Genomic DNA, 144179 nt, shown 5'->3' with positions numbered 1-144179 from the left:
ATATATGTTGTGCTTTTTAAGGACAATTTTCCGCACAATATTTACTAAGTAATTTTTAACGAAGATATTTTTAAGATACAGAATCAGTCTATATGACACAGTCTATATCTGTGAAACTTATTCACGGAGACGAGTGATCATACAAAATAGTTACATTTATTGGTTGACAGAAAAGAATATTTACATGAAATATTAAAATACAGATTGCATTACTTGATCATTTTGACAATTACTGGAAACACCCTCAAACTGGGCGTAGTAGTACCTTGGACACAATTATCACCATTTTCACTTCTCGGTAGAATCAATAACCTTTTGATAATTGACAATTAAACAGAATGTCTGCATTTCACACGTCCAACCGTTACTATACTGCAGGTAAGTAAGTGGTTAACAATGTGAAATAAATTAGACATTTGTTTGTCAATAAAATTGGCATCTATGCAAAAAGAAATTTATAATGAAAAATGTAATTTAGAGAAAAATCTAAAAGGCGGTTATTGATTTGGGAGAAATATTTTCAATAATAGAATATTCAAAAAAATCTATATTTAAGAGAACATTGAATAGATGATAAACATATATTTACCCATTTCCAATATGGCTATTAGTGTGGAGTGTTGGTTACCAGGAATTTTAAGATGGCTGCCGTGGCTTTCAACTAGGGATGAGCTTCGAGTTCGAGTCGAACTCCTGTTCTACTCGAACATTGCCTGTTCGCCTGTTCAGCGAACAGTGAACAATTTGGGCTGTTCGCAGCAAATTCGAAAAGCCGGAACACCCTATACAAGTCTATGGGAGAAATCTAAAGTGCTAATTTTAAAGGGTAATATGCAGGTTACTGTCCTAAAAAGTGTTTGGGGACCCGGGTCCTGCCCCAGGGGACATGGATCAATGCAAAAAAAAGTTTTAAAAACGGCCGTTTTTTCAGGAGCAGTGATTTTAATAATGATTAAAGTGAAACAATAAAAGTGTAATATTCCTTTAAATTTCGTAGCTGGGGGGTATCTATAGTATGCCTGTGAAGGGGCGCATGTTTCTGGTGCTTAGAACTGTCCCTGCACAAAGTGTCATTTGTGCAGGAAAAAAAGTCTTTTAAAATCACTTGCGGCTATTGTCGGGTCCCGTAATACAGAGAACACTCAATGAGTGTTCTCTGCATTAGCCGACAATTCATTCATTCATTGATAAAAAAAAAAAATAAAAAAAAAGCGTGGGGGTTCCCCTAAATTCAATTACCAGGCCCTTCAGGTCTGACATGGATATTAAGGGGAACCCCGTGTCAAATTTAAAAAAAAATTGACGTGGGGTCCCCCTAAATATCCATAACCAGACCCTTTATCCGAGCACGCAACCTGGCAGGCCGCAGGAAAAGAGGGGGGGATATACCAGGCCACATACCCTCAACATTGGGAGGATGCTTTGGGGGTCTGTGACCCCTCAAAGTACCTTGTCCCCATGTTGATGAGGACAAGGGCCTCATCCTCACAACCCTGGCCGTCGGTTGTGAAGGTCTGCGGGCGGGGGGCTTATCAGAATCTGGAAGCCCCCTTTAACAAGGGGACCCCCAGATCCCAGCCCCCCCTGTTTTAAATGGTAAGGGGGTACAAAAGTACCCCTACCATTTCACAAAGAAAGTGTCAAAATGGTTAAATAAGACAAACACACTTTTGAAAAATTCCTTTATTAAAAATAAAAAAAATAAAAAAAAGATTCCAGCGGTGCTAATCCACTCTTGCTATCCAGCGACGGGTCTCCGGGGTCCAGCGATGGATGATCATATCCAGCGACGGGGGATCTCTCAGTCCAGCGCTGTCCATACATCCGTCTTCTGTCTCCACTGCGGAGACTGCGGAGATCCCAGCGCTGACGTTTCTTATATTAGGAGGGCGGGGCCACCCGTCACCTGACCCTGCCCCCTCTGACGCTGGAGAGGGAAGCCAGGGGTTCCCCAGTGACGTGTGGGTGACCCCGCCCCCTCTGATGTAAAGCAGGTTTCCGTTACATCAGAGGGGGCAGGGTCACCCACACGTCACTGGGGAACCCCTGGCTTCCCTCTCCAGCGTCCGAGGGGCGGGGTTAGGTGACGGGTGGCCCCGCCCTCCTAATATAAGAAACGTCAGCGCTGGGATCTCTGCAGTGTCTCCGGAGTGGAGACAGAAGAAGGATGTATGGACAGCGCTGGACCGAGAGATCCCCCGTCGCTGGATATGATCATCCATCGCTGGACCCCGGAGACCCGTCGCTGGATAGCAAGAGTGGATTAGCACCGCTGGAATCTTTTTTTTATTTTTTTTATTTTTAATAAAGGAATTTTTCAAAAGTGTGTTTGTCTTATTTAACCATTTTGACACTTTCTTTGTGAAATGGTAGGGGTACTTTTGTACCCCCTTACCATTTAAAACAGGGGGGGGGCTGGGATCTGGGGGTCCCCTTGTTAAAGGGGGCTTCCAGATTCTGATAAGCCCCCCGCCCGCAGACCCTCACAACCAACGGCCAGGGTTGTGAGGATGAGGCCCTTGTCCTCATCAACATGGGGACAAGGTGCTTTGAGGGGTCACAGACCCCCAAAGCATCCTCCCAATGTTGAGGGTATGTGGCCTGGTACGGTTCAGGAGGGAGGGGGCGCCGCTCTCGTCCCCCCCTCTTTTCCTGCGGCCTGCCAGGTTGCGTGCTCGAAAAAAAGGGTCTGATATGGATTTTTAGGGGGACCCCCACGTCAATTTTTTTTTAAATTTGATGCGGGGTTCCCCTTAATATCCATATCAGACCTGAAGGGTCTGGTTATGGATATTTAGGGGGACCCCCACGCTTTTATTTTTTATTTTTATCAATGAATGAATGAATTGTCGGCTAATGCAGAGAACACTCATTGAGTGTTCTCTGTATTACGGGACCCGACAATAGCCGCAAGTGATGTTAAAAGACTTTTTTTCCTGCACAAATGACACTTTGTGCAGGGACAGTTCTAAGCACCAGAAACATGCGCCCCTTCACAGGCATACTATAGATACCCCCCAGCTACGAAATTTAAAGGAATATTACACTTTTATTGTTTCACTTTAATCATTATTAAAATCACTGCTCCTGAAAAAACGGCCGTTTTTAAAACTTTTTTTTGCATTGATCCATGTCCCCTGGGGCAGGACCCCGGTCCCCAAACACTTTTTAGGACAGTAACCTGCATATTACCCTTTAAAATGAGCACTTTAGATTGTGAACGTTCGAGTCTCATAGACTTTAATAGGGTTCTAAAGTTCACACGAAGTTTAGGTCTGTTCGCAGGTTCTGGTGCGAACCGAACAGGGGGGTGTTCGGCTCATCCCTACTTTCAACATGGATTCTCTTACAGAGGAATTACTTTGTGTAACCTCTGAGTTCCAAGGAGCAGGGATCTTCATGAATGTAAGAATGTGTATTCATGCATGTCTTCCAGTGTCCCTTCTGAGGGGGGGTCCCTAAGCTTCCCCCTGACTCTCTCCCCCCAGCTCTCCTCCGAGCTTCTTTTCTTTCTTCTCTCCTCCTTTTACTCCTTTTTGGCCATCTTTCTAGTTTCTTAAATATCCTCTTAAACAAAAGATCATAAAATTATACTAAGTTCTGCCCAGAGGGTATGTGTTCCCTCCTCATTGGCCGGCAACATGTAATGGTTACCTTTCCCGGGAGTCTCGTGATTTTAAGGTAATAGCACCTTCAACCACCAGGTGTCTCACATGTGTTTGGTGTTTTATTTCTTTAAGTTAATATTTTTTTTATTTCTGTAATATACGTTCATTGTTTATATATGTTCTAACGAATAGATCTCGAGTGTTCAAGAATTATGGCATAATATAAAATACGCTTTAACATAATTTTCAATAATCACTTGCATAAAATGGTGATATATATGTATATCAATGCATATCTGTTAATCTTTAGTCCATTTAGAAAGGACCCAGGTTAGATATATATCAAACAATATCACATACAATTATTATCTATATGGATACATGTAATTTGGGTATCCAATCAATATTTGTTTATCTAAACATAGGTTAAATTCTTATACAGTTATAATCATGATTATATGTCTTTCATAATACTAATTTGTTGCTAAAACACCTCTACTTATAATCTCACTTTCATATATAGTTTCTTTATGACAAAGTTCTTTAGATCATTAGATACCAAACCACAATATCTCCTTGTTGACCCATGTATAATTTGAATGGCTTAGAAAAATATGGATGATACTGGTTAATGGGTTAGTTGTGTCCTTCAATAGATTTTTTTTGGATAAGGTGTCGCTATTTGCATGGTTGTATATTGTCCAAATAGTCTTTTTACTTACACACAATGGGGTTTTCTAGTTAAGGGTTATTTCCATGTGATAAATACTTATGCAAGTTGGTCTTCTCACTCACCAACAAAATAAGTAAACAGCTTTTTGTTTGGTGACAGAAAATACCATTGTTTCAGCGAGTTTCTGTCCCAATGCATGCTTGTAAAAGTTTTCAATAGTTGATGTAGTAAACATGAGATCATGTATTTTGTGTTCTCCAAGAGGGAAATAGTTCAATGATAGCAAAATCGTGGTTCATCTGTTCTTGAGGCCTAAACAAATCTCACCTCTCTGACAGTAAATATTAAATGTATTATTATTATTTTTTTTTTCTTAATGGATTCACAACAATCCCTATCCAGGGGAAAAATTCTTTTTCCTTATCCCTCCTATATATAACCCATAAAGCCACCTGCCCAGAGTGTGAATGTAGTGGGAAGAGCTCACAATATCATATAGTAAATGTAGTAATGAAATTGAATTTAAGACAACTGAAACCATTATCCTGATAGTATATATAACAATATGAAACTGTATTCACCATTCCTTTATGTTATGTCTGTAAAGGGACAAAAAGAAAAATAATACTCGACACCGTACACAAAATTGAGTCCTAGGGGACATTAGTTGCAACCAATGTCGGAAACCTTACATTGAAGGGAGTCCCAAACTGCTCAAAAAGTGCTCAGAAGATATAGACAGGATGTGTGCGCCTTCACAAGTTATTAATGAAGGCGTTCACATAGGCCTATGTTGCATGTGCGATGGGGTGTGTGGCCGGATGGAGATGGGTGTGAGTGAGTGAGCAGGAGTGCGAGCGTGTCCGAGCTCCTAGCCTCCGCCCTGCGATGCGAGGAACGTAGCTCGCTGGTGGATACAGCTGCCGCTCCCCGGCTCCCTCTATCGCAGCTCCGTAACGAACGATTGACTTAGAGCGTGCGTTATCACGACGGCTGCACAGCACGGACGGAGATCATTGGAAGAACCCGAGGAGGATTCCGCGCTAGGTTTCGCTACCGCGGGAGCCCGGTCGGAGATCCGACCGGAGATCCGAGGATAGACGAACGCTTACAACGCCGCACGTGGGCACGCGGAGAGAGCACTACGATCGCCTCGGACGAGCAAATCTCCCGGAGACATCCGCCAGCTCCATGGATGAAAGAACTTTGGTTGCAGTGTGGTGAGAAACGCTATATAATTTAGCGGCATGAAAGTTAAGAACCTGTGTAGTAGAGACTTGGTTACTTCTTAATGTTTGCCTCTCCCTATCTGCTTTACTTCTGATAATCGCTGGCTGAAGCAAGTCTACTCCATAAATGTAAATACAATTAATCTAGGATTCAGGTGCCGCGCGCTTGGTGAATTGACTGGCCCCCCCCTCAAGGTCCTTTTGCTGAAAAACCGGGCCTTCTTGTTGGGAGAATTGATTTAGCGATACAAACTGCTTTATTACTACCTCCCGCCGGCTTGGTGACTCCTTTACGTGGACTTTACCATGCTTTGCAAAAGAGCAATAGAAGATACATCCCATGGAGAGGGAAATCAAAAAACACGTGCTGCCAAAGAAAAGCTAAATCAAGCCTCTGCGGCTTTGAAACTCGAGCGCTTTGCTCATGCAACCTCTCCAGGCAGGAAAGTTCAACATCACCCACCAGGTCAATTTAAAATGCAGGGGCCAGTGGGGGACAGAAGGAGTGCAGGTCGCCCCTCACTGGATCCTGGTACCCCACTGCCGGGAGGTGGGGTAGGTGAGCCATCCCAGGAGGACAGTAGTACGGCCCAAAAACCTGGGGGGGGTGGGGAACCGACTTTACGAGAGATACTGCTGGCGGTTAATGACTGTAAGAATTCTATTTCTGGGCTGGACAGTCAACTGAGTAATATCCAAAATGAACTGCACGCTATGAGTCAACAATTAAGCAATACTATCGACAGAATAGATGCCCTAGAGGGAAGATTAAGCACGGTGGAAGATGAATTATCTCCCCTCCAGGAAAAAATAGCCACTCTTCAGAAACAAATTGTCGCACAGGCATCCAAAATTGATGACATGGACAATAAGAACCGCAGGAACAATGTGCGACTAATTGGCCTGCCAGAGGGAAGTGAGGGTTCAGACCCCGTCATTTTTTTGGAAAATTGGTTTAAGGAATTACTGGGAGATGTCTCCTTCTCCTCGCCCTCCAGCATCGAAAGAGCCTACAGAGTTCCTCCTAGATCTCACTTCTCGGAGGGACTCTGTAGGCCAATGATATTGAAATTTATCAACTATAACGATCGAGTGATCTTGATGCGGAGGGTTAGGGGATTGGGAGACATCTTCTACAAGGAGACTAGGGTGTCATTCTATCCAGATTTTTCACCGGACTTACATAAACTGAGAGCGGAGTTTATTCCTGTTAAACGCACCCTGAAATCGCATAAGATAATGTATGCCCTATTGTATCCAGCCCGACTCCGAGTGTCTGCTCTGGGCTCAACAATTTTCTTCAACTCCCCGCAGGAGGCTGTGAACTGGCTGGAGGAACATAAAGAGGCCCTTTAATGATACTTAGAGTCGGCCTGTATTAGCCCTTTTTTTTTTCCTTTTTTTTTTTTTGTTGGGGGGGGGGGGGGGGGAGAGGAGAGGTTGGTTTTTCTGGAGAGGTGGGAAGAGGGGGGTGTGGGGGTTGGGGGGGGGGGGGTTGTAAGGGGGAATGTAAATTTTTGCATATGTATTTTTGAAAATAATTTTGTTTATGTACCCATCTCGCTGAAGGATTGGGGAGCCTTAATGCTACAACTGCTTTGATGAGATGGGCAAAATGATATGATAAATTGATTAGTAATGGGGTAAAATACTATGGAGTATAGAGCACTGCGATATCACAAAGTAAATTAATAGTCTATATAATTCACATTTGAAGTAGTAAACGAGGTGTTATGGAAGAGTTGTGAGGGGGGGGGGGGGTTGAGGGAGGGGGAGGAGTAAAAAGGAAGAGGATACATCCCCCCTTTCGTTTTTTTCTTTTTTATTTTTTTTTCATATGAGAAATTCAGTACTATAAGATGAGTTGTTTTGTATATAAAGACACAGCTATAGACACGGTGCGAAGGTAGGGGTGTGGGGGTTGGAGGGGGGGTTGTATGAGAGAATATAATTATATGTAGGTATGATATTGGAAACAATTCCATTTGTGAACCCATCTTGGTAAAGGGACGGGGGTTAAATTGTTGCCGCCCGCCGCTCGAGCAGGGTGGGGGAAAAACGAAATGATTAAAGTTGAGGTATAGCACCATGGATATAGAACACTGTGATGCCATATGGTGAAAAAATAGCACGCACAATTATACACTAGAAGGGGTAATGAGATTCAATAGTTGAGTTGGGAGTGTGGGATTTGGGGGGGGGACCTATACATAAGTTTTTTTTTTTTCTTTTTTTCTTTTTTCCTCGGTAGGGCATGATGGGTGTTACGGAGGGATTACGATCCCACCTTATAAGAATTTTTGATGGGGAGTGATAAGATCACGTGGGGGGATGGTGAGCTCGGACAATTTTTGAATGGGGTATGATTATACCGGCTACAATGGAGACCCCTAAGGGTGGCTCAGATGGGCAGGGTTGGGTGGGGGGTGGGAGGGAGGGGAGTCTTCGAACACACGCTGTAAGTAACGGGGCAGCGATGAGGGGCAGGTTGAGAAGGGGAGTGGCGATGGGGGGAGGAAGCGGTTCCCTCTCCCCCTACCCCCTCCCCTTCATGGGCATATTAACCACTGGAGTCTATGAGTGGGAGGAATATCGTTGGAGTCGATGGGTAGGTGGAATATAACCTCGTGGAACGTGCGGGGCTTGGGAGACCCTAAGAAACGGAGGTCTGTGATGTTGGAATTGGAGGGAAGAGGACCTGGTTTACTCTTTTTGCAGGAAACCCATCTGACTCCAACTACGGCCCCTCTGCTCCATGATCGGAAATTCCAGGCATACTACCACTCCTTTCATTCATCGTACTCCCGCGGCGTGAGCGTGTTGGTATGGAAGGGCACGGATTTTTTATGTAAAGAGTCCCAGATAGATGGGGAGGGGAGATTTGTTTTCTTGCACTGCCAGGTGGCTGGACAAGAATGTATTCTAGCAAATATCTATATACCCCCTCCTTTCAAATTAGAGGTTATGGATAAATTTCTCATGTTCAGCCTGGGTAAAATGGGTGTCCCATGGATAATTGCTGGGGATTTTAATGAAACTATAGATAAACGCCTAGATAGATTTCCTTGCCCAACTGGGAATAGAACAGGTCGATTACACGAACTTCTTATGGAAGTTGGTCTAAGAGACATCTGGCGTATGCGACACCCCCAGGATAGGCAGTACTCCTGTTTCTCCAGTACCCATCAGACGCTGTCAAGAATAGACATGGGTTTGGGGAACAATGAGGCAGTGGGAGTGGTGGTAGACATAGAATACGGGGTACGGGGATCTCAGACCATTCCCCTTTGGTTATAACTTTGAACACGGGAGAGTGTGCCCCACAGAGAATGGAGAATAAACCCCGCTTGGCTGGAACTAATTGATAGATCCAATCTTTTAGGTGATCAAATAGGGGAATTTCTTCAGACTAACAGGGGGACAGCGGCATCTGGAGTGGTTTGGGATTCCCTAAAAGTCTTTCTTAGAGGAATACTTATACAGAATATTGCAAGGACAAAACGGGAATCCCGAGACCAAGAGGGGAAAATCCGAAATGACGTTATTCAGGCTGAGAGAGAGTTCGTGGAGGATCCATCGCCGGGGAAACAACAGATTTGGGAGGATAGCCAACAGATATATAAAATGGCACTTCTAAAAAGGGTAGAAAATCAACGCATTTTTCAACGCCAATATTATTTTGGCGAAGGGGAGAAGGTGGGTCGAGCTCTTTCTTTATTGACTCGCACTAATAGCTCCCCCACAGGAATACAGGCAATTAAAACACAGAAGGGTGACCTTGTCTCTAGGCCCTTCGAGGTTATGAAGGTGCTGGGCGAGTATTACAGAACCTTATATAAATCAAACACACAGGGATGGGAGGCTCTGGACACTAACTTCTTGCAGCAAACAGGTATTCCCGTGCTTTCAGACCAGGATAAATTGAATCTAGATCTACCACTTACTTTGGAAGAATTAAAAGGCGCAATGAATAGTATGCCCAATTGTAAATCTCCTGGTCCCGATGGCCTTCCAGTGGAAATGTATAAGCGATACAGCGAACAGCTGATCCCGGCACTACTGGAAACGTTAAACTACGCACTAGAGGCGGGGGAACTCCCCGCTTCAATGAGCGAGGCTAATATCACTTTAATCCTTAAAGAGGGGAAGGACCAACATGAGGTCTCGTCATACCGGCCGATATCTCTGCTATGCTCAGATATAAAAATCCTAGCCAAGGCCCTAGCAATTCGTTTAAATAGTTGTATACATAAATTAATACATCCAGACCAGTCTGGGTTTGTCCCAGGCAGAACAACTAATACTAATATTAGAAGGGTTTTTCTAAACCTACAAATACCTAGAGATAGTGATAACCCAGGTGCCATACTAGCGTTGGATGCCGCCAAGGCTTTCGACAGTCTGGAGTGGGACTATCTTTGGGGTGTATTAGAACGTTTCGGCTTTGGCCCCCAATTCATCCGGTGGGTAAAACTACTATATAGGGGACCCAGGGCCAAGATTAAAATGGGGACCCTATTTTCTGAAGTGTTCTATCTAGAAAGAGGTACGAGACAGGGATGCCCGCTGTCTCCCCTCCTATTCGTGCTAGCTATGGAACCCCTGGCTGTGATGGCGAGAGCACGCTCAGACATCCGGGGATTCCAGCGCGGACTAGAGGAGGAGAAGCTGGCTTTGTTTGCAGACGACGTCTTGTTTTTTCTTGACGATGTGCGCTCCACTTTGAATAGGGTAGTACGGCTGATGGACGAATTTGGGCAGCAATCAGGTTTGGTTATCAATTGGAGTAAATCAGCCCTTATGCCACTATCGGAGCTTGAAGACCAAACATCGTCTATAGTTGAGGGACTAGAAGTGGTACCTAAGCTGAAATACTTGGGTGTCTGGATTTCCAGAGAGATAGACCAGTATGTTGAGGAGAATCTGGTACCATTATTGGCAAAGCTGAAACAGAAGGTTAATAGCTGGTGTCGCCTCCCCTTGTCGGTGGCGGGGCGTTGAAATTTAGTAAAAATGATTTGGCAGCCACAGATCCTATATATCCTCCACAATTCCCCGGTCTGGATCAACCAGAAATGGTTTAACAGACTGGAGGGATTAATTAGAGAATTAATATGGAAAAAGCGACAGCCTCGGATTCGGCTGCGGACGCTGCAGCTCCCGGTGGAAAAGGGAGGAGTAGCGCTGCCACATTTAAGAACATACTTTCCATCAGCCCAGCTCCAGCATTTGACTGGGGCTGGACTGGAAGAGGGTGGCTGTCCAAATCATAAATTGATGATCAATAAGGCATATCATAGAACTCTAGTTGAAGTTCTGGAGGCTAATTCATTCGTTTGTAAATGCCCCACCAACACCTTGGCGAGGAAAGTATGGCAGATAGCTAAGCACCTCTTGGCCTATGGGGGGGTAACTGAGTATACCCCCCTATGGAACAACGGAGAACGGCTGAACTAAACTGTATAGCCCGGTCCCAGGAGTGGGAGAGGAGGGGGATTAGAAGACTGGTGCATCTCTACCAGGGGAACACTATGAAATTGTTCGAAGACCTCCGCCAGGAATACGACATCTCCAATAAAACATTTTATATATATTTGCAAGTGAGGCATGGGATACATTCACAGTTTGGCACACTTACTATCGAGAGGACAAAGAACCCCTTGTTACAGAGATTTCTTGAGCAAGGACAAACAAAGGGCCAGATCTCTAGCCTGTATACAAAACTTAGGGATAAAGTCTTGAATGGAGAAGGACCGGACAAGAGCAGGAGGGGATGGGAGGAAGATCTGGGACCAATTGAGCAGGAACAATGGGACGAGATCCTAGCACAGGGGAATTTGGTGTCTATCTCCCCATCGCAGCGTATGTCCCATAAGCTTTTTTTATATAGGGCATACTATACCCCCAAAAAAATGCGGAGGATAAGCAATAGGTCCAACGGGGAGTGCCCTAGATGTAGAGCATCAGGAGATCTGCTCCATATGGTATGGAAGTGCCCAAAACTGTATCGGTACTGGATAGAAATTGTGCATAGAATAAATAGAATTTTTAATACCACCCTAGAACCTGAAGCTAGGACTTGTCTATTAGGGATTATGGAAAGGGGTGGAATCTCTGCTGCAACAAAAACATCTATATTAAGATGCCTGTACCAGGCCAGATGCTTAATCGCGATGAATTGGCAGACAAAGAATCCTCCAGCACTGCAAGCATGGATAAATGCCATCAATTCCATAATTTGGTGCGAACGGGCAATGTATATTAGACAAAATAACCTTAAAAAATTCAAGCTGCTATGGAATCCATGGTTGAGGGACATCGGCTTCCCCCTAGACGAGATAGTGGAGGATGGGACTTAGAGTGCACCTATCGGATTCAGGCCCGGGGCGGCCTGGGAGTTTACTGGAAGCTCCTTATTTCTGTCCCTGAATGGATTCGCCACTTTGTTATCGGCTGTCCAGATAAGCTTGTCTGGATTTAGCAGCGTTTGTTCGAAGAACAGGGGTATGGGGGGGAGGAGGGGTTAGCCCTATAGGGGCGCTAGCGATAATTAGAGGGATAGATATGACTACGTCATTGGTGTTAAGCAGTTTCTTTGGAAGAAAAACTCGGTATTTTTGGCTGACATGTATACTCCCTCTATGTATGTAAAACCATGTTTTTTTTACGTATGTATAAGTGAAATTCTTTTTTTCAATAAAAAACAATTAAATTATAAATGAAGGCGTTCACATCTGTGTCGTCATTCAAGCCGAACGGAACATAGGTCCTCAACCTATATAGCCAGGCCATTTCCTGCCTGGAGATCTCCCTAACGAGTGACCCGCCCCTCCAATGGGGTCTGTACTTATCAATGCCCACATATAACGTATTGGAGGGGTCCCTGTTGTGTACTTGGTCAAAATGGCGCAACACCGGGTGTTTATCAAAACCTCTCCTAATGTTCCCTATGTGCTCATTGAGTCTCGTTTTTAGTGCCCTTTTGGTCCTCCCTACATATTGGAGGCCGCAAGGGCACTGTATCAAATACACTACTCCCCCAGATGAACAGATAATAAATGATTCGATATCGTACAATCTTAGTGTACTCGTAGATGTAAACTTATTAATCTTCCTGTCCCTACAGCTGTTTAGAGTGCAGATCTGACAGTTTCTACATTTGTAATATCCCTTCATATCTTGAAAAAAGGATCTATTAGCCTCTGGAGGGTCGTGCACACTTGGTGCCACACGACTGCCCAAAGAGGATGCCCCCTTGAACACCACCTGTGGTTTGGTTGGTAAAATAGCACCAAAAACTGGATCGCTTGTTAACAAATGCCAGTGTCTCTGTATTAGTTGTTTAATACTACGGTGCTGTGCTGAGAAAGTGGTGATAAATGGGATCCTATTTTGTGCCTCCATGTCCTCGGGTCTCCTATCACCTAGCAATGTCGCCCTGTCTTTCTCTCGAACCGTTTGGAGTGCTTTTGATAAAAAATCGTTGCTGTATCCCTTTTCTAGAAACCTGTTTGAAAGGAGGGTTGCCTGATCCTCAAAAGTACTGATTTCAGTGCAATTACGTCTCAGGCGCGTAAACTGCCCCTGAGGTACAGCCCTCAACCAGGGTTCGTCATGACAACTGTCCAAAGGGATGTAGGAATTATGGTCAGTTGTTTTGAAAAAAGTGGATGTTACAAAACGGTTGTCATCTATCCTGATTTTCAGATCCAGGAAGCAGATCTCTTCCTGGCTGGCCTCAAAATTAAACTTAATACCCCTATTGTTCGTATTGAGGGTAGTCATGAATGTGTGTAATTCAGTTTCTGCTCCATCCCATAGGAGGAGGACGTCATCGATATAGCGTGCCCATAAGGCCACTTCCGGCCTTCTGGGAGCAACAATGACGTCCTCCTCCCATTTGGCCATAAATAGATTGGCCAAACTAGGGACATATTTGGCCCCCATGGCCACTCCCCTATCCTGGCGATAAAATTGATTATCAAACCAGAAATAGTTATGGCTGGCTGCATATTCTAAGAGTTCCATGATGAACTCAATCTGTGTAGATACAAGGCCTGACCCCCTCTCAAGGTATAGTCTGACCGCTTCCAAACCCAAACAATGTGGGATAATAGTGTATAGTGACGTCACATCTGCCGTCACTAGCCATAAACCTCTCTTGGGGGTTAGCTTGGACAAAATGTTGATGACCTGTTTAGTGTCCTTAATGTAGGACGGCATAGTCTGAACCAATGGCTGCAAAAAATGGTCTATGTATTTGCCCACCCGGGACGTGATTGAATCTATGCCACTCACTATCGGGCATCCCGGGGGGCAAATTGCACTTTTATGTACTTTAGGGAGATAATAGATTACCGACGTACGGGGAGCACGTGGTACCAGAAACAGCCTCTCTTTTTCATTGAGAATCCCCTTTCGAAGACCCCGATCAACAATACTCTCAAGGGTCTTTTTATAGTTCAGGACAGGGTTCCTATTTAAGATGGTATAGGTGTCGCTATCATCTAAGATATGATGCATTTCTTTTAAATAGTCCTCACGATCCAACACCACAATCCCCCCCCCCCCTTGTCCGCTGGCCTGATAACCAAGGATTTATTGGTGCAAAGCGAGTCTAGACCAACCTCAAGGTCCTTCTGCATTTTGACTTTCTTCACTTTAGGTGAACCGAGGTCACGCAATACCACATCTCTAAAAACCTTAATATTGGGTGGTATAGGGCCTGGGGGAATTGAAGAGGGATGCATTGGAGAGGTTAGAGTGTTGAAACACTGACCTACTCCTTTCTCCATCCAGAGTTGTATTGCTAAGCATGTATCTTTTAATATTTAGCTTACGGACATATTTGTGGGGCGAATTTTAAGCCTTTATCCAATAACCTTTTTTCTGGGTCCGACAAAACCTGTTTACTCAAATTAAAAATACCCGACCCTATGGTCTCCTTTTTAGCTGACTGGATTCTCCTCCCCCCTCTGCTTCCTCTCTTCGTTCCCCTGTTGTCCCTGTGAAAATCCAAATTATGGCCATCTACCCTTCTAGGGGAGTCTGTATACTGTAAGGACCTACGGTTATCCTGTCTCGACCTGTGGCCTTCCCTCCCACCCGGGGAATCTAAATATTGGGGGGAGTCCCTGGTTATCTTGGCCCTGCATATAACCGGAGTGATGATACATCCTGGGACCATCACTGTGGCCCCCTCTATTCCTTGGGCCATCATCCTGTCTGGTATAGTCAGATGCCTCCAAGTCAGACAGAGGGAAAAAACGATTCTGGGTATTGACCCCTGAATCGTAATTACCATTATCCCTATTATAATAGATCGAGTCAGTCCTGTCATATCCCTGAACGTGACTACAAGGAGGCCGTCTAGATTGGGGGCCAACCTGGGTTCTCCTCATATTCGAATATTGATATGGATCTGGTCCATGACCCCCGTTCCCTCTCCACCCCTGGGTTGGGGCATCAAGGTGACGTTGCCCTGTCCCTCTATTGGGCATCCTTGGCTCTGCTTTTGGTCTACTATGTATATTATCCCTTCTTGGGGAGTAATGGGGACCTTGTTGTACATGCTGCTTTTGGTCTACTATGTATATTATCCCTTCTTGGGGAGTAATGGGGACCTTGTTGTACATGGGCCAATGAGGGGTTGCCATTCGGGCCATTAAAGGCCGCTCCCTGGGGTAAGGTATCCATCGCCGTGGCCTCTTCGTTCTCCAAGGCAAGTTTCCTCTGCCAAACGAAGACATAGCCCGACTGGTAGTCCTCCCTGTCCCTACCGTACTTCTTCTTTTTCAGTTTCTGGTCCCTCTCCTCCTTTTCTAAGACCTTCTGTAAATTTTTTGAACAATCTTTATATTCTTCTCCATTAGTGAAAGGTGTTAGTTTTTCCCTAATTAGTTTGATGTCCTTGTCCAATCTAATCAGTTTCTCGTTTTTTTTTGTTTTTTTTACGAACGAGAAACCGCAATAGATCGATCCCTGCGTCATTGAAGAACTTGAACCAACTCTCCACATCAGGATCGCCCCTAGGGGGGCTCACCTCCCACCTCAAACTTCTGGGTACCATTGCTTCCCTTATATAGGTTTCATGGAACGCAATGTCCCATTGTGCATGAATTTCAGATGTGGTAAGGTTTTTTAGCCTGACAAACAAACCCCCAACATCTGATTCCGAGGTAATAGGGGTGGAGCTGAATACCTCAGAGGTGTTTACAACCCTCTTAGCTCGGAATTCAAAAATATCCATAGTGGCAAAACTATCAATTTACCCACAACCAAAGCCGCAATTAATAAATGTGAAATAAAAACAGAAAAAAAAAAAGGGAGAAAAACTGCGCTAAGGTGAAACATAAAAATTGATCATATGTGATGCTCTTAAACACGACAGATTTGGCTGCAGCTTGACTGTGTCACATAAATACAGAAAAACAAAACGAGAAATAATAAGCCGCGCTAAATCACACAAACATCGAGTTGTGCAAAAATAAGAAATGAATCGTGGACTGTTAGTAGCCTCTACACATAAATTAATATACACTTATATCATAAATAGTGAGATACATATATGTGTTATAAGCTCAGGCCATGCAAATCACTCATTCCTTGCAGTATAAGATCAAATTGCATGTACCTATAATAATACAAACTCTAAAAAACACCCAGTGTATGAACCGCAAGTCCGTATATATAAATAACAAAAAACTTCTTTCAAAAACTGTGAATAAAGTCCTCCACAAATGAACCATAAAAATCCACTGCTGAGTCCAATTGAATAGTGCTTGATCCACCACCAAAAAGCGATTAAATTTGCCGCTTACCAGAAAGACATGACCCCCCGCTACAGAGGGTCACAAAAGACCTATGGATATAGACTCGTCTTCCAGCCAAGAGGGGTCCTCAGTGTTCTCCTTGCGTCACCACTCCAATAGGGGTTATGGAGAAAACACTCCCAGAAGTCTTTCTCATAGATCCAGAGAGACTCAGGATAAGAACATCAAAGCCATGGAAGAAAGATAGAACTCCAAATAGTGTAAAACCCTTTATTACTAAAGATAAAGAAATAAAATTGCACTTACAGTGTATAAAAGATCAAAAGCCTTGAGTCCGTTGCGCCGGCCGGACGCATACGGACAGACCCGTTCTCCTGGAACCGTTACAAACACGAGGTGACGTTTAGCGTATCGCTCAGCCCTACGCGTTTCGCAACAAAATTGCGTCATCCAGGGGCACGAGCGGCACGCTGCATCACCTCCATTTATATTGTCTCTAGCCCTCCAGGCCTCACTCTGGGCACCTGGGTGTTCCCGCCAAAACCAAGTCTCATTCTCATATCCAAATCTGATTTGCCGGGTCCTCCCCCGATCCTTATTCCCACCAATGAGATCGGTGGACCACTTAGGGACTAGCTAAGGCCAGGTTACAGTCCAACCCCCCATAGAAATAACCAATTACCGGTATTCTTGGTGCCAAAAACAGTTGCCATTGGATAAGTGACCTAGTGCAGGGACCACTGAACATTGTGTGTTCCGCTGCATTTCCGGGGCAACATGCCCAGCCGTTGATGGAACACTCCTACAACAACCTTAACAAAAGAGACAGTACATTATGACCTTCTCCGCCCCACGTCCGGTCCTCCACTGCCGGTTTACGGCCATATCCGGTACAGCCAAGCCTCGCTCCCGATCTCGGGTGACTTCCGGTTCGTCACATCCGGTGTATGGCTGCATCCGGACTAACCAAGCCTCACTATCATTATCGTTTGTGTGATTTAGCGCGGCTTATTATTTCTCGTTTTGTTTTTCTGTATTTATGTGACACAGTCAAGCTGCAGCCAAATCTGTCGTGTTTAAGAGCATCACATATGATCAATTTTTATGTTTCACCTTAGCGCAGCTCCTGACTTTTAATAAACAAAATATTAACTGGTATTCCGCTTTGAATTAAAAATAACCTCACTCCCTTAACCACTTCAGCCCCGGAAGATTTGGCTACTGAATGACCAGGCTATTTTTTGCAATTCGCCACTGTGTCTTTTTAATTGATAAGTGCACGGTCGTGCAGCGCTGTACCCAAACAAATTGATGTCCTTTTTTTTTTTTTTACCATAAATAGAGTTTTTTTGGGGGTATTTGATCACCTCTGCGGTTTTTATTTTTTGGGTTATAAACAAAAAAACAGCAACAATTTTGAGAAAAACTCAATGACCCTATCTTAAGGTATCAATACCAATATGTAAGATGGCTAAATTGGGGTTCGGGGGAGTTAGGATACCCGTGAGGTCGGATATTGTTTGGAAGGTTTTGTTCCATAGGCTTCTTAGGCACCAGCAGTCCCATAGAACGTGTATCAAGTTCCCAATGTGGCCGCAGTTCCGCCAGCATAGAGATGAAGAGGACGGGAACATGATAGACAACCTGTAAGGAGTATAATGCCACTTATGCAAGATTTTCAGGGCCATTTCCCAGTGACTCATGCAGTGAGAGGATTTTTGGATGGTTTTGAAGGCATAGAGCCATTGTTCTTCAGTGAAGGTGGTTGCTAAATCCCTTTCCCATTTACTGAGGGCAGATTGTTTATGAAACCGTTGTTTGTCCTGGAAGATGTTATAAAACAGTGATATGCCTTTGGCAGTGGGATGTGATTTAGAGTAGAAATCTCAGGCCTTAGTGGGCAGGGAAGTGGTGGGTATCGGGCGCGATTGTAAAAAGTGATGGGTGCGAGTGCAAGAAAACCACATGGAATGCGATAAGTCAAATTCCGACATAATTTGTATTACCGATTTAGGTACTTTACCGTGGAATAAGTCCTGGATATAGCATACATTCTTCGCCTTAAGTTGCAAAGTTTGTAGTGAAGGGAGTTTGGCGTGCAGGATTTCTATGGTAAGTCATACTTTAGCTCAGTCGCTTCCGCGCTATTGTGTTTAAGGAGATATCGCCACGCTTGCAGTGACACCTGTATAGTCGGGGACATACTGCTAGTGTTTCAGGGATCCCATGCATCGCTGAGTAGGAAGTCTGAGGGGTTATCTACGGGGGAGTAGAGAAGTTTCTATGGCTACCCACTGTGGGGTTTCCGCAGAGCGGAACCAGTGTTTGAGTTGATCAAGTCTAGTAGCCCACAGATAGTCCTTGAGGTCTACATAACCAGCTCCCCCAATCGATTTATGAGGCAAGAGAACCTGACGAGGGCATCTAGCCCTTTTACCCCCCCATGTGAATTTTCACATACTTTTGAACAACGCATAAACGTACTGAAGGGGTATTGGAATCGGCAAGGAGCGAAATATGTACAGTGGTGTGAAAAAGTGTTTGCCCCCTTCCTCATTTCCTGTTCCTTTGCATGTTTGTCACACTTAAGTGTTTTGGAACATCAAACCAATTTAAACAATAGTCAAGGACAACACAAGTAAACACAAAATGCAATTTGTAAATGAAGGTGTTTATTATTAAAGGTGAAAAAAAATCCAAACCATCATGGCCCTGTGTGAAAAAGTGATTGCCCCCTAAACCTAATAACTGGTTGGGCCACCCTTAGCAGCAACAACTGCAACCAAGCGTTTGCGATAACGTGCAATGAGGCTTTTACAGCGTCCTGGAGGAATTTTGGCCCACTCATCTTTGCAGAATTGTCCTAATTCAGTTACATTAGAGGGTTTTCGAGCATGAACGGCCTTTTTAAGGTCATACCACAACATCTCAATAGGATTCAGGTCAGGACTTTGGCTAGGCCACTCCAAAGTCTTCATTTTGTTTTTCTTCAGCCATTCGGTGGTGGACTTGCTGGTGTGTTTAGGATCATTGTCCTGCTGCAGAACCCAAGTTCGTTTCAGCTTGAGTACACGAACAGATGGTCGGACATTCTCCTTCAGGATCTCTTGGTAGACAGCAGAATTCATAGTTCCTTTTATCACGGCAAGTCTTCCAGGTCCTGAAGCAGCAAAACAGCCCCAGACCATCACACTACCACCACCATATTTTACTGTTGGTATAATGTTCTTTTTATGAAATGCAGTGTTCCTTCTACGCCAGATATACTTGGACACACACCTTCCAAAGAGTTCCACTTTTGTGTCATCGGTCCACAGAATGTTGTCCCAAAAGTCTTGGGGATCATCAAGATGTGTTGTGGAGAAATTGAGACGAGCTTTGATGTTCTTTTTGCTCAGCAGTGGTTTTCTCCTTGGAACTCTGCCATGCAGGCCATTTTTGCCCAGTCTTTTCCTGATGGTGGAGGCATGAACGCTGACCTTAACTGAGGCAAGTGAGGCCTGCAGTTCCTTGGACATTGTTGTGGGGTCTTTTGTGACCTCTTGGATGAGTCGTAGCTGCGCTCTTGGGGTAATTTTGGGCGGCCGGCCACTCCTGGGAAGGTTCACCACTGTTCCATGTCTTCGCCATTTGTGGATAATGGCTCTCACTGTGGTTCGCTGGATTCCCAAAGCTTTGGAAATGGCTTTATAACCCTTTCCAGACTGATAGATCTCAATTACTTTCTTTCTCAATTGTTCCTGAATTTCTTTGGGTCTCGGCATGATGTGTAGCTTTTAAGGATCTTCTGGTGGACCTTACTGTGTCAAGCAGCTCCTATTTAAGTGATGCCTTGATTGTGAACAGGTGTGGCAATAATCAGGCCTGGGTGTGGCTATAGAAATTGAACTCAGGTGTGGACAACCACAGTTATAGTATGTTTTAACAAGGGGGGCAATCACTTTTTCACACAGGGCCATGATGGTTTGGATTTTTTTTCACCTTTAATAATAAACACCTTCATTTACAAATTGCATTTTGTGTTTACTTGTGTTGTCCTTGACTATTGTTTAAATTGGTTTGATGTTCCGAAACACTTAAGTGTGACAAACATGCAAAGGAACAGGAAATGAGGAAGGGGGCAAACACTTTTTCACACCACTGTATAGTATCTGTGGCAGTATGGACATTTTATAGGCTGCAATTCTGCCCAACCAAGATAACTCTCTTTTCCCTATGTCCACAAGTTGTCGATCTATGTTGGTTAATAACGGTGTAAAGTTCCTGTCAGCTAGGGTGGATAGCGTACCCGTCAATGTCAGACCCAAGTAGGTAATGCCTTTTTTAGACCAAGAGTATGGAAGGGTAGCTTGCAGGAGCGTTTTAGCAGTTGGGTGGACTCCCAGGTCCAAGATCAACGATTTGGTGTGGTTAACTTTATAGTAGGAGACATCCCCAAAGTCAGATAGGATTTTGTGGGCTTGAGGGAGGGAATGTATAGGATCTGTCAGTAATTGGCAAATACGTTTATGACATGTTTAGATTTACCAAATGAGAAGCCCTTAATTAGGTTGTTCGCCTGTATAGATTCTGCCAACGGTTCTATTATTAGGTTGAATATGGTAGGGGAAAGAGGGCACCCCTGGCGAGTGCCATTGGTTATGGTAAATGATTTGGATAACAGGCCCGCCGTGTACACCTGTGCAGATGGGCAGGAATAAAGTGCCAAAATGGCAGTGAGTATTGGTCTTTTTTTTCATATATGTCCAGTGCACTCTATCAAACGCCTTCTCTGCATCTACGGAGAGAAGCAGAGAAGGCATTTGCGATGCACTAGCTTGGTGAACAACATTAACAATTCGCCTGGTGGCGTCCGAGGTTTGCTGCCCCCTCACAAAGCCCATCTGGTCTTTTGATACAATGTATGGGATGATGTTCGTCAGCCTATTGGCCAATAATTTCGGGTAGATCTTTGTGTCAGAATTTAGGAGAGATATCGGCCTAAAATTAGAAGGTGTAGTATGATCTTTGCCCGCTTTCGGTAAAGTCACTATATGAGCTCTCAGCATCTCAGGGAGGAAGGAAGATGTCAGTTCAGCTTTGGTGAATACTTCCAGAAGGTGTGGGGATAGTAAATCTTGGAAGGTTTTATAGTATTCATTCCCGAAGCCATCCGGACCCGGGGATTTACCATTGGGCATTGAGTGTATTGTTTTGTGTATCTCCTGGAGTGTGAATGGAGCATTTAGATAAGTGAGATGATCCTCTGATAAAGAAGGGAGATTAATAGTCTGCAGGAAGGTTTGAATGCCTTGCATAGACGTCGTTGTGTAGGTTGTAGAGAGCCCCGTAATAGTCCGCAAATTGGTCCGCTATATCTTGGGGGTTTTGTGGTGGGTGGTTGGGTGTAGTAAGTGTGCAATTTTGGAGCGGGTACATGCTACTTTAATTCTATGGGCTAGGTATTTTCCCACTCGATTTGCGTGTGCGTAAGAGTTAAGTTGTAACTTGCATAGGTGTCTATCAAATATTTGAGTAAGGAGGTTCTTTAATGTGTTCCTGAGGTCAGTGAGTGTAGCCGCGGTAGCGGGTGAGGGGGAGATTTTGTTGCGGGTGTCTAGTAAATGTATTTCCTTCAGAACTCTCTGAAGTAGGGCATTGTATTTTTTCTTCTCTCTGGCCCCTAATTGTATCAGAATGCCGCGCATGAAGGCTTTGTGAGTGTTCCAAAGGAGAAATGGGTCAATACCTGGGGTAGAATTGTTGTGGAAAAAATCCCTGAGATGCTGAGAGAGAGAGAGAAGTGGTGCGAGCTTGGGTTCTTGAAGGAGCCTAATATTGCAGCGCCAGATAGGTGGTGAGGAGGCGGTTCCCTGTGAATCAATAGACAGTGAAATTGCAGCATGGTCTGATAATGTGATATCATGTATCATAGTGGACCGGACCCTCTGCAAAAGCCATTTGTCAGTCAGGAACATATCAATTCGTGAATAAGTGCAGTGTCTCGCTGAAAAAAAGGTATAGTCCCTTTCCGTAGCGTGATGACATCTCCAGACATCGAAAAGGTCTTTCGTGTGTAAAAAATTAGGTAGAGGTGATGATCTGCGTTGATGAGCAGCCGTTGTATCCAAGTTATGATCCGCAATAAGATTAAAGTCCCCTCCAATGAGAAGGTTGCCATAGAGCATAGATTCGGCCTTTTTGAGTACACGTCTGAGAAATCTCAGTTGGTGAAGGTTGGGGGCGTACAGCATTACTAAGGTGAGGGGCTGGGAATCAAAGTCGCCCGTTAGTATTATAAATCTACCGTTATCATCGATGAACGACTCTTTAGGAAGGAAAGACACTGTATTCTTTATGGCTATCATTACCCCGCCTGTTTTCTTGTTAGGGGTACATGCTAAGAAAATGTGTGGGTAATCCTTGTGGGTGCAAGTCTGCTTTTTCATTAGTTGGAAGTGAGTCTCTTGAATGAGGAGAATGTCTGCCTTCTGGGTATGGGCCTCCCGCCATAATGAGAAGCGTTTTGCAGGGTGGTTTAGTCCACGAACATTAAGGGACAAACACTTAATGGTCATTTAAGTGGTGCAAGAAAGGTCTGTGATATGACAGATGCAGGGTACTCACTTTTACCGCGTCTTTTCAATGCATGAAAGGGTGCTGATGATTCATCCACATGGGTATTCATTTTCCTGGCGTATATTCCACCGTGTCCAGAATGAAGGGAGAAGGGAAAAAAAAAAAAACATGAGGCAAAAACAAGCAACTGTTGTAGAGTAAAAAATGATCTTACAACTGATCTGCGTGCAGTCATGACTGCTGAACTTAGTAACAGGGTGATCGGAGACTGGTAAGCGACTCCGACTGCCAGAGAGATATAATATGAAAGACATGGAAGTTAGGAGCTACTCCCGGCCTGTTGTTTGTTTTGGCGCCTACGTGTGACCAACTGCCATTCCTCCCTAAGTGGAGGAGGACGCGGCGGAGAAATTGAAGCGGGTTGTGGGTCATGTAGGATCCCCCATTGTGTCAGGGATGTTATGCCATCCTCCAGGTTGTTAATGGATTTCGTAACCCCATTGTATGTGATGACGAGTGTGGCTGGGTATTTCCACTTGTGCGGAATTCTATGGTTCCTCAGAGCTTTAGTAATGGTGGCCAGATTGCGTCTTCTCTGCAGGGTATGTCTTGAGAGATCCGGAAGGATTATTAAGTCAGCATACTGAGGAGGTATATTGTCAGGGTTGCGTGCGGCTTGAAATATTTGTTCCTTAACGTGGTAAAAATGGATCCGCAAGAGAGTGTCTCTAGGGGTACCCTCTGGTAGGAAGGAGGGTTTAGGGATCTGGTGGATGCGGTCCACTATCAGGTCCTGTGCAGTCAGGTTAGGTAGCAGGGAGGAAAATAGTGTTTGTGCGAATTGTAAGAGTTGCTGAGCTGGGACCGATTCGGATATACCCCGCAGTTTAATATTGTTACGTCTCCTGCGGTCTTCAAGGTCTGCGACCTTGTCTTTTAACTAAGCTATGTCCTCTCCCTGTGCTGAATATGCATCCACCATTACATTGTATGTGGCTGAGAAATCTTCCATCTCTCAACCCTGTCCACCCTGGCTCCCATAGCCTGCACTTCTCTGTGACATTGATTGATGCCTTGCACCATGTCGCTGTGAAGAGCTGACCGAAGTGAAATCAACATTTCCTTCAACACAGTGTCTGAAATTGGCTGGTCAGTTGTGAAAAGTCTGCTATAGGATCAGGGGCCTGTGTGTGTGAGGCCTGTGCGGTTACCTCCATTTCCTGCTGTCTATCAGGGGAGAGCAGTTTGGGTTTGGACTTGGCTAGGCTCCTGGTCATGGGGCTCGGTGTGCCTGAGGACAGACCGCTGCGGGGGTCTGCATGTCCTTTGGATGTGAGGAGACCTCCGCCCTCCATGCTGCTGTGTGCGGCCTGCCTCTCTGCATTATGCGGACATTGTCCGCCACCATCTTGTGGAGGACCGCGGGATTTCGCCGCGAAGAACTGAGCCATTTTTTGCAGTTGGAGTGTGTTCTTCCTCCGCCGTGACATGCCCCCGCTGTTCCGCCGAGCGTTCCTGTGGATCGGAGTTTGATTTGTGGCCGGTGAGTGCTGTTGCGGCGAGATCTCTCTGCTCCGGAGTCAAGCGTCCATCTTGGAGCTCGGTCGCCATCAAAGAACTTTTATGTGTATTGTCGGACCGATAATTTTTTGACTTTTTTTTCCTTTAAAATGTCATTTTGCTAAACACGGAAAACATGCGCCCTTTTACAGGCATACTATAGACCCCCCCCCCCCCCATATGAAATTTAAAGGAATATTACACTATTATTGTTTCACTTTAAGCATTATTAAAATCACTGCTCCAGAAAAAACTACAGTTTTTAAAACTTTTTTTTGCATTGATACGAGTCCCCTAGAGCAGGATCCAGTTCCCCAAACACTTTTTATGACAATACCATGCATATAAGCCTTTAAAATTAGCACTTTTGATTATTCATGTTCGTGTCCCATAGACTTTAACAGTGTTCACGTGTTCGAACACATTTTTTGCCTGTTCGCATGTTCTGGATGCAAACCGAACAGGGGGGTGTTTGGCTCATCCCTAACCACCAATTAATGTAGGGGAGGACACAGAGTTTGAGGTGCAAGCCATTGTGGATGCTCAAAGGAGGGGAAGACAGTTGAAATATCTTATAAAATAGAAAGGAAACTTGAAGAAAACTCATAGGATCCAGCAAATAACTTGCATGCTCCTAAACTTCTTTAGGAGTTTTTTAACAGATTCCAAGGAAAATGGTAATTTCTGGTCATCCAGAGGCTGCCCTTCTGGGGGGGGGGGGCACTGTCAGGGAAGAAAACAGAGAAGAACTGGCAGATATGCCAATATCCAATATGGCCCGCTAGTCCGCGCATGTGCATTAGCAACCGGTACGCAATGGCGAACGCTCTTTCACGGTGGTGACTGGGCGTACGTAAAACATGCTAATTACCAGTGTTTTCTGGTCTATATAAGGGCTCCAGTTGCTCTCAGAAATTGCTGGATTATCATCAGCTCTGTATCCTGTGTTCCTTGCTCCTATTTGATTACCTGTTACTGACTCGGCTTACCCTGACCTGCTTTGGCTTCTCTCTTGGCTCTGAACCTGGCTTGTTTCATGGACCTGCTCTTGCCTGTTCCAGATTGACTTCCTGTGTTTGACCCTGGCTTTATCACAACTGCACTTCCGGCCTCTGTTTCTGACTACCTTCCTGTGTTTGACTCTCGGTCTGGCTTCTGACATTGTCTCTGCTTTTCCATCTTTCAAGATCCGCCAGTACCCCCAGAGAATCATTGGCTGTGACCACCTTCTCTGTTACTGGGTGTCTGCTTCCGGAACCGTCAGACAGCTTCACCGACAGGTAACCCATGCATCTCTGGGCATAGTACACTCTGTCTCCAACTCCAGGGGTATCTGTACTCAGCCGCAAGGGGAACCCTTTCATCACCTCAGCCCCCAGCCTGGTACGTGACAAACACAGAGGAAAAAAGGGGAGTGCTTTAAGAGCATACTAAATAAAGGTATTGGCCAGTGCATTTCAATGGGCCTTCAAAACATACAAGGCTGAGGGGTCATTGTCAGCATTCCAACATTACAAAGTATGCAATAAGAAATGTAAGAGTGCAATCAGGGCGACTAAGAAAGAACACAGAAGGCACATAGCGGAGGAGAGTAAAAAAAAACAAAACAATAAATTCTTTAAATATATAAATAGTAAGAAATAGAGGTCAGAACATATTTTCCCCATAAAGGATGATGAAGGGAATTTGGTTACAAAAGACAGAGAGAAGGCAAATGTTTTGAATACTGTATATTCTTCTCCTCGGTCTTCACAAAGGAAATGGGGGAGATACAGTAAACAAGACTGTAATGTTAATAACATATCACAGAAAGCACCCCCATGCTTAACAGAAGACAGAATCACAAATAGACTTAAAAAACATAACACAAATAGGTTACCGGGACCAAATGTCTTACACGAGGGTCCTTAAGGAACTCAGACAGGTGATAGCCAGACCATTGTTCTTATGTTTTTGGACAGTTTACTGACTGGAATGGTATCAGGTGATTGGAGAGAAGCCAATGTGACACCAATATTTAAAAAAAGAGTCAGATATATCCCTGAAAACTACAGGCCAGTTATCCTAACATCAATAGTCTGCAAGTTTTTGGAAGGGATGATAAGGGACTATATACAAGATTTTAGTCATGAAAATGGTATCATTAGTACTAATCAGCATGGATTTATGAAGAATCATTCTTGACAGACCAATCTATTAACTTCTATGAAGAAATGAGCTGCCATGTAGATAAAGGAAGGCCTGCAGATGTGATGTATCTGGATTTTGCAAGGGCATTTGATACAGTTCCCCACAAATGTTTACTCTACAAACTAAGGTATGTAGGCATGGACCATAGGGTAAGTACCTGGACTGAAAACTAGCTACACGGGCAAGACCAAAGAGCGACGATGATTGGCCAGTGTAATAGAATATATAATCAACTGCATCCTGTGCTCTTTGTGAGATAAGCTAACTTTGTAAATTATTTTTAGCTGCCTAAATTCATGATGAAAAAAAATCTGCAGAAGTTTGTATAACCCTTAGAAACGTTAGGAGTACGTTTACCCCTCCCCTCTTGTGTTGTTACTTGCATATAAAGCTATCAATGCTGAATAAAGACTTTAGACCTGCTTTGAACACTGAAACTGCCTATTGTGTGTCATTGGGGTCTCCAGAATTCTGAAGGGTCACGGTGGGCTACCAAGGAACAAAGGATGGTCGGCTGTCCAGTAATATTTTCTTTCAGCGAGTACTCAGAATAGTCTGCTGTGGAAAGTGAGGTCCCCCAAGCATCTGTCCTGGGACCAATCCTGTTTAATTTATTCATAATAAATTAAACAGGATGGGATAAACTGTTTCATCTCAGTATTTGAGGACGATACAAAGCGAGGCAGGCCAAGAACTTCTACGCAGGATGTGGAAACCTTACAAGAAGACCTAAACAAAATAATGGGGTAGGCACCTACATGGCAAACTAGGTTTAATGTTAAAAAATGTAAGGTAAGCCAAAAATGGTCAGCTATTCAATAATATTTCCTTTCAAATGGGGGCTCATCCTGGATAAAGCAATCATCCACGGTAAGTGAATTTTTATCTGACAAATTATTTACTTGCCACAGCTCTGATAAAGCTTTAGTCCCTTTTAAATAGTATAGAAAGGAGATGGGCCATGCCTACATAGACTAATATAGAAAAAGGTCTTTGGTAGACCTAAGAGAGCCCTTTAGAAGGACATACAATTTTAAACAGTACTGTGACTTATTTTGGGAAGGAGAATAGTCTATGAGGTAAATCAACTGTGACCCAAAACTTTTCTGCTTATTCTTTCTGTAGCATAAAAGTATAAGATAATTTGTTGTGTGGATCAGACGACTGTAAGGTAAGACAGTCGTTCCCCACTGTCAATATGGGTCAACAATATGGTAAAGAGGCTCCTCCCCTCCTCCCAACCCTGGGGAAACATGTAAAGTTTATGTAGCTGAGGTTTCTGGTACGGATTATGAGTTTTTAGTCCTCTGGGTATCACATTTATCAGGGTGGACCAAAACTATGCATAGCTCTAATCCTGATAATGATAAGTTCCATATAGATATTGTAAAAGGATTATGTCTAAGAGATAAAAAGGTGTTTCCCTGGTACTCTGGGGATCCACAATGGGACATGACTTAAATGAGACAGGGAGGGGAGAACTGGTTAAAATATGGCCTGTATTGGTTCCAGATGGATATTAAGAAACAAAAGAAACATAACAAGTGTTTAACAAGGGAGGATTATGATAGAAAGCACAAGAAAGAGGCAGATAAAAAGATAACAGACCCAACTGCCTCCCCCCTATTTAATCCTCCACCATACACAAACTAAATCTATCCTAGTCTCACAAAAGAAGATATAGATCTGTTAGCAGGACAACATGCTGTACACCATAGACAGGCACCTGCACCAGCTCTGGGACAGCAGCCTATACAGGCTCTGGTTCGACAACCAGTACAGGTGCAACAGGTAGCTAGAACTGATAACCCAGTAGTTTCAGAGCATGGTACCTCTGATGTATCAGAAACATCTCATACAGAAAATGAGGACCAGGAACAGAGGACTTCGGGGGGGGGGGGGGGGGTACCGACATCTTCTACCATGACAAAATAAGAATATATGCAGAAATTAAAAGAAGCCTGCTTGCTAACCAGTGCATGATAAAACAGTACGTTAGCACAAATGGCTGTGCAAATGGGCATACAGGTACGTCCCCTTTAAGATGCGGCATAGTGGGCACACACACGCCTGCCGTGTGCTCTGTGACTGTGCCCATGCGACCCGCAGACTCGATGTCCGCCGCTGTCCCACGATCGTGTCACGCAGCAGAATGAGGAGATGCCTATGTAAACAAGGCATTTCCCCACTCTGTCTAGTGACATGACAGAGATCTACTGCTCCCTGTCATCGGGAGCAGTGATCACTGTCATGTCCTAGGTAGCTCATCCCTCCCACAGTTAGAATCACTCCTTAGAACACACTTAACCCCTTGATTGCCCCCTAGTGTTTAACCCCTTCCCTGCCAGTGTCATTTATACAGCAATCAGTGCATTTTTATAGCACTGATCACTGTATAAATGACAATGGTCCCAAAATAGTGTCAAAAGTGTCCGATGTGTGCGCCATAAAAATCGCAGATTACCGCCATTACTAGTAAAAAAAAATTATAATGAAAATGGCATAAATGTATCTCCTATTTTGCAGACGCTATAACTTTTGCGCAAACCAATCAAAATACGCAATTTTTTTTTTACCAAAAATATGTAGAAGAATACATATTGGCCTAAGCTGAGGAAGAAAATAGTTTTTTTTTATATTTTTGGAGGGATATTATAGCAAAAAGTAAAAAATATTGCTTTTTTTCGAAATTGTCACTCTTTTTTTGCTTATAGCGCAAAAAATAAAAACTGCAGAGGTGATCAAATACAACCAAAAGAAAGCTCTATTTGTGGGGAAAAAGGACGTCAATTTTGTTTGGGTACAATGTCGCATGACCGCGCAATTGTCAGTTAAAGCGACGCAGTGCGGTATTGCAAAAAGTGCTCCAGTTAGGAAGGGGATCAATTCTTCCAGGGCTGAAGTGGTTAAGAAAGTAACAAATATAGTTAATGATCTCAGCTAACCGCATCTCATACCAAAAGCGGAACACAGTATGGAAGACAAAAGGACAAGAAAGACTCACCCGATGTACAAGCAGCCCTTATTACAATAGGGGAGGAGGGATCCCAAAACTTCCAAGCCCCATTTATGACAATAGGGGATGACATGATTAAAAAAGGTTATAGACATTGAGGACATAAATATAATAATTAACCCCTCCCTCTCTGCCCTCCCCTTCCCCCACGCCTTTCCCCCCATCACCCAAATACCTAATTTCGATACCCACATTATTGAGTAATCTCAGCACTCCACACAACCACAAAATACCCGTCATGTAGTCCAAATGCAGGAAGAACACGAAGATACTCTTCTCAACACCAGACAATTCCCAATCTCAACTTTACTTACATATTCATTTCTTCCCTTATCAGCTATGTACTCCCCTCATATCACTAGTATCATAAACCTACACTATTATCAAACACATACCAGCAAATCTCTGAGCTGATGTTCTACACCATAACTAGACCCACTGGGATCTACAGGATGGGTCCTTATCCCTTACAACGAACAACTCAGTGTTGAAGTGTTCATTTCTCTTTATATGCAACGGTACGGCATTTCTCTGTAACTCATCAGTACTCCATTGTTTCCATTTTCTGTAAATACTTTCTTCTTTTCAATAAAAGAAATTATTTGAAAAAAAAAATGAAGCATTGTCCTAAGCCCAGTACTTCTACAGGGTGCACCTTAACCTACTTAAAGGGGTTGCAAAGGTAAACGATTTTTCACCTTAATGCATTCTATGCAATTGGGCGAATGTTAAAACCGTGTCCGAAATACAAGAGAGCAATACCAAAGCAGGAGCTTATGCACTAAACACTGAGGTTGGTAGAAAGAAAATGTGGGAGGAGGTGGAAGCTGAGATGAAAAATGCTTTTAAAAATAAGTCTTCTCTCCCCACTGCTATAGTGTGTAAACAAAGTCAAGTGAATCAATGTTGGATTTTTAGAAGAGATTCATGGATACCTAGACATACTTTGTATGTTTTTCAGAAAACATTAACAGAAAACAATGCTGCAGGATGTTTTGACATGAGGGACAAATCAGTAAGTGCCCATTATCAAGGGGCCTCCCCAAGATAATGGTGGGCAGTGGGAAAGAGGAAGATGTAGAAGCAGAGGAAGAGGAATAAATAGAGGAAGAGGATTTACAAGGGGTCCTCAACAGACCAGAATCAGTTGTTTCAACTGTGGTCAGGAGGGCCATTGGAAAAAATCAATGCCCATATGAACCTTTTGACCAACAACAACAAAATAGTCAAGCCCCTGCCCAGAAACAGAATCCTCAGCTAAATCAGGGAGTGAAATACCCAATCTCATGGACTCAGCCTAAACCACAACAGCAATGAAGCTGCCCAGAAGGTAGTATCCCAGCATTTCCCCTTGTCTCTCATTCCTTTGATGAACAAACAATAGTAACTTTGCATGTCCAAGGAAAGCTAATTCCTTTCCTTTTCTATTAAGGTGCGACTAAATCGACCCTGAGTGAGGATTATTACAGAGGACTGCTGAGCCTTCGATGGGAATTAATGGGATACTCACCAAAACTTTCAAAACCCCTCCCCTCCCAGTAGTGAATGTAGAACGTGGATCAGTGTTGTTGCACTACAGTTTCAGAATAATACCAAACTGCCCTGTCAATCTTTTGGGGAGAGACTTACTAGGTAAGTTGGGAATTAGAATGGAGTAACCAATCAGGGAGGTGTGATTGCTCATTATAAAAAGGTCCCCATATGGCCCATAATGCTAAGTACTGATGTACACTAGACAGACACAAGACTTCCCAGTGATTCAGAGAAAGTATGGTCAGAGAGCGCTCTGGATGTAGGGCTCATATGCTGTACCCTGTATAAGGCCACTCTCAAAGAATGGGCACTACCCATTTACCACAAACAGTATCCATTGTCAAAAGAAAAGGAGGAAGGCATTGCCCCTATAGTAGAACACTTCTTTTTTGTAAATTGTGTATTTACTAAAAGATTTTTTACAAAGATACATAAAGGTAAACGAGCAGATATACAGATTCAAATTGTGAGTCTTATGTATAAAGAAAATACAGTCATTGACAAAGTACAAATCACATAGATATAACATAGGAAGAAAGGACAGTACAATGCTACCTAAAACTGCAGCTGCATGGTATTGTAGCATGTCTGATTGGAAGGAGAAAAGGGGTGAAGGGTATGGGACCGTGAGCGCAGTCAGCATGAACAGAGCATGGTATTTCACACAAGGAGGGTTTGGTGCCCTCCAGATCAAAGGTTGGTGGGACCGCCTGGGTGTCCGAATGAGAAATGAGGACACTTCACAGGGGACCCATCAAGGGGGAAAGGTGGGGGGGAGGAAGGGGGAAACACCATGTTTAACTAAAATTAGGGAGATTAAAGGATAGAGGATGTACAAGTCCCCGAGAAATGCATGCTTGCCACTAATGTGGAAGCCCTATATAGTTCGATACCACACTCCAGAGGGCTGGCGTGCATCCGTAATGTGCTGTCACAGATTAGTCATCACAAAGCCTCATTTAATGAATTTATACTTTTTTCTTTGGATAACATTTTGAACCATAATATTTTTTCCTTTGATGGTAGGCTATTTCTCCAGGTACAGGGAATGGCCATGGGCACTTGCTGTGCCCCTGGCTACACTAATCTGTGCCTGGGGAATGGGAAATTGTGATTTTTAGCGATGTAGATCTCTCTATGTACCTGTGCCACATTATGTGGCACAGGTACATAGATGACATCTTCGTCGTTTGGGATGGTCCCCAATCCCTTCTGGATGAGTGTTTGACTGTGTTAAACACCAATGAATTTAATCTGAAATTCATGATGAGTTCTGATACCTCCAAAATTACTTTTTTGGATGTCAAAATTTCTAAAAATGAAATGAACCTATTATCCTGTAAATACAGATCTATTTAATACCAAATTCTTGATATATTTTAGTCAGTAGCACGATCCTAGTGATTAGGGCAGTATTCTATTTGCTCCTACCCCATGATTGCTATACAACCTAGTGGATTTTTGGAAGTGGGATACCATCCATTTGCAATGATGCTGTGTATCATCTCTTTTTAAAAAAGGAACGTGTGATTTGTGAGTATTTATTTGTATCAACATTACATGTATCTGCCTTTCTGAAAACAATTGTTACATGTAATATTACTGTTTACGTATTGCTTGTTTATTTATACATATATATTTCTCTTGATAGAAATATATCAACCCCAGAAGAAGGAAGTAGATATTCTACAAAAAGGAAAAAATCTTTTTTTGTTGTTTCCGAAACATGTAGGGTTTTTTCTGCATTATTTGCAGTGTAATGCTATAATACTATATTTGATTTAAAGTCCAATTATGCATTGTACACTACAGTATTGAGCAAACTGTATTTCTATATTGATATCTCAGTTCCACTTTATGCTTCTAGATGTCCATATTGTTATATATCCAATAAATGTATATATTTTATACTTTTTGTATTTTTCTGACTATCCTGTTTATGGTCTCTTGTTCGTACTATCCCTTGGGGCATTCTCTTATCTCCAGGGTAGCATTCATATGTAGGATAGACTGTCTGGAATCTCAAAGAGCACATTTAACAAGGGTGGGTATGAGGAGGAGAGAGAGAAGCATTGGGAGTATTTCTGCCATATAGAGAGAGTGAATATCATCAGATGGAAGCATAGTCCTTGTAGTTGGGTCATAGAGGATTCCAGACTCAACCAAATCATGGAGCATGGGTGGACTGGGTTTGTTACGCTCATTTCTATCTCAGACCAAATGCTGGTCACTATGCTGGTGGACCACACAATAATTGGCTTGAGATGAGTGGCAAAACACTCAAGAAATGAGCTGTGATATAGGGATGGGAACAGGTATAGTTTCAAACAGGTAAAGGAGGTCTCAGTAGGATGGACATCTTCAGGACATTGACTCGGCCCAGGAGAGATAGGGGGAAAGCATCCCATTGCCACAAAAAATGATCAATCTTGCGGAAGAGTGGGGGAAAGTTAGCCTTGTAGAGGGAGGGATAAGAGGAGGTGAGATTTATCCCCAGGTATTTAAGGGAGTGTGGGCACCAGTGATAGGAGTAGTTTCATTATAGGGTGGTAAGGAGTGGTGGTAAGCTTCTGTTTCGCTCGTGTTGATTTTATAACCTGAAATTGAGCCAAAGATTTTTTAAGATTTTTTTTTTAAGATTTTTTAACAAGTCGTGGAGGTTTGGGAGGGATGTGTGAGGGTTGGTCAATGTCAGTAGAATGTCGTCTGCGAATAAGGAACGTTTATATTCCCTGCAAATATCAGGGTGGGTGCAAATATCAGGATGGGTGCGAATGGCTTCAGCGAAAGGTTTTAAAAATAGAATAAAGTGTAGGGGGGATAACGGGCAGTCCTGCACAGAGCCGTTACTTAGGGGGAAGGACGGCGATAAATAGGAGGATAGCTGAACTTGGGAGGAGGGTCGAGAGTATAAGGCATGTAGTGCTGCTACAAAGGGGCCTTAAAATACATATTTGGAAATGGTGGCAAACATAAAGGGCCAACTAAGCCGATCAAATGCTTTTTATGCATCGAGACTTAGTATTAGAGCTGGACGGGTTGTCTCATTTAGTAAGTCAATGGGGTCAATGGTGCACCTAGTGTTGTCGTCTGCATGTTTGGCCGGTACAAAGCCTACTTGGTCTTTATGTATGAGGGTGGGAATTATGCGGGATAATCTGTTGGCCAGAATTTTTGTGACTATCTTGTAGTCAGAGTTAAGCACAGCAGTGGGCCTGTAATTGTCAGGGAGGGAGAGGTCTTTGTCAGGTTTAGAAATTATGGTTATGTGGGCATGAAGGAATTGGGAATGAAGTTCAGTGCCTTTGAGCAACTAAGTGTATAATGATATCAGATGTGGGCTAATAATTGGAAGAAAAGTTTTGTAATCGGAATAGGGCAGACCATCTGGGCCAGGAGATTTATGGATCGGGAGATTTTTGATTACTTCAGCAAATTCCTCGAGGGTAATCACAGAGTTTAAGGAACAAAGGTGGTCAGGAGAGAGCTTAGGTAGGTGTAGGGATTCAAAAAAATTGTCAACTTTTTCCTGCGTAAATTGGCAATTGGGGCCTGTTTGTAGGCAGTTGTATGGTTTATGATAGAAGTCCCCAAATGCTTTGGACATAGTGAGAGGACAATATGTAGGGGTGCCATTAGTCTGCATGAGAAAGTCTGGAATGTAGTGAAAGGGGAAAGGCTTTAATTTATTAACCAACATTTTATGGGGTTTATTGGAGAATTCATAAAATTTCTGTTTATACCACAAATGTACAGAGGAGTGATCTGACCATGAGATTAGATTTATTTCTGAGGACACCATGGATGTCAAAAGGGGGGAAGAGACAAAAAAATGGTCTAGCCTGGAGTAAAGCTTATGGGGATGAGAGTGGAATGTGTATTGCCTATGTGAGGGGTGTTCTCTAGATATCCAGGAGATTATGGGCCCTTATAAGTTTATGGAAAGATTTGGAGAGTCTATCGGCGCTAGTGAAAGTTGTGGTGGGAAACAGAATACGTCTGTCTCTGTTACGTGACATGGTCATGTTGAAATCTCCACCTATAACGATAAAGGGTTCAGAAAATTTGTCTAGGGTAGCAAATATTTTGAAAAAAAAATTGAACCTGGCCAGAGTTAGGAGCATAGACATTCACTATAGTGGGAGAGTGGGTTAGAAACTAACAATCAAGGGCAATAAATCTGCCATGGGGATCCAAGTGTGAGGATTTGATACGTAAGGGACATAAGCAATTAATAAAGATCGCTACACCTGCCTTCCCAGATGGGTCAGAGGCCATAAAAGTGGTCGGGAAATTTTTGTTTGCAAATTTGAAGGAACCCCTAGGGCGGAAGTGTATCTCCTGGATCAAAATTACATCAGCCTTAGAAGATTTAAACTCTTTCAAAGCCATCCATCTCTTCTGAACAGAGTTTAAGCCTTTGACATTACAAGTAAGAAATTTCAATGCCATAGTAACATGAGTTGTTGGGGAAGCACATGATAAACTATGTAATAGACATCAGGTGGAACGTTCCATGGTGTGTATGACATAGAAAAAATATAAAGTATCATAGTGAAACTGTAAAGGTAGCATTGTAACAGGGATATATTATATCAATGGAATTTAGCAACCACAGGTCAAAAAAAGACCTGAAAAAAAAATAGAAGAGAAAGGAACAAAAATAATAATAAAAAAAAACAGAAAAATTATAATTTTATCCAAAATGAAACCTGGAAGGCAAGGTGTCTCCAGGAAGCCCATGCCACAGCCGTGGGCAAGGGAGAGGCTCATGCGGGTCTCCAAAAATGGGGAAGGGAGGGCTCTACATCCTCCTCCGAAGTAGAAGGCCTGGAACAAGGAAAAACTGTGAACAAGTGGTAACACAAAACTTTGAACCAGGATGTGGTAAGTGCAACAGTCAATGCACCCCACAGGCAGGGGTGAATGGGCCCCCTAAGGGGGGGCACTGGCCATACAGGGACTAGGTTGCAATAAGGCTCTTAGCTAGAGTACGAATCAAAGGTCCTCATGTTTGGAAATGGAGAGAGGGTGTCTGAGGCATGACGTTGGCATTGTGTTGCTTCTGTCTCACTGGGGTCCAGATGCGACTCAGTGGTCCTCATTATGGAGGGGTGGCAGGCCCAGGTTGCACAGGAAGGAGTCACTTTCATGAATGTTGCATAGGGAGTACTGTATGCCATTTTGAGGGTCTGGAGGTGCAATGTCACCAGACCAAGGTTTCTCCTTTTAGCCAGTGTTAATGAAGATCTGGATTCTGAATCCTTTGAAGTCAAGCCTGGATTTATTGTGGGTGGGTATGGTTAAGGCCTCTTTTCTATCATAGTAATGAAAACTGACTATTACGTCCCTTGGGTTGGCTCCAGCTGGTGTTTTAGGAGCGAGCGATCTGTGGGCTCTATCCAGACGCCAATCAATGTCAGGGATATTGGGAGCTACAATGTTAAACAGGCTTAGTAGGTAGGTGCGTAAATCCTGATCTTCCACTGTTTCTGGAATACCCCCGATCCGCAAATTTTGTCTGCGTTCTCTATTTTCCAGGTCCTCCTGCTGGGCTTGGAGCTGGGTGACCGAGTGTTTAATAGCAGCATTGTCCTCCTCCAGAAAGTGCACATACTGTATAAGTTCATCAGACTTTTTTTCTAGGGTGTCAGTGCGTTCCCCCCGTCGTACTATTTCCCCTCTCAACCCCTTGGCTAGTTGTCAGGAGAATAATCCTTCCAGTTGCTTTGGCCGTGTTCCTGCATGCGTGCGTGGCAGAACTGGGCTCTGGAGCATGCGCATCTGGTGCTCAGACAAATTGCTGGTTTGTCTTCAGCTTCCTGTTAAAACTTTGATCCTGTTTCCTGTACCTGATTGCCTGCTGTAACCCAGATTGATCTTGACTCTTCTGCCTTTCTCCTGGACCTGATCTCTGCTCTGTTAAACATATTCTGCTCATCTCCTGTGTTTGACCCTCTGCCTGTGAACCGGACCTGCCTCCTGTCTCCTTGCCTTGACCATCTGTCTGTGACCCGAACTTGCCTTGTGTATTCCAGACTCAGCCTGTGCTTGACTTTACAGATCTTCAAGTATTTGAACCTCAGCCTGGTTCTGGACTTTCTGCCAGTCTCTGCACAGGTGCTCATCACTAGAAGAACCTTTACGCAAGGCTTCTCCTGCCAACTGGGTAGTCTGTGCCTCTTTGTGCCATTCCCTTATGGCATTTTAATTCATTTTATTAATTTTCTTTACTAGTAATCAGCGATTTTTATCATGACTACGACATTATGGCGGACACATCGGACATTTTTGACACATTTTTTGGACCATTGTCCTTTATACAGCAATCAATGCTATACAAATGCACGGATTCCTGTGTAAATGACAGTGGCAGTGTAGGGGTTAAGTGTGTCCTGGCGTTTATAACTGTGGGGGGGGGGGGCTTGGCTACGTGTGACACATCACTGATCTCTGCTCCCGATCACATGGAGCAGAGATCAGTGACACTGGGGCTGATTTACAAACGGTTTGCGCCATGAGTTGCGGCGCACTCTGATGCACAACAGCCGTTTTCGTATTCACAATACATTTGCGCCTGTAACACAGCGCAATTGCCTATTTACTATTATATTGCCGGTGCACGGGAGGCGGCGATCGGTGCGCCGCTATAGACATGGCACACATTCTTCAACTCAGAATTAAAAGAAGGTGGAAGTGCCAATATTATGGGGGGTGATGTGGGTGATGTGAGTTATAACTGTCCAAGTAACAAATATGCCCAAAATAGAATGACAAAGTAACTTTCTGTGAACAAGCCTGCTGCGCCTGCAAATACACTTAGAACTACGCGAGGTCAATTTATGCACTACGCATGCACAAGCAGCATTTGCGCATGTTCAAATGCTTTGGTTCAGTGCGCCGGCAAAATCTTAGTAAATGTCAAGCAGCGTCAACGAATTTGCATGAATTGAACAGGCACACCTCTCAACTGGTTAATTTTTATGGCTATTTGTACACAGGTCATGTTAGCATTAAGAAAAAAAACAAAATTAAGAAAAAAATGCATGGGGGTCCCCTGAAATTCCATATCAAGCCCTTCAGGTCTGGTATGGATATTAAGGGGAACCCCAACCAAAAAAAATAAAAATGGTGTGGGGGTCCCCCTCAAAATCCATACCAGACCCTTATCCAAGCACGGAACCTGGCAAGCCGCAGGAAAAGAGGGGGGATGAGAGAGCATCCCCCCTCCTGAACTGTACCAGGCCACATGCCCTCAACATTGAGAGGGTGCTTTGGGGTAGCCCCCCCAACGCACCTTGTCCCCATGTTGATGAGGACAAGGGCCTCATCTCCACAACCCTGGCCGGTGGTTGTGAGGGTCTGCGGGCGGGGGGCTTTTTGGAATCTGGAAGCCCCCTTTAACAAGGGGACCCCAGATCCCGCCCCCCCGTGGGAAATGGTAAGGGGGTACAAAAGTAGCAAAAAAGTGACAAAAATGTTAAAAACGGTTCCATACATCAGAGGGTCAGCGGGTGGCCCCTTCCTCCGTTATATAAGAACTGTCAGAAGAAGAGAAGCGTCACACAGCGGGAGCCTCCCATTGCGTGAAGCGGCCCAAGAATGAAGAAGAGACACAGTGGAGGAAGATGCCAGACGAGAACACCGGAGCAAGAAGAAGCGGATCGGAGGAAGAAGAGGATCGGAGGAAGAAGAAGATGGAGGAAGAAACCAAAGGATGAAGAAAAGAAGAAAAAGGAAGAAGACCAGAAGAAAGAAGATGAAAGAAGACTTTAATAAAGGACTTGTCAAAGACCGTCTCCTGTCATTTTTAACACTTTTGCCACTTTTTTGGTGAAATGGTAGGGGTACTTTTGTACCCCCTTACCATTTCACATGGGGGAGGCCGGGACCTGGGGGTCCCCTTGTTAAAGGGGGCTTCCAGATTCCGAAAAGCCCCCGCCCGCATACCCCCCAACCACCGGCCAGGGTTGTGGGGATGAGGCCCTTGTCCTCATCAACATGGGGACAAGGTGCTTTGGGGGGGACCTCAAAGCATCCTCCCAATGTTGAGGGCACATGGCCTGGTACAGTTCAGGAGGGGGTGCTCTCTCGTCCCCCCTCTTTTCCTGCGGCCTGCCAGGTTGCATGCTCGGATAAGGGTCTGGTATGGATTTTGAGGGGGACCCCCACACCATTTTCTTTTTGGCGTGGGGTTCCCCTTAAAATCCATGCCAGACCTGAAGGGCCTAGTATGCTCTTGAAGGGGAACCCATGCCATTTTCTTTTTACATTAAAGTCGTGTTATAAGTCGCGCTGTGATTCACACTCAAGTTGTGTCCAAGTTGCCTCCCAAAGTTGTGCTTGAAGTCGTGTTGCCTCTGTGTGAATGGACTGTTATGATACAAGTTCAATAGACACAGATTATTATTGTCAGAGTCACGTCGAATCTCCCATCTGTATCGAACTGTGTCAAAGCGAAAATGAAAATAAAGCATTTATTTATGTCTGATCTTTTGTTTTTTGGATTCTGTGCTTTCGTTATCATTTGTCAAAACGATAATGAAAATACCTGAAATTCGGACGAAAATGCATTCGGACGAAAAAAATTGCACATGTCTATTGGTTACTGCCACCAATAGATACCTGATTATTCCTACTATGATAATCTCCTGAGACAAGCCATAGGCACTGACATGCCAGATTGTGTGAAATGGAAAGATGAAATATACAATGCTTTTGTGTATCTTAAAACTGCAATGGTTACAGCCCCTGGTCTTGGATTACCTGAATATGGCAAGATGTTTCACTTGTTTGCCAGAGACAACTGTAAAGCAATGACGGTGGTCCTAGCGAAGGAGTATGGGGGTAAACTCCGCTCTATTGCATTTTTTCAAGGGTTGTGCCTATGCCGGTACAGAGCATGCTGGCGTGTCTCAGAGCTCTGGCATCCTGTGTGATGGTGGTGGAAATGGCTACTTCATTCACTCTATTACATGCCACCACCCTACACACCACTCCCAATGTATCCATATTACTAAAGAATATCCATACCCAGCACATGTCAGCCCAGAGGCTGAGCGGTAAATTTACTTTCTAACCCAAAACTTGAGATAAAATATGTATCCCCCGCTTATGGCCCAGCTCCAATCCTGAATGCCTTGCTACGCTTGAAAGGTGACCAAGATGAGGTAGTGCCTCAATATGAATGTATAGACCTCATCCACCAAGACACACCCCCCAGACCAGACATATCTTCAACTGCTCTCCCTGGAGCACAGAATGTCTTTGTGGATGAGTCTTGTTCAAGACTAGGGGTGAGCTTCGTGTTCGAGTCGAACATACGTTCGACTCGAACATCGGCCGTTCGCCCGTTCGGCGAATTCCGAACGTCATGGGCCGTTCGCGCCAAATTCACGTGGCGCTCACGGCCCACAATGCACTGCGCCATTGCAGTGCATTTCTGGCTCATGATTGGCCAAGCATGCACTGTGACCCCGCATGCTTGTCCAATCACAGTGCCGGCAGCGAGGAGAGCCATGATTGGACACAGGCAGGATGCCTGTGGCCAATCATAGCTCAGGCTGTGTAGTACACGCCCCACACTATATAAGGCCGCCAGCGCGTCGGCCTTGTGTAGTGTGTTGGCGTCTGTAGCAGTTAGTGGGTGTTCTGTGTACCTTCAACACAGTATACACCGATCGTTAGCGGCCGATTTTTCATTCTTTGCATTCTGTAGTGGTTGTTGTCTGCGTGCCCTGACCGCAGTATACACTGCTATATCCACCTATATAGCTAACTATCGTGCTCGTTTTAAATAGAGCTTGCAGTCAGCGTTAGGAGATTGTGCGTGCTGTCTGCGTGCTCTGAACCCAGTATACACTGCTATATCCACCTATATAGCTAACTATCTTGCTCGTTGTAAATAGAGCTTGCAGTCAGCGTTAGGAGATTGTGCGTGCTGTCTGCATGCTCTGAACCCAGTATACACCGCTATATCCACCTATATAGCTAACTATCTTGCTCGTTTTAAATAGAGCTTGCAGTTAGCGTTAGGAGATTGTGCGTGCTGTCTGCATGCTCTGAACCCAGTATACACCGCTATATCCACCCATATAGCTAACTATCTTGCTCGTTATAAATAGAGCTTGCAGTCAGCGTTAGGAGATTGTGCGTGCTGTCTGTGTGCTCTGAACCCAGTATACACCGCTATATCCACCTACATAGCTCTTCTCTATTTGAGCCATCTGCAGGAGTTAGTGGAAGTTGTGTGTGCTTCCAGCACAATATACACTACCCAATTGCTGGTTTTCCCAACTCCCTTCAGGCCATTACCATGTCAGGAAGGCCAGCAAGGAGAGGCAGACAGACGCGAGCCAATAAAAGAGGGCAAGCAGGCTCTGTGTCTAGAGACAACAGTGCTGGTCGTGGATGCGGTGCATCGTCATCATCAGCACGTGGCCATGGGACACGCTTGTCCTTTTCAGCAGCTGGACATGTTGAGCCGCAACATGCCAACGACTTGGTAGAGTGGATGACCAAGCCCTCTTCATCCTCCTCATCCTCTCTCACCCAGGCTCAGGGTACTAGCAAAGCAGCTGCCAACGCATTGTCTTCCCTCCTCTCAATGTCATCATCAGTGACTCCTTCCCTAGACCCACCACGTCCTCCTGAGGAGTCTCCGGAACTCTTTGAGCACAGTGTTGGGTACATGCTCCAGGAGGATGCCCAGTTTTTTGTAGGCTCTGATGATGATACTCAGCTAGAGGAAGGCAGTAGCGTGAATGCAGAGAGAGGGGATGCTCAAGAAGGACAGCAATCTGGCAGTCATGTTCCACAAGCTGCAGCATACTGCCAGGTTTGCTCCAGTGATGAAGAGGGAGGGGATGATGAGGGCACTGACTCCACGTGGGTGTCTGGTAGGAGAGAGGAGGAGGAGGCACATGTCCAACGAGGCAGGATGCCCTCCGGGGGCCAGCTTAGGGGCAGCACACCTACTGAATCACACCGCAGAGCTCCGCCTGTGCAGGGCGCTGCCTCTGCGCGTTATTCTAAAATTTCTTTGGTGTGGGCCTTTTTTGAGACGAGTGCATCAGATCGCACCGCTGCTATTTGCAACATATGTCTCAAGCGTATCTCGCGTGGCCAAAACATCAGCCGCTTGGGCACCACATGCTTGACCAGACATATGTTGACCTGCCATGCAGCTCGTTGGCAAGCGTACCTCAAAGACCCACGCTAAAGAACAAAGCCGACCTCTCCTAGCTCCTCATCAACTGGGATCTCCAAACCCACTAGACCTTCAGTCCTATCTGAAACCTGCTCTGAGAGGAATGAAGGTGTAGAATTAGGTGTGTCACAGCCAAGTGCTGCCAGGCACTCTGCTAGCAGTACACCCACGTCCAATTATAGCAGGCAAATTTCCCTGCCCCAGCTGCTGGACCATCGAAAGAAGTTCACTCCCAGCCACCCACATGCCAAGAGGTTGAATGCTAGCTTGGCTAAATTGCTAGCACTTAAACCTGCTGCCTTTTCAGTTGGCAGACTTGGCCCCCTTCCGTGAGTTTGTACAATGTGCGGTTCCTCAGTGGCAGGTCCCCAAACGCCACTTTTTCTCACGGAAGGCGATTCCGGCTCTTTACCGGCATGTGGAAGGCAATGTCCTTGCCTCGCTGGACAGGGCGGTCAGTGGTAAGGTGCATATTACCGCTGACTCATGGTCCAGCAGGCATGGACAGGGACGTTACCTGTCTTTCACGGCCCATTGGGTCACTCTTCTGGCAGCTGGGAAGCATGCAGGACAAGGTGCAGTAGTGTTGGAGGTTGTTCCGCCACCATGCCTCCAAAATGCTACTATTGGTTGTGACACACCTCTCTCCTCCACCCCCTCCTCTTCTTCTTCCTCCATGGCCTCTTCCAGTGCTCTGTCCTCAGAACCAGCAGTGCTCGTAGGCGTTCCAGGGGCTACGGAAGTACGCAGGCAAAACGATGCCATGCCGTGCTTGCGCTGGTTTGTTTGGGGGACAGGAGCCACACTGGGGCGGATGTTTTGTCAGCTCTGCAGGGGCAGGCCGAGAGGTGGTTAATGCCACGCCAGCTTAAGCCAGGAATGGTGGTTTGCGACAATGGCACCAACCTCCTCTCCGCCCTCCGACAGGGACAACTGACCCACGTGCCCTGTGTGGCTCACATCCTTAACCTGGTGGTGCAGCGGTTCTTGGGCAGGTACCCGGGCTTACAGGATGTCCTGAAGCAGGCCAGGAAAGTCTGTGTGCATTTCCGCCGATCATTTAATGCCTGTGCTCAGCTGGCTGAGCTCCAAAAGGAATTGAACCTGCCCAAGAACCGCCTTATATGTGACATGCCCACCAGGTGGAACTCAACGTTGGCCATGCTGCAGCGGCTGCACACGCAGCAGAGGGCCATCAATGAGTACCTGTGCGACTATGGCACCAGGACAGGGTCAGGGCAGCTCGGTTTTTTCTCACCACACCAGTGGGGCATGATCAGGGATGCATGCACTGTCCTGTCACCATTTGAGGAGGCCACAAGGATGGTGAGCAGTGACAGTGCATGCATCAGTGACACTGTGCCTCTTGTCCACCTCTTGGAGCATACGCTGCGTGGAATAATGGACAGGGCACTTGAGGCAGAACAGAGGCAGGAAGAGGAGGACTTCCTTGCCTCTCAAGGCCCCCTTTATCCAGACAGTGTTCCTGCTGTGCCACCCATCACACAGGAAGAGGATGAGGATGAGGATGAGGAGGAGGAGGAGGAGGATGATTGTGTCAGCATGGAGGTGGAGGCTGGCACTCAGCATCAGCAGCAGCAGCAGCAGCCTTGTAGGGATGATTTACTGTCCCAAGAAACCCGTGGACTTGTACGTGGCTGGGAGGAGGTAGCTGCAGATCATGTTGTCCTTAGTGACCCAGAGGACTCCGGACCGAATGCCTCAGCTAACCTACGCTGCATGGCCTCCCTGATCCTGCAAAGCCTGCGGAAGGATCCTCATATTCTTCGGATCAAGGAGAGGGACCATTACTGGCTGGCCACTCTCCTTGATCCACGGTACAAGGGTAAGGTTGCCGACCTTATCTTGCCGTCGCAGAGGGAGCAGAGGATGAGACATCTCCGGGAGGCCTTGCAGAAAGGTCTTTGCAACGCGTTTCCAGAGACTGGGAGGTTACAGACTCTTGGTCCTGGACAACGTGTTGCTAAGGCATCGGTCAGAAGGAGCGGTGGAGAAGGTGGCCGTCTGACCGAAGCTTTCAGGCAATTTTTTAGTACGTAGCCCCAAGGTATGATCGGTTCCAGCAACTATCGCCAGCGTCTGGTTTACATGGTGCAGGAATACCTAGGGGCAAGGTCAGATTTGGACACCTTTCCCACCGAAAATCCTCTGGCTTACTGGGTCTTGAGGATGGATCACTGGCCAGATCTTGCACAGTATGCAATTGAGCTACTGGCCTGTCCTGCATCCAGCGTTCTTTCGGAACGCACCTTCAGTGCTGCTGGTGGCTTTGTTACCGATCACAGGGTGCGCCTGTCCACCGAATCAGTTGATCGACTGACCTTCATCAAGATGAATCAGTCTTGGATCACCCACAGCTACCAAGCACCTATAGCTGATGTAACCAAATAATTTTTTTTTTGAAATATCACATCCCTTCAAGACTGCCTATGCTGATGCTAAATGACTGTCCTGTTATGTTGATTATCTATCCTCTTCCTCCTCCACTGATATGTTGGAAGAACATTTTTGGTTCTGGGTGAGGCCATCAGCCCAATTTTTCTGCCCCTGTTTAACATGGGCGTTTAATTAAAATTTTTGATGCAATGCTTTGCAGCAGGGCTAATTCCTGCACTAAAACTAGAGTATATGGGAGAGGTTGCAGTGTCGTGGCACCAGCACCAGTGCCTAAGGCCCAATTTTTCTGTCCCTGTTTAACAGGAGCGTTTAATTACAATTTTTGATGCAATGCTTTGCGTCAGGGCTAATTCCTGCACTAAAACTAGAGTATATGGGAGAGGTTGCAGTGTCGTGGCACCAGCACCAGTGCCTAAGGCCCAATTTTTCTGCCCCTGTTTAACAGGGACATGTAATTACAATTCTTGATATAATATTTCAGAGGAGGGCCCGTTCCTGTGCCCACCCAGAGTAACTGTGAGGACTTATAGTGTTGTGGCACCAGCACCACAACCACCAAAGGTCAATTTTTCTACCACTGTTCAACAATGGCATGTAATTACAATTCTTGATATAATTGTTCACAGCAGGGCGCTCCAGCACCCACCAAGAGTCACTTTGAGGTCTTACAATGTTGTGGCAAAACCAACACCTTGTTCCGCCATTTCTGCAGAGCATATAGGGCAGGCCCCTACTTTCAAACATCCAACTTACAAACATCTCCTACTGCAAACGGAAGGAGACAACAGCAGGTGAGATGAAAAAAGACGGACGGCAAAACAAATTATACAGGGGTGATAACCCTTCCCTATGTTTTCCAAAAAGCTTAAAAATAGATTTTTTGACTGGAGCTACGCTTTAAAAATGTACCAGTTGAAAATGACAAGCAGATTTAACTTAACCCAACAAATCTACACAGTCCCTGTCTTGTTTGCACCACCTGTATACTGCTGTTCTGAGTATATAGGGCCTGGGGGCCACACGCATTTTCTTTTTTTAATATGGGTACGGGGTTCCCCTTAATATCCGTACAAGATCCAAAGGGTCATTTTTCTCAATGATTTTCAACCATATTGCAGGAACCGCAAGCAGTTTTAAATGACGTTATTTCCGTTAAATGTCATTTTGTGCAGGGACTGTTCTAAACACGGGAAACACGTAGCACTTCACAGGCATACTATCGACACCCCCCAGGCATGATATTTAAAGGAATATTTCACTTTAATCGTCATTAAAATCAGTGCTCCCACCAAAACGGCCATTTTTAAAACTTTTTTTGCATTGACCCATGTCCCCTGGGGCAGGAGCCAGGTCTCCAAACCCTTTTTAGGACAGTATCTTGCATATTAGCCGTTAAAATTAGCACTTTTAATTTCGAACGTTCGAGTCCCAAAGACTTCAATGGGGTTCTAACGTTTGTGTGAATTTGGGGTCCGTTCAAAAGTTCTGGTGCGAACCGAACCGGGGGGTGTTCGGCTCATCCCTATTCAAGACCAAATGATAACACATACCATGCTGGGTATGTTGTTGTACAGTTGCCAGATAAAATACTGGAAGCAAACCCTGTCCCATTGCAATCAGCACAAGCTGCAGAACTAATACCCCTCACAAGAGCTTGTCAGCTTTTTGAAGGATAAAATGTCAACATATACACTGACTCAAAATACGCTTTTTGGGGTAGCGCACAATTTTGGGGTCATATGGCAAAGAAGGGGCTGCACAGCTGCAGATGGTATGCCAATTTCACATTCCACACTTGTCACACGCTTGTTGGAAACCATACAACTACCAAAATCCATTGCTATATTGCACTGTAAGGCACATAAAGGTCAGTAGGATGACATGGAGATTATACCAAGGTGGGGTTGCCCATTGCAGAGTAACTATGACAATGGCCCTGCATTCGTGGTTAAAGTGTGTCAAGATATAGTGAAAACACTTAAGATTGACTGGAAATTCCACATACCATACCACCCTCAAAGTTCAGGCATAGTAGAAAGAATGAATAGAACCCTCAAGGACAAAAAACAAAATGGTTTGAAAAAGGTCCACCCAACAGTTCTAGCTGAGGTAAGAATGACTCCCTCTAAGAAAATAGGATACTCTCCTTTTGAGAACCTTATGGGAAGGCCATTCCCCACCACATGGACCAGACAGCCACTTATGTTTGAAAGAGAGGACCTTGATCTCATTCAGGAAGAATATGTAAAGAAACTTATTGAAACTTTGGATAAAGTTGAAAGAACTGTTACTTGTGCCTCTCCTTTGTCTTCACAGGAACATACACACCTTTTCCAGGTGGGTGACACCATGGTGGTCCAGCAATTGAACTGCACCAAGAATCAGGAGTATCCCTTCGGACCCTCAACCACAGTGATCGCAGTTACCCACACAGCTATTCTGGTAGATATTTACAGAGGTGTGCAGCTCAAAAATATAATGAAAAACATGGAGAGAGAGGGAAGGCTCTGATAGTGTAATAATTGGTTAAAATATAAGGATTTAATTGAAGAAATAAAAATCGGACTCTCACATTTAAATAAATAAACAACAGCACAAGAAGTAAAATGGTGTTATGGCATCTTCCGCCAGTCCTACTTCACTTCCGGTATGACGTATGGCCACTCCCTACGCGTTGTGTCAATCACGTGACTTCTTCAGGGGATTGTGATTGGCTGCTGTGTAACTCCTTAAATATAACCAAACCGGAAGTGCCTAATCGGCCATTTTGGTAATGGTAATCAGGAAATAAACAAATGTGGACCGGAAGTATAGATTCCGCCATCTTGCTACTCCGGTTGAAAACAACCGGAAGTGCAAGCTACGCCATCTTGGTGCTCTCGGCAGAAACATAAGCATAAGGAAAATAATCTGAGGAAAAAAATGTATCGGAAATAATGAGAAAAATGGCAACAGAGAGGAAATATCATTCCCCATATATCACCTAATAAACCATAAGACAACTAATCAAAAGAAGAATTTAAGACCGCCGACATATGAATGCATATGTATATAGATCACAATAGGTCAATAGTATATGGCCATAAAAAAATTAATTATAGCTCAGCAGCAAAAAATAAAAATAAAACATAGCTAAAATAGAAAAATGGCTATATATGCCAAGGTATTGAAAAAAATTAAAATAAAAATACCTTACCAATAAAATACAACGTCTGCGGATGGCAGAGATATAAAAAATGTATAAAAATGATTAAATGACGTCTGTATCATGACGTAAACATCTATATCATAGTGTAAATTGGTATATCACTAAATGTAAAATCGCATACCGAAAATGAAGTAGGACTTTACATAAACAGAAAAAGTAAGTGTAAAAAAAGGCATCACAGGACCGTAAAGTAATATATTATTAAAATAAAATATATATTATTAAAAAAATTAAAAATAATATATATATATATATATATATATATATATATATATATATATATATATATATATATATATATATATATATATATATATATATATATATATATATATATTAATTTAATATATTAAAAATTACTTAAAAAACAGTTTAAATCAAAGTCAACATTAAGACCATCAGGGTAAAAAGATCATAGTGTATATCCACCTGGATTCTTTTTGGCTAATCGTTCTGATTTTATGACTGCCTCTCCACGATGGATTGTATCTCTCAATACCCCAAAATTGTAAATGGGAAGGGTCCCTATTGTGCACCTGGTCAAAATGTCTAAAGACGCTATGCTTGGGAAAACCTTTAAGAATATTTTGTATATGCTCTTTTAATCTGACTCTCAAGGCTCTCTTAGTTCTTCCTATGTACTGTAAATTACAGCTACATTGCAAGCAGTATACAACTCCTTCGGTATGACATCCTATAAAATCATGGATGGTGTATGTTTGTCCAGTGGTAGTAGATGTAAATTCAGTTCTTTTGTTTTGAAATTTTTTAGACTGTCGGCACGCAAAACAGTTTCTGCATGGGTAGAAGCCCTTCCCTGTAAAAAAAAGTGTACCCTTTCTTCGGTGGTGGTTCCACCACCGATTTTGCGATAATATCCCTCAAAGTGGGGGCCCTCTTATAAATAATATTCGGCTTATCAGGTAAGATGCTTCCCAAATCTCTATCTTTTTTCAGGACATGCCAATGACGCCGGACCAATCTAGATACTTCTTTATGCTGTATATTGTAGTCCAATATTAGGGAAGGGACCTCATAATTAAACCTTCTATCTTTAGTTTTCTGTTGAAGCATCATATTTCTATCCAAACTCTTCACTTGTTCAATTTCAATTTTATTTTGAGAGTCTTATCCCTTTTCCTTAAATCTTGCAGCAACAAGGTTAGCTTGTTCCAGGTAATCATCAACTTTAGTGCAATTTCTCCTTATTCTGACCAATTGTCCTTTGGGTATGTTGTATAGCCAAGGTTTAAAATGACAGCTGTTTATAGAAAGATAGCTATTAGCATCAACGCTTTTGAAATGAGTTTTGGTAATTATTTCATTTCCTTCAAGGGAGATGTTTAAATCCAAAAAGTTAATTGACTTCCCATCAATTTTCCATTCTAAATGAATATTCTTATCGTTATTATTCAAACCACACAGATATTTTCTAATGAGTCTGAGCTACCATTCCAAACGATGATAACATCATCGATATATCTCTTATAAAGTGTCAGCTCTGCAGGCATATTTTTATATACAGCCTCCTCCTCCCAGTGTGCCATAAAGGCATTGGCCACACTAGGGGCAAATTTGGCACCCATAGCTATACCAATAGCTTGTCTGTAATACGTTTGGTTGTGCCAAAAATAATTATGTTTCAGACAAAAGTCGAGGCACTTAATCAGAAACTTCCTTTGTTTACATTACACAGAAGACGCCATAACACCATTTTACTTCTTGTGCTGTTGTTTATTTAAATGTGAGAGTCCGATTTTTATTTCTTCAATTAAATCCTTATATTTTAACCAATTACTACACTATCAGAGCCTTCCCTCTCTCTCCATGTTTTTCATTATATTTTTGAGCTGCACACCTCTGTGAATATCTTCCCCGCAACTACAGTATAAGTTTACATGCATTATATGGCCCCCTTGTGGCCCGGTGTGGAGAATATCGCTTCTTAGTCTGCTGCAGTGGAGGACCCCCCTGGTGGCTGGAGACGAGGAGTGGAGTTGGTCAGCTTTTTCTGATGTGCCTGTTTTTTATACTTGGAGGTGAGAGTTCTGAGAGCCTTTAATCCTGGGATTTATATTACTGCTTTCATCTGCAACTTTTCACCATTGGTGCCTGTGAATTACACTTTATGGACTTTTAATTGGTTGCATAATATATATATTTTTTTCATACATTTCATACATTTATACGTTTTTTATTAATTCATATTTCATCAGCACTTAGCACTTTAAAAATACTTTTTTGATTGATTTGCGCAGGACTTTTTGTTCACTTTTATTCTGGTAGAGGGACAACAACCTGGATTCATGCCAGTCCTGTGAAGAAGGTGAACCAAACACCCAAGAGGAGACAAAGAAAGGAGACACAGGAGACAAAGAAGGTGAAACAAAGGAGACACAGGAGACAAAGAAGGTGAAGTAAGCAGTGAAAATCCTTGAATAGTGAGTGAAGCAGGTGGTCAAGACTCTGAAAAAGATGACCTCACTTATTTCACCATAGATTTCTGGGAAGGCCTTGTGCCTCCTATTTTTGATCACTTTGATTGTGTTCCTACCCACATGGATCCTAACTAACTGTATATAGGACTTGGGTGCCATAAAAGGCAAATGTGGAGCACAACCTATACTTGTAGGCAGAGTCTTCAAGTGGGAAATGCGATACTCCTAAGAACCAAGGCCTGAGGTGTGCCTTGGCCTAGCTGGTCAGTATGCCTGAGAAGAGGGCATACCCTGAATGTAAGAATAAGAACAAAATACTATGAGAATGTATGAAACTGGGGAACGGGTGGGTGCGAACCCAGGAATCCTAACGACACTGGCCCTGACAGAGGAGGAGGTTTAAATAGCCCTCTCAGGCTCCTCCTACAAATACAGGCTGGCCTGCGGCCAGCCTTACAACTTGTAGTCAGAGTCTTCAAGCGGGAAATGCAATACTCCCAAGAACCAAGGCCATGCTACAGCCTGAAGCCTTGGCCTAGCTGGTCAGTATGCCTGAGAAGAGGGCAAAAAGACACAAAATGTAGGTGAAGGGAAGGTAATGAACCATCACGGATAAAGGTGTGCTCCCGGACGGCAGCAATACGTATCCAGCAAGTAACCGGAAAGTGTTCGCAATGGCAAAAGAACACACTGACTCCTGACTTGCCAATGAGAAGGAACCACCTATCGAACCTGTGACACTACCCTGAACCCAACTGAACATCCCCTGAAAGATTGAATTGAGCCAGATGCCCGTGACACCCAGACCCGAGAATGAACTGCTTGTGAAATGAGATGATATGAGAGGGGAAAAGGAGACTTTTACACAGCTTGGCCACATACAGAGGCCCAACATGCCAGTGCCAGCGCCAGTGCCACCTGCCAGTGCCGTCAGCCCCAGTGCCGTCAGTGCCAGTGCCGCCAGTGCCAGTGCCACCTGCCAGCGCCACCTTCCAGTGCCACCTGCCAGCGCCAGTGCCACCTGCCAGCACCAGTGCCATCCGTCAGCCCCAGTGCCGTCAGCCCCAGTGCCGTCAGCCCCAGTGCCGTCAGCGCCATTGCCGTCAGCGCCATTGCCGTCAGTGCCAGTGCCACCTGCCAGTGCCACCTGCCAGCGCCAGTGCCATCTGCCATTATAAAAAAATAACTAGCTACCTAGCGGCACCAGTGACACTAATGCAGCGATCAGAAACACGATCGCTTAGTGACACTGGCAAAAGGGGGTGAAAGGGTTAACTCTAGGGGCAAACAGGGGGTTAAACCTTTATGGGGGGGGGTAGGGGGCTACCCTGGACCTAACACTAACTGCCCTGGCAGTTTTTACTGTCACAACTGACACTAAATGCAGTGGTCAGAAAATAAATGATCACTGCAATCAGTGACACTGTGACTGGGAGGGGGGGCGGGATTTGTGTGCCTATGTGTACCTACATGTCAGTGTAGTGTTGGTGCACTTACTATTGTGTTCTCCTCGCAGTCCGGTCAAAAAGACCGCCCCAAGGAGAATGACATCACTTCCTCCCTGCCTGTGTTTACACTACACAGGCAGGGGAAGCTTCTCATTCGCCAGGAGCGATTGAGAGGGGATGGCCAGAAACCAACGGCCATCCCCTCATCCCGGATCGCTCCTGAAGTGAAACGGACCGCCGCAGCCAGCGGGAGGGGGTCTGATCGGACCCCCACCCGCTGGAAGGCAAGCACGTACATAGCCGCAAGAGGAGCCCTCTCAGCAGCTTGGTCCCTCACCTGGTATTTGACACCCTGCTATCAAGATTACATAGCAGGCATCCACAGTCAACTTGTAAGTGACATACAGCGACAATAATTTACACAGTCAGGTGCGGTGATGAACGTGTATTAAAGCAATGCAGCAACAGTTCAAAACAATTGTGGTTGGAAGACTGTCCAACCAGATGCACTCACGGTTACAGCAACGTGAAGAGAGAGGGCTCCAGCCAGAATGACAGCATCTGTAGTGAAGGACAGAATGCAGACTGGCTGTCTTGTGCTAAGTAACTTTTCCTATCGCTAGTACTATCCCTAACAGACAGGGTACCTTTCCCTGCACTAGCCACTTGTATCAAGCATGCCAGTCACAGGATACAGGGCCTTAAATAGGCTCTGCCTAACCCAAAATGGCTACCAGAGTTAAATGGGGCAACAGCATCCAATCATATCATTTCCCCCATGACACAGGAAACCATAGCGGAAACCAGGTTCCAGCTGCAGCGCCTCTGCGGTTGAGCGCCATCTGCAGTGGAGGAAATAAACTGCACCTGCCTACAGACTTCTAAGAGGTCTTTAATAACACATCCCACAGTACCATGATCAACAACAGTGCTGTTGGATAATGGGAGTCCACATAGTACAGCGTAAGGAGGTGGACCAAAATTATATTGAACAAAAAATGAGTCCCAAATTTTATAAAATCAGTAAAATTCTATATGTTTTGAAGTATACTCTGCTCCTTCAGGAGACGTATGTTAATACACTTGGGACTTTCCTTTAAGACCCCTGGGGCTGTTGTTGAAGACCTCTTGGAAGTCAACTGTGGATTCCTGCTAGCTTGTTAGCCAAGACACAAATTGATGCTTTCTCGGCCACTGGCCAAGGTGGGCTACCTACATTTATTTCAGTTTTTCTGTTCACCCACCAATACTCTTGGATGTGCGCCACCTTTATTTTGTTTTTTCAGTATAAATTCCCTTTGTGAGGATTTGCAGTCAGCTGCTGGAAGAGGAAACTATACAGTATAAACAAGACGTTTATGTTGGATGACCAAGCTCCCCTTACTAGTGTGGGATATTGAATTTTGGATTGTGTTTTGCTTAGAACTGTGGTGACACCAGAAAGTGAAATGTGTGTTTTACTCATCTTTTTGTTTAGAATTGGACTTTAAAGAAGCCCAAGCACAGACAAATATGTATAGACATTTCATCATTTTGATAAACCATGTTTAGGTTTACTTCATATGTGATCTTTTTTTATTTCCTGTTTTTCCAGCACAAAGTACAATTTGAGGGAAAGTAACCTTACCTGCCTATGAAGTGAACATTTGACATCTGGGGAATGAAGAGTAGTCCAAAGCTCAGGAGAATAAAGTTTAGGGAGACTTTTTTGCAGTGCCAAAATCCCTTGATCTTTGTCAGCAGTAGAGATGGCAGGATGGAAGAACTTAGCAGGGATTGGTAACAAAGGAAACAGTGGATCTCCTGGCAGAGGAGGAGGTGGAGGAGATACTGATGAAAAATGTTAAAAAGTGGAAAATGTTAAGGTCATGCTAAATAATTATAATAGGTCTGTACATAAGTATTGCAGATCTAGAATTCATGATGGTCAAATGTAATTATACAAATTCAAAATTAAGAATTTATAAAATATACGTCCATGTGCATCTTTGAATTAACATATATGGATGTATTATAGGGTGCATAAACAATTTACTACAAATCACAACTAGGTGTATACGAGAATTACAATATTCATTCTCTTTCTATCTGCTTGTACTGTGAAATAATTAATTCCCAATGAGCCTCAAAGAATAAAAAGATTTTAAAATAAGGTTTTAGTCTCCTTTGACACTAGTAGACTCCAAAGTTGTAACAAGTTGTAACACGGCTGCCAATAAAAACCATGAGGCACCATCTACCCCCCCAGATATCCCCCCAGCACTGTGACCCCTCTACACCCCAGATATCCCCAAGACACCGTGAAGGGATATCTGGAGTGTACAGGAGTTAGAGTGCTGGGGGGATATCTAGGGTGTAGAGGGGTCAGAGTGCTGTAGGGATATCTGGGATGTAGAGGGGTCAGAGTGCTGGGGGGATATCTAGGGTGTAGAGGGCTCAGAGTGCTGTAGGGATATCTGGGATGTAGAGGGGTCAGAGTGCTGGGGGGATATCTGGGGTGTAGAGGGCAGTGATGGCGAACCTTGGCACCCCTGATGTTTTGGAACTACATTTCCCATGATGCTCAAGCACTCTGCAGTGCAGTTGAGCATCATGGGAAATGTAGTTCCAAAACATCTGGAGTGCCAAGGTTCGCCATCACTGATCTAGGGTGTTGAGGGGTCAGAGTGCTTGGGGATATCTGGGGTATAGAGGTCACAGTGCTGGGGGGATATCTGGGGTGTGGGGTCACAGTGCTGGGGGTTATCAGGGGTGTAGAGGGGTCAGAGTGCTGGGAGGATATCTGGGGTGTAAAGTGGTCACACTGCTGGGGGGATATCTGGGGTTTAGAGGGGTCATAGTGCTGGGGGATATCTGGAGTGAAGAGGGATCAGCGTGCTGGTGGGATATCTGGGGTGTAGAGGGGTCAGAGTGCTGGAGGGATATCTGGGGTGTAGAGGGGTCAGAGTGCAGGGGGATATCTGGGGTGTAGAGGGGTCAGAGCGCTGTAGGGATATCTGGGATTTAGAGGGGTCAGAGTGCTAGGGGGATATCTGGGATTTAGAAGGGTCAGAGTGCTAGGGGGGGGATATCTGGGGTGTAGAGGGGTTACAGTGCTGGGGGGATATCTGGGGTGTAGAGGAGTTACAGTGCTGGGGGGATATCTGGGGTGTATAGGGGTTACAGTACTGGGGGGATATCTGGGGTATAAAGGGGTCACAGTGCTGGGGGAATATCTGGGGTGTGGGGTCACAGTGCTGGGGGATATCTGGGGTCTAGAGGGGTCAGAGTGCTGGGTAATATCTGGGTGTAGAGGGGTTAGTGCTGGGGGGATATCTGGGATATAGAGGGGTCACAGTGCTGAGGGGATATCTGGGGTTTAGAGGGGTTACAGCGCTGGGGGGGATTTCTGGGGTGTAAAGGGATCAGAATGTTGGGGGGATATCTGGGGTTTAGAGGGGTTACAGTGCTGGGGGGATTTCTGGGGTGTAAAGGGATCAGAGTGCTGGGGGGATATCTGGAGTGTAGAGGGGTCAGAGTGCTGGGGGATATCTGGGGTGTAGAGGGGTCAGAGTGCTGGGGGATATCTGGGGTGTAGAGGGGTCAGAGTGCTGGGGGAATATCTGGGGTGTGGGGGTCACATTGCTGGGGAATATCTGGGGTCTAGAGGGGTCAGAGTGCTGGGTAATATCTGGGGTATAGAGGGGTTACAGTGCTGGGGGGATTTCTGGGGTGTAAAGGGATCAGAGTGCAAGGGGGATATCTAGGGTGTAGAGGGGTCAGAGTGCTGGGGGGATCTCTGCGGTGTAGAGGGGTCAGATTGCTGAGGGGGGGTATCTGGGTGTAGAGGGGTCACAGTTCTGAGGGGATATCTGAGCTGTAAAGGGATCAGAGTTCTGGGGTCATACCTAGGGTGTAGAGGGGTCAGAGTGCTGGGGGATATCTGGGGTGTAGAGGGCTCAGAGTGCTGGAGGGATACCTGGGGTGTAGAGGGGTTACAGTGCTGGGGGGATATCTGGGGTATAAAGGGGTCACAGTGCTGGGGGAATATCTGGGGTGTGGGGGTCACAGTGCTGGGGGAATATCTGGGGTGTGGGGTCACAGTGCTGGGGGAATATCTGGGGTGTGGGGTCACAGTGCTGGGGGAATATCTGGGGTCTAGAGGGGTCAGAGTGCTGGGTAATATCTGGGGTATAGAGGGGTTACAGTGCTGGGGGGATTTCTGGGGTGTAAAGGGATCAGAGTGCTGGGGGGGATATCTAGGGTTTAGAGGGGTCAGAGTGCTGGGGGTATATCTGCGGTGTAGAGGGGTCAGATTGCTGAGGGGGGGGTATCTGGGTGTAGAGGGGTCACAGTTCTGAGGGGATATCTTGGGTGTAGGGGGGTTACAGTGCTGGGGGGATTTCTGGGCTGGAAAGGGATCAGAGTTCTGGGGTCATACCTAGGGTGTAGAGGGGTCAGAGTGCTGGGGAGATATCTGGGGTTTAGAGGGGTCAGAATGCTGGCGGGATATTTGGGATGTAGAGTGGTCAGAGTGCTGGGGGGATATCTGCGGTGTAGGCGGGTTACAGTGCTGGGGGATATCTGGGGTGTAAAGGGATCAGAGTGCTGGAGGGATATCTAGGGTGTAGAGGGGTCAGAGTGCTTGGAGCCATCTGGGGTATAGAGGGGTCACAGTGCTGGGGGATATATGGGGTATAGAGGGGTCACAGTGCTGGGGGAATATCTGGGGTGTGGGGTCACAGTGCTGGGGAATATCTGGGGTCTAGAGGGGTCAGAGTGCTGGGTAATATCTGGGGTATAGAGGGGTTACAGTGCTGGGGGGGATTTCTGGGGTGTAAAGGGATCAGAGTGCTGGGGGTATATCTGCGGTGTAGAGGGGTCAGATTGCTGAGGGGGGGGGGGGGGTATCTGGGTGTAGAGGGGTTACAGTGCTGGGGAGATATCTGGGGTTTAAAGTGATCAGAGTGCTAGGGGATATCTACGGTGTAGAGGGGTCAGAGTGCTGAGGGATATCTGGGGTATAGAGGGGTCAAAGTGCTGGGGGGATATCTGGGGTGTAAAGGGATCAGAGTGCTGGGGGGATATCTAGGGTGTAGAGGGGTCAGATTGCTGGGGGGGGGGGGTATCTGGGTGTAGAGTGGTCACAGTGCTGGGGGATATCTGGGGTATAGAGGGGTCACAGTGCTGGGAGGATATCTGGGGTGTAGAGGGGTTAGAGGGCTGGTGGATGTCTGGGGTGTAGAGGGGTCACAATTCTGAGGGGATATCTGGGATTTAGGGGGTTACAGTGCTGGGGGGATTTCTGGGCTGTAAATGGATCAGAGTTCTGGGGTCATACCTAGGGTGTAGAGGGGTCAGAGTGCTGGGGAGATATCTGGAGTGTAGAGGGGTCAGAGTGCTGGGGAGATATCTGGGGTGTAAAGCGGTCACACTGCTGGGGGGATATCTAGGGTTTAGCGGGGTCAGAGTGCTGGGGGATATCTGGGGTTTAGAGGGGTCAGAGTGCTGGGGGATATCTGGAGTGTAGAGGGGTCAGAGTGCTGCGGGGAATATCTGGGGTGTGGGGTCATAGTGCTGGGGGAATATCTGGGGTGTGGGGGTCACAGTGCTGGGGGGAATATCTGGGGTGTGGGGTCATAGTGCTGGGGGAATATCTGGGGTGTGGGGGTCACAGTGCTGGGGGGAATATCTGGGGTGTGGGGTCAGAGTGCAGGGGGGATATGTTTGATGTAGAGGGGTCAGAGTGCTGGGGGGATATGTGTGATGTAGAGGGGTCAGAGTGCTGAGGGGATATCTGGGGTATAGAGGGGTCAGAGGGTTGGTGGATATCTGGGGTGTAGAGGGGTCACAGTTCTGAGGGGATATCTGGGGTGTAGGGGGTTACAGTGCTGAGGGGATTTGTGGGCTGTAAAGGGATCAGAGTTCTGGGGTGATACCTAGGGTGTAGAGGGGTCAGAGTGCTGAGGGGGGGGGATGTCTGGGCTGTAGAGGGGTCAGAGTGCTGGGGGAATATCTGGGATGTAGAGGGCTCAGAGTGCTGAGGGGATATCTGGGGTATAGAGGGGTCAGAGTGCTGATGGGATATCTGGGGTATAGAGGGGTCACAGTGGTTTGGGGGATATCTGGGGTTTAAAGTGATCAGAGTGCTGGGGGATATCTGCGGTGTAGAGGGGTAAAAGTGCTGAGGGATATCTGGGGTATAGAGGGGTCACAGTGCTGGGGGGATATCTAGGGTATAGAGGGGTCACAGTGCTGGGGGATATCTGGGGTATAGAGGGATCTCAATCTCATTTAAGTTCGCATCTCATTTCTCAACCACCTATTACATTTTTGAAGGCCCTGGAGTACCAGGACAATGGAATTTCCCATAAAATGACCCCATTTTGGAAAGCAAACACCCCAACGTATAATCTGTGAGGCATAATGAGTCTTTTGAACGGTTAATTTTTTTCCAGAAGTTTTTGGAATATGTGGAAAAAAATTAAAACACATTTTTTTTTTTACACAAAGTTGTCAATTTATAAGATATTTCTAACACATAGCATGTATATAGCAAAAATGACACCCCAAAATACATTTTGCTACTCTTCCCGAGTATGGCGATACCACATGTGTAGGACTTTTACACAGCGTGGTCACATGGAGAGGCCGAACATTGAAGTAGTACGTTCAGGCAGGCATTCTAGGAGCATAAATGACACATCTCATTTCATTCCTACCCATCACCCTTTTGAAGGTCCTGGACCACCAGGACAGTGAAATTACCCACAAAATGACCCCATTTTGGAAAGCAAACACCCCAACGTATATTATATGAGACATGGGCTGCAAATAGGTACTCGGGTACTCTGATGGGCTGGAGATGGTCTGGTGACAGGTACTCGGTTACTCTGATGGCCTGGTGACAGGTACTCGGGTATTCTGATGGCCTGGTGACAGGTACTCGGGTACTCTGATGGCCTGGTGACAGGTACTCGGGTACTCTGATGGCCTGGTGACAGGTACTCTGATGGCTTGGTGACTAGTGATGGCCGAACGGTTCGCCCGGCGGTCGTTTCGCGGCGAATTTCCGACATTCGCGGTCCGCACGTTCGAACGCCTTTTTCCGTCGTTCGCCGCGGCGGACTTACGTGTTTAATGTATACAAGAACTTTAACCTTTGGTGACACGTTTATCATGTGATACAGGACAGCCAATTGAGACATGACAGCACATGGACACTTGTACATTCCCCCTAACCTATAAATACACCCGATCCGGTGGCCATTTTACATTCTTTCTTCTGTTAAGATAGGGACAGGTTCCTGTGTGGAGTAGGGAGAGATAAACCACTAGCTATTTGGTACACAAAAGTTCTTTTCAGGACTGGTATAGGTGTTAGGTGTTGATAGGTTTGCTGTGCTGCTGATTCTTGCAGCAGCCTGAGTGTCTTTTGTTAGTTTAGAGAAAGGGAAAGGACGGTGTATGCTACAGGGACAGCCAGATTAGTCTTTCATCATCATCATCATCATCATCATCATTAGCTGTTACTATCAAGGTCCACAAAAGAGCTGTTCCAGTAACCACTAATCGTTCTCTTTTTTTGCCAATTTGTATAGGGACAGGAAGGAAGCAGTGTTGTCAGGCAGTGAGGGTAATTTTAAAGACTTGCTGTTATTATTAGTTCCACAAAGGTTCTTTTCAGGACTGGTATCAGTGGTACAGTAATAGGCTTGTACATGTATAATATTCTTTCTTCCAAATATAGAAAGGATATTATACTTGACTGCTGCCCTTCTGCTGCAGTCTGCTAAACATTCACAACTCACTTGTTCCACAAAAGTTCTTATAAGGACTGGTAACTTGGTATAGGGTGCTACGGTACATAGGCTTGAGTGCGGTACAGTCTGCTGTTCTGTAAGGACCGCTATCGGTCCACAATAGATAGGGTTGACGTGCACCACTGCTGACCGCTGCCCTATACTGCAGCAGTCCTTCAGCGGTATAGGGACTGACGTACAGTCTGCTAAACACTAATACACAACCTGCTTGGTCCACAAAAGTTCTTATAAGGACTGGTAACTTGGTATAGGGTGCTACGGTACATAGGCTTGAGTGCGGTACAGTCTGCTGTTCTGTAAGGACCGCTATCGGTCCACAATAGATAGGGTTGACGTGCACCACTGCTGACCGCTGCCCTATACTGCAGCAGTCCTTCAGCGGTATAGGGACTGACGTACAGTCTGCTAAACACTAATACACAACCTGCTTGGTCCACAAAAGTTCTTATAAGGACTGGTAACTTGGTATAGGGTGCTACGGTACATAGGCTTGAGTGCGGTACAGTCTGCTGTTCTGTAAGGACCGCTATCGGTCCACAATAGATAGGGTTGACGTGCACCACTGCTGACCGCTCACCTATACTGCAGCAGTCCTTCAGCGGTATAGGGACTGACGTACAGTCTGCTAATCACTAACACACAACCTGCTTGTTCCACAAAAGTTCTTATAAGGACTGGTAACTTGGTATAGGGTGCTACGGTACATAGGCTTGAGTGCGGTACAGTCTGCTGTTCTGTAAGGACCGCTATCGGTCCACAATAGATAGGGTTGACGTGCACCACTGCTGACCGCTGCCCTATACTGCAGCAGTCCTTCAGCGGTATAGGGACTGACGTACAGTCTGCTAAACACTAATACACAACCTGCTTGGTCCACAAAAGTTCTTATAAGGACTGGTAACTTGGTATAGGGTGCTACGGTACATAGGCTTGAGTGCGGTACAGTCTGCTGTTCTGTAAGGACCGCTATCGGTCCACAATAGATAGGGTTGACGTGCACCACTGCTGACCGCTCACCTATACTGCAGCAGTCCTTCAGCGGTATAGGGACTGACGTACAGTCTGCTAATCACTAACACACAACCTGCTTGTTCCACAAAAGTTCTTATAAGGACTGGTAACTTGGTATAGGGTGCTACGGTACATAGGCTTGAGTGCGGTACAGTCTGCTGTTCTGTAAGGACCGCTATCGGTCCACAATAGATAGGGTTGACGTGCACCACTGCTGACCGCTCACCTATACTGCAGCAGTCCTTCAGCGGTATAGGGACTGACGTACAGTCTGCTAATCACTAACACACAACCTGCTTGTTCCACAAAAGTTCTTATAAGGACTGGTAACTTGGTATAGGGTGCTACGGTACATAGGGTTGAGTGCGGTACAGTCTGCTGTTCTGTAAGGACCGCTATCGGTCCACAATAGATAGGGTTGACGTGCACCACTGCTGACCGCTGCCCTATACTGCAGCAGTCCTTCAGCGGTATAGGGACTGACGTACAGTCTGCTAAACACTAATACACAACCTGCTTGGTCCACAAAAGTTCTTATAAGGACTGGTAACTTGGTATAGGGTGCTACGGTACATAGGCTTGAGTGCGGTACAGTCTGCTGTTCTGTAAGGACCGCTATCGGTCCACAATAGATAGGGTTGACGTGCACCACTGCTGACCGCTCACCTATACTGCAGCAGTCCTTCAGCGGTATAGGGACTGACGTACAGTCTGCTAATCACTAACACACAACCTGCTTGTTCCACAAAAGTTCTTATAAGGACTGGTAACTTGGTATAGGGTGCTACGGTACATAGGCTTGAGTGCGGTACAGTCTGCTGTTCTGTAAGGACCGCTATCGGTCCACAATAGATAGGGTTGACGTGCACCACTGCTGACCGCTCACCTATACTGCAGCAGTCCTTCAGCGGTATAGGGACTGACGTACAGTCTGCTAATCACTAACACACAACCTGCTTGTTCCACAAAAGTTCTTATAAGGACTGGTAACTTGGTATAGGGTGCTACGGTACATAGGCTTGAGTGCGGTACAGTCTGCTGTTCTGTAAGGACCGCTATCGGTCCACAATAGATAGGGTTGACGTGCACCACTGCTGACCGCTGCCCTATACTGCAGCAGTCCTTCAGCGGTATAGGGACTGACGTACAGTCTGCTAAACACTAATACACAACCTGCTTGGTCCACAAAAGTTCTTATAAGGACTGGTAACTTGGTATAGGGTGCTACGGTACATAGGCTTGAGTGCGGTACAGTCTGCTGTTCTGTAAGGACCGCTATAGGTCCACAATAGATAGGGTTGACGTGCACCACTGCTGACCGCTCACCTATACTGCAGCAGTCCTTCAGCGGTATAGGGACTAAGAGTTTTGTCACAGGGTCATTTAAAAAATGACATGCAGAGGAAGAGGCAGGCCCTTCCGCAGGGGTGGTAGGGGTAGGGCAGGAGCAACAGGCTTGAGCCAAAGTGGGAAGTTGCAGAAGGTGCGTTCAATTACTTTAAAGGATGCACCAGACTTGGTTGAGTGGCTCGCTCAGCCTTACTCTTCTGCACCCTCCTCATCCTCTCGATCTGCACCCTCTTCTTCACTCTCTGCTATGTGCACCCCCAAAGACACTACCACCAACAACACGACCACCACCACCACCACCACATACCTTCCGCTTGAGTCACTGGAATTATTTTCCGATCCATATCAAGAGGACATTTCTGATGCGCAGCCACTCTTGGTATTGGATCAGGAAGAGGAGGTAGCAACAAGCGCTACTCAGCAGTCTGACGCCAGTACCCAGATCAGCCCAAGGAGGAGGTTGGTCCCCGGTGTTGCTGCCTACTCCGAGATCTCTACTTATAGCGGTGGGGAAGGTGACGTTGATGATGACGTGTCTAGTGATGTCACGTGGGTGCCCACAAGAGAGGAAGAGGAGGGGAGTTCAGAGGGAGATATGGACCAGCAGATAGGGAGGAGAAGCAGCAATGACTTACATTGCACAGCAGGGACAAAGCAGACTGCAAATGTATCAGGAGCGAGTCATCGACCATGTACGGTCACATCTGGCGCTCCCAGGACACCGGCACATGGCTCCGCAGTGTGGGCTTTTTTTAACGTGTCCGCTGCTGACAATAGCGTTGCCATCTGCAATCTTTGCAGTCAACGCGTTAGTCGCGGTAAGCCCAATACTCACCTAGGGACGACCGCCTTAAGAAGGCACATGAGCAGCCATCACCGAGCCCAGTGGGAGCAACGGAACACACAAAGCCACACTGCAGGCTCTCACCGTCCAGCCTCGTCTTCTACTTCTCCTTCTCCTCTCTCCTCACAATTGTCCTCCACTCCACCTTCCATCACGCCAAGCTCACATTTTTCTGCAAAAAGGCAGGCTTCCGTGGGCCTAATGTTTGAGCGTAAAAAAATGATGATGCCGGATAACCCTCTTGCCCAACGGTTGGCGGCTGGCTTGTCAGAACTCATAGCCCGCCAACTACTGCCATATAAACTGGTGGACTCGGAGGCCTTTCGCAAATTTGTGGCCATTGGAACACCACAATGGAAGGTCCCAGGAAGGAAGTATTTCTCAGAGAAGGGCATCCCAGAGCTATATGGCCATGTTCAGCGGCAAGTGAATGTATCTCTGGCACACAGTGTCGGTGCCAAGATACATCTGACCACAGACACGTGGTCTAGCAAACACGGGCAGGGAAGGTATATCAGTTTTACTGCCCACTGGGTGAACCTTCTGACGGCCGTCAAGCATGTAACCCGTGGCACCCGTGTAGATTTGGTTTTACCGCCACGGATTGCATGCAGGCCTGACTCTTCTTCTCCTCCTCCTACTCCATCCTCCTCCCTCTCCTCCTCAGCTGCCTCCTCCTTTTCCGCTGCTAGCGTCTCTTCCACTGCACCGCCCAAGCTCCCCAGAACCTATTCCACATGCCAGGTGAGACGTTGCCATGCCGTGCTGCGTCTGTTGTGCCTGGAAGCAAAGAGCCACACTGGCCCGGCACTCCTTTCAGCTTTGCGTTCACAGGCAGATGAGTGGCTAACACCGCTCAATTTGACAGTTGGTAAAGTGGTGTGTGACAACGGTGCCAATCTGCTTAGCGCATTGAAACAGGGCAAAATCACGCACGTGCCGTGCATGGCACACGTCTTAAACTTGGTCGTGCAGCGATTCCTTGTCAAATACCCTGGGGTCCAGGACATCTTGCGGCAGGCAAGGAAAATCTCGGCCCATTTCAGAAGATCTTACACGGCCATGGCTCGCCTTGCTGACATTCAGCGGCGACACCATCTGCCGGTCAGACGTCTTATTTGCGATTGCCCGACGCGATGGAACTCAACCTTCTATATGCTTGATAGGCTGCTCCAGCAGAAACGTGCAGTTAACGTCTACCTGTATGAACTCTGCGAAAGAAACGGTTCTGGGGAGCTGGGTTTTTTTTCACCGCGCCAGTGGCTGCTCATGCGCGACACATGCAGACTTCTGCGGCCATTTGAGGAGATCACCAAACTGGTCAGTCGCAGCCATGGCGCCATCAGTGACATGGTACCTTATGCCTTCTTTCTGGAGCGTGCATTGCGTCGTGTCATTGATCAGGCTGTGGAGGAGCAGGAGCGGGAAGATGAGGAAGTCGCAATGCTGGATGAATTCCCAGGGGGGGCTACTCTATCTGAGACAAGTCAACAACAGGAGTCTGATGAGGAGTCAGAGGAGGATGGTGCCGGGGCGGATGAGCAGGAGCAAGAAGAGCATGCTTTAAACCTTTCTGGGATCCCTGTTGTGCGAGGATGGGGAGAGGAGAATGAAGAGGACGACATTATCCTGGATGATGAGCAGGAGCCAGGCCACCACACCGCTTCCACTTTAGTGCAAATGGGGGCCTTCATGCTCCAGTGTTTTAATAGGGACCCCCGTATAAAAAGCATGAGGGTCAAGGACCAGTACTGGGTGGCAACGTACTTAGACCCCCGGTACAAACACAAAATGGCGGAAATGTTACCGCCGTCGCAGAGGGCTGTCAGAATGCAGCACTTCCAGGCCTTGCTTCGAGAAATGCTGCATTCTGCTTTTGCGTGCGCTGGCAGAGGAGCAATTCCCACTCCCAGAGAAGGATTTGCGGGTACCAATCCAACAGCGCCTGCAAGAAGAGGCCGGTTTGAAGATGTGTTGGTGACTTCGGATATGAGGTCATTCTTTCAGCCGACCCATCGACAGGTGTCATCCGGATCCAGCATCAGGGAACGCCTAGACCGTCAGGTGTCCGACTACATTGGGTTAACGGCCGATGTGGACGCTCTGAGGAGTGATGAACCCCTAGACTACTGGGTGGGCAGGCTTGACCTCTGGCCAGAGCTTGCCCAATTTGCAATCGAACTGTTGGCTTGCCCCTCATCCAGTGTCCTGTCCGAAAGGACGTTCAGCGCAGCAGGGGGGATTGTGACCGATAAGCGTACTCGCCTAGCTCACCACAGTGTTAACTACCTCACATTTCTAAAAATGAATGAGGCATGGATCTCGGAGGAATTCAACACATGTGACCAGTAGACCATGTATATGTCTATAAACTATTTTTTTAATCAAGCACACAGACCTTCTTAATTCATTTGGCTCACTTCCTTGACCCAAAAAAGCACACCGTACTATATGCCCCTACCCTCCTCTTTGAAGAGGTTGAGCGGTGTCATATTTCTACTGGGGCTGCTTATGATATCCCTGTGCTGTGCTGACTTCCTCCTGGGGGTTCTTATTATGAAGGGATCACACTATCCCTGTGCTGTGCTGACTTCCTCCTGGGGGTTCTTATTATGAGGGGATCACACCATCCCTGTGCTGTGCTGACTTCCTCCTGGGGCTGCTTACGGTGCTGCTGTCAGTGCTGTATGTCACGGTGCTGCTGTCAGCGCTGTATGTCACGGTGCTGCTGTCAGCGCTGTATGTCACGGTGCTGCTGTCAGCGCTGTATGTCACGGTGCTGCTGTCAGCGCTGTATGTCACGGTGCTGCTGTCAGCGCTGTATGTCACGGTGCTGCTGTCAGCGCTGTATGTCACGGTGCTGCTGTCAGCGCTGTATGTCACGGTGCTGCTGTCAGCGCTGTATGTCACGGTGCTGCTGTCAGCGCTGTATGTCACGGTGCTGCTGTCAGCGCTGTATGTCACGGTGCTGCTGTCAGTGCTCTGTATTACGGTGCTGCTGTCAGATGCCTCTATCACGGTGCATGTGTCATTCCGGTATGTCACGCTGCTGGTGATCATCTCCTGCACCCTCTTCTTTGCCTACCCTGGTCCCTGACCTTCCCTCTCCTCCATTGCCTTCATTAGCTCCATAGTCCTGAATTGTTAGAACAATTTCCCAAATAAAATAAAAATGCTTGTAGTTATCGATCCCAAATTCACCTCATACATGTATTATGTCATTGTCCAGATGGTGGGACTACGTTTTACCCCCTAATAATTACCACGTGGCCGCAAATTCGACATGAAGGTTTGCAAAGTTCGCCTCCCATTGAAGTCAATGGGGCCCGCGGCGAACGTTCGGTTTCGCGAACGTTTGGGTCCGTTCGCATTTCGCGTTCGCGAAACGTCCCGTCGGAAGTTCGTCCATCACTATTGGTGACTGGTATTTGGGTACTCTGAAGGGCGGTGACAGGTACTCATATGGACTGTGGCAGGTACTCGGGTACTCAGATGAACTGTGAAAGGTACTCAGATGAACTGTGAAAGGTACTCAGGTACTCAGATGGACTAGGACAGGTACTCGGGTACTCAGATGGGCTGTGACAGGTACTCGGGTACTTGATGGGCTGTGACAGGCACTCAGGTACTCGGATGAACCATGACAGGTACTCGGGTACTTTGATGGGCTGTGACAGGTACTCGGGTACTTTGATGGGCCGTGACAGGTACTCGGGTACTCTGATGGACTGGGACAGGTACTCGGGTACTCTGATGGACTGTGATTGACAGGTACTATGAGGGGTGGTGACAGGTCCTCTTTATTGGGGGGGGGCAATTAGTGTGCTTGATGTGTACGGTAGGCGATAATGAGATGTTACCGCAATCTCCTCCTCACACACGATCGGTGTGTGAGGAGGAGAACCCAGTAACATCTCGTTACCGCGGTTTGTTTACATTTTAGTGATCGGCTGTGAAATAACCAATGGCTGTTGACAGGTACTCGGGTACTCTGATGTGCCGTGACAGGTACTCGGGTACTCTGATGGGTCGTGACAGGTTCTCGGGTACTCTGATGGGTCGTGACAGGTACTCGGGTACTCTGATGGGTCGTGACAGGTACTCGGGTACTTTGATGGGCTGTGACAGGTACTCGAGTACTCAGATGGACTGGGACAGGTACTCGGGTACTCAGATGGACTGTGACAGGTACTCGGGTACTCTGATGGACTGTGATTGACAGGTACTATGAGGGGTGGTGACAGGTCCTCTTTATTGGGGGGGGGGGGCAATCAGTGTGCTTGATGTGTACGGTAGGCGATAATGAGATGTTACCGCAATCTCCTCCTCACACACGATCGGTGTGTGAGGAGGAGAACCCAGTAACATCTCGTTACCGCGGTTTGTTTACATTTTAGTGATCGGCTGTGAAATAACCAATGGTTGTTGACAGGTACTCGGGTACTCTGATGGGTCGTGACAGGTACTCGGGTACTCTGATGGGTCGTGACAGGTACTCGGGTACTCAGATGGACTGGGACAGGTACTCGGGTACTCAGATGGACTGGGACAGGTACTCGGGTACTCAGATGGACTGGGACAGGTACTCGGGTACTCAGATGGACTGGGACAGGTACTCGGGTACTCAGATGGACTGGGACAGGTACTCGGGTACTCAGATGGACTGGGACAGGTACTCAAATACTCTGATGGACTGTGACAGGTACTCTGATGGACTGTGATTGACAGGTACTATGAGGGGTGGTGACAGGTCCTCTTTATTGGGGGGGGGGGCAATCAGTGTGCTTGATGTGTACGGTAGGCGATAATGAGATGTTACCGCAATCTCCTCCTCACACACGATCGGTGTGTGAGGAGGAGAACCCAGTAACATCTCGTTACCGCGGTTTGTTTACATTTTAGCGATCGGCTGTGAAATAACCAATGGCTGTTCACCCCCTTCGGTGGCGAGCGGCGTCTCCGTGACACGCCGCCAACGAAGAAACAGGGGTGCGTGCGCACGATCGCACGCATTCCCTGTTTAAACGGGAGGCTGTCATATGACGGCCTCCCACCACAATAGGTCATTTGACAGCTGGCGGTCAGCAACTAGTTAAAGAAGGAGGCATGATGGACTATACAGGATCTGAATGGGAAGGTTTAATGTCCAAGATTCATTTAGAATGTGGAGATGATCACGACATTGAATTGGAAATCGAGGTATTGATAACTAAACTAAGGCAGGTGCTAGAACGGAAATCTAAAGCCCCATACACACTATCAGATTGTCTGCTGATTTTTTCCTTCAGGTTTACCAAAACCATGTAGTACAAGGGCCTGCCTGATTGCATACACATTGAAACCCCTAAGGTTTGACCTCATATTATATGGTTTTGGTAAATCTGATGGAAAAAATCAGCAGACAATCTGATAGTGTGTATGGGGCTTAATTTGTTCTGGCAAGTAAAATTTCTGGAAAGGTATAGAAAGGAGGGTATAAACCCACAGGGCCCTAGGATTCAGGTATTCCCTAATTTATGGGAAACAAATAATGAATTTAAACAACAATGGGAAACCAATCTACAAGAGTGTACATCTAAAATGATGATTTCATTAATTGAACACTATAATAAAGACGTCAGGGATCTCGATATTGAGATCATTGAATTCCAGAAACAAAATGTTTCATTATGTGCCCATCCAAAATTTCTAGATAAGGACAAACTACTCAAAGAACATCCGGAGAAATATAATAAAAATCGAATTTATAAAAAAGATATTAAGTTTATCGTGATAAAATGGCTTTCAATGGGAAGTATGCATACTGAGGCGATTCAGTTTGCATTGTGCGCTATACAAAGTATTTCATTCATTCATTCATTCACAGATGGCCACAACAGGATGGGAGGCAGGGCAGGAGTGACCAGGGAAGGAATAAGAAAAATCCAAACAGAAATCAACAACTGAGTGATGGAGACATTAGAGATAGAACGGATTGCGATTCATCCACTATGTCTTACTCCGCATGCCTTGCCCAATTCACTCAGCCCCCCAGAGGAAGAGGGAAACAAAAGGGTTCAAGGAAGAGACAGACAACTGGGGAGAATGTAAATAGAGGTGGGAAGGACAAAAGAAATAAAGATAGCACCTCCTACTATATAAATATAACAAATTCGCCCTAGTCCAGGCAATTACATAATAGTACAAAAAAATGGTTCAAAAAATGTAAAGTACCTCAAACAAATTAAATCGTGAACAATCCAATAAGTGAATAAAGTGTCCAGTGCTTGAGCATAACAGCTAAAACAAACAGATCATAAAGTGTCTCGTGCTTAAATATTCATAGATCAATTAGTCCATGATCACATGTATATAAAAACCACAATCTCCAATAGTGGAGTATAACCAGATATCTCATAAATAATTAAAAACATAAAGCAATTTTTTGATTCAAACGTGAAACACACAGTGCAAATATATAGTAAGCAAAGAACGGGAGAATTGAGTCTTTATGTGGACATAGATGAATAAAGTGACCAGTGACTTATTCAGTGCTTCTTCAAATAAGGGTGCCAAAACCAGTGTATTTGACTCTTGTATCTCTCCAGTGTTCACGGCACACCATGTGGAGTGGCCCTTTACCTTACTGCTGTAAGGTAAACAGCAGAACAGCAAAATGGTGAGAGATGCGGGAATTGTATCCCTACTCCTGGCAGGTAGGTGCTGTCCCCCACGGCTGGTGTTTATACCTCAATAGTTTCCACAAGGATCTTACTGCTCAGTAGTTTCCACAAGGATCTCATGGAGAAAAGAGAGGTAGGCTCCTATGGTGAAGTACGTATGTAAATTTATTTAAAAAGTATATTGGAAAGGTACTCACAAGACAGGTAACAGAAACAGCTTTGTGAAACAAACAAACGAGCGTTCCGCTCGTGGTACAGATGTCACTTCCGGTATCCTAGTTCCTCCTATTCCGACGTGTATCGTCACCTATCACGTGACTTCATCAGGGAATGGAATATAGGTTTGCGGAAGTGTCTTTTATACTAGCGTATATGGCAGCCATTATTCCGGAGTCTCCCATAGAATAACATTATTGGGGCCATTTTTTAGTGGATCAGGCTCCACCCGTGGCCATTTTTTGGTTGATCAGGCTACACCCGCGGCCATTTTTTATATGACCAGCGGTCAACCATTTTCCCGAAGACATCCCAAAGCTAAAGTTCGTATGGCCAATTTATTAGACTGGACTACACCCGCGGCCATTTTTCTTATGTCTAAATGGTATGGCAGGCATTTTCCAGAAGCTGCCCATAAATAGACATATACGCGGACATTTTCTTACATTTTAAGTTGCGCCCGTAGTCATTTAGGTAAATATGTATATATCTCATTTTATCCCATAAAAGCAATTCCTTAAAACCCAGCCAAGGGGAAAAAGACAAGGGATTCCGCCAGAAATAAATATATAGCGGATATCCACTACTTCAATTAAAAGGTGTATACCAGCAGGTAACATAGTACCGCAAACAGATAACATAATAAAATTAAAAAATTAAAAAAACTATCAATAACATATATTCCCCACAGTGGGGGCGGGCTTCCTACATATTTTATTCACATCAGTGATGTAAGCTACCCGGTCCTCTTCATAGCCATTACAGTTATTCAGGGGCCTGTAGCCAGTATCATATTTGGAAGATGGCAAGTTAAAAACTTTACCCAATAATTTAAATTTATTTCATATAAAATAATTTAAAAATTAAAAAAAAAATTTTTCTCTTTAAAACAAGATTAAATTTCAAACTACCCAAAAAGGTCAGCTGTACCGGACACCCGAAGTGATGTCCAAGAAAACACATTTTTAAGCAAACCAAAGTATGTCAGGAAACCAAAGTATATCAGGGTGGGATATGTACTGCAAGATCATTAAACTAGATCAGATATCAACAACTATCATTAACAAAGCTAAAACCAATTTGGGACATCTGAATTCAGATATCACCGACCGCCATTAATAAAACTAAAAATCACTAATAAAACAGTTTAGATCAAAATCTATATTCAAGCCTTGGGGTGTAAATGTATCTAAAATAAAAATCCAGTGTCCTAACTTTATGGCTCCCTCTCCAGTGTTTTTTATATGGTTCTATACCCCAAAAAGTAAGATGAGTGGGATCCTTATTATGGTGCGTGCTAAAGTGTCTGAACACACTGTGTTTGTCAAAGCCATTAGTGATGTTTTTTACGTGCTCCTTTATCCTTACTCTCAGAGGCCTTTTTGTTCGCCCAGCGTATTGTAGGCCACAGCTACATTGGAGGGCATATACAGCTCCCTTGGTGTTACAGCATATAAAGTCCTTAATTTCATACAGGTTCCCGGTACTTGTGGAAGTAAAGTAAAATTTATTTTCAACAGGTCTTTTTGTTCTTGTACACGCATAACAACGTTTACACGGGAAAAACCCCTTTCCTGTAAAAAAAAGGTTAAGCCGTTGTATGGAGGGTCAGGGATATTCTTCACAATCTTATCCCTTAAAGTTGGTGCCCTCTTATAAATAAATTTTGGATATTGGGGTAATATCTCCTGAAGATGTATGTCTGACCGTAGTATGTGCCAATGCTTTTTTATCATTTTCTCAATTCTCTTATGTTGCATATTATAATTCAATATTATTAGTACTCCATTAGATTTATTAGTGGCGGATGGTTTATCCTTTATTAACATTGCTCTATCCATCTTCTCTACTTCTGCAATCTTAGTCTTGATGTCTTCACTTTTGTATCCTTTGTTGGTAAATCTATGTCCAATTTTCTCTGCTTGCGTCAGGGAATCTTTTGAATGAGAACAATTTCTTCGCAGACGGATCAATTGTCCTTTTGGGATGTTGCACAGCCAGTTCCGATGGTGGCAGCTGTCTATTGGTAGATAGCTATTTCTATCCACATTTTTAAAATGTGTTTTAGTGTATAATACTTTATCTTCTTGCCAGATCTCTAGATCCAAGAATGAGATTGTCTTATCACTTATCTCCCACAATAGATTAATATTCCTATCGTTTTTATTTAATCTTTCTAGAAAGGTGATCAGCTTACTTTTCTCTCCTTTCCACAGTATTAATACATCATCAATATACCTCTTAAATGTTACCAATTCTTCTGGGGGATTCTTAAAGACTGCCTCCTCTTCCCATTGGGACATAAACAAACACGCCACACTAGGTGCAAATTTTGCCCCCATCGCTACTCCGACTTTTTGATGGTAGTAACTTCGATCGTACCAAAAGTAACTGTTTTTCAAACAGAAATCTAGACATTTGATCAGATATTTTCTTTGAAAGCATGGCAAGGAAGAGAATTTTCTTAAGCCCCATTTTGTGGCTTCACATACCTGGTAGTGCTGAATTATTATATATAAAGAGGACACGGCTGCAGTTGCCAATATCCACAGTGTCTCACCTTTTAGGGGTCTCTTCTATTAATTGTAATACTTTCTTGGTGTCTCTCAAATAAGCTCTAGTTTGTTTCACTACTGGCTGTAGGTAATTATCTAGATATTGCCCAATTCTTGAAGTCAAGGAATCGATACCATTGACTATGGGTCTTGGTGGAGTATTTAATTATCTTTGTGTATCTTATGCCGCGTACACACGATCGAATTGTATGACGTACTTAGTCCGTTGAAACACATTTCAACGGACAATCCGCTCGTGTGTGGGCTTCAGCTGACTTTTTCAGCGTGAAGTCCGGAGTACTAAGAAGGTCGGTTTGCACACCAATCTTCCCGTCGTACTTTGGTTTCAGCGGACAATACGGTCGCCAGTATGCTAGTCCGACGGACTAAGAATGGCGCATGCCCAGAAAGGATTTACAGGGCGGAAGCGTTCTGTTTTGTAAAACTAGTGTTCGTATTGAAGCTAGCATATTCGTCATGCTGCTAATTTTGTGATCTTTTAATATAGCACATTCTTTTCTTCTTCATAATGCGAGAAAGGTGAAGTTGCTTTGCTGCTTATATTCACACAGAGTTATCACAAATGTCTTTATTCATCCTCATCTTATGATTAATATTCCAATTTGAGAATAAATAAAAAAAAAAAAAAAAAACAACGGACGAATTAAGCTGAAGTCTGAAGCGCGAATCGTCTCTAACCAAACTTCCACTAACGCAAAGTCAGCAGAAGGAGCCCAAAGGGTGCTTTGCTGTGTCAGGGACTTCCTATTTCTAGTCCCGTCGTACGTGCTGTACGTCATCGCGCAAGCTTTCGTCGGACTGTTTGTGTATCCGTGTGTGGCCAAGTCCGTTCAGTAGAAAGTACGCCGGATTGTCCGTAGGATTGTATGACGGACTAAGTGCGTCATACAGTTCGATCGTGTGTACGCGGCTTTAGGTACCGAATAAATAACTGGAGTTCTACGCAACTTGGGAACCACAAATTTAGCTTTCTTTTTGTTTAAAATGTTTTTCTTCAGACCTAGATGGACGACCTGTTCCAGTTCCTTCCTACACCTAAATACTGGGTTACTCGGTAGTATTGTATATGTATCCCCATCTCCCAAAAGATTCTTCATGGTCTCTTTATATTGTATTTTGGAGAGGACTACAATACCTCCCCTCTTGTCTGCTGGGCGAATAACGATATCTTTTCTCTTTATCAATTTGCTTATACCACTTTTTATGAACTTCGGTCCTTCTGATTTTTTAATTTTCAATTCCTTTAGATCTTGCAGCACAACTTTTTTTAAAACATCTACATGCTTGTTGTTATTCATAGGTGGATTAAAAACAGATTTGTTCCTCAATAAACTCTGAACGGCATCTTGATTTTCTATAGGTGGTAGTTTTTTAATAGGGTTACTAGCTATGTATTTTTTAATGTTGAAAGTTCTAACATATTTTTGGATCTGTATATAGGTCTCAAACTTATCCAGATTTTTTGTTGGTGCATATTTCAAGCCCTTGCCCAATACTCCAATCTCTTCATGGGGCAAGGGTTTACCACTTAGGTTGAAAATACCCTCACCCTTTAGTTTCTTCTTGGTCTGTGTTCTCTTTCCTCTCTTCTTCCTGGACTTTTCCTTGGTCCTCTTGGTTCCATTGGCCGCTTTGGGGGATGGTTTTCCATCCCTCTCTCTAAAAAAGCTCTATTCTAATACGGATCTGAATAATAGTTCTGCGTTATTTATGAGATATCTGGTTATACTCCACTATTGCACTATTGGAGATTGTGGTTTTTATATACATGTGATCATGGACTAATTGATCTATGAATATTTAAGTACGAGACACTTTATTATCTGTTTGTTTTAGCTGTTATGCTCAAGCACTGGACACTTTATTCACTTATTGGATTGTTCACGATTTAATTTGTTTGAGGTACTTTACATTTTTTGAACAATTTTTTTGTACTATTATGTAATTGCCTGGTCTAGGGCGAATTTGTTATATTTATATAGTAGGAGGTGCCATCTCTGCTAGTTTGCTATTTAGCCCTATTTATAATATACACTCGTGCACCAGGAACTTTAGTTTAGTTTAAGTTCTGAAGGTAGCGCAACACCATTTATTTGATTTTCACATACAATTTTTGGTGGTAGGGTATATACCTCTGTCGGTGGTTTGCTGCAACCTATTCTTAGTGATAGTTTATGCCCTTTATGATAGCGCGGGGATACTCCAACTTATTCTACTCTATTAAATAACCCACATATCCCTGCTGCAATCATGGATGTATTTTCCTTTATGGAAAAAAGAAAAATTAACTTAGAGGAAGTCTTTAATAGTTCTGATTCCAATTCCCATAAAAATGGCGACCTAGAAAGCCTAATGCGGAAATTGGGTCATAACATGGAGAAAAAGGTGAGTCTTTGGTGGGATGTGACCACCTTTGAACAATACCTAAAGGATAACATAGTACCCAGACGCCTCAGATAGGACATATCACCCAATGATGGACTCCTAGACCAAGACTCTATGGATGAATGGTTTAAATTTTTCAATGAGAAGGGTTTAGAACTCTTGGAATTCCTATTAAAAAGAAAGCAAAGGAAGCTTAACAAGATCGATCAGATAATAGGAGAAATTAAAGGTGAATTAGAGACTCATAAGGAAAAACCTGAATTAATTTCTCTAACTACACAATTAAATAAGGATCTAGGTAGGAAAGATAAGGAGGTCCAAACTAGGAAAAGTAAAAAGTATATTAGAGATATTAATGATTTAAAAAAAGATGAGGTATTCAAATGGCAGAGCCAAACACGCCATCCTGACCCCATCTCTACATTCTCGACACCGGAAAAAATTCCACAACAGGTGAAAACGCAAGTGAGACCGCACCCGAATGATCAACAAAAATATTCTCCAAGACATCCAAAAACGAATGAAGGACAAAATGACCATAATTACTTTACCCTGCAGAATTATGATCAAAGACCTTACTATCCCTATAACACCCTACAAAACAAGGGAAAAAAAACCATATTGGAAGCATAATAATAAGAAACCTTACAATGGTAATAGCAATGGGAATAGACCAGTGTATGATCAGAGAGAGAATAGAGGCCCACATGGACCACGAGGGAGAAGTCCACCATATAATTATGGAAATGGACAAAGACAATTGGGGACCCCCACAAAGGGAAATTTGCACAAATGATCATAATCCGATACCATTGTACAACTATTATGCTCCATTAAGAGACTACTATGATGACGAGAGAGATGGAAGAACGCAAAACTATTATTCAGACCCGTATCAGAATAGAGCTTTTTTAGAGAGAGGGATGGAAAACCATCCCTCAAAGCGGCCAATGGAACCAAGAGGTCCAAGGAAAAGTCCAGGAAGAAGAGAGGAAAGAGAGCCGGAAAGAGAACACAGACTAAGAAGAAACTAAAGGGCGAGGGTATTTTCAACCTAAGTGGTAAACCCTTGTGCCATGAAGAGATTGGAGTATTGGACAAGGCTTGAAATATGCACTAACAAAAAATCTGGATAAGTTTGAGACCTATATACAGATCCAAAAATATGTTAGAACTTTGAACATTAAAAAATACATAGCTAATAACCCTATTAAAAAATGACCACCTATAGAAAATCAAGATGCCGTTCATAGTTTATTAAGGAACAAATCTGTTTTTAATCCACCTATGAATAACAACAAGCATGTAGATGTTTTAAAAAAAGCTGTGCTGCAAGATCTAAAGGAATTAAATAAAAAAAATCAGAAGGACCGAAGTTCATAAAAAGTGGTATAAGCAAATTGATAAAGAGAAAAGATTTCATTATTCACCCCGTAGACAAGGGGGGAGGTATTGTAGTCCTCTCCAAAATACAGTATAAAGAGACCATGAAGAATCTTTTGGGAGATAGGGATACATATACCATACTACCGAGTAACCCGGTATTTAGGTGTAGGAAGGAACTGGAACAGGTCGTCCATCTAAGTCTGAAGAAAAACATTTTAAACAAAAAGGAAGCTAAGTTTCTGGTTCCCGAGTCGTGTAGAACTCCAGTTATTCATTCGGTACCTAAGATACACAAAGATAATGTAAATCCTCAACCGAGACCCATAGTCAATGGTATTGATTCCTTGACTTCAAGAATTGGGCAATATCTAGATAATTACCTACAGCCAGTAGTGAAACAAACTAGAGCTTATTTGAGAGACACCAAGTAAGTATTACAATTAATAGAAGAGACCCCTAAAGGTGAGACGTCGTGGATATTGGCAACTGCAGACGTGTCCTCTTTATATACAATAATTTAGCACTACCAGGCATGTGAAGCCACAAAATGGGGCTTAAGAAAATTCTCTACCTTGCCATGCTTTCAAAGAAAATATCTGATCAAATGTCTGGATTTCTGTTTGAAAAACAGTTACTTTTGGTACGATCGAAGTTACTACCATCAAAAAGTAGGAGTAGCGATGGGGGCAAAATTTGCACCTAGTGTGGCGTGTTTGTTTATGTCCCAATGGGAAGAGGAGGCAGTCTTTAAGAATCCCCCAGAAGAATTGGTAACATTTAAGAGGTATATTGATGATGTATTAATACTGTGGAAAGGAGAGAAAAGTAAGCTGATCACCTTTCTAGAAAGATTAAATAAAAACAATAGGAATATTAATCTATTGTGGGATATAAGTGATAAGACAATCTCGTTCTTGGATCTAGAGATCTGGCAAGAAGATAAAGTATTATACACTAAAACACATTTCACAACTTCTCCTTTAACTGGTGCACAGACTCCATCAAATATCTGGGGATTAATATAACTCCTTCTTACTCAATCCTATACCAAGCTAACTACCCCCCACTCTTTCGCGACATCGATAGACTTTTGAAGCAATGGGATTCATTTCCCCTATCTCTTCTACGCTGTATCAATGTCCTAAATATGTCTGTAATGCCAAGACTCCTTTACCTCTTTGACACTCTCCCGATTCCCATCCCAATGTCCCAACTAAAGGCTGTACAGAGGACTTTACTCAATTTTCTATGGCACTACCGGGTCCATAGGGTTGCAAGTTCGGTGATGCTGGCTCCGAGATGTCGTGGTGGTCTGGGAGCTCCAGATTTGATTAAATATTACTACGCTACACACCTCAAACCAATTATTACCTGGTCGTCCAGGAAAGCCCCTACTGTATGGGCAGAAATTGAGATGAGCATCACTAGACCTGCACACATCTGCGCCATGGTTTGGACAGACCTTAAAACCTCCATGGGTCCACTTAGAAGCATATGTCTAGCTCCGATGCTGTTTTCCTTGGACATCTGGAAGAAGTGCTTGAGATTATTCTCTCTTGCCTCTCTGTGCCCTCCATTGATAAACATACTGTTCAACCCAGATATCCCCGACAGCCTGGCATATAGAATGCTTCCGTGGTCCCAGGTGGGTATATTTCAACTCAGCAACATAGTACACCCCCTTAACAGAACACTTCTATCATTCACAGAGTTACAGAAGCAGCACCAGATCCCCAAACAGCTTTTCCACTCCTATTTGCAAATCAGACATTACTTTGCCTCCAAATCCCCAGCTCTAAGTCTTGACAAACCAACCCCATTTAAACTTCTATGCGCTCAAGGTCCATATCAAGCCCATCTAATCTCTGACATATATAGAATACTCCACGACTCTGTGCCCATTACTGACTCTTCCTATTCTTACATGCAGAGATGGACTTAGGTGCTAAAACATCCCGTACTACGACCGCAGTGGCAGAAAATATGGGCAGCCATTTCCAAGTCATCACACTGTGTAAAACAGAAGGAAACGACCTATAAGATATTATTCTTTTGGTATAAAATGCCCGAAATTATGCACAAATATGACCCAAAAACCCCTAAGGTGTGTTAGAGAGGCCAGGGAGACACAGGATCTCATTTTCCCATTTTCTGGGATTGCCCCCTGATCCGCCCATTCTGGCTTACAATACAGACCTTCATCCAGGATCTGTTTGAAATTTCCCTTTCATTAGACCATATGCATTTTTTATTGGGCCTGTTAATCGCTGGACTCTCCAAACATGCTCAGAAACTCGCCACCTTTATTCTACTAGCAGCTAAAAGAACCATCCCTGTACGATGGCTCTCCCAAACTCCACCCGCTCTCTCCCAAGTTTTGCAGAACCTAGAACACATTGGCCGTATGGAGCGGCTTATGGCAATAGTTCATGACACTCTACCACAGTTCTCTAGGACTTGGGACCTATGGGATCACTCTGAACTTAATCCTGGTTCTTACTCTGCGCCCCCTTAGGATGTGTTACATGCTTAAATTGGCATACCTATCAGTTAAATAACCTCCTGCAGGAGAGAAATTTCCTTACTCCCTACCTTCTGGGATATATACGTATGGCTATAGCGATCTGTGATGTGTGCCGTAAACGTCTATTATTTTGATGGTATACTGATTGTACTGGATCTTCCTTTGTCCCTCTCCTCCTCTTCCTCTTCTCTCTTTCCCCCTCTCTTCCCCTTTCCTTACATTCTCCCCCCTCTTTATGATTTGTATTGTATGCTATTAATACTGTTTATCTGCACACTTTTATAAGTGTATTGTTCTGTTATCTTTATACTTTCAATAAAAATACAATAAAAAAAAAAAAAGAATATTAGTCATGAGATGAGGATAAATAATGAAGAAAGAAGTTTGTAAGAACTCTGTGTGAATATGAGCAGCAAAACAACTTAATTGTTCCAGCATTCTAAAGAAGAAAAGAACGCACTGCATAAAAAAAATTCACAGAATTAGCAGAGTGAGGAATGTGCTAGCTCCAATATGAACGCTAGTCTTACCACATCAAGCGCTTCAGTCTCATACTTGCTTCAGAGCATGCATTGGTCCATCGGAACAACATACAGACGACTTTGATTTTCCAGATAGGAATTGGTTCCGTCAGAAAGATTTAAAACCTGTTCTATTTCTATAGTTAAAAAAAAAACGCGCCGACCCTAAAGAAACCTTTACACAAATAGGCTGCAGTATAAGTGGGATAAACACAAAAACCAAAGTAAAGAACAATAAATACTGCGCCAACAATAAAACAAAAAAATTGATGAATAAAATGTCCAAAGTAGATAGTAAAATGGCTAAATAAAGTCTCTTATTTTAGCAATGTCCTTTGATAAGATTAAATGAACCACCACTGTGCTCCATAAACTAAGTGAAAACCGCCACCAAATAGAAAGCCGCTTACCAGAGGGTAAGCACAAACAGCATTTGGCTATAACCCAGCCGCGGTCTTTAATATCCAAAAGAGATCCCTCCAGGAAACCTTCTCAGGGCGATCAGGATGCTGGACTCATTCAATATGTCATATGATCCGTGAAATCGTGGGGCATATATGAAGGGCTCCTAGAATACCGGCCAGCGTTTTCCTTTAATGCTTTGTATATTTGGATGTTTGTAAGTATAATTAATGCCGCGTACACACGGGCGGACTGTATGGCGTACTTAGTCCGTCGAAACACATTTCAGCGGACAGTCCGCTCGTGTGTGGGCTTCAGCGGACTTTTTCAGCGTGCAGTCTGGCGTACTAAGTATTTCGGATTTTTCAAAATTCTGTCCATCGTACTTTGGTTTCAGCGGACAATCCGCTCGTCAGTAGGCTAGTTCGACGGACTAAGAATGGCGCATGCTCAGAAAGGATTTACACGGCGGAAAGGTGCTTTGCTGTGTATTGGACTTCCTATTTCTAGTCCCGTCGTACGTGCTGTACACGTCATCGCGCAAGCTTTCGACGGACTGTTTGTGCATCCGTGTGTGGTCAAGTCCGTTCAGTCGAAAGTATGACGGACTGTCCGTCGGATTGTATGACGGACTAAGTACGCCATACAATCCGCCCGTGTGTACGCGGCATTACTTTTTACAATAAAATGAATGTGTATTTCGGTATCACGCTATGAGCACAGTGGTGGTTCATTTAAACCTATCAAAGGACATTGCTAAAATAAGAGACTTTATTTAGCCCTTTTACTATGTTCTATTTCTTGGTCCGTCAGAATTTTTGTAAAAAAAAAAAAGTCCAATGAGGCATACACACAATCAGAATATATGATGAAAAGGTTCCATCTGACTTTTTCTGTCAGACATTCCGCTTGTGTGTATGTGCTATAATTCGCCTGGAACAAATAAAAATATATCATTACTTAGATATCATCAATCTGGGAGACTCCGCTCAACAACTCAGAGAGCAACGAGACCAGATCCTTCTGACCCTAAACAGTTTTGGTTGGATAATAAACATACAAAAGAGGGAGTAATATTCTCTACTTCTCAGGGACGGGTGTATCTCCCAGACAGGAAGATTTACCAACTGTGCCAGTGTACCTTAAGCACAATGAGGTCTACCTATCTCTCAATCGAGGACTTCATGGACCTGATCGGGAAGTTTAACGCCACAATTCCAGTAGTCCCATGGGCCAGGTGGCACATGAGGACATTGCAGGTGACCATCTTTAGCCAATGGGATGGGTCATTCAAGAAACAGACGACATACATCCCAGAGGGAGTACGTCAAGGTCTAGGCTGATAGACCATGCTGGAGAACCTATCCCCATGGGTACCCGTCAACCCAGTGGACTGGACTATCGTCACCTTGGATGCCAACCTCCGAGTCTCTCAGTCTCTTCTGTGCCAAAATCTGTGGGAAGGAGGACAGCCCACAGCCCCCTCCAAAACACACAGTGACAGTGGGTTCTGTCAAATTTCTCCCCTTTTAAAAACAGATTAACCAGGTCCCTGACCCTCAACTGGTCTAGACCTGTGTTAGTAACAAATTCCCACCCCAGGCAAACATAAAAAGAAACAGTATGACTCTAGCCCTGGGGAGCAAACCCACATACGGTCTCCTGCAAATAAAAACAGCCGTTGCAGAACAGGACCGGCTGTCTGCACTACCCTGATCCGGGGCTGGGTTGCCGGTATTGGGAAGAGGTGAATAACCCTCTACCTCAATGCCAGTGCTTCAGCTGGTAGGGAACGTAGGCTGGTAGTTCTAAAATGTTGGGGAGGAAGAGGTAAATGCTTTCCTCCCAGTGTAGTTACCAACCACTGGGGACTATCTCCTGGACTCTGTCTCTTCCCAGCATCAGAAAAAAAGAGACAAACAGCACTCTGCCCCGTAGCCAGCGCTTCTGCTGGGGGGACATATATAAAGGTAGAGTTCAGCCGCTGGAGAGGGGGAAGGGTTTTCTCCCCTCCCGGTTTTGTGACCAGCAGCTGGGGTGAATTTGATGGGCAGCACAGTGGTGTAGTGGTTAGCACTCTCACCTAGCAGGAAGAAGGGTCGCTGGTTCAAATCCCAACCACGACACTACCTGCCTGGAGTTTGCATGTTCTCCCTGTGCCTGCGTGGGTTTCCTCTGGGTACTCCGGTTTCCTCCCACAATCCAAAGACATGCAGGTAGGTTAATTGGCTTCTGTCCAAAATTGGCCCTAGTATATGAATGGGGACCTAGGATTGTGGGCTCCTTGAGGGTAGGGACTGGTGTGAGTGTGCAGTGTACAGGGATGGGGACAGTTGTAGACACTCACTCAGGTTGAACTGGATGGACTGGTGTCTTTATTCAACCTTACTAACTATGAAACTATGAGACAGGGGCTGTCTCCCAAAGCCTCCAAAAACATACTGAGGGTTGGGCAGAGGCCAGCCACACTCTGCCCCATAGCCAGCGCTTCTGCTGAGGGGATAAAAACTAGGGTAGCATCCAAGTGCTGGGAGGGAGAATTGCTTACTCCACTCCTGGTTAGGATATCTGCTGCTTGGGAAACAGCTCAGTGAGGTCATCCCTTGGACTCCCTGGATCTAACTCTGAGGGTGGGCAGAGGCTGGTGGTGCTCTGCTCTGTCTCCAGCGCTTCTGCTGGGAAGGTGCACACTGGGGTAGTGTCCAATTGCTGGGGAGGTAGAATGGCTTTCTCCACTCCCGGTGGGGATATCTGCTACTGGGGAAACAGCTCAGTGAGGTCATCCCTCGGACTCCCTGGATCTAACTCTGAGGGTGGGCAGAGGCCAGTGGCAGTGCTTCTGCTGGGCGATGAACATTGTGGTAGTGTCCAGTTGCTGGGGAGGGAGAATTGCTTTCTCCACTCCCGGTTGGGATCTCTGACTCTCTGGATCCCAACCATGACACTACCTGCCTGCAGTTTGCATGTTCTCCCTGTGTCTGCGTGGGTTTCCTCTGGTTATTCCGATTTCCTCCCACACTCCAAAGACATGCTGTTAGTTTAATTGGCTTCTGTCCAAAAAATTAGCCCTAGTATATGAATGGGGACCTTGGATTGTGGTCTCCTTGAGGGTAGGGACCAATGTGAGTGTGGAGTGTGCAATTCTGAGGGTGGGAAGAGGCCAGTGTCACTCTGCTCTATCACCAGCGTTTCTGCTGGGGATATAAACACTGGGGTAGGGTCCAAGTGCTTGGGAGGCAGAATTGCTTTCTTCACCCCTAGTGGGAATATCTGCTGCTGGGGAAACAGCTCACTGAAGTCATCCCTCTGACTCCCTGGATCTAACTCTAAGGGTGGGCAAAGGCCAGCAGCACTCTCTGTCTCATAGCCAACGCTTCTGCTGGGGCACCGAATGCGATACTCTGGACTTGTTGCTGATCACCATCTACCAGCCTTCCAGCGCCCGTCTCAACTCCCCCTTCCGAGACCTTTATGCTATTAGCTTGTCTGGCTGCCTGGGGAACCTCTGATGCATTCCGGCATTCTAGCACTCACAGTGCCCTCTGTATCATCACCGTTTCTCCCATTGCGGTTAGGACGGGAAAATGTAGGGGCACACCTGCCCCATTTGCTCCGCATCTTCGTGACTGTCCGCTATTTTTCCCAGACAGTCCCAGGCAACAGAAGCCATGTCAGGCTGCTGATCACCATCAAACAGTCACTTGTAGGCAATCTTGAGCTCCCGTTCCTGCTCAACCAGGAACACGCCTCTTTGGGGAGATTCAGCACCTCATCTCGAAAGTCCAAGATGTCTTCCTTGTCGCTCCCAAAGTCTGGGTATCCGTGCATTTTTTGATGGAGCAGCCCCACGCCACCATAGCCAACGCCTTCTGTCGAGCTGCTATTTGCTGTATCTAGCCACAGTTGAGCCACGAACCCCTGGAGGGCTCTGTAGCTTGCGTCCAGCCTCATCTCCTCCCAGGCCAATCTTCCGAGCTCCACTTATCTTGTGGTCGTTCCCTCAGGAACACCACTTGTGCATGGTTCTGCATCCAGTACATCTCTGTGGAGGAGGGAAGGATCTTCCCTTGATGGTGCTGCTCGTGGCTTAGCGCCTCTTGCCAGAGTTGCTGGCGGATCACATCCCATAGCCGAGCATGGTGTGCTCTGTCCCTGGTCCCCGATGTTGCTTCCGCATGCCTTGCAGCCTCCTCCTGAACTCCGCTCTCATGCTGGCCGGTCCCTGATTCGCTCCTCGGAGGCTGACCAGATCTTGAATGCTGGTGGTGGTTTGGATGTCCTGGACTGCAGGAGACATCCCACTGCTGCCACCACTGTGATGGATCTCGGATACCCCATATGGGAACCTCCACCAGACCTATGTCTCCTGTCCTCCTGCAGACTCGCCATAACTAGCCCTTGTCACGAGAGAAGCCACACAGGTGTTGAGGGTTAAACATGCAGAGCATAAACTGTTTATTATGTACCAAACATGCAATTTCTAACACAGTTAGGGGCACTCCATTTAGCCTTGTCATAGAGGGGGTAGGGGACAAGGAAGAACCAATGGAATCTCAACACTTGTATATTCAAACAACTACAGTTGAAACACATAAAGGGATTATGATAAGCAGGCAGCCCCTCCTTACACATCCCCTGCTGAGAGGTATCTCCAGACTTTTGTCTATGTGCTACGACCCAACACAATTAAGCACAGCAACAAGGGGGGGGGGGGGGGAAGGGATGTAGCATTAAATTACATTATCTCAATTCCATTTTGTCCCCATGTGTCTCAGTCTCTTCTGGGCCAAAATCTGTGGGAAGGATGCCAGCTCACAGCCCCCTCCAAAACACACAGCGACAGTGGGTTCTGTCACAGACAATATCTCAGGTTACGCAGAATCTGCTCTAATGATATATTATTCGAACAAGAAGCAGATGAATTTACGAATGAGGCCGATAGGAGATTCTCAAAGACAACACTTAAAAAGGCTTACAAAAGAGCATCTAAACAGACCAGACAAAAAGCTCTATGTAAGAGACCCCAACAAAATGAGGAAGATACCACCAGGATGATTATTACCTAACTGGTATTTCCTTACCAATTACCCCATCCTTTGTAAATATACAGGTTCTAAACCTAATATTACTTTTAGGAGGGCAAGATCACTTGGGGATAGATTGATACAGAGCCATTTTACTGAGACAGCCAGGGAAGATACCACCTCGAGAGGAACCTGGCAATGTGGTTCATGCACTCTTTGTCCATGGGTATATGAAAATCATGCAATGTATCTGCCAAACAGTAGATTACACTCTACGATTCACCACATCAACTGTCACATGGAGGGCATTATGTACATCATGTTTTGCAAATGCGATAGTTTCTACGTGGGCAAAACCAAACAAGCTTTTTGCCATTGAATCAAGGATCATATATATTACATCAATAGTAATCAACTGCTGACACCTAAAGGACGACTTGTAAATCAAATGCATGCTGGTGACAGCAGTGTAGTAAAATTTGCAGCATTAGAACACATTCCAATGAACTCTCGAAGTGGCAATCATAATAAAAATATTTTACAAAGGGAAATGAGATGGATTCACACTCTGGCTGTTACCACTGCCCCTGGCCTCAATGATGCTATCAGCGATGAGCCTTTTCTTTAAAAATATTCATATCTCTTTCTTCATGGGAAGATATCTGTTCATTCTGCTATTTGTATTGATTTGTTACAAGGTGTTATGGAACCATCTTCTGGTCTGGTTACAGTGGCCCCATATGGGTTTATTTTTTTCATATACATTTGTTAAATGAAAAAAATAATCTGTATGTCTATCTTGTCATTAGCTTGCCGGTTGCTTGTTGGCGGGAGTTTCCTGTTTTCGGGGATCCATGACGTTGATGCATTTTTGTTTTGCGTGTGTGCGGCTTGCATGTCATTTCTGCTAAATGTTATTGCACTAATTGCCACTAGGGATGCGTCGAACACCCCCCGGTTGGGTTTGCAGCAGAACATGCGTACAGGCAAAAATTTTGCTCACCATTAAAGTCTATGGGACACAAACATGAATAATCAAAAGTGCTAATTTTAAAGGCTTATATGCATGGTATTTTCATAAAAAGTGTTTGGGGACCTGGGTCCTGCCCCAGGGGACATGTATCAATGCAAAAAAAAAAAGTTTTAAAAAACGGCTGTTTTTTCGGGAGCAGTGATTTTAATAATGCTTAAAGTGAAACAATAAAAGTGAAAAGTGGCACATGTTTCCCGTGTTTAGAACACGCCGAGAGCAAGATGACATTTCCAAAGGAAAAAAATTATTTAAAAGTACGCGGCTATAATGAATTGTCGGTCCTGACAATACACATAACAGTCATTGAAAAAGGCCCTTCAGGTCTGGTATGGGTTTTAAGGGGAACCCAGAGCCAATTTTTTTTTTAAATGGCGTGGGGGTCCCCCCAAAAATCCAAACCATCTGAGCTTGCAACCTGGCAGGCCGCAGGAGAAGAGGGGAGATGAGAGAGCGCCCCCCCCCCTCCGTAGCAGGCCACAAGCCCTCAACATGGGGAGGGTGCTTTGGGGCAGCGGCCCCCCAAAGCACAAGTTGATGGGGACAAGGGCCTCATCCCACAACCCTTGCCCGGACAATTATGGATGCCTGTGGCCAATTATAGCTCAGGGGGTTTAGTACACGACCCACACTATATAAGGCCGCCAGCGTGGCGGCCTTGTGTAGTGTGTTCCAGCATCTGCAGGAGTTAATGGGTGTTGTATGCCTCCAGCGCAGTATACACCTGTATCTACCCTTTATTGCTGGTGTTCTCAAATACAGCCATCTACAGGAGTTAGTGGGTGTTGTGTGCCTCCGGCACAGCACAGTATACACCTGTATCTACCCTTTATTGCTGGTGTTCTCTCATACAGGCATCTGCAGGAGTTAGTAGGTGTTGTGTGCCTCCAGCACAGTATACACCTGTATCTACCCTTTATTGCTGGTGTTCTAGCATACAGGCATCTGCACAAGTTAGTGGGTGTTGTGTGCCTTCAGCACAATATACACTACCCAATTGCTGATTTTCCCATTTCCCTGCAGGCCATTACTATGTCTGTAAGGCCAACAAGGAGAGGCAGACAGTCATGAGCCAATAAATTGAGACAACAGTGCTGGTCGTGGACGCGGGGTGGTGTATATTGTGCTGAAGGCACACAACACCCACTAACTCCTGCAGATGCCTGTATGCTAGAACACCAGCAATAAAGGGTAGATACAGGTGTATACTGTGCTGTGCTGGAGGCACACAACACCCACTAACTCCTGTAGATGGCTGTATTTGAGAGCACCAGCAATAAAGGGTAGATACAAGTGTATACTGCGCTGGAGGCACACAACACCCACTAACTCCTGTAGATGGCTGTATTTGAGAACAACAGCAATAAAGGGTAGATACAGGTGTATACTGCGCTGGAGGCATACAACACCCATTAACTCCTGCAGATGCTGGAACACACTACACAAGGCCGCCACGCTGGCGGCCTTATATAGTGTGGGTCGTGTACTAAACCCCCTGAGCTATAATTGGCCACAGGCATCCATAATTGTCCAGGCAAGGGTTGTGGGATGAGGCCCTTGTCCCCATCAACTTGTGCTTTGGGGGGCCGCTGCCCCAAAGCACCCTCCCCATGTTGAGGGCTTGTGGCCTGCTATGGAGGGGGGGGGCGCTCTCTCATCTCCCCTCTTCTCCTGCGGCCTGCCAGGTTGCAAGCTCAGATGGTTTGGATTTTTGGGGGGACCCCCAAGCCATTTAAAAAAAAAATATAAAATTGGCTCTGGGTTCCCCTTAAAACCCATACCAGACCTGAAGGGCCTTTTTCAATGACTGTTATGTGTATTGTGGGGACCGAACATTCATTATAGCCGCGTACTTTTAAATAATTTTTTTTCCTTTGGAAATGTCATCTTGCTCTCGGAGTGTTCAAATTACGGGAAACATGTGCCACTTTTCACTTTTATTGTTTCACTTTAAGCATTATTAAAATCACTGCTCCCGAAAAAACTGCTGTTTTTAAAACTTTTTTTTTTGCATTGATACATGTCCCCTGGGGCAGGACCCAGGTCCCCAAACACTTTTTATGAAAATACCATGCATATAAGCCTTTAAAATTAGCACTTTTGATTATTCATGTTTGTGTCCCATAGACTTTAATAGTGAGCAAAATTTTTGCCTGTACGCATGTTCTGCTGCAAACCCAACCGGGGGGTGTTCGACGCATCCCTAGTGGCAATTAGTGCAATAACATTTAGCAGAAATGACATGCAAGCCGCACACACGCAAAACAAAAATGCATCAACGTCATGGTTCCCCGAAAACAGGAAACTCCCGCCAACAAGCAACCGGCAAGCTAATGACAAGATAGACATACAGATTATTTTTTTAATTTAACAAATATATATGAAAAAAATAAATAAACCCATATGGGGCCACTGTAACCAGACCAGAAGATGGTTCCATTTCACCCTGTAACAAATCAATTCAAATAGCAGAATGAACAGATATTTTCCCACGAAGAAAGAGATATGAATATTTTTAAAGAAAAGGCTCATCGACTAACGAGGAGGAGGGTGAGGAAAGCCCGGAGCCTGAAACGTCCCGATCCAGGAAGACAAGATTTAAGGCCTCAAATATGTCTTTTGGAGAGATGTTGGAGATGGTCGACATATTGAACAGGACCGACTATGATGGGAAGTATGGACCTTACCCAAACCCAAATCTCAGAAAGGCTAAGCTCATGAATAAAGTTGTGAAGAGTCTTCTGAAGAATTTTGGGGTACGCCGATGCAAGGATCAACTGAGAAAACGCTGGTCAGACCTGAAACTCAGGGAGCACGAGCAGTACCTAAGGATCAAGCGTGTTCTTAAAAAAGTAAGTAGTTGTCGTGTGTTCATATGATTATTCTTGCTTGCATGCATGCTCCATGTGCTTTGGTTTCATGTTGTGCATTTTAAAATGGCCCCTTTCAAGGTCATGGTTTCGTTCGTTCATATGAAACATCGTTCTGCAGGGATGTATTCCAGCTTAACAAAGTGTGCCCAATAATGTTCTCACCTTGTAACTCGGCCCAAAAACACAATTGTACAACACTTCCAAGCAATGTTTCATATTCCTATTTCTGCCCTCTGTGTGCTAATTAATCTTTGTTTACATTCTCATAGGGGAGAGAAGACTCGGCAAGTATGAGGACACCAGGGACCACACCCCTCCCAAAGAAGGGCAACTTCCAAAAGCAGAAACAGAGGAGCAGGAGGAGGAAGGAGAGATTGTGGAGGTTGGACAAATTGTCACCACAACAGGTGAGTGTCGGAGAACACAGCTTCCGGTAAGCTCATCAATGTATATCACCATATTTGGATTACATGGTGTGTTTGTTTGCTTTGTTTTCTAGGTGATGTGGAAGAAGATTCCCGTTTTACTAGTGAAAGTGCCCAGATCTTGATCGGGGAGATAATGGGGTCCAATCGGGATTTGGAAATTGTACAACAAAACATCAATGATGTTAAAAATAAAATGAAGAACATCATTGATGTTTTGGGGAGAGTGTGAAAATTAAGACACTAGATAGGGTTTTATTTTTGCTTTTTAACATAAAAATGTTGGATTTTGCAAAATTTAAAATTTGGAAGATGCACAGAGTGTGTAAACATGCGCTATCTGCCATCATGGGGGATCAATGTACGTGTTTTGTGGAAAGTGTCTGAGATGAAGGGGTTGCAGCCCCAAAGAATGTACATTGATCCCCCATGATGGGATATAGCACATGTTGACACACTGTGTGCATCTTCCAAATTTGTTTTTTTCAGGGGTCACACCCCATGTGATGAAGGCAATATCAGCCCAGTTTGTACATACTCATGTCTGATATTGTCTTCACGTTTTAAAGTTGAACTTTGTAAGTTCCTGTGTTCTGTATTTTATGGTTTGATACATGCCCGTTTACACAAAAAAAAAACAAGTAAAAAAAAATATGATTAAACTCTGTTTTGGATACACAAAATCTCTTGGTTTGTTGTAAAAACCTTTAATAAACGCACATATGAATGTGCTTGTATTAAAAAGTTGAATTATCAACAATGTGTGGCTTCCTTTTTCATTGGTCCTAAAATGTATTTGTAGTCAAATTTGAGTTTGTGCTGAGAAGGAGTGCGATTTACTAAAGGCAACTCCACTTTGCACTCCAAGTGCAGTTTCAGGTGTACTTTTGCAGTGCACTTGTAGTGCATAGTGGATGTGCCTTTAGTAAAAAACACCCACAGTGAGGTGTAAATTTGGACAATCATGCCATTTTCCTGCCGTGGTGCTGAAAATGAGCATGATTTTGATCAGTAATGCACTACATACATTAGTTAACAAAAAGAAGGTGTGTGTGTAGCAGACCCACAACATAATAAGATTATCTGAAGAAGAGACTGTGCCCTCATCTCGCTCTGAACTTGGGTTTGCACTGTTGGTGAAAAAGACACAACTTTAATAAAACTGGCAAAGTGGGAGGCCACAGTCTGCCATTCCTGTGGCATTGAAGGACACTGTGTAGTGACACAAGAACAAAAACTAGTAATTTGACAAATCAACACTGCATGCAGATTAGACACCCACATTATTTGACAAAATTAATATAACAACATTTTTTTAACTGAGTATTTAAAGTCTAAAGTATAAGGTCCCCTTATGAGAGTCATATCCCCCCCCCCCATCTGATGGGCCCTTGCTAAAAAATGAGGGGGGATGTTTAGGACAGGTAACCCTCTCCACTTGATTGAGAGCTGAATGCCTAAATAATGTGTGATACTTTAGGAAGCCCCTCCTTAAGTTACACTATTGGCAGCCCACCTGACAGGTAAGAAGTGTCATAATAACAAAATGGAAGCACATTTTGACATTCTGCTATTACATAGCAAGAAAATTAATGTGTTAAAAAAATAAAAATAGCATTTGAAAGTATTGAGGCAGGCCCTTGCACTTAATTCATCCATAAATGTGATCATCAAAAAGGTAGGTATAGTGTGTATTGGGTTGGGTCAAGTCATCAGATAGAATATTGCCATCAGCTGAGCTAGCAGTTGGGGAGAGGGGGGTTACTAATGAGTTTGGCACAACTCCAAAAAAGGTCACTTTGCATGAATTGAAGCACACACACATCACATTTGTAGAGATTTTAGGGGGTGTTTAGGGGAAAGCAATACTATGGAGCTGCCAAAAGACATTGTTAAGTGACTAGACTATAGTTTTAGGGGCCAAGAAGAGCATGGTGGGGAAGTTAGTGAGGCAAATATGCATGAGGACAAAGGAGCAGAGCATATGAATTAGAGCACATCGCAATGATGGTAATTAGGGAATGAGGAAAGAAATGCAAGACATTAGCAATCATGAAATACATAGAATGTGATGTTTAAGGATAAAAGTTAGCATAATATAGTCCTTCTGCAGGAGCTGAATGATGGCAGAACAGGTCTCTGGAATAATGATCCCCAGAGCCTAGGGGGAGATGTCTGTAGAGAACTTGAGGTCCTGAAGGCTTCTCCCTGTCGCCAAGTAGCGCAACGTGGCGATGAGCCTCTGCTCCAGAGTGATGGCTTGCCACATGCAGGTATCCTGCCTGGTGATATAAGGGGTCAGCAAAGCCAGCAGACGGTGAAAAACGGGGTCCGTCATCCTGAGAAAAATCCAGAAATGATCAGGATTATTCTCGCAGATCTCACGGAGCAAAGGCATGTGGGAGAACTGGTGACGCTGGCGCAACCAATTCTTGGTCCACAAAACGCCTCCCCTCCCTGTTCATGGACCGGGCTTGTGTCAAAGTAAGAACCCCAACACAAAGCCCCTGCACAGCACAAACTGTACGATGAGTACGTAGACGAAACATGTTTGGAAAATGGTCGGCTGGTCAGAACGGACACCAGAAAGCACCGATAAACAGCAAGGCCTGAAAGGACGACCTGAATAGCAGAAGCAAGCAGACAATAAAAAATGCCTTTCAAAGCGTACTATACCTAGATATAGTCCACAATGAGAAGCAAATACTTAATGACTGCACGCACTGATTATCAGATACGCAAAGACAAGCACAAACTGAAGAGCGGTAGCGATCAGAATCACTAATCTGAAAAGCGCGAATCGTCTCTCACCAAACTTCTACTAAAACACGAGATCAGAAGAAGGAGCCCAAAGGGTGCCGGACGTGGTGCTGAACTTCCTTTTTCTTGTCCCGCCGTACACGGCTTACGTCACCGCGTTCTTGGCAACCGCTAAATCAGACAACTTGGCCCGACCGTGTGTATGCAACAGTTTCGGACACAATCCGTCGGACAAAATCAGACGGATTTGGTTGGCAAAATCTCCGGCCGTGTGTACAGGGGCTAAGACTAGTAAAATATAGCAATATAGCCGTATGGCCATATAAGGTCGTGGGAAGAGAAAGATTAATTTGTTCTATTAAGAAGGAGAGAGGGTGGGAGAGTAGGGTATAGAGAGAGTAAAGAGAGAAGAACAGGAGAAAAGGAGAAGTCCAGGCAAGGAGGAGAGAGAGGAGGGAGGGGGAAAGGGGGAAGAAAAGGGGGGATGGGGGGTGGGTAGAGGGGTGGGGGAAGGAGAGGAGTGGTACGCAAGGGAGGGGGAGTTTAAGGTATAGGTGTTATCAGGGTCTATGTTCATTCTTCAATATGGTGCGGCCACCCCGGTATATTTTCTTTTATCATCTACAGCTCACCTGGTGGCATTTGTAGTTTAAGTGCCATAAGCTCGGAAATGCTGTGTTATTTTAAAGTGAGTCCAACAGGCCCAGCTCTTCCATTGCTTCTATTTTGGAAATCCTCAAGAACCATTTGCCAATTGTGGATCGCCAATGTACCGGGATGCATAGTCTTGCCGCATTCACTAAGTGCATGGCCAAGGACTTATAGTACTCAGTTTTGGTTAAATGGGTATGTTGTAAAAGGTACTGTGCCGGGGAATAGTCCAAGGTATATGTAGTGATATGAGCAATAAGCTCATGTACACCTTTCCAGAATGGCTGGAGGGAATAACATTCCCACCAAATGTGGAGCATGGTTCCCTTTGCCTTCCTACATCTCCAGCATGTATTTGGGATAGATGGAGAGAATTTATGCAAACTTGATGGGGTTCTATACCAGCGTGTCTCGAATTTTATAGCAATTTTCCTGAATGGCAATATTAAGGGATCCCTTGTGAACATATTCGTTAATGAGGGCCCAGTCATCGTCAGTGAGGGAGACTTGAAGGTCAGACTCCCAGGCTATACGTGCTGAATTTGGGGTGTTGGAGGTTTCGGCTATAAGTATACTATATATGTACGAGATCAAGTGCCTTTACAGAGGAGATCGTGTGCATAACGTTTCAAAAGGTGTCAATTGTTTCGTCCACGTCTCTGTCGCCTGAGTGGAAAGGAAATGTCGGATCTGTCTATATGACCAAAACGGGAAAGAATTGGAAGGGGATGAAGCTACTAAGTCCTCATAGGAGCGAGAGGACCCACGAGTAAAAAATTGGTGTGCTAAGATTTTGTTGTGTGGCCATTCCTGACTGAGAAATGAAGTTGAATCTCCGGGTGTGAAGCCGAGGTTTCCCCCTCAATGGAGTTAGGGGTCCGGGGACTGAGGAGAATGTTACCATTTTTGTTGCCTTTGTGAAGGCTCAGAGAGATGGATTAATAAGCGGATGTATCACAAACCCTGAGGGCCAGCGTCGGGGTAGTACCCAGGGTAGGGACCCGAGGGGAAGTCGTGTAAAAGATTTTTCTAGGGTTACCCAGACCTTTCCAGCTTTGTGAATGTTCCAATCAACAATTCGAGTAAGAATAATACCTCTAAGTTTTGGACGTGTGTGGCCTGTCTATTTAATACGGGGTGGAGAATTTCTCCATATAAACAGTGAGGATGCCTTCTTGAATGCTGCAAAGAAGGATGCTGGTGGATTGATGGGAATGCACTGAATAAGGTATAGAAGGCGTGGTAAAACTATAATTTTCAGGAGAGCCGATCGGCCAAACCACGGGACATTGAGAGTGCCCCATTCTTTCAGATCATGTTGGGCTCTTTTCAGGGCTATCAGAAAGTTATCATTATAGAAGTCAGACATTTTTGCTGTGATTTGTATACCTAGATACGTGATGGCTTTCTGGTTACATAGAAAAGGGAAGGATCTCTGACAACTTTCCACATCTTTTTTTGTAAGGGAGATGTTTGGGGCATGCAATATCATATAATTAATCAATTCGCTAAAATTTTGGCGTAGAGTTTGATATCCATGGCATTAAAGGTGGTTATCAGTTTTGGGGATAATACATTGGAAAAGCATTTGTAATATTGCAGTGTAAACCCGTGCGGGCCCAGGCTCTTCCCTGTTTTCATTTGTTTTAGAGTGATTTGGAGCTCTTCTATAGAGAGGGTTTGTTCCATGTCTTTCGCTTGTGATCGTGGGAGTGGTTTCGGGCAATATTGCCTAATAGCTTCTGACCTCCTTTCTGCCTGGTCTGGGTTCTGAGTGGTGGATTTTAGGTTATATAGTTCTTTGTAATAGTGCTTGAAACATCTGGCAATGTCCTCATTTTTAAAGAGGGACGTACCTTGTGGGTTTTGAATCTGGTGGATTCTGTTGGAAGGTCTGGAGGCTCTTACTACTCGTGCTAACATTCTCCCACATTTATTGCCCTGTTCATAAAAGACCCCCTAAATGGAGGACATAACGGCGTCTTGTGCGTTCCCCTAACTCTTCCAGTAACAGGGAACGTGAGAGAGACAGTTCTTGTAGGGAGAACTGTGAATGTTAGCATTTGTGTGAGGTCTCTAAGTGTTTAAGTTTATCAATTAGCCTTACTATAGTATCCTGGTGTTGTCTTTTGACTTTCGCTGCCTGTGCCATTACTTCCCCCCCGAACGACGCATTTGTGTACTTCCCATAGGGTAGTTGGAGATATGTCTGGGGTAGTGTTTTCTATTAAATACTTGCGGATTCGGGATTCTAAGCATGTGGTAAATTCCACATGCTTAAGTAAGGCCGAATTTAGTCGCCAGGTTTTAGTTCTTGGAGATGAGTCCGGAAAGGTCAGGGTAACTGAAATAGGATGATGACCTGATAGGTACATTGGGTCTATTGTTGCATGTGTAAGATAAGTCAGGTCAGGTTGGGAGAGAAAAAAAAAAGTCTATGCGTGAGTATTTTTGAAATGGGTTAGAGTAAAAAGTATAGTCTTTGACCGAGGGAAATAATGTACGCCATGTATCGTGCAATTCCTGGCCCTGAAGCTGTAATTTGATTTGGCGAAGGGCTCGGTAGGACAGTGTAGAAGTGCTCGAAGAGGAGTCAATATCTGGGTTCAATGGGACATTAAAGTCTTCTCCAAGAAGGACCATGCCCTCTCTGAAGGTTAGTAAGAGATCGCTGATTTTCCTGAAAATGGAAACCTGATGTTCATTTGGGGAATAAATGTTCACCAATGTGAGTGGCTTGGAGGCATATAGGCCTTTTATAAAAACAAATCTGCCCTCTGGGTCTACTAGAGAATCTGATAGTTGGAAGGGAGCATGTTTGGATATTAATATGGAAGTCCCTTTAGTCTTTGCTGTGGGGTTTGTGGAATGGATAACTGTGTGATATAGATGGTTAGTGATCTTGGGGATAGAATTAGAAGGGAAATGAGTTTCTTGGAGGAAGAGGGCGAACATGAAGTTTTTTGGGTACATTTAGGCCTTTTGCATTAAGCGACACACACTTCAGCAATAGAGAGTTACGTGTCCCGAGTCTTTCTGCATGATGCGAGGAGAGCTAGGAGCGAAGCTACAAGGTAAAACGTTCACTTGACTTAGTTCAAAGAGTATCTGCCTATACTGAGGTGGCCGCGTTGAAGGATGAGCTAATGTAACCAAGGGGTGGGACAATAGGTTAGAGGGGTGGGAAGAAGATGAGTGAGAGATGAGGGGTAGGGGAGGATGAGAAAAAGAAAAAGGAAGATGGGTGAAGAAAAAGAAGAGGAAGGAAGACAGAGATAAATAAGGGGAAGAGACCCAGAGAGCAGGGTTAGAAAGAAAAAAAGAAAGAGAAGAGCCTGTGAATATCACAAGATATAGAGAGAAGAAAGTACCAGAAGTGGAGGTGGAAATGCCAATCCACCTAAGAGATAGAAAGCTGGGTGGTCAGCAGACTAATTTATAGTACTGCTGTAGGGGGACAATGAGAATGTCTGGGATCACATGCAGCTGCAATCTGGAGGAGCTAGGAGAGAGTAGTTTAATGGGGGAACAGTTTTATAAAAGAGGGGCAAGCCTGAGTGTTATGAGGCAAATCGACAATATCAAAAAGGGGAAAAGTAACATTGCTACCAGTCTGTAAGTGTCATACAATTTCAAACAACAATTCTGCATTATTTAACCTTAGTTGAGGGGAAGTGAGCCCCAGTAATCTAATCATGTCCTAGTCTTTAGGTCTTGTAGAGGAATAAATCACAGAAACATGGGTGAAGTACTATTGGGAGCAATATGGAACCATCTTTATATGTGTGAGGGGAGGTTCATTCGGATCCGCCCGGGGAGCAGGCTAGGTTATGAGCATGGCCCTGGGTGGAGGAGAGTGTCATACTTAAGAAATCCAGGGGCTTTCAGATCTAGAACTGAAAACGAGGACCCAAACTAAAACTCAAACTAAAATTAAAGTTGAATTGAGATTGAACCATCCTATTCCGGTTAATAGAAAATGAGATGTTATTCTCACATTACTGGGGATAGGAATATTACCCCTCCCCCTAAGGCTCAGTTGCGAAATAAACATATCTAGAATCTAGAATTTTCCTTTTGTGAGCTATTTATAAATTATGGGGTGCTCATGGATTGTCTATGCTTACTTTTAGTAGTTTTGGGCATCTTTTGTAGCATCTTTTGTAGCTTTAGAGAGGATAGAGGTTTATGTATAATGGCATCGGCAATCCATGAGGCAAGCCAACATAGGTGCATGGTATATATAGGCAATCAGGTACTTATATCTTTAAAAAAAAAAGGGGGGGGAAGAGTTACAAGGGATGGCATAGTCAATTCCGCAATTGGGAGCTTCCAGTACACTTTTTAGGTTGCGGTCTATGTGACGGTGAGGGGGCAAGCACTGAGCTTCAGGAGACATGGTCTAATCTTACAATAATAATTAGTTCTAGTTGCAGTTTTGTGAAGATCAGCATAGAAACGACCAAATTTGTTGCAAGGTCAAAGCTCAAAGACATCGGGTCAGTCTGGGAGCCCCCTTATTAAAGGGGGCTCCCGGATTCCGATAAGCCCCCCGCCCGCAGACCCCGACAACCAACAGTCAGTGTTGTCGGGAAGAGGCCCTTGTCCTCATCAACATGGGGACAAGGTGCTTTGGAGTGGGGGTGCCGCAGGACGCTCCCCTTCCCCAAAGCACCCAACGCCCATGTTGAGGGCATGCGGCCTGGTATTTTTCAGGAGGGGGGTGTTCGCTTGTCACCACTCCCTTTCCTGACCGGCTGGGCTGCGTGCTCGGATAGGGGTCTGTGAAAATAGATCTTGGGGGGACCCCCCACACGATTTTTTCGGCGTAGGGGGGGATTCCCCTTAAAATCCATACCAGACCTAAGGGCCTGGTTTGCCCCTGGAGGGGAACCCATGCCGGTTTTTATTATTAGAGAGGCGACTATTTGTGGGCTCCTTGAGGGTGTAGGGACCAATGTCAGTGTGCAATGTACAGGGATATGGACAATTGTAGACACTCACTCAGGTTGAACTGGATGGAATGGTGTCTTTATTCAACCTTACTATGCAACTATGACTTTTCCTGTAAAGTCACTTCAATATAGATGGAGATCCGACTTGGAGGTGACTTCCATTGAATTCTATTGGTACAAGTCACCTAGAAGTCGGATTGAAGTAGTACAGGAACCTTTTGTGAAGTCGGAACGACTGCAGTAGTGTGCATTAAGATGGATCCATTCACTTACATTGATTTTTTTTCATGTAGCGCGACTTGGGGTGACTTGAAGTTGGATCCAAAGTTGCCCCTGTGTGAATGGACTCTTATAGTTTTAACAATTGCTCTGCCTCTTGCCAGTTTGGGTATTGTGACAACTAGGTAAACCACAAGTAAGGATGAGCTGAACACCCCCCAGTTCGATTCACACCAGAACCTGCGAACAGACCTAAACTTCGTGTGAACGTTAGAACCCTATTAAAGTCTATGGGACTCGAACATTAAAAATCAAAAGTGCTCATTTTAAAGGCTACTATGCAAGTTATCGTCATAAAATGTGTTTGGGGACCCGGGTCCTGCCCCAGGGGACATGTATCAATGCAAAAAAAAGTTTTAAAAATTGCTGTTTTTTTTGGAAGCAGTGATTTTAATAATGCTTAAAGTGAAACAATAAAAGTGTAATAATGCTTTAAATTTCATACCTGGGGGATGTGTATAGTATGCCTGTGAAGGGGCACATGTTTCCCATGCTTAGAACTGTCCCTGCACAAAGTGTCATTTCTGCAGGAAAAAAAGTCATTTAAAATCACTTGCGGCTATAATGAATTGTCGGCCCGTAATACAGAGAACAGTCATTGAAAGTCATTGATATATATAAAAAGAAAAAGCGTGGGGTTTCTCCATATTCAATTGCCAGGCCCTTCAGGTCTGGTATGGATATTAAGGGGAACCCCACATCAATTTTTTTTTTTTTTTTAATTACATGGGTTCCCCCCCAAATATCCATACCAGACCCCTCAGGTCTGGTATGGATTTTAACCACTACAATACAGGGCACTTTCACCCCCTTCCTTCCCAGCCCAATTTTCAGCTTTCAGCGCTCTAGCGCTTTCAGTGACAATTGCGCGGTCATGCTACACTGTACCCAAATGAAATTGTTATCATTTTGTTCGCACAAATAGAGCTTTATTTTGGTGTTATTTATTCACGACTCCGTTTTTTTTTTTTTGCGATATAAGCGCAAAAATAGCGGAAATTTGGAAAAAAAACAATATTTTCTTTTTTCTATTTGAAAAGAAATCCAATAAAATCAAATTTTGTCATAAATTTAAGCCAAAATGTATTCTGCTACATGTTTTTGTTAAAAAAAATTCCGTTAAGTGTATAATAATTGGTTTGTGTGATCACGGACATATGTACGCAAATGATCATGTACATATGTGTGCAGGTGATCACGTACATATGTGTGCAGATAATCATTGGGACATGTGATTTTAGTGGGACATATGTGGGGGACATGTTTTTATTATTAGGGACATGTGTTTTTATTATTTGGGGACATGTATGTTTTGGGGACATGTGTGTTTTGGGGACATATGTGGGGACTGTGTGGTGTGTTGTGTGTTGACACTACACTGATGATCAGTGAGTAAAAAGCTGTAAAAAGCAGCCCATACTCACTGATCATCAGCCGGCTGCAGCGTTCTGCTCTCCTCTCCTCAGCGGTGACTTCCGTGTGAGGAGAGGAGAGCCGATTGCCTAGCAACCGGCTGTTTGTTTACATCACATGATGGCTGTGATTGGACACGGCCGTCATGTGATCAGGAGGGCCAATCACAGAGCCCTCCTGCCGATCTGAGATGTGCCGTGTCCGGGTGACACGAGCACATCGGGATCGTGCCGCTGCGCGAGCGCGCGCGCGCGATCCCGCTATTCCTGAAGGACGTTCCTGAACGGCCTGTCAGGAATAGACGGCTCCCACCCGGCCGTATATATGCATTGGCCGGGTGGGAAGTGGTTAAGGGGAACTCCACATCAAATTTAAAAAAAAATGGCGTGAAGTTCCTCCTAAAAATCCATACCAGACCCTTTATCTGAGCACGCAACCTGGCAGGCCCCAGGAAAAGAGGGGGGGAGAGAGAGCGCCCCCCTCCTGAACCGTGCCAGGCCACATGCCCTCAACATTGGGAGGATGCTTTAGGGTCCCCCCAAAGCACCTTGTCCCCATGTTGATGAGGACAAGGGCCTCATCCCCACAACCCTGGCCGGTGCTTGTGGGCGGGGGGCTTATCAGAATCTGGAAGACCCCTTTAACAAGGGGACCCCCAAATCCCGACCCCCCTGTTTGAAATGGTAAGGGAGTGCAAAAGTACCCCTACAATTTCATAAAGAAAGTGTAAAAAATATTCAAAAAAGACACACACCCCGTTGCAAAAGTCCTTTATTAAAAATAAAAAAAAGATTCCAGCGGTGGTAATCCACTTTTGCTATCCAGCGACGCATGATCATCTCTCCGGGGTCCAGTGATGGCTGATTACCACCTCTGGAATCTTTTTTTTTTATTCTTAATTTCAAAGCATCCTCCCAAAGTTGAGGGCATGTGGCCTGGTACGTTTCAGCAGGGGGGGGCGCTCTCTCGTCCCCCCTTCTTTTCCTGTGGCCTGCCAGGTTGCGTGCTCGGATAAAGTGCTTATATGGATTTTTTGGGAGAAACTACGCCATTTTTTAAAAAAAATTGACAGAGCGTTCCCCTTAATATCCATACCAGGGCCTGGTAATTGAATTTGGGGGAACCCCACACTTTTTTATCAATGACTTTCAATGACTGTTCTCTGTATTACGGGGAGCCGACAATTCATTATAGCCACGAGTGATTTTAAATAACTTTTTTCCTGCAGAAATGACACTTTGTGCAGGGACAGTTCTAAGCATGGGAAACATGCGCCCCTTCACTAGCACACTATACACCCCCCCAGGAGATTTAAAGGAATATTACACTTTTATTGTTTCACTTTAAGCATTATTAAAATCACTGCTCCCGAAAAAAAATGTCCCCTGGGGCAGGACTCAGGTCCCCAAACACTTTTTATGACAATAACCTGCATATAAGCCTTTAAAATTAGCACTTTAGATTTCTCCCATAGACTTGTACAGGGTGTTCTGCGGCTTTTCGAATTTGCCACGAACACCCCAAATTGTTCACTGTTTGGTGAACAGGCGATCAGGCAATGTTCGAGTCGAACATGAGTTGGACTCGAACTTGAAGCTCATCCCTAACCACAAGTGTGCTTCAACTTTAGTTTGATACTTATGTGGATCTACAGCTTGAAGGGAATTGTTCACCAACCCCGACCAAGTCTGGGCATGGTTTCCTGTTGTACAGGGTGGGGGCTTGAGCTTATGAAACAATTGAACAATTTCTCATCCAGTGTGGATAGGATGTTTAATGTAACTGTTGAAGCTACAAGAAAGTTCCCACAGGAATAACGTCAGATCAAGACCTTTCTATTAAAAGATGGCCCATGATTATCTGTTGGCATCCAAGGGGGGTTTCTGTGAATTCATAGGAAAATGTTGTACCTGGATCGGGGATGCTAGTGACAAAGTTCAGGCCCGTATGGATAAGGTTTAGATCCCTGCATGGCAAAGCCAGAGCTCTAGCTAGTGAAGGTTGGAATCCCTTTAAGGGTCTGGGAAACTTCTTTTTTTTTTTTTCAGGGATCATGGTTGAAGGAAGTAGTGGGTATATATAATCATATTTAAATCAAGAAAAAGACAATCAGCGCTCACATATATCAAACAAATTGTTGCAAGCTGAACACCAAAAAGGGCAATACACAAACACCTTAATAACACACTAAATAATACAAAAAGGTGCAGTGCAAAATGCAAAAATTATAAAAAAATATATATAGAAAAAGTCCACACAGATTGGTCAAATATGACAGCAGGAGAGCCTGTAGAGAGGAGACACCACGTGGGAAGACAGCTGTATTGCTTGTATGTGACCCTCCTTCCACTAGTAGGAATAAATTCTTACCAGCTCTGATGGACCTCTGATATCTCAGATGGTCAAATGCGCGTATTCACACTCAGGGTGTGCAGGAGCCTTATTGCTTAGTTACCAGGCAATTTTCTAGGTTGCTTGGTCAGGTGCAGCCGACTCCAAATACAAGCCCAGCAACTTCACTCCAGGTATAGATGGGCAGATGTAGGTACACAGGAAAAATCCAGGAGAAACTCCAGCAAAATTTGAAAAATAAATATAAAAAAAAAACAAAAAAAAAACAAAACGATCTAAGTGTAGCTGTAAACAGATTGTTTTATTTAAATACACGTTTAAAAATTAATAAAACATTTTTTAAAAAATTGTTTATGACACCAGAAAAATCCTTCACTTTCAAAGTCCACAGTCATATAAGTGAATCAATTGATAATAATAACAACTAAGGTGTCAGTACTGATTTACACCACAAGATGCCAGTATAATCTATGTAATAGCAGGCATTGAGCATATAATGACAGGAGCCAAAACAGCTTGCAGAAAAATACATTTCGGGAAAAAAAAAAAAATCTGATAAACAAAGAGCAGAGACACGAAATAGACGGCGGGTGACGTCTGCAACAAGCTCCTCCCCCGTACGTACGTTACGTCCAATCAGGACTTCGTCAGCGGTGGGTGGAGCTAAACTGCCTCACCCTTCACATTTTAATAGTGTTCTGTTACCATGGTAAACCTGAAGCTTTGTAAGATGGCGATGGGCGGTGTAGTGTCATATTTTGCTGCCTATCACAGAATGCTACGGAAGTGACGTTGCCGCCAGAAATTGCATACTGCGCATGCGCAAAGCGTTTCAAACACTCGCGCCGTGCGTTCCAACATAGTTTCGGCAATACAGTTCAGCGAAACCATCACATAATGTTACGGAAGTGACGTTACAGACAACACAAACACTGGGCCGTGCGTTACAACACTAATACTTCCCTTGTTACCTAGTATCATTTTTTACCAACCATGCTGAGCTACGTGCGGTGTTAGGTTCTGCATTGCTGGGACTTGTAGTGCCTATCCTGCGCTACGTGCGGTCTTAGGTTCTGCATTGCTGGGACTTGTAGTGCCTATGCTGAGCTACGTGTGGTGTTAGGTTCTGCATTGCTGGGACTTGTAGTGCCTATCCTGAGCTACATGCAGTGTTAGGTTCTGCATTGCTGGGACTTGTAGTGCCCATCCTGAGCTACATGCTTCAATGTTCAGTGTCCTCATCCTTATCCCCCTGCTTCAATGTTCAGTGTCCTCATCCCTATCCCCGGGCTTCAATGTTCAGTGTCCTCATCCCTATCCCCATGCTTCAATGTTCAGTGTCCTCATCCCTATCCCCGAGCTTCAATGTTCAGTGTCCTCATCCCTATCCCCGAGCTTCAATGCTCAGTGTCCTCATCCCTATCCCCGAGCTTCAATGCTCAGTGTCCTCATCCTTCTCCCCATGCTTCAATGTTCAGTGTCCTCATCCCTATCCCCCCGCTTCAATGTTCAGTGTCCTCATCCTTCTCCCCATGCTTCAATGTTCAGTGTCCTCATCCCTATCCCCGAGCTTCAATGTTCAGTGTCCTCATCCCTATCCCCAGGATTCAATGTTCAGTGTCCTCATCCCTATCCCTGAGCTTCAATGTTCAGTGTCCTCATCCCTATCCCTGAGCTTCAATGTTCAGTGTCCTCATCCCTATCCCCGAGCTTCAATGTTCAGTGTCCTCATCCCTATCCCCGAGCTTCAATGTTCAGTGTCCTCATCCTTCTCCCCATGCTTCAATGTTCAGTGTCCTCATCCCTATCCCCCCGCTTCAATGTTCAGTGTCCTCATCCCTATCCCTGAGCTTCAATGTTCAGTGTCCTCATCTCTATCCCCGGGCTTCAATGTTCAGTGTCCTCATCCCTATCCCCGTGCTTCAATGTTCAGTATCCTTATCACCGTGCTTCAACGTTCAGTGTCCTCATCCCTATCCCCGGGCTTCAATGTTCAGTGTCCTCATCCCTATCCCCAGGATTCAATGTTCAGTGTCCTCATCCTTATCCCCGGGCTTCAATGTTCAGTGTCCTCATCCCTATCCCCGGGCTTCAATGTTCAGTGTCCTCATCCCTATCCCTGAGCTTCAATGTTCAGTGTCCTCATCCCTATACACCATCCCCCATATATATTCACATCCCTCCCCCAATATATATATATTGATATGTGAATATATATATATATATATATATATATATATATATATATATATATATATATATATAATGTTATCTCCCCTATGTGGATTACCTATGATATGTGAATATAATATATGTTACTTCCCCTATCTGGATTATCTCTGATATGTGAATATGTGAATATATATATAAATGTTACCTCCCCTATCAGAGGTAATCCACACAGGGGAGGTAACATATGTAAGAAGGCCAGTATGGTGGCCTGAATTTATGGGAGGAGCCCGGGGGGTATTTAACCAGCCCACTCGCCTGTGGTCTTTTTGTCGGTTTCCTGTGCGCAATACTACGTCACTAGGCCGACTGCTCGAGTTTCGTTGCCATTCGGATAAACTTCTCTCTACAAGAAGTCTCGTGGTTTTCGTTCCCGTTCGTGTTTTTTGTACAACGTCTCTGGCTCGACTAACGCAGGTAAGGGTCTCGATTGACCTTCCCTTACTAAAACATTTCTATTGAGTGTCTTAAAACCCGAAACTCGACACTAAACTCTTGAGTCATTCGTTGTGAAACCGGGTCGTTAGTCACTCGAACGCACTATTATCGCAGCTCGCTTCATAGCACGGGCCTCATTTCGGTAGAATTGCTTAAACTAAAAATATTGCACTATTTCCGTAGCTTATTGTATTGTCTGCCTCGTCACCGTGTTCCACAGAAAATCGTTGCCAGTCGCATCACACGGCACAACGATTCGTGCCTCTGCCACGGCTGGCTCACTTGGATCATTTCATTTTATCATTTCAAACATTTCCCTCATTTCTGTCACATACTGCGCTCCGATTAGAATCCAGTCGCATCCGCAATGCGCCGATTCGTCCCGGTGTGCCCCAAGTTGCTCGGCCTCATTTCGGTACATGCTCCAGAGCCCGCTCATTGTTAGTCGTAGCCTTCGGCTTATCGATCCGGGTCTCTGTCATGGGAATCATTTCACTGCCACCTATTACGTCCTAACTCGAAACCAGTCGCATTCGCAATGCACAGGTTCGATCGGCGTGTCCCAGTTGCGTTGGTCTCATTTCAGTACATGCTCTAGAGCCCGCTCATTGTTAGTCGCAGGTTTTGCGACCTCCCCGATTCGTGTCTCTGTCATGGGAATCATTTCATTATCACGTAATGCGCTCCGTTCGAATCCGATCGCATCCCTGTGCGTTGATTTGTCTGGACGTCCCCCAGGTATTTTTTCAGCCTCATTTCAGTGCATGCTCCAGAGACCAGTTCGTTTTCCAGTCACAGTTCGAGGCCTCTGTCATGACATAAGTTGTTTGTTTAATTTCACTGTCACGCTCCGCGCTCCGGTTCGAATCCAGTCGCATCTAAACACGCACCGATTCGTTCCGGTCCACCCCAGGTTTATTTCCCACATTTCAGTACATGCTCCAGAGTCCGGTTTGTTGTCAGTTGCTCTGCCGACATGACCATTTCGTGCCTCTGTCATTGCAATCGTGCTTCATTTCACTATCACTTACCGCGCTCCGATTCGAATCCAGTAGCATCCGTGATGCATCGATTCGTTTCGGCGTGCCCCAGATGGATCGGCCACATTTCACTTTTACGGTCACAATTACAGCACTTATTCGTGCTCCCACGCTTGACACGGATCATCCCACATTTCGTCCTTTGCGCAATGATACGTCGGATTGGGACAGGAGAATACAAAAAAAGGAAAAAAAAATTAAAAAAAAATAAAAATAAAAAATGATGAGAGAATTACTGTGGAAAACTGTCTACTCACCGGTGCACCTCGGTCATATCAGCCAGCCGTTTACATCACCCTTCAGTTTACTTGTCAGGCTCCTCATCAGTTGTCATCTGTTGTTTCTCTCTCCAGGTCAGTCAAGTTCAGTAGGTCCACCCTGCACCAGCTTGGACGTTATCTTTCCCAGGTAAAAAAAAATAAAAAAAGAGAGGGGAAGGCGCAGGCAAAATGCGACAGCAACCATGCTGGCATACATATATATATATATATATATATATATATATATATATATATATATATATGTATACACGTTCGCTCCAGCCTTAGCGCACAGCAACAGGCGGATTTGCTTGGTAAGATAGAGAAACAGTCTTGACTTATGTCACCCTCTATAGGTTCCAGTCGTCCATCTTGCGACCCCAAAGAGACAGGACATCACTCCTAGGGCACGATCCACCTGGAGCCATGTCTCAAGTCGGCAGCGAAGACCTTACTGCCCCCTTGTCTCCTCGCCCGCCTTCAGTGAGCGACAGCATACAGTCCTTCAGGAGTTGGACTATCCCCAGGCTGACGGCAGAGCTGAGACACAGGGGCATTTCCTTCCCCGCTACGGCTAGGAAGGCAGAGCTTTTCAGGCTCCTCTCTACCCCACCAGCTACGGTCGGGCCCAGTACCCCACCTCAGGCCTCCCTCCAGTCCATCTCAGTGGCTATATCACAGCTACATTCAATGGTGTCGTCCTTAACCAACATGGTCACGGACGTCCAGGCCAGAGTGACGCTCCTAGAGGCTCACCCAGCCACAACCACCCCTGTTCCAGTTGCAGTCCCGTCACCACTGCCGACAGGTACCGCAGGGACATGTCCCGTTGTCTGCCCAGCACATCTGGTTTTGGCCAGCATAAGGAAGGACATCTTGGATGGCAAGGATGTCAACCTTGCCTCCCTGCTTATTTCGGTCCACGACCTCGCAGAAAACAAGGCCTACACCTGGGGAGATGTCTCCGTAGTCCTCAAGGCCAAGGATCCCAGGCTGAATCGCAAACTTTCCATCCCAGAGTTTGCCCTAGCCTTTGGTATGCTAAGGGACGTCATTTGCTCAGCATCCCCCGCCAGAAGGGAAGAGCTGGACTTGTACCTCCACACCGTGGTGGACCTAGGGTACAAATACGGAGGCTTCTCCTTCTACGATTATCATCATTCCTTCTCTGCCAAAGCAGCTGCTAGGCTAGCACAGTTTCAGTCACCCACAGACTGGAGCCTTATGGACACCAAGTTGTTCTGCCGGCATTTTGCCGGCCTACGCTCACCCCTGTGTGCCATCTGCCAGTCCTCCACCCACACCGCCTCCTGGTGCGCCAACATGGCGGTTAGATGCCCAGTAGAGTTCCCCTCCACCTCCGGTACAGCCCAAGGCCCATCAGGCCCCGCTCTGAAGACACAAGTAGACAAGTTTGGACGTTCGGTTCGAACCATAGGGGGGGGTGGCTATTTGCAATAACTACAACTATGGCTCATGTAATTTCAGCCAGTGCTGCCTACTGCACGTCTGTGTCTTATGTCACAGAGCGCACCCCAGGAATTTGTGTGAGGTTAAAACTCACAAGGGCTCATGACTGAGCCGCATAGACGTCCTATGGTTGGGCTTCTACCTCACCATGCACCCTGCTCCCTCACTAGCCCCCTTCCTCATCTGTGGCTTCACAACAGGCTTTCATACCGGCCTTATCTCTCTGCCCCACACAACCTATGAGGGTAGAAATCTCCGCTCAGCAGCCTCCGACGAGCAGGCCATAGACCGGCTGCTGCAAACCGAGGTGGAACGAGGCTTCGTCATAGGTCCCTTCACACAGCCCCCTTTCAATATGTGGAGAGTTAGCCCTATTGGGCTTGTCAAGGGCAAATTTTCGAATAAAAACCGCTTGGTGTACGACCTGTCTGCGCCTCATTCTTCCCACATTCCCAGCCTAAATTCCCTGATCCCTTCCGAAGAATTCTCATTAAAATACACCTCTGTTGGCATGGCGATTCAGGCCAACCTTAAAGTAGGCACAGGTGCGTGGCTGTCCAAAGCCGATATTTCCGATGCCTTTAAGCTGTTGCCTATCCACCCGTCCCTCTGGTGCTGGCACGGCATTAAATGGAGAGACCGATATTATTTCGCCACTAAACTAACATTTGGCTCTAAAAGCAGCCCCTGGCCGTTCGACACGTTTGCACAGTCTCTTGCCTGGATCCTCTTGCACAAGGCTTGTTGTCAGCAAGTTATCCATTACCTGGATGACTTCCTATTGATTGAGCAGCCGGGCGTACCTCCAAGGGACCTCGACAAACTAAGGACCGTCTTTGGGAACCTCAATGTCCCCATCGCCGAACATAAGGTTGACGGGCCCGCACAATTCATCACCTTCCTCTGAGTCAATCTCGACACCAGCTCCATGCAGGCCAGCCTGCCCCTTGACAAACTGACCCGCATCAGGGCAGTTTTCTGCAAATTCACCCGCACTAGGGGATGTACAAGGAGGCAGCTACAGTCGCTATTGGGCATGCTTAACTTCGCCATGCGAATAATTCCACAGGGACGCTCCTTTATCTCGCGCCTGTTGGTCTACCTTTCTCAGGCACAAGACCCAGTCAAGTCCTCAGCCTGGATACCGCAGCCATAGCAGACCTGTCAATGTGGGACGAGTTCCTCTCCACCTGGAACGGTATCTCCCTGTTCATCCCGTCCATCTCACCTCGCTCGCCACAGGTAGTGACAGATGCCGCAGCCTCCACAGGGTTTGCGGCTATTTTTGGCCACCATTGGTTCGCCGGACCCTGGCCTTCTCAAATACTCTTGATCCCTGGGTTTAGTCAGTCTTCATCCCTCTTCAAGCTCTACCCCATTGTAGCAGCCGCCCAGCTCTGGGGTCATACCTGGACAGGACAAACCGTAGGTTTTACCACCGATAACCAGGCCACAGCCAAAATTGTCAACAAAGGCAGGTCTAAGTCTCTCACCGTGATGTCCTTACTACGCAGGCTGGTGCAGCTGTCTCTGCAGCATCAGTTTAATGTCTACTGCACGTTTGTCCCAGGAAAGTACAACCTTGCAGCTGACGCACTGTCCCGCTTTAATTTCCTTTCCTTCTTTTGGCAGGTTCCCGAAGCCAATACAGTGTCAGCTCCTATTCCGCTTTGGTCTCAGTTGACCCTGGACTAGAGCCGCATCTACATGGAGCCACTCAGCTCATCAACCAATCACTCTCAGACAACACTCTGAAAGCCTAACGGGTAGCCTGGAAAGTGTTTAATAAATTTCTGGTTGCCTCCACAGTAGGCACCCCCACAGATGCCAGGCATATACTAGCCTTCACCTCATATTGTCATAGTCGACTGGCCTTGTCCTTCAACACCATCCGGTTATACTTAGCTGGCATACAGCACTTCCTCTCACTCCAGGATCCTACCAAACCATCCATCTTCTCGTCCCACGCGATCCTAGCCGTCTTGCGCAGCATCCAGAAGCAGCAACCGCCAGTTAAAGTCAAACGGCTCCCCATCACCAGTTCCATCTTTAGGGACATGTCCACCATGCTTACCAGCTACCCCTTCGGTGTTCTCCCCAGTCTGGTCATACAGGCGGCCATTTATCTGGCCTACTATGGCTTTCTACGACCCAGCGAGTTCACCTATAACAGCTCACACAGTCCAGTCCTTAGCAGACGTCATCTGCTCCGTCGCGAGGACCACTTCGTCCTCTACCTCTCGGTAACCAAAACCCAGCAGGCAGGTGCCGGCGTAGATATCCACCTCTACAAAACCAACAACGCCTGGTGCCCGGTCGCTGTGCTTACGCAGTTACTCTCTCTACTACCCGAGCTCCCGGACTCTAGTCCTCTTTTGCCCTTCCCGGTCAAACCGTTAACGAACTGCCAGTTCATAAAACACGTAAGGATTCTCCTCCGCAACTTGCTTCTCAATCCCGGTGAGTACTCCAGCCATTCCTTCCGCATCCCGGCACGGGGTCCCGGACCACGTCATCAAAAGATTGGGCAGGTGGAAATCGGCCTGCTTCGCTCGATACATCCCTAACCCACAGGCAGAGATGTCTCGGGCATTCACCCAACTGGCTCAATAAAGATAAAGCTGGAAACAATAAAGTTCTCTTACCCCTACCTAAGTGTTTTTGCCCCCTTATTTTGGTATACTGTCCATTAGACCAGGGCACACTTCAGGTCCATTTCATATAGTGTAACTTATGATAAGTTTGTATTGTTCGGATACGTATCGGTCATAGGGCTTCGGCCATAAGTAAGAAGGCCAGTATGGTGGCCTGAATTTATGGGAGGAGCCCGGGGGGTATTTAACCAGCCCACTCGCCTGTGGTCTTGTCGGTTTCCTGTGTGCAATTCCCACCCCCCTTTTTTAGGGCATTTCTCAAACATTTCTCTTCAAACACATTCATTTCTAATCACTGGGTATGCCCCCTTATTTTGGTATACCGTCCATTAGACCAGGGCACACTTCAGGTCAATTTCATATAGTGTATCTTATGAGAAGTTTGTATTATTTGGATACGTATCGGTCAGAAGGCTTCGGCCATAAATATATATATTCACATATCAGAGGTAATCCACACCATGGTTACCTACTCTCTCTCTGCCGCTCTTAAAAGTTCAACGTCACTTCCGTAACATTATGTGATGGTTTCGCTGAACTGTATTGCCGAAAATATGTTGGAACGCACGGCGCATGCGCAGTACGCAATTTCTGGTGGCAACATGCTATGGAAGTGACGTTGCCGCCAGAAATTGCGTACTGCGCAGGCGCCGTGCGTTCCAATATATTCTCGACAATACAGTTCAGTGAAACCATCACATAATGTTACGGAAGTGACGTTGAACTTTTGAATGAGCGGAGAGCGGCAGAGAGAGAGAGTATGTAACCATGGTGTGGATTACCTCTGATATGTGAATATATATATATATATATATATATATATATATATATATATATATATATATATATATATATTGGTGGGTTATGTATATGTCGAGGGTGTATATTGGGAGAGGGATATGAATATATATGGGGGATGGTGTATAGGGATGAGGACAATGAACATTGAAGCCCGGGGATAGGGATGAGGACACTGAACATTGAAGCAAGAGCATAGGGATGAGGACACTGAACATTGAAGCACGGGGATAGGGATGAGGACACTGAAGATTGAAGCACAGGGATAAGGATGAGGACACTGAACATTGAAGCTCGGGGATAGGGATGAAAACACTGAACATTGAAGCACAGGGATAAGGATGAGGACACTGAACATTGAAGCACAGGGATAAGGATGAGGACACTGAACATTGAAGCAGGGGGATAAGGATGAGGACACTGAACATTGAAGCATGTAGCTCAGGATAGGCACTACAAGTCCCAGCAATACAGAACCTAACACGGCACGTAGCTCAGGATAGGCACTACAAGTCCCAGCAATGCAGAACCTAACACTGCTCGTAGCTCAGCATAGGCAATACAAGTCCCAGCAATGCAGAACCTAACACCGCACGTAGCTCAGCATGGTTGGTAAAAAATGATACTAGGTAACAAGGGAAGTATTAGTGTTGTAACGCACAGCCCAGTGTTTGTGTTGTCTGTAACGTCACTTCCGTAACATTATGTGATGGTTTCGCTGAACTGTATTGCCGGTGTAGTGTCATATTTTGCTGCCTATCACAGAATGCTACGGAAGTGACGTTGCCGCCAGAAATTTTGCACTGCGCATGCGCGATGCATTCCGAATGCTTGCACCATGCGTTCGAGTATTTCCGACAATGTAGTTCAGTGAAACCGTCAGATAATGTGATGGGAGTGAGGGGAGGTAATCGTGACATTAACTTTAGACAAAGCAGAGAGCGGCGGAGAGAGAGCAGGTAACTGTGGCTCAGGGAGGGGATTACCTCCCCTCACTTCTCTGACATTATCTGATGGTTTCACTGGTCTGCATTGTCGCAAATCATTTGGAACGCATGGCGCAAGTGTTTGGAACGTACCGCGCATGCACAGTGCTAAATTTCTGGTGGCAACGTCACTTCCGTAGCATTCTGTGATAGGCAGCAAAATATGACACTACAGCGGAAACAGAAGCCAGCCGCCCTACAATTGCCAGGAAATAAGTACTTTACATCTGGGGACACTTGAGATTAAATGTCCATAAACAGTACACCGCCATAAAAAAATTTTATGGAAGAAAAAGAAACAAACAACCTAAAAAGGCACTGGTAACAGCATTGACTGATTGCATGCCCTGCTAAAAATGTTACCATACCAAATTACTATTAAAGCAATTAGTATTCAATGTGTATATATTTGTGTAGAAGGAAAAAAAAATAAATAAAAAAAAAATCACAAAAAAATCTTATAAAAATATATATGATAATATATATATATATATATATATATATTGCTATAATTTCCCATAATTTTTCCCAAAAACTTTTTTCAATCAAAAAAATATTGGACAATTCACCCGCTGTCATAAAAAAAATATTATATATATATATATATATATATATATATATATATATATATATATATATATATATATATATATATATATATATATTTTCATACATACACACACACATACATACATATCTCATTTATCTGAAATAAAACAATTTAAATCGAAATTGACATTCAGTCCTCCCGGAGTGAGAACCCTAGTCTCGTTGATCCAGAAGGATTCACGCTGACTTAAACTTCAAATAAAATTACCTCCCCTCCAATGTTTTTTCACTTTTTCAACGCCCCAAAATTTAAGGCATCGGGGGTACCTACCATGAAAATACCTAAAATGTTTGGACACATTGTGGGAACGTAAACCTTTATTAATGTTATTAACATGCTCTGCGACGTGGACTCCAAGGGACCTAGAAGTCCTCCCTATATACTGGAGCCCACAATTGCATTCGAGCATGTAAACAACTCCTTCAGTGTTGCAGGTTATGAGGTTTTTAATTGAATACATTCTTCCTGTACTAGAAGCCATAAACTCCTTTCGTCTCTTGATGTTAAATTTACACTGTTTACATGCGGCACATTTGCCACATGCGTAAAAGCCTGTAAGGAAAGAAAAGATCCCATTTTCCCTCATAACAGGCGGATCAACTACACTTGGGGCTAATATGTCCCTCAAGGTGGGAGCTTTCTTGTAAATACATTTCGGACAGGATGGTAAAACTGGGCCTAGAATGCGATCTTTCTTCAGGATATCCCAGTGTTTCACAATAATTTTCTCAAATTTTCTATATTGAATATTATAATCCAAAATCATCCTGAATTCATTATTCTTAGTTTTTTTGCGATAATCATCGTTATTATTAAGATGGTTAGCGACTAAAGTGGCTCTATCTAAGGTACCTACGCTTGATTTTTGGCTATCTATAGTCTCTGGGTTGTATCCCTTCTGCAAAAAACGTTCGGCCAAGACATTCTATTGTGCGCAATAGTCCTCTACACGGGAACAATTGCGCCTCAGCCGAATAAATTGACCCCTTGGAATGTTGCATAACCATGACCGATGGTGGCAACTGTCCAATGGTATGTATCCATTCCTATCAGTCTGTTTAAAATAATTTTTGGTTTTAAAACAAGAACCTCCCTTAACCACTTCAGGACCGCCGTATTGCCAATGTACGTCAGCACAATGGCACAGGCAGGCAGAATCACGTACATCTACGTGATTGCCTTCCAGCGGGTGGGGGGTCCCATCGGACCCCCTCCCGCTGGTTACGGCGGTCCGATTCGGTCCAGGAGCGCTCCGTGATGAGGGGATGGCCGTTCGTTTTCGGCCACCCCCTCTGGATCGCTCCTGGCCAATGAGAAGCTTCCTCCCCTGTGTATTGTTTACACAGGAAGGAGGAAGTGATGTCATTCTCCTCGGGGCGGTCTTTTTGACCGGACTACGAGGAGAAGAGTAAAAGTAAGTCTGCACGAACACTACACTGACATGTAGGTACACACAGGCACACAAACCCCCCCCGATCCCCCCCCGATCGCCTCCCGATCCCCCCCCCGCCCCCCCTCCCCCCCCAGTCACAGTGTCACTGATTGCATTGATCATTTCTTTACTGATCAATGCATTCAGTGTCAGTTGTGACAGTAAAAACTGTCAGGACAGTTAGTGTTAGGTCCAGGGTAGCCCCCTATCACCCCCCAATAAAGATTTAACCCCCTGATTGCCCCTAGAGTTAACCCTTTCACCCCCTTTTGCCAGTGTCACTAAGCGATCATTTTTCTGATCGCTGCATGTGTCGCTAGTGTCGCTAGGTAGCTAGTTATTTTTTTAGGTTCACCGCCAGGTTTTTATATCGCTAGGTACCCCGATATACTACCCAATAATGTTTTTAACCCCCTGATTGCCGCTAGTTAACCCTTTCACCCCCTTTTGCCAGTGTCACTAAGCGATCGTTTTTCTGATCGCTGCATTAGTGTCGCTACAGTCGCTAGGTAGCTAGTTATTTTTTTAGGTTCACCGCCAGGTTTTTATAGCGCTAGGTACCCCGATATACTACCCAATAATGTTTTTAACCCCCTGATTGCCGCTAGTTAACCCTTTCACCCCCTTTTGCCAGTGTCACTAAGCGATCATTTTTCTGATCGCTGCATGTGTCGCTAGGTAGCTAGTTATTTTTTTAGGTTCACCGCCAGGTTTTTATATCGCTAGGTACCCCGATATACTACCCAATAATGTTTTTAACCCCCTGATTGCCGCTAGTTAACCCTTTCACCCCCTTTTGCCAGTGTCACTAAGCGATCGTTTTTCTGATCGCTGCATTAGTGTCGCTACAGTCGCTAGGTAGCTAGTTATTTTTTTAGGTTCACCGCCAGGTTTTTATAGCGCTAGGTACCCCGATATACTACCCAATAATGGTTTTAACCCCCTGATTTCCGCTAGTTAACCCTTTCACCCCCTTTTGCCAGTGTCACTAAGCGATAATTTTTCTGAACGCTGCATCAGTGTCGCTAGGTAGCTAGTTAACTAGGCTCCCAAAAAGTCCCCCACATGTGGTATCCCCGTACTCGGGAGAAGCAGCAGAATTTATTTTGGGGTGTAATTTGACTTCTGCCCATAGCATGTGTGAGCAATATATCATTTAGTGACAACTTTGTGCAAAAAAAAAAAAGTTTGTAATATTCCCGCAACTTTTGGTAAAATATAAAATATTCCATGGACTCAACATGCCTCTCAGTAAATAGCTTGGGGTGTCTACTTTCCAAAATGGGGTCATTTTGGGGGGTTTTGTGCTATTTTGGCTTTTTATGGCCTTCGAAACTGTGATAGGTAGTGAGGGGTGAAATCAAAAATTTGCACCCTTAGATATCCTGAAGGTGGTGATTGGTTTTCGGGATGCCGTGCGCGACTAGACTCCCAAAAAGTCCCACACATGTGGTATCCCCGTACTCGGGAGAAGTAGCGGAATATATTTTGGGGTGCAATTCCACATATAACCATGGCATGTGTGAGCAATATATCATTTAGTGACAACTTTTTGTACATTTTTTTTTTTTTTTTGTCATTATTCAATCCCTTAGGACAAAAAAAATAAATATTCAATGGGCTCAACATACCCATCAGCAGTTTCCTTGGGGTGTCTACTTTCCAAAATGGGGTCATTTGGGGGGGGTTTGTACTGCCCTGCCATTTTAGCACCTCAAGAAATGAGATAGGCAGTCATAAATTAAAAGCTGTGTAAATTCCAGAAAATGTACTCTAGTTTGTAGACGCTATAACTTTTGCGCAAACCAAAAAATATACGCTTATTGACATTTTTTTTACTAAAGACATGTGGCTGAATAAATTTTGCCCTCAATGTATGACTAAAATTTAGTTTATTCGATTTTTCTTATAACAAAAAGAAGAAAATATCATTTTTTTTCAAAATTTTCGCTCTTTTTCCATTTATATCGCAAAAAATAAAAATCGCAGAGGCAATCAAATACCATCAAAAGAAAGCTCTATTTGTGGGAAGAAAAGGACGCAAATTTCGTTTGGGTGCAATATTGCATGACCGCGCAATTACCAGTTAAAGCAGCGCAGTGCGAAATTGCAAAAACACCTCTGGTCCTTAAGGTATTTATTGGTCCGAGGCTGAAGTGGTTAAAGATCTCTAGGTCTAAAAATGTTATACTTAAAGGGTCTGCATTCCAAGTAAGTTTGATGTTCTTGGTGTTCCCATTGAGCCTAGACATAAACATCTTCAGGCTCAATAAGTCACCTTCCCACACCATGATCAAGTCATCTATATACCGTTGGTAGCATTTTAGTTGTGTGGGTCCATTTTTAAAAATAACATCTTCTTCCCATAAGGCCATAAAAAGATTTGCAAAACGCACACCCATAGCTACTCCGAGAACCTGTACATAAAATTTATGATCATACCAGAAATAATTTTTAGTTAAACAAAAATCCAGAGCTTCCAAAAGAAAATTCTTTTGTGATGCTGATAGGTCGGAACCATCCAGGGCCCATCTAGCTGAAAGGATGGCCTCATGGTGACCGATAATGGTATACAGTGAGCTGACGTCGACCGTGACAAGGAGACACCTATCACTAGCCGGCGTCGACTCAATAATCTGTATGGCATGTTTAGTATCCTTAAGGTATGCCATAGTTTTGCACACTAGTGGTTTAAGAAAAAAAATCAATGGCATTGACTCGGTGACTGCTCGGTTGGGTCAGTACATCGATTTTTTTCTTGATGATTTTGGATTATAATATTCAATATAGAAAATTTGAGAAAATTATTGTGAAACACTGGGATATCCTGAAGAAAGATCGCATTCTAGGCCCAGTTTTACCATCCCGTCCAAAATTTATTTACAAGAAAGCTCCCACCTTGAGGGACATATTAGCCATAAGTGTAGTTGATCCGCCTGTTATGAGGGAAAATGGGATCTTTTCTTTCCTTACAGGCTTTTACGCATGTGGCAAATGTGCCGCATGTAAACAGTATAAATTTAACATCAAGAGACGAAAGGATTTTATGGCTTCTACTACAGGAAGAATGTATTCAATTAAAAACCTCATAACCTGCAACACTGAAGGAGTTGTTTAAATGCTCGAATGCGATTGTGGGCTCCAGTATATAGGGAGGACTTCTAGGTCCCTTGGAGTCCGCGTCACAGAGCATGTTAATAACATTAAAAAAGGTTCACGTTCCCACAATGTGTCCAAACATTTTAGGTATTTTCATGGTAGGGACCAGTTGCGTAACTAGAAACTTCAGTGCCCCGATGCAGGAAACCATGGCGGGCCCCTCCCCCCCGACCTCCGGACAGGGCTCTTTTCTCCGAGCCCGATGGTGGAACACCAGGGCCCAGTCCCAAGTGGGTGGCTGCATATAAAGGAACCAATTTAAAAAACATCAATTACAGCCACTGTGCCCATCAAACGCCACCACTGTACAATCTAATGCCACCACTGTACCATCAAATGCCACCGCTGTGCCCATCAAATGCCACCGCTGTGCCCATCAAATGCCACCGCTGTGCCCATCAAATGCTGCTACTGTGCCCATCAAATGCTGCCACTGTGAATTCCCACTGCCCGCTCACTGTCTGCCCGCCACTTACCCTGTCTTGGTGGGGCAGCGGGTAACGGCCATGAGCGGGGTCCTCCATGCAGCTACTGTCATCCTCATCTCCCGTCCTCTCCTCCTGATGGGCGTCCAATAGCTGTGTCTATCGTTTCAGCCAATCAAGTGATGGGTAAAAGACCCGCACACCTGATTGGTGGAGAGGCGGTTCAGTGTTAGGAAAGTGAATATTAATTCACTTTTCTAACACACCTGGCTGGGTAGACTGAGCGTCAAGCATGGCGCTCGCAGTTCACCTATTTTGAAGCCTATTATAGCCCATGGCTCTAAACAGGCGCTGCAAAAACACCCCCCGCCGCTGTAATTCAGGCACCCGGCACCCCAAAAGGAACCAGACACCTAAATATGGGGGTGGCAGCGGTGGCCATGGATAGATTCATGCTATGCTATGCATGAATCTATCCATTGGTCATAGAAGGGGTGGAACCTGTGCACCCTTTTGGATGCACCGCCACTGATAAACACATGCACACACACATACATACATACATGCATGCTCACGCACACACATACATACATGCATGCTCACACACACACACACACACACACACACACACACACACACACACACACACACACACACACACACATGCATGCTCACACACACACACACAAGCATGCTCACACACACACACGCATGCTCACACACACACACACACAAGCATGCTCACACACATACATACAAGCATGCTCACACACACGCACATACGAGCATGCACACACACACGCACACGCACATACGAGCATGCACACACACACACACACACACACACACACACACACACATGTTCACTCATACAAGCATGCTTACACACACACACACAAGCATGCTTACACACACACACACACACACACACACACACACACGCATGTTCACTCATACAAGCATGCTCACACAAACATACAAACACAAATACAGTAAATAGGCTTATTTAAAAAAAAAACAGCAGACATTTACCTCATCCTGGCGGGTACTGCACTCTAGGGGGAGACAAAGAGCACACACTGCTTTCACTAAGCCTAATGTGAGGAGCTGCCGCACAGTGCCGATTTCAGTTCGGCTAAAGATTGTGAGCTCCTCTCAGCCTTCCCTCCTATCGCAGAAGTACAGGGGGCCCTCGGGCCCCCTGCAGCAAGGGGCCCGGTCGCCATGGCGATCTTGGCGACCCCTATAATTCCGCCACTGGTAGGGACCCCCGATGCCTCAAATTTTGGGGCGTTGAAAAAGTGAAAAAACATTGGAGGGGAGGTAATTTTATTCGAAGTTTAAGTCAGCGTGAATCCTTCTGGATCCACGAGACTAGGGTTCTCACTCCGGGAGGACTGAATGTCGATTTCGATTTAAATTGTTTTATTTCAGATAAATGAGATATGTATTTACAGTGGTGTGAAAAAGTGTTTGCCCCCTTCCTCATTTCCTGTTCCTTTGCATGTTTGTCACACTTAAGTGTTTCGGAACATCAAACCAATTTAAACAATAGTCAAGGACAACACAAGTAAACACAAAATGCAATTTGTAAATGAAGGTGTTTATTATTAAAGGTGAAAAAAAATCCAAACCATCATGGCCCTGTGTGAAAAAGTGATTGCCCCCTAAACCTAATAACTGGTTGGGCCACCCTTAGCGGCAACAACTGCAACCAAGCGTTTGCGATAACGTGCAATGAGGCTTTTACAGCGTCCTGGAGGAATTTTGGCCCACTCATCTTTGCAGAATTGTCCTAATTCAGTTACATTAGAGGGTTTTCGAGCATGAACGGCCTTTTTAAGGTCATACCACAACATCTCAATAGGATTCAGGTCAGGACTTTGGCTAGGCCACTCCAAAGTCTTCATTTTGTTTTTCTTCAGCCATTCGGTGGTGGACTTGCTGGTGTGTTTAGGATCATTGTCCTGCTGCAGAACCCAAGTTCCTTTCAGCTTGAGTACACGAACAGATGGTCGGACATTCTCCTTCAGGATCTCTTGGTAGACAGCAGAATTCATAGTTCCTTTTATCCCGGCAAGTCTTCCAGGTCCTGAAGCAGCAAAACAGCCCCAGACCATCACACTACCACCACCATATTTTACTGTTGGTATAATGTTATTTTTATGAAATGCAGTGTTCCTTCTACGCCAGATATACTTGGACACACACCTTCCAAAGAGTTCCACTTTTGTCTCATCGGTCCACAGAATGTTGTCCCAAAAGTCTTGGGGATCATCAAGATGTGTTGTGGAGAAATTGAGACGAGCTTTGATGTTCTTTTTGCTCAGCAGTGGTTTTCTCCTTGGAACTCTGCCATGCAGGCCATTTTTGCCCAGTCTTTTCCTGATGGTGGAGGCATGAACGCTGACCTTAACTGAGGCAAGTGAGGCCTGCAGTTCCTTGGACGTTGTTGTGGGGTCTTTTGTGACCTCTTGGATGAGTCGTCGCTGCGCTCTTGGGGTAATTTTGGGCGGCCGGCCACTCCTGGGAAGGTTCACCACTGTTCCATGTCTTCGCCATTTGTGGATAATGGCTCTCACTGTGGTTCGCTGGATTCCCAAAGCTTTGGAAATGGCTTTATAACCCTTTCCAGACTGATAGATCTCAATTACTTTCTTTCTCAATTGTTCCTGAATTTCTTTGGGTCTCGGCATGATGTGTAGCTTTTAAGGATCTTCTGGTGGACCTTACTGTGTCAAGCAGCTCCTATTTAAGTGATGCCTTGATTGTGAACAGGTGTGGCAATAATCAGGCCTGGGTGTGGCTAGAGAAATTGAACTCAGGTGTGGACAACCACAGTTATAGTATGTTTTAACAAGGGGGGCAATCACTTTTTCACACAGGGTCATGATGGTTTGGATTTTTTTTCACCTTTAATAATAAACACCTTCATTTACAAATTGCATTTTGTGTTTACTTGTGTTGTCCTTGACTATTGTTTAAATTGGTTTGATGTTCCGAAACACTTAAGTGTGCCAAACATGCAAAGGAACAGGAAATGAGCAAGGGGGCAAACACTTTTTCACACCACTGTATGTATGTATGTATGTGTGTGTGGATGGATGTTTATATATATATTGTGAGGGGTTAGCTCGGCAGCGGGTGTGTGTGACCCCCTGGATGGGTTCACAACACAAAGTCAGGCACAGCAGACAGCGGTGTAGGTTCAAAAAACAAAAGATCCGGTTTATTTAGGCTACATGCAGTGATACATATAACAGCCAAACAAAATAAAACAAGAAAATAAATCCTGGTCAGCTTGACCTCTAACTACACACGTAGACTCCCTGTCTAACAACTGGGTGCAGCCTTGTGCTGCCCCAGTCCCTGTCTCTATTGTAGGGGTTTGCCACACAGGCGTTAACTCACCGCACAGAACAGATCTCAGACTCCCCAGTCTATACACACAAAACTGGTTCCAGGATGGAGCATCTCCCTATGCATGCTGGGGTTTTTTGTAGAGGTCTTAATGAGCCCACTTACTTCAGCTGGGCTCATTAACTCTTCCCCTCTAATTGTAAAAGTCTGCATAAAGCCTGAATCTAGGACACACATATTTACCATCCTGGATACAACCAGGTGACTTTACCTGCCTGCTGCCACAATATATATATATATATATATATATATATATATATATATATTAGTGTGTATGTATGTATGTATGTATGTATATATATATATATATATATATATATATATATATATATATATATATATATATATATATATATATATATATATATATGTGTGTGTATATGTATATATGTGTGTATGTATTGTATTATCATATATATTTTTATAAGATTTTTTTGTGATTTTTTTTCCGTCTAAACAAATATATACACATTGAATACTAATTGCTTTAATAGTAATTTGGTATGGTAACATTTTTAGCAGGGCATGCAATCAGTCAATGCTGTTACCAGTGCCTTTTAGGTTGTTTGTTTCTTTTTCTTCCATAAAATTTTTTATGGCGGTGTACTGTTTATGGACATTTAATCTCAAGTGTCCCCAGATGTAAAGTACTTATTTCCTGGCAATTGTAGGGCGGCTGGCTTCTGTTTCCGCCCATCGCCGTCTTACAAAGCTTCAGGTTTACCATGGTAACAGAACACTGTTAAAATGTGAAGGGTGACGCCGTTTAGCTTCACCCACCGCTGACGAAGTCCTGATTGGACGTAACGTACGTACAGGGGGAGGAGCTTGTTGCGGACGTCACCCGCCGTTTAGTTCGTGTCTCTGCTCTTTGTTTATCTGATTTTTTTTCCGAAGTGTATTTTTCTGCAAGCTGTTTTGGCTCCTGTCATTATATGCTCAATGCCTGCTATTACATAGACTATGCTGGCATCTTGTGGTGTAAATCAGTACTGACACCTTAGTTGTTATTATTATCAAATGATTCACTTATATGACTGTGGACTTTGAAAGTGAAGGATTTTTCTGGTGTTTAAAAATTGATAAAAAATGTAAAAAAAAATTGTTTAACGTGTATTTAAATAAAACGATCTGTGTACAGCTACACTTAGATCGTTTTTTTTTTGTTTTTGTTTTTTATATTTATTTTTCAAATTTTGCTGGAGTTTCTCCTGGATTTTTCCTGTGTACCTACATCTGCCCATCTATACCTGGAGTGAAGTTGCTGGGCTTGTATTTGGAGTCGGCTGCACCTGACCAAGCAACCTAGAAAATTGCCTGGTAACTAAGCAATAAGGCTCCTGCACACCCTGAGTGTGAATACGCGCATTTGACCATCTGAGATATCAGAGGTCCATCAGAGCTGGTAAGAATTTATTCCTACTAGTGGAAGGAGGGTCACATACAAGCAATACAGCTGTCTTCCCACGTGGTGTCTCCTCTCTACAGGCTCTCCTGCTGTCATATTTGACCAATCCGTGTGGATTTTTTTATATATTTTTTTAAATAATTTTTGCATTTTGCGCTGCACCTTTTGTATTATTTAGTATATATAATCATACTCAAGTTTTTGTTTCTACTCCTTCTATATGCCGTGATGAGGTGTTACTGTTGCCTGATTGGACGAGTGAACAGAGTCCGAGCAGATGTCCCCATCTTCCTCACTGAGATGAGATGCCCCGAAGCCCAACCAGTGATGTAAGTAACTCAGTTAAAATAAATGAAGTTACTTAACGCAGTTATTTCAGAGGGTAATGAGTAATCTAACTGATTATTGTTCCCCTCATGGTAACACCGTTCCCATTACTCGGGCGGCGTTACCGCAATTACATCCTGTCTGGAACACCCCATCTCGCCCCACCTATCCAGAGAGGTATCCATGTTACCCTCGGCAATCCGGCAGACAATCCGCCCATCTGTGCTAGTCCGCCAGACTTTTGAAATGAATGGACTTGCCTACACACGGAGTAAAGTCAGTTCATTTTGAATGTGACTCCAGGTAGACGGGACTAGCTAAGCAAGTGAATGCGGCCGCCTCCATTGGTGAGATCGATACCTCGCGAGCCCCGTCGCCTGGTATGGATATAAAGGGGAACCCTTACGCCGAAAAAACAGTGTGGGGGTCCCCCTACCCATTTACCTGGGGAAAAAAAGTTCTAATAAAAAAAACACAACACAGGTTTTTAAAGTACTTTATTAGACAGCTCCAGGGGTCTTCTTCTGACTTTGGGGGTCTTGTCCCGCTCTTCGCTTCTTCTGTCGGGCCTCCGCTATCTTCTTTAAGCTCTTTTACTAGCGTTGGCCCGGTCTTGTCGCTGACGCTTGTTGCTGTCACCACCTTCTTCTTTTCTATTTCTTCCTTCCGATATTGACATAACGCTCTCTCTGGCCGTAATGGCAGGGACGTGTTGTGTGGCAACTTGTATAGGCATAAGGGGCAGGGTCACTGGGTGATGTCACATGGTGACCCCACCCCTTATGACATCACAGTCCCGGGGTGCACCCCCCATGTTGAGGGCACGCGGCCTGGTACGGTACAGGAGGGGGGCACTCGCTTGTCCCCACCTCCTTTCCTGACCGGCCGGGCTGCGTGCTCGGATAAGGGTCTGCTATGGACTTTGGGGGGGACCCACGCCGTTTTTTCGGAGTAGGGGTTCCCCTTTAAATCCATACCAGGCGACACGGCTTGCGAGGTGTCAATCTCGCCGATGGAGGCAGCGACATTCACTTCTGTCGCTAGTCCCGTCTATAGAATATTTTAAAAAAGTCAGTTACTTTGCTGAGTAACTAATTACTTTTCCGATGTAGTAACCAAGTTACTAACACAATTACTTTTTGGGAGAAGTAATTTGTAACTTAATTACTTTTTTTAAAGTAAGGTGACCAACACTGAGCCCAACCCACATAAAAGACACAGAGGATCCCAGACCGACCGGCCTTCATGTCCTCTAAGTCATCCCTCCTGAAACAGAGTCTACAAGTCAAGCCGTGTTTTCCTTTTTTATGGACTCATATGGATTGTAAGGATTTCCAGGTGTAAGAAGATCAAGATTCATCGAGGGACACATGGGAGCATATGAAAAAGAGGAGGGACTGTTGTGGAAATGTTATGAATATATATTTAATATGTATTGTCATAGTGTCTCCCGGTGTTAGTTCTCCTGCAGCCTGCTCTAAAGAGCTGACTGGGGCAGACTGACGCTGGTTGAGATCTGTCTGGTAGTAAAAAGTTTCTTGGGGATGTAGAGAAGTGTTTGCAGAGTGGGGATATGTCCACCAGCAAAGGGCCCCTGTGCGATGCACAGACCGATCATCTGGGGAGGATGTGTTCGCTCTGCAAAGACATTATCGATTTAGGGGATGTACGCTCGTGTGTCTGCTCAGCACATGACAGGACCATAGAATGCACCTGCAGATAATCTCCTATCCACACGAAAAATGGGACCCTTTGGGTACATTATGGTCGGACAGCATCCATGATTTCAAGACCAGCCATGAGATGCCTAGCTGAAGATGATAGCTTCCAGGTACAGGGGGCGGGAAATCATTCACTCTGCCCTGACCAGACACGCCCATAAGACTCCCCTAGTCATTGTTCATTGGTTGTTGTATAACTCCTCCTATTTGAAGGAATGCCTGTGCTTGATTGGAAAATTGTGAAACCATCAGGCTCTATTTGTTATATGAATAAAGATTGCTCCAAGGTTCAGGTCAGTTGGTGGAGCGATGGAGCTGAGGATGTAAGAGGACGGTGACTGTGTCTGTTTACTTGGGGAAATGGGGGGAAACAGGGACATAGTAAGATGCATTATATCAAAAGGCTGAATGGGTGCTTAGTAGCGCAGGAGACAGATTGCGCATAGTGTATAGCAAATCTCCACATCACCACTTTAAATTAAATGGGTTGTGTTTGGCAGTGATACTGCCTGACAAACATGACATACAGTTGATTATAATTTTTGCATTAGCAGTGGCATGTGTACTGCCCTATCTGGCTGGTATGTAAAATTAAAACCTCCTATTTTTATTTCCCCTGACCACAACTGTAAACTGGGCCTTAGGCTTGGTCCACACCTATATGTTTTCCATTACTTTTTGCAGAAATGCAAAACAGTCCATTTAACATGGTTTTCTATGGGACACGTTCACATCTTTGCTTTTTGCAGCTGCTTGGAAAGGGCCAGGGACTTTTTTTTTTTAAAGCAAAACAGTGAATTTGTGGTTCAATAGACTTTAATGGAAAAGCTGCAGAAAAACATGTAGTGTGTTTTTTTTGCTGTGATTTTAACGCAATTAGCATTTTTTTATCTGTTCCAACAACAAATTGTCCCAAAAAAAAGCATAAAAATGCAAAACGCATCAAAGACGTGGAAATAAAAAAAGTGTGTGCAAAAAACGCAAAATGCACTGCAGAAATGTAAACTGCATAGATGTGAACCAATCCTAAATGGATGATTATGAAAAAACAGAAAATTGTTTCATACTTACCGTAATTTTCCTTTCCTGGTGCCTATCCATGGCAGCATACCAGTGATAACTCCACCCCCGAGTCCTCCCCTCAGGTTAGTTACTAGCTACTAGTTACTAGAAACCTATATCCCCCCCTAGCATTCTCCAATTATATCGAATACCAGGGAGGGTATGTATGCTGCCATGGATAGGCACCAGGAAAGGAAAATTACGGCAAGTATGAAACAATTTTCCATTTTCCTGGTGCCTCCATGGCAGCATACCAGTGATACAATGAATAGCTAAAACCAGGGTGGGTAATGCTTCAAAGGAAAACTTTATTTAAGGCAATGCCAGGGCTGACTCAATAGTCCTTCTACCAAATTCCACCAAAGTTAGTGCCCCTGGGTCAAATCTGTAGTGACGCATGAACGTATTTGGAGACGTCCATGTGGCTGCCTTGCAGATAGTCTCTAAAGATACGCATGTCCTTGCCGCCCATGAGGACGAAACAGCTCTAGTGGAATGAGCTCTGACCGCCGGCAGATCCAACCCTCTTGCTCTATACACCTTTTGAATTAATTTGCAGATTCCAGAGGCGATAGTCCTAGATGTGGCTTCTTTCCCTTTATTCTTACCCCATGGTATTATGAATAGCCTATTCGAAGACCTAAAGGGACTCGTGACCTGTAAGTAGCACGTTAAAAACTTTTGAAATGTCCAGTTCTTGTACCGCCCCAGAGTGTGGGTCTGTAAAGGTTGGTAGTGCCCAGGCTTCAGAGAGTGTGGCACGGGAAGAAACTTTCGGGACAAAACCATGCACTGTCCGTAGTTCTACCCTGTCTGGAAAAAGGTTATGTGCTCTTTTTCTGCCCTCAACACTTGCAACTCTGAAGCTCTTCTTCCTGAAGTAATAGCCACCAAGAAAACCGGTTTCAGGGTTAGGTTCCAAAGTGAAGCAGAATCCAATGGGATGAACGGTTGACTTTCTAGAACCAGAGGTAGACCCCCTTCTGGAAAGGAACGTTTTAGCGGTGGGCGAATCTTCTTGACTGCCTTAAGGAACTGTACGATGAGTGCATCTTCTGCCCATCTTTTCTGGGTACTCGCTGAAATAGCTGCCACTTGGACTTTTAGAGAGTTTAGAGAGTTTAGGCTTAGTCCCAAGTCTGACCCTGATTGTAAAAATTCTAAGATTACTGAGGTGGACAGCACAGCTGGGTTCAACTGTCTGTCTTCCGCAAACTGTTTGAACTTATCAGCAGCCTCACCACTGCCTTCAATGCAGCAGCATCCTATTACAGAGGGTGCCAAGTAAACAGGAGATTCTCACTGTATGTAATCTAACAGCGCTTGTCACGTCCCCCTCCCTGTCTCCTCCGAGGCAGCTAAAATGGAAGTATTGGCGTATAACACGCACATGCTATTTGCACTAGATTTTCATTATTAAAAAGTGAGTGTTATATGCCAATAAATACAGTAAGTCATCTTTGGTCAAAAAAGGGTTTCCTTTAGGTGAATTTACTATATGGCTGTGTGGTGCTACAATTGGAAAAAAATATAAGCCTTATTTGCAATATGAATAAGAACATTGCTACTGAAATACTGTAGTAGCAATGCTGAAAGAGACAAACAGTCAAAACTGGAACCGCGTGACATTTATCATGGGATAGTGGCATTGCCTCTAGTATCAAAGTGACAGTAATTATTGCCATTATGTTTTCATGAAAAAAATATACATTTCACCTGAGGGTTGGGCTTAATGTTAAAGGGTAGATTCAGGTTAATGGTAAATTTAGGTCTTAAAGTATTACTAAACCTAGGACCCTGCATTTACTATATCTGGTCGTAGGGTGGCACAGTAGTGTAGTGGTTAGCACTCTCACCTAGCAGTAAAAAGGGTCGCTGGTTTGAATCCCAACCACGAAACTACCTGCCTGGAGTTTGCATGTTCTCCCTGTGCCTTCATGGGTTTCCTCCGGGTACTCCGGTTTCTTCCCACACTCCAAAGACATGCAGGTAGGTTAATTGGCTTCTGTCCCAAATTGGCCCTAGTATATGAATGGGGACCTTGTATTGTTGGATCCTTGAGGGTAGGGACCGATGTGAGTGTGCAATGTACAGGGATAGGGACAATTGTAGACACTCACTCAAGTTGAACTGGATGGACTGGTGTCTTTATTCAACCTTACTAACTATGTAACTATGGTCTCCCATAGTAAACAAAACAGAAATACAATCATTTTATTAAATATTAACCTTTTAAATACCTTTTTCTCATCAGCAGTATATAGCAGTCTTGTGCCTTCTATCAGTGCCTGGTTAAAGCTTGTAGGAGGAGTTTTCATACTGCACTGGCTGTTCTATCAGGATGCAGGACCCCTGACCCTCTGTCTAGACAGTGCTGATTGACCCTGTGCTGATCACATGCACTCTACCAAGAAAAAAAAAAAACTCTCTAGCAATACACACCAAACTGAGCATGTGCAGCCTGACTTTGGTAACTCTGTCTTATCCAGACATGTTTTTGAGACAATGCTAGAAGGGGAGGATCTGTGCATACAGGATCAAACAGGTTCCACAGTGAGTATAACAAGCATGCTTTACTACATATACAGACTGATTTTACTGTTGTGGGTTTAGTAAAACTTTACATTTAGTGGTTCACCTTTAAAAAAAATAAAAATAAATGTATTGTTTATGCATGTATTTTTTTAAGTTAAAAAAAGTGCATTTCTCTTCCTCTAGCGTTGTGCTCATATCCCCTTTCAGGCTTTCAGTTACAAGGTTGGAGGAAGGCTGAATGAACTATAAGCACGCTGAACACTGCATTTACAGGCCATTCAAACCACAAGTACATTTGCCATGGTGAAAGATGGTACTTTTTAGGTTTCTTCATTCACAGGAATCTGTGAAGGAATGACGTGGCTGTGTGGGCAAAGCTCCGCACAGCTGCACGGTTTTCAAAAAGAGACAATAGGTGCAAGGAGAGAATCCAGCTGCAAGGTTTTGTTTGGTACTCTGTCCCAAGTTTGTCTTTTTTAACATACAATGCAAGAATCCTAGCCCCTACACCCTCAACTCTTTGTTAGGACAGACATTGTTCAGATCTAGTTACATGTGATAATAATGAAGATCTGCTTGAACACTGCAGACAAGGTTAATTTTGAAAAACTTCCCAGCCCCCTAATAAACAAAGAGAGCTATTCAGAATTTTCCCCTGCTGGAGGGTTTAGAACTGCGCATCTAAAAATTTGTACTGCAGAAACACTTCTGAGAGTGAGAAACAAGGGCAATATCATTGGTTGAAAACAGCACCCACCACTACATTTTCACCACTACCTGAGCCTTAACCACTTCTCGCCCGGCCTATAGCAAATTGACGGCTGGGCGGTAGTTCAGTTATCCTGACTGGGCATCATATGACCTCCTTCAGGATAACAGCCGCCTTTGCAGCGATCAGTGATGCGATGTGTTAGTCTGACACACCACTCCACCGATCTTGATCAGCCATGTCCAATCACGGTTGATCACGATGTCAACAGGGAAAGCCGTTGGTCGGCTTTTCCTCACTTGCGTATGACATGCACGAGTAGAGGAGAGCGGATCGGTGGCTCTCCTGACAGGGGGGTCAGTGCTGATTATTTATCAGCGCAGCCCACCCTCGGATGCCCACACTAGACCACAAGGAGAGCCGCTAGGACCACCAGGGAAGGAGGCAACATGTGGATGGCCAGGTATGTACCCCATGGCCATCCACATGTGCAAATTATGCCCAATATGTGCCAATCAGTGCCCACAAATGGGCACTGACTGGCACCATTGTATAACCTAATGCCCAGCAATGCCACCCATCAGTGCCACCTATCTGTGCCCATCAGTGCCCACTTATCAGTGCCACCCATAAGTACCCATCAGTGCCACCCATAAGTGCCCATCAGTGCCACCTATGAGTGCCACCTATAAGTGCTCATTGATGCCACCTCATTGGTGTCCATCAGTGCAGCCTGATCAGTGCCCGTCAGTGCAGACATATCAGTGCCCGTCATTGAAGAATAAAACTTACTTATTTACAAAAAAATGTAACAGAAACAAAGAAACTTGTTTGTTTTCAAAATTTTTGTTTTTTTAATTTGTTGCGCAAAAAATAAAAATCGCACAGGTGATCAAATACCACCAAAAGAAAGCTCTATTTGTGGAAACAAAATTATAAAAAATTTGTTTGGGTACAGTGTAGCATGACCACGCAATTGTCATTCAAATTGTGACAGTGCTGAAAGCTGAAAATTGGCCTGTGCGGGGAGGTATAAGTGGCTGGTATTGAAGTGGTTAATCAGTTACATCTGTAGCACCCTTCTAGATAGGTCCTAGGATTAGTTAGAGTTAGTGCTGTCTCACTATGTTCAGTGGAGCTGTATTTTTGTTAAACTTTGTAAATTTAGATTATCTCACTGTAATCAGTGCATGTGATTAGATTTGCTTAGCATTTCAACTGCTGCTAGTTTTGACTGTTTCCTCTGCTTTCCAGAGAAATGGAGAACTCTCTGAACACAAATGTGAAGCAGTGCAAATAGCAGCATGGATACAGCCCTGGCCAATCCCAGGGAGAATGACCCAGAAGGCTGCTGTGAGCCTTTGTAAATACTCTAATGCCACGTACACACGATCAGACTTTTTGACGGACTAGGTCTGACATTCTTTCCAATAGACTTTGCAGCGGAGGTCCGCTGGACTTTCAAACGAACGAACTTGCCCACACACGATCACTCCAAAGGTCCCCCAGTTTCGAACACGGTGACGTACAGCACGTATGACTGGACTAGAAAAGGGAAGTTCAAGTCCCAGTATGCCACCCTTTGGGCTCCTTCTGCTAATATCGTGTTTATCTCGTGTTAGTAGAAGTTTGGTTGGGAGACAATTTGCGCTTTTCAGACTTCAACTTATTTAAATCGTTTTCTGCAGTTCAGTTTGTGCTTGTGGGACCGTTTTGAAGCCATGGTGCGTACTGGTTCTCGAGTTCGTGCTGTGTGGGGGCTTGGTTTTGGGGTTAATACTTAGGGATGAGCTTGGTGTTCGAGTTGAACGCATGTTCGACTCAAACACCGGCTGTTCGCCCGTTCGGCGAAGCCAGAACTCTGCGGGCCATTCGCGCCAAATTCGTGTGTCGCTCACGGCCCACAATGCACTGCACCATCGCAGTGCATTACTGGCTCATGATTGGCCAAGCATGCACTGTGACCCCGCATGCTTGGCCAATCACAGCGCCGGCAGCGAGGAGAGCCAATCATAGCTCAGGCTGTGTAGTACACGCCCCATACTATATAAGGCCGCCAGCACGGCGGCCTTGTGTAATGTGTTGGCGTCTGTAGGAGTTAGTGGGTGTTCTCTGTGTACCTTCAACGCAGTATAGACCGTACATTATCCACCGATTTAGAATTCTTGCTCTTCTGTAATTGAGCTTTCAGCCAGCTGCAGGAGTTTGTGGGTGTTGTCTGTGTGACCTGAGTGTAGTATACACCATTATCCACCGATTTAGCCTTCTTGCTCTTCTGTAATTGAGCTTTCAGCCATCTGCAGGAGTTTGTGGGTGTTGTCTGTGTGCCCTGAGCGCAGTATACACTATTATCCACCTATATAACTATATTGCTCTTCTGTAATTGAGCTTTCAGCCAGCTGCAGGAGTTTGTGGGTGTTGTCAGTTTGACTTGAGTGCAGTACACACCATTATCCACCTTTTTTGCTCTTCTCTAATTGAGCCATCTGCAGGAGTTAGTTGGTGTTGTGTGCCTCCAGCACAATATACACTACCCAATTGCTGGTTTTCCCATCTCCCTTCAGGCCATTACCATGTATGGAAGGCCAACAAGGAGAGGCAGACAGGCACGAGCCGATAAAAGAGGGCAAGCAGGCTCTGTGTCTAGAGACAACAGTGCTGGTCGTGGACGCGGTGCATTGTCATCAGCACGTGGCCATGGGACACGCTTGTCCTTATTTTCGGCAACGAACGTGTTGAGCCACATCATGCTGAAGACTTGGTAGAGTGGATGACCAAGCCCTCTTCATCCTCCTCATCCTCTCACCCAGGCTCAGGGTACTAGCAAAGCAGCTGCCAACGCATCGTCTTCCCTCATCTCAATATCATCATCAGTGACTCCTTCCCTAGACCCACCACGTCCTCCTGAGGAGTCCCCTGAACTCTTTGAGCACAGTGTTGTGTACATGCTCCAGTGTTTTGTAGGCTCTGATGATGATACTCAGCTAGAGGAAGGCAGTAGCGTGAGCGCAGAGAGAGGGGATGCTCAAGAAGGACAGCAATCTGGCAGTCATGTTCCACAAGCTGCAGCATATTTCCAGGTTAGCTCCGGCGATGAAGAGGGAAGGGATGATGAGGGCACTGACTCCATGTGGGTGCCTGGTAGGAGAGAGGAGGAGGCACATCTCCTACGAGGCAGGATGCCCTCCGGGATCCAGCTTAGGGGCAGCACACCAACTGAATTACACCGCAGAGCTCCACCTGTGCAGGGCACTGCCTCTGCGCGTTATTCTAAAAGTTCTTTGGCGTGGGCCTTTTTTGAGATGAGTGCATCAGATCGCACTGCTGCTATTTGCAACATATGTCTCAAGCGTATCTCGCGTGGCCAAAACATCAGCCGCTTGGGCACCACATGCTTGACCAGACATATGTTGACCTGCCATGCAGCTCGTTGGCAAGCGTACTTCAAAGACCCACACCAAAGAACAAAGCGGACCTCTCCTTGCTCCTCATCAGCTGGGATCTCCAACCCCACTAGACCTTCGGTCCTTTCTGAAACCTGCGCTTAGAGGAATGAAGGTGTAGAATTAGGTGTGTCACCGCCAAGGGCTGGCGGGCACTCTGCTAGCAGTACACCCACGTCCAATTATAGCAGGCAAATTTCCCTGCCCCAGCTGCTGGAACGTCAAAAGAAGTTCACTCCCAGCCATCCACATGCCCAGTGGTTGAATGCTAGCTTGGCTAAATTGCTAACACTTCAACTGCTGCCTTTTCAGTTGGTAGACTCGGGCCCCCTTCCGTGAGTTTATGCAATGTGCGGTTCCTCAGTGGCAGGTCCCCAAACGCCACTTTTTCTCACGAAAGGCGATTCCAGCTCTCTACCGGCATGTGGAAGGCAATGTCCTTGCCTCACTGGACAGGGCGGTCAGCTGTAAGGTGCATATTACCGCTGACTCATGGTCCAGCAGGCATGGACAGGGACGTTACCTGTCTTTCACGGCCCATTGGGTCACTCTTCTGGCAGCTGGGAAGGATGCAGGACAAGGTACAGTAGTGTTGGAGGTTGTTCCGCCACCACGCCTCCAAAATGCTACTACTCGTTGTGACACACCTCTCTCTTCCACCCACCCCTCCTCTTCTACTTCCTCCATGGCCTCTTCCAGTGCTCTGTCCTTGGAACCAGCGGTGCTCTGTTGGCGTTCAAGGGGCTACGCAAGTACGCAGGCAAAACGATGCCATGCCGTGCTTGCGCTGGTTTGTTTGGGGGACAGGAGCCACACTGGGGCAGATATTTTGTCAGCTCTGCAGGGGAAGGCCGAGAGGTGGTTGACACCACGCCAGCTTAAGCCACGATTGGTGGTTTGCGACAATGGCACCAACCTCCTCTTCGCCCTCCGACAGGGACAACTGACCCATGTGCCCTGTGTGGCTCACGTCCTTAACCTGGTGGTGCAGCAGTTTTTGTGCAGGTATCCGGGATTACAGGATGTCCTGAATCAGGCCAGGAAAGTCTGTGTGCATTTCCGCCAATCATTTAATGCCTGTGCTTGGCTGGCTGAGCTCCAAAAGGAGTTGAACCTGCCCAAAAACCGCCTTATATGTGACATGTCCACCAGTTGGAACTCAACGTTGGCCATGCTGCAGTGGCTGCACATGCAGCAGAGCGCCATCAATGAGTACCTGTGCAACTACGTCACCAGGACAGGGTTAGGGGAGCTCGTTTTTTCTCACCACGCCAGTGGGGCATGATCAGGGATGCATGCACTGTCCTGTCACCGTTTGAGGAGGCCACAAGGATGGGGAGCAGTGACAGTACATGCATCAGGGACACTGTACCTCTTGTCCACCTGTTGGAGCATACGCTGGGTGGAATAATGGACAGGGCACTTGAGGTAGAACATAGGCAGGAAGAGGAGGACTTCCTTGCCTCTCAAGGCCCCCTTTATCCAGACAGTGTTCCTGCTGTCCCATCCATCACACAGGAAGAGGACACGGAGGAGGAGGAGGAGGATGATTGTGTCAGCATGGAGGTGGAGGCTGGCACTCAGCATCAGAAGCAGCAGCAGTCTTGTAGGCATGATTTACAGTCCCAAGAAACCCGTGGACTTGTACGTGGCTGGGAGGAGGTAGCTGTGGATCATGTTGTCCTTAGTGACCCAGAGGACTCCGGACCAAATGCCTCAGCTAACCTACACTGCATGGCCTCCCTGATCCTGCAAAGCCTACGGAAGGATCCTCATATTCTTCGGATCAAGGAGAGGGACCATTACTGGCTGGCCACTCTCCTTGATGCACGGTACAAGGGTAATATTGCCGACCTTATCTTGCCATCGCAGAGGGAGCAGAGGATGAGACATCTCCGGGATGCCTTGCAGAAAGGTCTGTGCAATGCATTCCCAGAGACTGGGAGGTTACAAACTCCTGGTCCTGGACAACGTTTTGCTGAGGCTTCGGTCAGAAGGAGCGGTGGAGAAGGTGGCTGTCTGACCGATGCGTTCAGACAATTTTTTAGTCCGCAGCCCCAAGGTATGATCGGTTCCAGCAACCAGCGTCTGATTTACATGGTGCAGGAATACCTAGGGGCAAGGTCAGACTTGGACACCTTTCCCACCGAAAATCCTCTGGCTTACTGGGTCTTGAGGATGGATCACTGGCCAGAGCTTGCACAATATGCAATTGAGCTGCTGGCCTGTCCTGCATCCAGCGTTCTTTCGGAACGCACCTTCAGTGCTGCTGGTGCCTTTGTTACCGATCACAGGGTGCACCTGTCCACTGACTCGGTTGATCGACTGACCTTCATAAAGATGAATCAGTCTTGGATCACCCACAGCTACCAAGCACCTGAAGCTGATGTAACCGAATAATTTTTTTTGAAATATCACATCCCTTCAAGACTGCCTATGCTGATGCTGAGTGACTGTCCTGTTATGTTGATTGTCTATCCTCTTCCTCCTCCGCTGATATCTTGGAAGAACATTTTTGGTTCTGGGTGATGCCACCAGCCCCATTTTTCTGCCCCTGTTTAACGGGGGCGTTTAATTACAATTTTTGATGCAATGCTTTGCAGCAGGGCTCATTCCTGCACTACAACTAGAGTATATGGGAGAGGTTGCAGTGTCATGGCACCAGCACCAGTGCCTAAGGTCCAATTTTTCAGCCCCTGTTTAACAGGGGCATGTAATTACAATTATTGATATAATATTTCACAGCAGGGCTCATTCCTGTGCCCACCGAGAGTAACTGTGAGGACTTATAGTGTTGTGGCACCAGCACCACAACCACCAAACGCCCAATTTTTCTACCACTGTTCAACAATGGCATGTAATTACAATTCTTGAAATAATCGTTCACAGCAGGGCGCTCCAGCACCCACCAAGAGTCACTTTGAGGGCTTACAATGTTGTGGCAACACCAACACCTTGTTCCACCATTTCTGCAGAGCATATAGGGCAGGCCCCTACTTTCAAACATCCAACTTACAAACGTCTCCTACTTGCAAATGGAAGGAGACAACAGGAAGTGAGATGAAAAAAGACAGACGGCAAAACAAATTATACAGGGGTGATAACCCTTCCCTATGTTTTCCAAAAAGCTTAAAAATTTATTTTCTGACTGGAGCTACACTTTAAAAATGTACCAGGTCAAAATTACAAACAGATTCTACTTAACACAACAAACCTACATGGTCCCTGTCTTGTTTGCACCGCCAGTATACTGCTGTTCTGAGTATATAGGGCCTGGGGGCCACACGCCTTTACTTTTTTTAATATGGGTACGGGGTTCCCCTTAATATCCGTACAAGACTCAAAGGGGCTGGTAATGGGCAGGGGGGCTACCCATGCCATTTTTCTCAATGATTTTCATCCATATTGCCGGAACCAGATATTACATTAAAACCGCAAGCAGTTTTAAATGACTTTTTTTTCCGTTAGATGTCTTTTTGTGCAAGGACTGTTCTAAACACGGGAAACATGTGGCACTTCACAGGCATATTATAGACACCCCCAGGCATGATATTTAAAGGAATTTTCACTTTTTTTTCACTTTAATCGTCATTAAAATCAGTGCTCCCGAAAAAACAGCAGTTTTTAAAAACATTTTAGGCATTGACCCATGTCCCCTGGGGCAGGAGCCAGGTCCCCAACCCCTTTTTAGGACAACATCTTGCATATTAGCCATTAAAATTAGCACTTTTTATTTTGAATGTTTGAGTCCCATAGACTTCAATGGGGTTCTAAAGTTCTGGTGCAAACCGAACCGGGGGGTGTTCGGCTCATCCCTATTAATACTTTGACCCGAGCCCAGTCCATGAAAAGGGCGAGGAGGAGTTCATGGACGAAGAATTGGCTGCACCAGCGTGACCAATTCTTGCATACGCCTTTGCTTCGTGAGATCCGTGAGAATAATCCTGAGGATTTCAGGAATTATCTCAGGATGACGGACCCTCATTTTCACCATCTGCTGGCTTTGCTGACCCCTTATATCAGCAGGCAGGATACCTGCATTGTGGCAAGTCATCACTCCAGAGCAGAGGCTAGTTGCCACGTTGCAGTACTTGGCGACAGGGAGAAGCCTTCAGGATCTCAAGTTCACAATAGGCATCTCCCCCCAGGCTCTGGGGATCATTATCCCAGAGTCCTGTTCTGACATTATTCAGGTCCTGCAGAAGTACTATATTAAGGTAGGTTTCATCCTTTAACATTACATTATATGTATTAATTTCATCATTACCTAATTACCATGATTTGAATATGCTGTGAATGTCCCCTTTATCTTCATGCATGCATGTTTTTATTTTTTAAACTCTTTTTTGGCCTAAATGCATATTTGCCTTAACTAACCTCCCCAGCATGCAATCCTGGGCCCATATACACCTATAGCCTAGTCCCTTTAACAATGTATATTGTCAGCTCCATTGTACCGCTTTCCCCAAACTGCCCCCTCAAATGTCTCCAATGTAATGTGTGGTCTTAAAATCATTTATAACCCTCCCCCACCCCCCCCCCCCCATACCATTTTATCAATGGGCCATCAGAGGGGGTGAGGAATCGGATAAGTGGGCCTTATATTTTTGAGTTTTTGAAATACTACTTATAAAAAATGTTATACTGCTGTTGTGCAATAATGTTTTTCTGTAACCTGCTTGCAAAGTTATGCTTAAAAGTACTTAGATACTTTTTTTTGTTTGACTCCACAGTTTCCTTCCACACCACAGGAATGGCAGACTGTGGCCTCCCAGTTCGCTGACCGTTGGGACTTTCCCAACTGTGGAGGGACGATCGATGGGAAGCATGTTCGCATTGTGCCACCACCCCGTTTGGGGTCTTACTACTTCAATTACAAGGGGTTTCATAGTGCAGTGTTGATGGCAATGGTGTCAGCACAATATGATTTTAAGTACGTGGACAAGAACGGCCGGATGTTGAATGGAGGAGTCTTTGCCCAGACAGAGTTCTGCCAACGTCTCCAGACTGGTGGCCTGGGATTGCCACTTGATGCTGAGAACATTGAGGGACACCCCTTTGTATTCATAGCAGATGAAGCCTTCCATCTGGGTGAGCACCTGATGAGGCCGTTCCCCCAATGGACTCTCACCCCGGAGAGGAGAGTTTTTAACTACAGGCTGGCCAGAGCGAGAAGAGTTGTGGAGAATACCTTTGGGATAATGGCCAGCCGGTTCCGTTTGTTTCTCTCAGCCATCAATATGGCGGACTATAAACTCAATCATATAATCCTGTGCTGTTGCATACTCTATAATTTTTTACGAAAACATTCTCAAACATATATTACTTTAGTTGGGCCTGAGGCAGGACTTCCAGAATCTGTACTTACAGGCCTAGATACTGGCCATACTGGCTTGGCCCCCCAAACCACCCGTCAAATGCGGGACAGATATGTCAATTATTTTAATGGTGGGGGGGGGGGGGCATTACAATGCCAGAACATATATTTAACATTTCAATTAATAAAAAAAATCTTTTTATAATAAAATCTCAAGTTTTTCTTCTTGTTTGCTTTTCTTTTTGGCTGTCTCCTAGGTTCTCCTAGTGCACTTGTAGTGCCAAGTGGATGTCCCTTTAGTAAATAAGCCCCTTTGTCACTGAAAACACAAAATGAATTACAAAACTGGTATTGGTTATTGAAAGAAGAAGCCACACACATTGTTGTAATTTAAAATTTTTACTGTATGCACATTCCAACGTGCGTTTTTTTTTAAAATGTCATTCAATGTTTTTTTTGGTGTTTTTATAATTTTTACTCAATATAAAAAATAAAAAAAAATATTTTTTTATAGAAAATGGATTTGGTTCAACTGAACAGAATAAGCACCCATAAGAATAGGCACCACAGCCCAAGAAAATTTTATGAAAAGTACGATAAGAAGAACAGAGGGATTTTACCGGTGCATCCTATTTTTCATTTAGTGACTAGTTATACAAAAGAAATTTTAATTAAATATTTATTTAGCTCAGGATTAAAATTGTCATGAATACATGAAATATACAAACAATAGCAGTATAATGTTTTACAGGACAGTGATGGTCATGAATAATACTGGATGAAGATATTTTATTTCACACTTTCCCAACATGTTTCGCAAAAATTGCTTACTCAGGGGATGTGCGAATATTCCAGCGATAGAATGTCTAAATTTTAATTTAGACATTCTATGTATACATGAAATTTGTATATTTCATGTATGCATGACAATTTTAATCCTGAGCTAAATAAATATTTAATTAAAATTTCTTTCGTATGACTAGTCATTAAATGAAAAATAGGATGCACCGTTAAAATCCCTGTTCTCCTGATCAATATTTTTTTATATATATTTTTTTTAATTTGTATTTTAAAACTGTTTTTCTTTTTTTTTTATAAAACTAACATACCCAACTCTGGAACTTACAAAGTTCAACATGAAAAAGTTGCAGGTGATGTCACCCATGTAAAAGACAAATTTTGAAGATGTTGGGAGTCCAAATGGGTAATGTCAACATATGCTATCTCCCAGGGTAGGTTAATTAGACCTTGTCTAAAATAAAATTGTCCTTAATATGTGTATGTCAATGTTGTATGTGTTTGTAAGCGTGTCAGGACCTTACGGGGTAAAGGACCACGCAAAAGCCGCAGATGGACTCTGGTGGCAAGAAAGCGCCCTGAGGCGATTCAGTTTGCATAGGTAGCGCTATACAAGTCACTCACTCACTCCCATCATGGAGGATCAATGGATGTGTTTTGTGGGTGAAATCTCTTCCTCTCACCTACTAGCATTATGAGGAAGGGGGTTGCAAACACAAAACGCGTATATTGAGATACCCTGATGGCAGATAGCACATGTTGACATACCATGTGCATCTTCAAAATTTGGCTTTTAAAATTGTAAAAATATAAAAAAAGAACAATGTTCTCATTTACAAAGGAAATGAAGAACATGATCGATTGTGTTTTAGGGAAAAAGGGATTAGATTCTCCCCAAAACATCGATCATGTTCTTCATTTCCTGCTGCATGGTGTCCAGCTGATTTTTCATGCTGTCTAGCTGATTGCGCATTTCATCAATGTGCCCATTCCAGGCCATGATCTGCCCAATTAATCTTTGGGCACTGTCGGTGGTAAATGGGTCCGCCGCTTGCCCTTCCACAACCAGAACATCACCTAAAATTTTAGAAAAAAGTTGTTTTAGAAATATGCAGGCATAAATAGATTATCTTAAGCTGGAGTGTCAGACACTCACCTGGTGGGGTGCAGATCTCACCCACTTCCTCCACCTCTCCTTCCTCCAAATCCTCGGGTGGGCTTGGGCTAAGTAACCAATCAGGCTGGTGAGGTCGGAGGGGCCTGGGATCCTCTGACTGTTGTCTGAGTCTTTTCTCCCCTATGAGAATGAAACCAAATGTATACTTAGCACACTGATATTTGAGTCCAGAAATAGGAACATGACACATTGCTTTAAAGTGGTGTACAATTGTGAAAAGATCCAAGTTGAAGACATGATTCAAATTTCCTTTTAACCAAACTGCAATACTTACCTTTTTTGGCCAAGTTTCACAGATGGAGACACTTCAAGTATCCCCTGGAGCCCCTGTGTGGGTTATCCTAAAAAATGTTCTATGGTGTCCCACACTACACTAGTGCTCCTGAGTCCAGATGTGGAAACAGCTGCTGTGTCCTCTCCTTACATTACACTGAATAATTTTTTGAAACCATTCTAGTTTCCAACACATCTACACAACAATATCCGAAACTTATTTTAATAAGACAAATTATCAAGACCAAAATGTAGGTATAACCCTGTACCAGCTAAATACATTGTATTTATTGGCAAGCGAACGATATTTACGAACGATCTTATAAACGATACAGTACAACATTATAAATGAAAAGCACATGGATCAGCATGCAAGTTAAGTATCAGAATAAGAACACATGACAAGTACTTACTTTTTTTAAGCACCTTCTTGATTCTTCGAAACTGATCTGGCTCCCTAATTTTAAGGTCGGACCAGCGCTTTCTCAATTGGTCTTTAGCCCGTTGTACCCCAAATTGCTGCTCCAGAGTGGTCACAAATGAGGACATTATTTGGTGCTTCCGCAAATTGGGTTGGTTGTACGGACCATTTTTGCCATCATAGTCCTCCCTCCTTAAGATGTCCACCATCTCCAGCATTTCTTCAAAGGCCATGTTACTGGGCTTAAATCCCCTCCTGGATCTGGATGTTTGGGGCTCCGGGCTTTCCCCTGCGCTAGTTCCTGAAAAGGTTTCAGCCATCTTTATATATATACTCCCACTGCGCAGCGAAGAGAGAAGGGGCGGGGAAAATTTGTCAAAAAGAACTTCGGGGGTGACGCAGGTGGAGCTTGACACATGCGCAGTGTATATAAAGCTAGTACGCTGTCATACGCATGCCGAATGGAAGTAGCGAGTATTGGGATAAAGATAATACTGTGAGTTTGGACTGACATTAGTGTTTTTGTCTTGTGTATTGTGTTTCAGAAAAAATGACTCCATTTAAGGAGCAGGAGTTTTTGAGTCATTTTATTGACCTATATCAAGCTAACCAATACCTGTGGGAGGTTAAGCACCCCTTGTATTTCAATAAGCAAGCAGGAAAGGCAACACTGGGGACACTTGTGGAGTTTGTGAAGACTTGAGTCCCCCAGGCAGACATTAAGTTGATGGACAATAAAATTGGGATCTTGCGGGATATATGTACAGGCCAGAGCACAATAAGATACAGAAGTTCCTCAGATCAGGACCAGCAGCAGATGAGGTTTATGTCCCCAAGCTGTGGTACTATGACAAACTCCATTTTCTCGATGACCAGACTGAAGCGAGGCAATCGCTTTTGACTCTTCCCTCCACCCCAGCTGGAAGAACCTGGCCCTTCCATCCTTAACCACCTCAATACAGTGCATTTACACCCCCTTCCTGACCAGACCAATTTTCAGCTTTCAGCGCTCTCACAGTTTGAATGACAATTGCTCAGTTAAGCAACACTGTACCCATATGAAACTTCCGTCCTTTTATCCACACAAATAGAGCTTTCTTTTAGTGGTATTTAATCACTAGTGGGTTTTTTATTTTTTGTGCTATAAATACAATTTTGCTAATTAGCAATTTTTCTTCATAAATTTTGGCCAAAATTTATACTGTTACATATCTTTGGTAAAAATAACCCAGATTAGTGTATATTATTTGGTCTTTGTGAAAGTTATAGAGTCTACAAACTATGATGCCAATCACTGAAAATTGATCACATCTGATCAGGCCTTCAGTACATCAGGTGTATCTCATTTCTTGCGACACTAACAAGTCAGGAAAGTACAAATACCCCCCAAATGACCCCCTTTTTAGAAAGTAGACATTCCAAGGTATTAAGTAAGTAGCATGGTGAGTTTTTTTTAAGTTGTCATTTTTTCCCACGATTCTTTGCAAATGAAGTTTTTGTTTATTTTTTATTTTTTTACAAAATTGTCATATTATCAGGTTATTTCTCACACACAGCATATGCATACAACAAATGACACCCCAAAATACATTCTTCTACTCTTCCCGAGTATGGCGATACAACATGTGTGAGACTTTTACACAGCATTGCCACATACAGAGAACCAAAATTGAAGTAGCACCTTTAGGCGTTCTACGAGCAAAAATCGGATTTCTCAACCACCTATTACACTTTTGAAGGCCCTGGAGCACCAGGACAATGAAATTGTCCACAAAATTACCCCATTTTGGAATGCAAACACCCCAACGTATAATCTGTGAGGCAGAATTAGTCTTTTGAACAGTTCATTTTTTTCCAGAAGTTTTTGGAAAATGTTGAAAAAAAAATGAAAATGCATTTTTTTTACACAAAGTTGTCAATTTATAAGATATTTCTAACACATAGCATGTATATAGCAAAAATTACACCCCAAAATACATTCTGCTACTCTTCCCGAGTATGCTGATACCACATATGTGATACTTTTACACAGCCTGGTCACATAGAAAGGCCGAACATTGAAGTAGTACCTTCAGGCGAGCTAGAAGCATAAATTACACATCACATTTCATTCCTACCCATCACACTTTTGAAGGTCCAAGAGCACCAGGAAAATTGAATTACCCACAAAATGCAAACACCCCAACGTATATTCTATGAGGCATGGGCTGCAAATAGGTACTCTGGTAATCTCATGGGCTGGTGACAGGTGCTCAGGTACTCTGATGGCCTGGTGACAGGTATTCGGGTACTCTGATGGCCTGGTAACCGGTACTCGGGTACTCTGATGGGCTGGTGACAGGTAATCAGGTACTCTGATGGGCTGGTGACAGGTACTCGGGTACTCTGATGGATTGTGACAGGTACTCAGGTACTCTGTTGGCCTGGTGACAGGTACTCTGATGGCCTGGTGACAGGTATTTGGGTACTTTGAAGGGCGGTGATAGGTTCTCAGGTACTCATATGGACTGTGACAGGTACTCAGATGAACTGTGACAGGTACGCAGGTACTCATATGGATTGTGACAGGTACTCAGATGGACTGGGACAGGTACTCGGGTACTCAGATGGACTGGGACAGGTACTCGGGTACTCTGATGGAGTGTGACAGGTACTCGGGTACTCTGATGGAGTGTGACAGGTACTCTGATGGACTGTGACAGGTACTCGGGTACTCTGATGGACTGTGACAGGTACTCTGATGGACTGTGACAGGTACTCGGGTTCTCTGATGGACTGTGATGGGTACTTGGGCACTCTGATGGACTGTGACAGGTACTCGGGTACTCTGATGGACTGTGACAGGTACTCGGGTACTCTGATGGACTGTGACAGGTACTCGGGTACTCTGATGGACTGTGAGTGACAGGTACTATGATGGGTGGTGACAGGTCCTCTTTATTGGGGGGGGGCAATCGGTGTGTTTTGGTGTACACTGTAGGCGGTAACGAGATGTTACCGCAATCTCCTTCTCACACACGATCGGTGTGTGAGGAGGAGAACCCGGTAACATCTTGTTACCGCGGTTTGTTTACATTTAGTGATCGGCTGTGAAAGGATCACAGCCGATCACGTAGGTAAACGTTACCGCCGTCGGTGACAAGCAGTGTTCCTGGGAACACGCTGCCACCGACGTGCGTGCGCATGTGCCATGCACATTGGAGGTGGAACTATCTGTGATCATCTGAATGAAGTCACGGCCAAAAGCATGGTAAAAAGCCATACCCAATGGCTGTTCACCCCCCTCGGTGGCGAGCGGTGTCTCCGTGACATGCCAACACTGAAGGAACAGGGATGCGCGCGCACAATCGCGCGTATTCCCTGTTTAAATGGGAGGACGTCATATGATGCCCTCCCGCCACAAGAGCCGCACTGCCTGGCCGTCATTTGACGGCTGGCGGTCGGCAACTAGTTAAAGAAGTGGATGCGCCCAGCTGGAGTCAGGTATAATTTTTTGGGAAAATATTGATTGTCCTAATATTAATGATGTAAACTAAAATGTTTGAATTGCTTACAAATCAATGATTTAATCACAAAAATTACTATGTATACATATCACTAGACAGCAGTGGCCAAAGATGTTGTTAAAATATTGGTGAACAGCTAGAAAAATGCTGGGGTCAAAATTATAGCCTTTTCTATTTGTTTCAAATTCAATTTGCAAGTCATAAGCTGAAAATTGTGTGTGATGAAGTAAATACAACTATGTCCATTTTTTTATACACAGGATGAGCTCGCCAGGAGGAGGCCATGCCCAGTGATAGAGAGAAGGCCATGCCCAGTGGTAGAGAGGAGGAGGCCATGACCAGTTGCAGGCAGGAGGTGGCTGGGCACAGTACGAGCCTCACAGAATGCCAGGTTCCTCCCCTCCGCCTTCCCTCCAAAAGGCCCAGGATGATGACCAAAACAGAGGAGGAATCACTTGCCCTCATTCGGGAAGCCAGCCAGTTCCTCAGTACCCCCTCCCAATGCTGAAGATCCCTATGGTACATATTTGGCCACCAGGTTGATGGAACTGGAGAAGGGCCAACGCCTCCTCTGTGAGGGGCTTTTTTATGAGGCCCTTCAGAAAGGTTTGAGGGACCAGCTTGCGGAATCCAGTGATATTTCTAACGAAGCCCCTACTCCTCCAGCCACAAGAACAACACCAGAGGCACAGCCTCCAAGGAAGGCTGCAGAGAAGCATGGAGGGAAGGCTGCAGGGCAGCGTGGAGGGAAGGCTGCACAGAAGAGTCGAAAGTGATTGCTTGGCTTTAGTCTGGTATGACAGAAGATGCAGGCTGTTGTAGTACCACAGGCTGGGGACATAGATGTAATCTGCTGCTGTTCCTGATCTCTGGGAGTCCTGGATCAGATTGTGCTCCCTATTATATGTAGCCCCGCAAGATCCCAATTTTGTTTTCCACTGACTTGATGTGTGCCCGGGGGGACAAAAGGCTTCACAAATTCCAAAAGTGTCTCCAGCGTTGCCTTCCTCTTTATTTTGTTAACCAGAATAAATGGCTATTTTATTTTCAAAAAACAATGTATTATGTGTTTTTATTAAAAATGGACAGTTTTTTTGTGAGTAGGCAGGCACATATCAAAAAGACTATGGGTGTTATTTACAAAAGGTAAATTCATTTCGTATTACAAGTGCAAACTACAAGTGCAAAGTGTACTTGAAATTACAGTGCAAGTGCACTTGGAAATGCAGTCACTTTAAATCTGAGGGGAACATCTGAAAT

Source organism: Lithobates pipiens, unplaced genomic scaffold (assembly GCF_037356315.1).
Source record: "Lithobates pipiens isolate NorthernLeopardFrog02 unplaced genomic scaffold, aLitPip1_a1.2 Scaffold_71, whole genome shotgun sequence".
Lineage (NCBI taxonomy): Eukaryota > Metazoa > Chordata > Amphibia > Anura > Ranidae > Lithobates > Lithobates pipiens.
This window is presented reverse-complemented; position numbering follows the sequence as displayed.